This window comes from Strongylocentrotus purpuratus, unplaced genomic scaffold (genome assembly GCF_000002235.5).
Source record: "Strongylocentrotus purpuratus isolate Spur 01 unplaced genomic scaffold, Spur_5.0 spur5_scaffold_21, whole genome shotgun sequence".
NCBI classification, from domain to species: domain Eukaryota; kingdom Metazoa; phylum Echinodermata; class Echinoidea; order Camarodonta; family Strongylocentrotidae; genus Strongylocentrotus; species Strongylocentrotus purpuratus.
In genome coordinates, this window is record NW_022145607.1 from 57,184 (window position 1) to 159,793 (window position 102,610).

Consider the following 102,610-nt stretch of genomic DNA (forward strand, 5'->3'; position numbering starts at 1 on the left):
ACTTTAGCACTTTTTAGTAAAAACAAGTTTTATGAAACAGGGCCCTAGCTGGTGTATGCAATGTAAGCCTTACCCAACAAAATAAAATAATAATAATTACAACAAATATTTTTAAAATAAGGCGGAAAATATGGTTTACATCCCCCTCCCCCTCCTTAGTTAATAAACATTCCTTATACATTAAAGAAATTGTCAATATCACATAAAGCTTTTCTTTGAATAGTGATCAAACTTTGTTGTGCATGTACCAAAATCCGTCAAATATTAAAAAGAAAAAACATGCAAATTTCAGATTATTACATACACTAGACTTGCAAAATGCTAATAAAAACTATTCCTCACCTTTCCTTTGCTCCTTGCTTCAGCATTTCAAAATAAAAGTTCATGATCTGCAATAAAAGAAACGAATATTGAATATATATATATATATATATATATATATATATATCGATACTGTGAATTAGGTGAAAAATATCATGCACAGAAAGAACATGCATAAATTCAAAATGCATTGTGTAATTATCTTCAACTGCATTTGTATGTTGGGTGCAAAAGTGCATTCAGTTATACCCATGTAAATTTATGCATTCATCTCATTGATATTCTTAATTTTGTTTAAAGGGGATTAAAACAATATTTCGAGATGGTTCCCATACCTGGTCATTCACCTAGTTCTCGTCGTTTAGTGATTCTAGGTCATGCCTCGTCAGGGTCATTTTTAACCCCGATACGAGACCCTCACTCCCTCTATTCCGATTGAGTTCATCTGCCATTTGAGTATTGACTTTCTTGCCTTGATTAAGTTTAAAATAGAATAGGAATAGAAATAGAAATGGAAATGGGGCATGTGAATAAACGTACAAGACTAACAATACTAATCTAGTTACCTATACTGAATATGAATAAAATATCAGATCTATCATTAATTTATAGATTATGGTAGATTAAAAAAAGAAGCAGAATAAATGATAATAGAATATTATAGTATTAATGACTGCTTTGAGAAAAATAGTTGTTTTTATACGCTCAAGGGAAGGTTAGAATTGTGCTATTGCCCGAGGCGTGCCGAGGGCAATAGCCCAATTCTAACCTTCCCGAGAGCGTATAAAAACAACTATTTCTCGAATTTTAAAGCAGTCATTAATACTTTTATATGCCGAAAACAAAAGAGTCAACTAATGACACCACCTTGGCCTTTCTCTAGTTTATCTGCACGGTTGTTTTTTATGAGTGTATCTTTGAGAGTAGACTAGATCCAGATTCTAGTCTAAGACTAAGCAAGATATTTTTACAATTTTGGGGGTGGGCCGGCCCTGTGGGAAATATGGAGAAGAACCTGCGCTTTCATATGACACCTCACTTATTGAGTATCACCTTCAGGATCACAACAGTTAAAGGTTTGAATCTCGAATTTTTTGCATGGTCGCGCAATGCACGTAGACTGCATAGAGACTGCATTACGTGCAATCTCTATGGGAAGAATTTCAGCACACATCGGGTGCGCGATCAGACACCCAGCTAGATCTATTTTCGTCTATGCTGGTACTCCATTTTCAGCAACTAAACGAGCATGTTTATGGATAAGTTCACATACCCTTTCACGTACCCTTTTTGTTGTTCTTGCTGTCAGCGAGTCTTGCATTTGATAAGTTGAAATCTTGGGAGAGTTTCTTTAGCCATTTTTGTCTTGTTTGGAATTGTCTTGTCTTGTATGAAAATACCGACCAATTCATTGCACACGTATGGTATCCTCGATCGCTCAAACCATTTTTTAACATGTAAACCTATGGGTAACCATGGTAACTGGGAATCTAGAACTATTTTTTTTAACTATTACATGGTTTTGGAATTTTACCAGGAATTTTACAGGAATAGTTAAAGTTTATGAATGCAATTTCGACCAATCAGATGGCTGGATTTCTTAAGTGAGGTATATAATAAGGACTAAGAGAGGGTGGATACCCTCTCTTACCCTATGTACAATACAGGGGGACAAACATTGCTAAACCAGTTACCTATATATTGAATGTAAATAAATATCAGATCTACTCCCCGTAGGTGTACAGTAGATGAAATTTCAGCTTTCGTTTAAAAACAGAAGAGCTTACAGACTGCCTAATAGAAAAGTCTAAAAAGTTCCAATACTTTGGTCCAGTATAATTATGCAAGTGAATAAGAGAGCATATGCAACAAAATAGTATGGTTCACCGTATCAAAAGCTTTGGAATAATCAAAAAATATACCAATCGCATGAAGGTGTTTATCAAGTGCAGAAGATATTTTGTCTTAAGACATAAACAGCATGAGAACTTGTGTGTTTCTCGCGAAAACCAAACTGAGACTTTGAGAAAACACGACTTCAAAAAATTTATCAATCTTATATAGACAAGTTTTTGCAAAATCTTGGAGATCAGAAACAGTTAGTAAAGAAATTGGTTTATAATTACCCATTTCCACAGGGTTCCCTGTTTTATTCATAGCCACAACTTTAGCTATTTTCATTTTTTAAGGAACACTTCCATGCATTAAAGACTAGTTATAAATGTGAGTGAAAGCATGGACCTATTACGGATGGGTATTCGACGTGATTCTTTCTTTGATCCAATGAGAGTCACCGCCTTCTGATTATGTGCATCTGAATGAGAACATTCAGCAGTTTTAACAATAACGACTGCGTAACCATTTTTGGTCATTGACAATGGAGCAGTTTCCCTCTCTTGGGTTTGTTTGGATGGTGTACTCTGTAAGAGTGTGTCTTAAATAAACACATCCCCAAAGGGAGCAGAAAAGTTGAGAAGCATACGATTTTGGTGATATGAAATGTACTGATTCGCACACTTTCGCACACACCCATGACCTTATAAAACAATAAAAACAAATATTAGAAGGCCATGATTTTTATAAGCCCTGTGCGTTCTAACTCTGGGATATTATGATGAAATCGGGGGAAACAGGATTTTAATTCACAACCAATCCAAATATAACCTCTATCTGGTAATATCAACATGTTTTTTTCAAAACAAAGTACAGTACACGGAACAACAATTTCCGATTATAAACCAGAACTGCACATTGATTTTCCATGATTTAAGCGAGTTATTATCTTCTACGCATGTAGATTAACATGTGTAAAAACACTATGTTGATTCTGTCCCGGCTTTGTGGCGGCGGACCTCATAAGATCAAAGTGAAAAAACATGTACGGAGTGTTATTGAGACGAAATTGACGGAGACGATCACAACGAATTCATTAAGAAAACGACGAATGTCCATCCGTAATAAGTCCATGATTTATCATTATACCATCATATCCAGGGCTCTTAAATTCTTCCTTTTCAAACCACTTACAACATCTATAACCTCAGAATTCACTACAGCAATACAAAAATAAAGTCTTTCCATTTAGACTGGCTAAATCATTTTCAAGGGAAAGGGAGGGGAGGGGAAGGGAAAGGAAGGGATCGAGGGGAGGGGAGTGGTGGGGATAAATTTGCTCGTAGGTGAGGCTTTCCAGAAGGCTTTGATTGGTCTAATAGGTGTGTCATTACTCTCCTGCATGGGCTGTACTATCAGGCTCAAAGGACATGAAGTGGGGAGGAGGAGGTGAGGCAATCATAAATTACAGAGTACATACCCGATGAGTACCAGGAAAAAACTTAGAGATGAGTTATAAAGCAGCTTTCAGAAAACATCCATTTCTCCTACTCTACACAAGAGTGAACCTGCCTATACAGACAAGTGAAGATGGTAACTGTTGGGTGCTTAGCCGAATATATCGGGGAGAAATTGGTTCGAATCCCCATGGAGAAAGATGTAACCAAATAATACACTAAGTGTAGCTGGTGATGTATCAACCACCAGGATACTGCTCTGCTCTGAGCTAAACGTTTTCGAACCTAGGAGTTAACCCATGGAACCGATGGAACCGACGGAACCGCCCTAAAAGGGCGAGTTCTAATTGTTTATTTTCCGTAACCAAGAATAACATTATTTACATAATAAATTACCGTCCTTGTCTTGGAAACACCTGTATCTTCTTTAGAATTAACCGCGTCTTAAATACCAGATTGCGTTAAAGTTGAGTTTACACGGTAACTTATGAAATTAAAATTAATACATCAGTAATTTCCTGATTTCATAAATAAATTGAAAAATCCTCACTACAGTGTGACCGGGCCTTTAGAAAAGAAAGGAAAAACAAAGATTTGATAAAAACTGCATTGTAGGGAGCTCAGCTTATACCTTAAAGCTTATCTGCCGTAGTTTACTGGAGGGGTTAAACCGCTCTACAAGGTCACTGGACAGGTGCATGGTTATTTCATCAACTCAGCTCTCAGTTAACATAAGAAAAAGAGGATCATGGGGGACCAATGGTCACCGATTAAGCATTGTTTGTTATATAGAGGGTGCAAGTAGCTACCAGTAGTGCAGTGGGCCTTTAAATGATTTCATTGACTCACTTGTGATCAGTTAATAAGCGAGTTCGTAAATAGCTCTGGACTGCATGACCCCAAAATATCCAAAGATCTTAGATACGATGGATACTTCCCACCTGTGCATTTTACAATAATCACTGCCAAAGTGATGGAGGTGCTTCATGGATACCCATTGTTTGCCTCTTGAGAAGAATACTTCCACCTGTGTATCAGATAAAATGTACTGTTGGTGCATAAATGAATACTGACTACATAACTTTCATGAGCACGATCCGAGTATTCGTCTCAATGGTTTTACAATTTTGGTACGAACGAATGACCTTTATCTGCCCATGCGCAAATCCTAATTACGAACTCGCGTATTGCTTTACACCTTTCTGAATAATCCTCATCTATATCTCAGCGACACATTAGACCTCAAAGCATCAGTTCCTTACATACAGTGTAGGTACATTTTATGTTTAGACTGTTAGAAAAAGAAACATACTTTACCTTAATCTCTGTCAGCCAATTATTAACTCCTTTACGATAAGTCTGTTCCTGCTTCTTATCAGTGATGGGCCAGCAGTACCTATACATAGGGTAAAAGTGAAAGGAAAAATACATGTAAAATTAAGAACATTAATAATAATAACAATAATTATGATAATAATTATAATAAAAATAATAATCCCGTTATTGCAAAGCTGAAGTGTTATGAAATCTCTGTATTGATAAATGAGCATTTTGCTTGAAGAGATATACAAGGGAGGAATAGACATGTAAAACTCCTCGCCTGGCGGGGGTTGTACTTTTTAATTTTACGATATCACGAGGACAGAACCACATTGCAATGGTCAGAATGCAAACTGCGTAAGTGTTAAGTGTTGCTAGGTAGGTCAAGCCATAATGTTTGTCCAACCTGGCAACAACTAATGTATGTAGTTTGGATTCTGTCTATTGAAATACTATTATTCTTTTCAGGTGAATGAAATAATATGTATTGAGGCACTTTACAAAGGCCTATGCATTAAATTTGGTTACATTACGAAAATGACCTCTAAGGTTATACAATGCGTCCCAGAAAAAACGAAACCGAGAACTATCGTTGTTTTATCATAACTTAATTACAATTATAATTAATAAATGACACATATTTGGAAAGCTTAGATCCTCCTCTTTAATGGCATGCAACTCATATAATGCATATTTCAGGCATGGGTGATTTAAAGCAATTTGAAGAGAGGAAACCAAAACTGAGTCATTTGGCGAGCGGTATCTGAATTTTAAAGAGAAAATCTCATTTCTAAAAAGATCAATTTCTGCCCTTTCATATGACACCTCAATCAGGAAAAATGAGCCAGGGATAACAAAGTTCTGTTTGTTAAAAAAAAATGCTTGCATTTCCATAATTTGATCAATCGAGTTCGTTTTCACTGGCTACCTGCCGTAGCAACAAACAGAGTTGACAAAAGACTTAACGCAGCGGGGCAAGGGTACGTCGCCGCCCCCACAAATACAAACAAACAAAGAAAATGCAATAAATTATCAATAATTCATTGCATTTTGCCCCGACCCCAACATAACCATAAGGCATGGCCCTACAGAGGAATTTGTCCTAATAGGGACCGGGGGAACATGCAATGAATTATTGATAATTTATTGCATTTTCTTTGTGTGTTTTTTTTGTATTTGTGGGGGCGGCGACGTATCCTAGTCCCCGCTGCGTAAAACGCAGAATAAAAACCGTGTCGATCAGCTATATAAGTGCCCTTTTCTGAGGCATTAATCCTCATTACAGTCACTTATGACTTGAGGACGTAGGTCCCCTAGTTGATTAGCATAGTAGCACACACATGCTTTAGCAGTCACGCAAAACAAACACTCGCAAATCAATATCCAATAAAAAATCTGAGAATGTATACTATCATAGATCTATTAGGAATAAACCATTGTCAAAATCATTCCATAAATTGGGGTAAAAATAATTATTCCACCTTTATGACCAACAGTGTATATTCAATCCCAGCTATTGGAAATATGCAAAAGATCTTAAGTTTCCACTTTGGTCTATAATATGTTTTATTTTATATATATTTTTATCGAGTAAGTTTTTGTAAAATATGCACTCCCCTTTTACTCGTATGAATTTGTTATTAAGAATTATCTCATTTCCTTTATGGTTCATATTTCATCTGAAAATCTCTCGTATCCATCCAAACTTCCAATAGATTAATATAAAATTGTGGCAACGCTATCTTCAACAGTCCAAGGATATACATGTAATCACATGAAAATATGTATTTCCCTCCTTATCTTCTGTAAATATTTCTAACCAACATAACCCTCTGTGCTTTAATCAACAATTCAAAATGTATCTTTTTCATATTTCCAAACTGGTAATCTAAATACAAGGTATTTTGTTAATTTGATTCCTCCCGACCCACAAAGATTCGAAAGTTAACTTATCTAATCCTGATAATACCCATCCTGAGACCGGTGTGAGGGATGTCACATAAATGAATTTAGAATATACAAATAACTTTAATTACTGTATTTTACCCATCATTGTTAAATCTCTCTGCTTCCACCAACTCAACAATTTCTTTATTTTACTTAGTATTTCTTTATAAAAAAAAATTGTATAACTTTTACATTCAAGGAAAAAATACCCCTAGAATTCTACTTTTTGACCTAGGGATAAATTATAAGACTTTCCTTGATGATGATGATGATGATGGTGGTGGTGATTGATAGTGGAGATGATGATTTTGACATCCAACGTAACGCACCTTTTTTGAAGAAGAAAACAAAATTCGTGGCCCAACGCTGAAAACTATAACGATTGTAACTTGTGATGGCGCTACATGAAAGAAATTTATATCTGCACTGGTGCACGCATGATCACATTATCATTATTGTCAATTTGTTCCTTTAAATAAATTTTAATTGTTTTCCATATTGATGTATTTGTAATTTTTCGTTATATCTTTGAACTTTGTAATCTTTATTTGTATCAGTCTCCCTAATGTTTTAACATAGAATTTTAACTCAATAAACCGAAATGAACGAAAAAAGAATTCTATATTTAAAACAAATTTATTTTAAAAAAACTTTCGTTTCCCAATTTTTAACCAAATGAATGCGTTTCACACGGAAACAGGTCAATACAGCTAGAGACTTAATTAAAACACTACTTCGCACATGCACAAGCTAGCTAGCTTCTTCAACCAAACCAAAGTCCTTGATTTCCGTGCAGGCTTAGCTAGCCTTAATTCTGCTCAACTGCATGAACTCATTACAAGTGTAAGTCCCAGCGCATTCACAATGATGTTCGTCATCATCCATGTATTCCTTTACAAAAAGACACAAACAGATTTTACCCAAGGGCCAAGCATGGAACGGGCATGGAACCAACTTTCAAATGAGGTTTGAGTTCTTTTTTGGTGCCGGGCATGTACTCAATTTTTATTTTTCCTTTTGGAAGTTTGGCAGTTCAAATTTAATTGAAAACAGGTAAGGTGATGCAGGGGCGGCCGAGCGACTTCCAAAGTGGTGGGGGGGGGGGGGGACGCCAAGAAAAAAGGGCACTTTCTGGAGAAAAAAAGGGCACCTACAAAGTACCTGAAAAGAGGCACTTCACGTACCTGAAAAGGGGCACTAGCTAGCTTACTAGAGATTAAAAAGGGCGCTTATGAGAATGGAAAATTAACACTTATATTGCAAATGAAAATGGGAACTTGTCGAAGTAAAAGAGGACCGTGTCCAAATAAGAGGGGCACTTCTTCTTCTTTGGGTTAAGTCTACCTCCTTCACAGTTGAAGATTCTTGCAGACTGATGAGTGTGTGCTTACGAGAGCCAGGTGCATGGTGCAATGCTATTAACATGGTGCAAGTAAAAAGTTCCCGGACTTCGTTGCTGCCTCCTGTCAGGCATTGACGGAAGGCATTGACGGATGAGGCACATACTGTTCCTGATGGCAGGTCATTCCAACTCCTCACAGGAGGAGTCCTGGGAAAGAAGGACTGGCTTATGTTGCTCGGTTCTTGAACGGGGGACTTATCAGAGTTGAAAAGGGGAAGAGACACTTTTACAAATTAAAAGGGGGAACTTGTCAAAGTAAAGGGGGCACTATTCCTATGTAAAGAGGGGCACTTCTTACAAAGTTAAAGGGGCACTATGTAAAAAGGGGCACTTTCGAGTACTTGAAAAAGTTGGGGCACTGTGCCCCCCCCCCCCCCTCCCCTGGAAGGGCCGCCTCTGGTCAGATGTAAAACGTTAAAAACACTTGAGACTCTCACTTTATTTTTAACGTCGAGTGATATCAATGGTTTACCGAGAATCAACGTAGAAGATAACAAAATGATAAAAGTCTAAACTTCGAGCCGGATATATGGATCGACCTGTAACTGCATTTGTATACAGAGATCGAGGAAGCACGTACGGTACGTATGAACGTACGTACGTACCGGTACGTGTCATGGTAGTTGTATACTATAGCTAGTGGTACTCTTGCTGTGCCTTCTTCCGGTTGTGCGTTGTACAGCTCTTTGATGCGACGAAGAGATATGGTTACGTGTTGATATTTCTGCAGTTCCTGACAGTTCAAAGACGAGGACTGAGTAATTTTTCATCAAAATGAACTCTAAGGGACCAATATTACCTCTCCAACAGAGGTATTCTAACGGCGTCCCGTTAGGATATACCCGTTCAGGATTAAGAGCTTCGGAACGATACGTAGTTTATCTACTTTTTCTTGTGTTCATGAGTGTGTGTTACAGTGCAGTGTTTCTTGTGCCGGAGCTTCGGGGACGTGTAAACTCATTCGTGGACTCGCCCGAGCAGCTATTCAAACCAGGTGGCAAAGATGAAACATTCCCCGGTCATCTTCATTTGGACACGGGAGAGGAAGATGTACATTTAGAACAAGATAGGAAAAGAATAGAACTACAAATTGCCCAAGACAGGGCACTGCAGCAAGCAAGAGGGGCCTTAAATCATGCAGGAAATAATGAAGGAGGAGCAGACGAAAATATGGATCAACATGAAGTTGACAGTATAAAGAAAGATGTTAATGAGGATAAGCTAAAAGTTTTAGAGCAGCAGAAGAAACAAGTCGAGGAAGATCTTCAAGCGGCAAGGAAAAGTGGAAAAGATGCAATAGTTGCAAAAGGATATATTGAAAGGACAGATGGTGATCCAAATGATATGGATGTTACAAGCAAACGTGATCATATACGAGAGGTAGTTACAAAAGCAATCATGCAGAAAATTATTTTGGGGAAAATTGTTATGCAATCAGCATGATCAGGCTTACCATAACCACTTGCATTGCATGTTTGATGAGAAAATCATAGTCTCATAGACGGTACTCTAGTCATAGATCTACACTAGATCTACATGTTGTTTTAGGCGAAGTACATTTTTATCCCGTACTAGTTTCACGCCCATATAGGAGGGGTTGGATCCGGGCTAACTCGGACCAGGAGACAACTCGGCCCGGCTGCAAAATCCGTCATTTTTTTGTCATTTTACCCTAACTCTAACCCTAACCCTAACCCTAACCCTAAACCTAACCCTAAACCTAACCCTAAACCTAAACATGCAAAAAATGACCGTTTTTGCATCTGGGCCGAGTTGTCCCCTGGTCCGAGTTAGCCCGACTCCGAGGGGTTCTATGTTATTTGATATTTTGCCTGTATCCCTACATAGAAATTTTATTTGGTAGATGTATGTAGACTGTAGCATGGTTGATTGTATGTAGGTCTATCTAGCTGCATTGGATCAAGTGTCTATGCAATCAGCATCAGCTTCAGCATCAGTATACGGAAGTGTGTGGTGATCCTGTTGAAACTTCCGGTCGTTTCGTTGAGTGGTGCTTCGTTCTAATAAACCTGAAACTATTTTTGCTCGCATGGTGGATGGACGCACATATTAATTAATGACATGTGATTATGCATATCCGTACAAATATCCCATTATTAGTTGTGTTTGTGGTGACCTTGTGAGTTGTCATGACCCTTTACAATGCCACTTCCCTTACACTACAGTCATGTACATCACGAATATTATATGTGATAAATTGTCGTTTATTCCACAAGGAGTCATTTTATTCTAACTTCCAAGGAAGAAAAAAAAGGGCTTGTATAGCCCTAGACCGAAATTTCTGTCTCTTTCGTTCGTTAGCCTCTGATTTGGATAGGGTCGGCTCCTCTCTTTAGAGACAGAACCTGACCATAGGCGTTCTCCTTCAAGCACCATGGCCATTTATGGCCATATTTCTATGCCCCAAAAATTTCATTTTACCTGATGCATATCCCATTTATTCTATTTTTTAAATTAGGCCTAAACTATTATACGTCGGTTCCACTTACCAACTTGACTGAATAAATCTGTTTATTGGTCCATTTTCAGGAAATTATGGGTCAAAATCGACATCCATGTTAAAAATCTTGCAAGCCGCATTTTGAACTCTCGCTGTGCATGACGTCATCTATTGTTGTTGTTTTGGTTTATCGGCGTTTGTCATTCAGAAGTGAATATTTACACCTAAATATCATCCCTTCTAGTCTACGCCAAAGGCAAAATGATTATGAAGGAAAAACTGTGCGTGAGCTCAATGACATTAACACAGTTTTTCTTCATACCGGTAATCATTTTGCCTTTGACGTAGACTAGAAGCGATGATATTTAGATGACGTCATGGGCAGCGAGAGTTTAAAATACGGCTTGCAAGATTTTCAACATGGTTGACCACCCACTATTGAACCACATGCATGTACATGTACATTATATATAAATATGTAATTTTGATATGAATGAGTAATTCTTCATTTTGTTGACAAGTCAAAGTACACTTGCTGTCTAATTACTACAATGTACATTGTGCATGTACATGTACATGTATCTCAAGAGCAGTATGTTTGTTCACATTTACAAAACATCCCCATTTAACAATCTCGGTCTTTTTAATACTCTTCACTTTATATGAATAGGTCTAGTAGAGGATTGCAACTACATTTGTATATGAATATTTTTTGTTTTATTATTTGTATTGTAATAAAGGATAATAATAATAATAATAATAATGTCTCTAAGCGCTTTACAAGTCCAGAGATGGTAGTTTGAAAATTAATTTTATCTTTAAGGAACAAATATTTAAGTTGCAGAGTAGTACTTGATTGGTTATGGCTTTCACAGAGTGAAGAGACATTTTTTTAGTTTGTAACTTTGTATACAACAATTACAATCCTTTCAACAATGTGATAAATGAAGTAAATGTCAGAATACCTCTCTAGGGATTACCATTCTCTGTTTGATTTTCACATATACATGTTGCATGTATCAAAGAAAACTTATTTTCATTCCATTTCATTGCAGATGATGTTACATGCATGGGATGGTTATGTGAAGTACGCATGGGGTGCCAATGAACTGAAGCCCATCGCTAAGACTGGTCATTCAGCAAGCATCTTTGGGCGGTCTGCCATGGGCGCCACCATCATTGATGGCATCGATACACTCTTCATCATGGGACTGAGGGACGAGTATGAGAAAGCAAGGAATTGGATCACCAATGAATTCAAATTTGATGCGGTGAGTATTCATTTATGGTACTGTTGTTTGGTTTGGTACTTTGGTTAATACATGTAGTTTGTTGGTTGGTTACTTGGTTGTTTGGTTGATGATTGAGAGGTTAGTTGGTTATATTGGTTGGTTAGAAGGTTGATGATAGGTTGGTTTGATTTGTTGGTTGATTGGATGGTTTGGATTGATGGGTTATGTCTTGACTGACAGCTGTTACATTTACATGTACCTACATGTACATATGACAATCCAAAGAGAAGGCATGCACACTCCAGAGAAGTAGCATTCAGTTAGATTTAAGAACAAAAAATTAATCAGTCACTAATCATCAGGTGTACATGTAGGTTGCTCATTTTCAGAGGTCTACATTTATATCACTTGTTACTTTGATTAAGACCATTCTGTAGTTGGCTTTAAACAACTATCTTCATGTACAATGTACCTAAATAATACATTTTACATGATCTACATCAATACCTGAACGGGTTGAGACCCTTATAGTTTCAACATCTGTAGTAATAGTTCAGAACATGATTTGGGTGAATATGCATGTTTGATGTGTCCTTTCAATCCATTAACATGTCCATTTTCTTTAAAAAAATCTTCTTTAAAAAAAAATATGTAAAATTCTGCCTTTGTATTTGGGGTTGAATCATCAATTATAAGCATATGATACCTCTAGGAAAAGATAGTCATTTACAAGTTACAACCAATTTGTAAACTTTAAAGTCAATTATAAGGAAGCTTAGAAGCTAACAAAATCCACTAAATGGGTAATTCCATAAATTAGAGACCCACTCCTGTTTATATACATTGTACATATACAGTGTATTAAAGGAACCCACATGTATTTGTGGCTCTGAGTAAAGACTTAAATAGTGGAGTATAATTGTTCAAGTGATTCTAGGTATGAGGATGCAATATTATGCTTGAAAATCACTTTACAATCTCACTCCACTATTCAAGTCTTTACTCAGAGCCACAAATATGTGGGTTCCTTAAAGGTACTACATGTACATGTATGTCCCATTTGCAGGCCAAAAAAATGAAAAGGTTAAATTCCAACGGCATTCAAAGATAATACTAGTTCAGAACTTCCCTAAAAAAAGGGGGGGGGGGCTTGAAAATGTCTTTAAGTAGGAAAATAACGGTTGTTAGTTGTCGAATCGACTTAAGAGCTATAGAGCCAGTAAGTAATACTCTGATTTTCAGACCATTGTACTGAATGGTCGTACGTTTTATGCTTCGCAAAGATTCAATCAGTTTAATTTTGGCCATTACAAGAAGTGAAGTACATGTAGACAAATGCTCATGTACCCTTTGCAGCTCATTTTATGTACATGTATTTACCAAAGAAGAAAAAAGCCGGTCAGTCACTCAATAGTGTCTGACAGTGAAGTCTACATGTACATGTAGCAATTAAACGGCTTTCCTTGCATAATTTGAATATTAGGACACTGCCAATGTTTAAATTGCACAGATATGACATTTCATAATTCCTGCAAAGTTCTACAGAAATTGATGTTGGCTGCAAAAGGGACATAGTATCTTAAGTAACAGGGACACCAAAAATGTCACAAGGTGGGTCCTTTATTTATGGAATTACCCAAATCTTGATCTTTTCCTGTATGAGTACGAGACAAAAAGAGAAAAAAGGAGAAAAAGAAGGATAAATTACACAAGAAATAGGGAATTGACTTCACTTGAGACATCTGTGATACATTAAAATACAAAAAATAATAGAAAACTATACTGTAGCTGACATCTTACTGAAGCTTTTTTAATTTTTTAATTTGTTTATAAAGCTGCACTCAGGATTAGAAACTGGTGTGAAGATTCATCCAAGTTCACACATTTGAAAGCAGCCCTACCACACGTTAACAATATACTTCATTATCTCAATGCACACATCCTCATACACATATAAAGAGCAAAGAGCTACAAAGTTCAAATCAATTGCAGTGCAATTTTTGTGTAAACCGAAATGTATGATACTATGCTGTGCCCAACTCTAAAAGGTTCGTCCAAATTGATGTTTTTGAAGCTTGTCCTACCCCATATTTCACTGTACAAATACTGTAAGAATTTCGGCACAAAGTCCATATTACTTGCGGACTGTGCATTTGCAGTCTTGTTTTAATATAAAAAGAAATGCAGGAAACTACACTGTATTCTCTGTTGCCAATTTTTGTTTAAACAAGTGTAAGATTTGGATCAATATAATGATTTAGTTTGCAACGCATGATGTACAGGCATAAGGATGAGTGTAAACTTTAAAGAGTCAAGTTCATGGCTTTGAAGGCAGTTCTGCCTTTTAAGGCCAAATATTTAAAAAAAAGTGTTTCTGATCCCCATCCGCCTCCTTTTTTTTTCACAATTTACTATTTAGAAGAAAAAAAGCCCCCTCCTCCCTCTCCTCCCCCCCCCCCAAAAAAAAGCCTGTGATATTCCTATTGTTTAAATAGCTTCTAAATTGATACAAATCATTTGTTTTGTCATACATGTACATGTTGTACATGTACATTGCATCAGTATACTCACATACACTTTACATGTACATGTACATGTAGCATGGCAGCCATCTTTTAAAAAAATAGCTAAAAATTGCAAAATAGTAAATAGAAATGCCCTGCCTCCTCTTTTTTTTCAAAGTCTGGATGAGAAACACCTTATTTTTGTTATTTGGCCTTTAAGTACTTCAACATATCACTGTATGAATATAAAGATGTTTGTGTGTAGTGTTATGTCAACAAAGATACACCCATTGATCCAAAGACTGACATCATGCAACCTGGGCTCAATCTCATTGTCTTTATTGCAACTTTTAAAAATTAGTTAATTTTATGATAAAATGATGGAAATACATTGTAGATAGACTCTTCTTTATACTGTACATGTACATTGTATATAGTACCTGTACTGTACATTGTAGTATGTGTACATTGTACATACAGTGTAGACACATTTTGAAAGTTTTAAAAACTCCAACCTGCCTGTATACTGTACATGTGTTTGTAATACACCCTTTCATGGTTAAAGGGATCAGTTTCGGAAACGCCCCCCTCTAAAAAAATGAAATGGAAGCTCTTATTACCAATCATGTGAAAGAATATATTTAAACGAATACGTGATGATACAAATTTTACCGGGACACCGCCTACTAATTAATAGCATCATCACTGATTTCAGGTGCGCATGTCGAGTAAACGACTTTGTTTACTCATAATTTAAAAAGGCGCCTACAGTATGTCAGCGCATGCGCACTCTTGTAACCGCGAAAGGGTGTATTGCCTAAAGTGTATAGGCCCACAAATTCAGAATTACAAATAGATCACAGTTTATAATCATGTACAGGGTAGTGAGAGAAATACAATGGAGCAGGAGCACTTTAGCACTTGAAAGTTTTTAAAAAGCTCTGTTGAAATAAATGAAAAGAAGACAAATTAATTGATAAAACAATTAAAAAACAAACAAGCAAAAATCAGACTCCATCACACACTTTGCTATTAAATCTTACTACAAGAAGGATTAATTTTTAAACATATTTCCCACCATTTCAATAGCTTTCAAATATCTTTTGTTTGCTGAGGTTTAAAGTATTTGTAGGATGTTGTGAATTAATAATAATAATAGTAATAAAATTGAATATTTAGGAGCGCTAAGAACAATAAGTACCTTTAATAGCGTTTATGAAAAGAGGACAAAAAATGTACAGTCTCAAAGGAAGTAGATCACATACATGTAGATCACTGGGAAAAAATAAATCTGTCAATGATTTCACCACAATCATTAACAGATTGTGTTTGATTATTGATATCTCATTACTAGAATGCACATTTACATTGTTAGCGATGCATGATATTCTATCTCCAATAATCCCAGTACTATTGATGCCCAAGGTTGACAACAGCAACATGCACTCTCGTAGTTAATCTTACTTACTTCAGATAGCCTCAGATTTTTTTCCAGTCACTATGAATTGTCTATTTCATTTTCAGTGAGTTTGGATTATTAGAATGTAAGGCTGCGACGGGTAGTCGAATGCTCGAGTACCCGCACGGTTGACAACTACTCGGGTACGATTTCTTGTACCCGAATATTCGGCCGCAAAAAAAAAAAATGTCCAGGCCCACGCTTACCCGTGCCAGGGAGAGCGGCGTCCGCTGGCATGGTACCGTCGGTAAAAATGTTTCCCAACTCGAGCACTGTCAAACTCACCTTTCAGAAACTGGGACCAAATGTCCAGATTTCTGTTTGGACTTGGAGGAAAATGGATTATTCTGCCATCTTTGGTTTTTAAAACAGCATTGTTTACTGTTATTATTCTTATTAAATCGGCGCCTTCAACTGCAACTCAAAGTAAAGTTGCATGCGTTTTCAGCGAGGGACCTGAGAAACTGCCAAGTGGTATGGTAGTGGCAAAAAAAGAAAAAAAATCCAAAAATCCAAAAATTAAAAAAAATCAAAAAAATTCAAAAAAATTCAAAAAAATTCAAAAAAATTATAAAAAAACATGGCGTCCGAATATTCGAGTATTCGCCTGTGAGCCTGGGAGTGTACTCGGGTACCTCATTACACTGTTGTGCACAGCCCTATTAGAATGTGCACGTAGTACATGTATTGTACGTCCATCTCACTTTCTCGTTATCCCGATATCTCAAGAACTACTGGAGTAACAGTATGTAGGTCACAGAGGTCGACTTAAAAAATCCAGGTTTCGGCCGTCCGTCCATTTGTCCTGCTTTCTAGTTAAATCACGTTATCTCAAGAACCACTAGAGATATGAGGCTCAAACTTGCTGATAATATGTATCACCATAGGAAGAAGATCTGATTAGAGGTTGGGTTAGTAGGTCAAAGGTCACGGAGGTCAACTTCTAACCCTATGGTGATATTAGTACTATACATGTAGGAAGATGATCCAATTACATTTTGGGGCTAGTACATTTTGTAGGTCAAGATCATAGTTTGTTAGTTAAAATTTGATTATACAAGTACATGTACATGTACTTGTAGGCTGTTTGTTTTCATCTTATTATGTTACAAGTGATTCCATCTCTGACCTGCACTCTATACTGAATTTAGGGCAGAGTCATAGGAGACACAATTACATTTATCTTCAGATTGTTTTCTAAACACATACACCTGTACATGTACTATTAATGTCATTAATAACCTTTCCAAATCCCTGAGATAGAAATTCAAACATGAGTAGAGATTTTACATAAATGTTCATCATAAGGATGAAGAAACATATCACTTTTGTCACATTCATATTTTGTGCTTACTGGGTAATTTGTCAAATTACACCATTTACTGTACATACACTGTAGAATGTTTGTAGATCTATACAGAAACTTTGGAAAAACAAAGGAAAGAAAAGCTGCTAAATGAAAATTTTGTGTATGACAGGCTTTTATTTTATTACGGGTACTAGTCTATAGTTTGCTATACATGTAGTACATACAGTGTACCGTATATTAAATGAACATGTATCCCTTTCTGTTGAATCATGTACAGGTGTAGGCAGATTTTAACAGTGGTAAAACCAAATGGTACTTTGAAGTTCAAGGCACCCTTCCCGAATGCCCAACACAAATATGCTTTTGATTGCCTGTTTTACAAGCAGTTTAATGCTCTCAGCTTGCCAAGAAAATTCTGTTTGGCATCTCTGGGATGAGTTGAAATTTAATAATCTTGTAATATTCCCTAAGTTACTCTTCTTCACACTTAAAGCCTTGCCTTGCCTTGCCCGGCCCGGCCCCGGTATTGTAATCTAAGGAAAGTGTTGCTGCTAATCTGCGTAAAATTGTGAGGTAAATGGAGTGTAACCAGATTAGAGTGGGGTGTTATTGATTCAGGAGGAGTGCTAATTTCTTGTTCTTGTTCTGGTTCTTGTTCTGGGCATACTCCTGTTCTTCCTCCCTTCTCTTGCAATAATGGTGTATATGCATGCTGCAGGGTATAGGAGCGTGCATACATGTTCAGGGTATAGGAGCGTGCATACATGTGCAGGGTTGCATGGAAAGGTGTCACTGAACAGTCCTTGTCAAGTGTGACCAATATTTCAAATTTCAAGGCATTCCCGAAACACACATGTTTAAAGATACATGTATGCAGGGAATGAATTGTGATGGAGAATCCAGTCTACAAAACAAAATGCTAAGTAAAATTAACAAGGACTTTTTTTAGTGCTGTACAATGTAAGTCAGGCGCCATGTTCAGGTTCGGTTCGGTTTGGCAGAGTTAGGCAATTTTTACCCGAACTTGGTTCGGTTCGGGTTATGTACAAAATGACAAGTTAATTAGCTTGCAAAAAACGTAAACATCCGAACCAGGCCTTTGCGCTCGGTTCGGTTCGGTTCGGTTCAGCTCAGTCCGCAAGTGCCATGTTCGGCAAACTTCTGTTCGGCTTGGCGGTTCAGCTACAGCATTACTTTTAATTCTTAAACTAGTCAAACAAAGACAAACATGATTATCATGATTTCTTTTTTGGTATAATTTAAAATTTCTCATATTTGGGAAATCTAGACTTGTACATGTACAGGTACATGTATATCATGAGGAAGTTTGCCCTATTAAAACACGAAAAATGTCTCATTTTACAGGATGTAGTGCATGGAACAGTAGCATATTGAATTATTGGAATTTGTGTCCAGAAAATGTATATATTTAAAATACAGAAAGTAATTTGATTCAGCTGATATCGCTCTGCAGAAAGTTTCTTTCCTATTATTCAAAGATTGTTATATCTTGAGTACTATCTCACATGATATTGTGTATCATTTTAAAATAATTGATGTTCAATTGAAATATGAATACTACATGTATTTAGGCATTGAGTTCCATGTTTAAGGGGAACATGAGTCATGAGTGCTTCAAGAGAGTGGCTCAGCTACAGCTCATGGACATGGAAAGCTCATGGATGATCTTGCCTCTTGAGACTGATTCGTTGGAAATGAAATAGCCCTTGGATTTTGTTTTCTTTTCTTTAATAATGTACATGTACTTATAACTTAAGGACAATTTTTAGGTTTTTTTAGAAATTAACAAGAACTATTTACATACATACATGTATGCCGTCTACAATGGAGAAATGATCTTTTATCTTATGATTCTTTCTTGTTAAAGGAACTATGTCCCATTTGCAGACCTAACAAATTATAAGGTCAAATTCCAACAGCATTTGAAAGATAATACCAATTTAGAACTTAATTCCCCCAAAATGTAAAGGCTTGAAAATATCGAGCATTAGTTGTCAAATCGACTTAAGTGATTGCATTCATTTTCAGGGTTGGGCGGTAAATACCGGTGACGGTAATTACCGGCGGTAAATACCGGTAAATACCGTCGGTAAATACCGGTAAATACCGTCCGGTAAATAAGATGCGCGTCCGGTAAATATGTAAAAAACGGGAAATATGATTTTAATTCTCTATTCATTAATAATTTTACTTGTTTTTAGCCTCATAACTGAAAATATTGTTCTGAAATAATTAGCAGCACAATACTCATAGTAGGAACACATAAACAGATTTATAAAATCCTCACTGCATACAAAATTGTACACACCCAAACAAATGGCATTTTGTGCATTAATAGGTATTCATGAATATGGTAATTAGCAACTGGGAACCAAAACCTTCATACAAGTTACTTTTATTGTAAAGTTTAAGATATTTGAATAAAATCAGTGAAAATTTGAATGAAATCGGGCAAGGAATAAGAAAGTTAAAGCTTTTTGAAATGACTAGTCACTAGAGGGCGATATTCAATTTGATGACATCATTTGTGGACAACTCTCCATGCCTTTTGTACATCAAATTTCATGTTTTTCTTTCTTTCTTGTGATTGAGATAATAGAATGCAAAATGATATTCTACTTCACATGTTAAGAAATCCGATCAAGAACACAAATAAATAGGAAAAAAAAACGAAAGACTTGTAAAATTTGATGTACAAAAGGCATGGAGAGTTGTCCACAAATGATGTCATCAAATTGAATATCGCCCTCTAGTGACTAGTCATTTTCCTTATTCCTTGCCTGATTTTGTTCAATTTTTCACTGATTTTATTCAAATATCTTAAACTTTACAATAAAAGTAACTTAGTATGAAGGTTTTGGTTCCCTTTAATGAAGAACATCATATCTAGATTAGGTACCGTGTATATTTCGTATCTTTTTCCTGTATTTTTTTCCAGCATTACATAATTACAGGCATAGACAAACGCACGAACAAACACACACACACAAATAGTACACACAAGAGCAACCATACTCACCACCATTGTTATTATGTTCAAAATTGGACAATTCCTATGGAGTGAGTGGAAAAATACATTTCCCGGTATTTCCCGGTATTTCCCAGTAAAAAGTGGTAAATACCGGTAAAAAGCGGTAAATACTGCTTATTTCCCGGTGTCCGGGAAATAAGTCTCCGAAGCGGGAAATATGCCAACCCTGTGTAATAGTCTGATTTTCAGACCCTTGTAGTACGTTGTACCGAATGGTTGTACGTTTTGTGCTGCGCAAAGATTCAATAAGTTTAATTTTGTCCATTACAAGTAGTGGGTTAGTGATGTAGACGAAAGCTCATGTACCTTTACAGCTCAATTTATGTACTGGTATGTTAAATTGTATTACATGTACAGTACATGTGCCAAAGAGAAAAAAAAGGAGTCGGTCAGTACGTCACTCAATAGTGTCTGACATTTAAGTTTAGAAAGTGAATGGTTTTTCTTGCTTAAATTGAATAATAGGACACTGCTAATGTTTAAATTTCATGGATAGGACATACATGACATAATCATAATTCCTGCAAAGTTCTACAGAATTTGATGTTAGCTTCAAATGGGACATGTACTGTATATCCAGTTTGTGAGAACTTTCTTCACAAATGGCACAATGTTGAACTTGTATGGTTTATACATCATGTGGTAGGCCCATGGTTACATGCAGTAAGTGAGTGAGTGATTGGTCTAATGGCTGGCCCTGAAGACTTTCTTGACTTTTAGAGGGATGCATGCTCCCTAGCTGACCAGTGCTTTTATCCATCATGTTGCTTAGCAACAATAAAGAGACTGGAAGTAATCTATGGTATTAAACCATATCTGCTAGTTAATAGGGGTGAGGTTATACATTGTACATGTAGTAGCCACATGTTTAGTTTATTACTCATATTGTAGAGTTGTTGTAGTCTAGTGAATAAGTCACCAGAATTGTGAATCACAAGGTACAGGGTTCAGCCCTGCACTAACTCTTTGGGCAAAACATTAATGTACATGTATGCATGTACATCTATATTTGCCACTCTCCACCAAGGGGGCGTAGTGGTGTGCGCCTGTAATCCAGCTAACAATGGAAGTTAAATACTGATTCAGCCGAGGACGCAGGTTCGATACTGAGTCACTTCTTTCTGATGTTGACGTTAAAAGTTGATCCCCAGACGTAAATAATCATATCTGATTGATACACGTCTGTAAAAACCCAATTACACCCACACATACAAGGTATTAATAGGTACATGATATGCTTGAGCACTAGTTACTTTTGCACCTCGGCTATAACCAGGGTAGTGATGTACAGTATACATGTAAGTGCCATGAGAGCTACATGTATATAAGAAGCCATTATTATTATTATGCAGGCCTACATTGCATACATACATGTACATTAAGACATACTGTACGTCTATGCAGGGAAGTGCTACACCCTTTTGAAATAGTAGGGATGTTATACCATAGACCTCGGTCTATGGTTATACCAAATTTTAGTCAATTTGCAGCAGAAAATTTGAGATTTGCTATAAAACAACATTTGAATACCGGTATGTGTAGGGGTGTCACATCCTCTCACCCCCATGCACACTCCCTCCAGCACTGCCCTTAGCTCCGTCCACTGTCTGCAGTATACTAAACTGTACATTTACTACTACTTTAGTCTAGGATCACAAGTAATATCCATCACAAGCAGTGATTAATACAGCCACCTGCAAAGCCTTTCCTATAGCAGACACATGCCTGGTACAGGCCATGAGCACGTGATCAGGTTCGGCTGGGCTGACTGTGTCTTCCTTACCCTAGCTAGCTAGCTCGCTCTCACTCTAGTAGGACAGGAAACTATGTGTAATTGATTGTGGATGCCCCTTCTATTTTCAGCACGCGTACGTAGACCTGAAGTGCACTCTTACACATTCTTACATTGTAGGACATAGCTTCTACCTGTATGTTGGTACATGTATGTACTACGTAATACTGAGCAGTGTTTAGATCCAGTAGTATCGGCCTAGATGCAGAATGTACCATACATATTAGTACAGTCAGTAGGCATGTACTGTACATATCATGGCACATAATATACGGCCAATGTGTACTATTAAAGAGAAGCAGCATGCATGGAACCGTTGGCATGGGGATAGTCAATGTACACCATGTATGTAGACAGCCTGTGAGAGAAGGGATGTTCAGCGACACCCGCCCCTCCCCACCCCCACCATTATACAAAAATAAGTAAATAGTACATGCATGGACCTACTACAATGTACATGCAAGGGATGAATTTGAGTCAGCCACTCTTGTAATTGATAATTCGGTGTGTTTCAGGGCCATTAAATTGCGACTCTGATTTGTTGCTTTAGAATAATTTAAACCACACGTAATTCACAGTTACGTACATGCATGATCTATGCACTACACATAATTATTTGTACGTATGAATATACGCTGGCCTTTTGCAAGATGAATTTCATGACAAACTTTGATCTTTTACTGATCAGAAAGCTGTTTGGTTTTATCTCTTCCTTCCTGTTTAGAATATGTTGGTGACCTCAGACTATATGGGCATACATATACATGTACATGTATATGAGTTTGTGATCGACCGATGGTAAAATAGAGTAAAAAATAGCAAATGTGCTAGTCGAGTCTGACTCTCGTTATCTAAACCTAAAATAAAGTTTATTGAAAAATACACAATGTGTTTCCAAATCCTATGAATAAGATTTGTGTATATAAATGTGTTGGCCTGCATATTATATTGCATTACCATTTAAAGGATGTGGACCTTCAGTTTACTTTGCAGAAACATCACCCTTTTTAGATATTGACACATGCATAAACTGATCTAGAAATGAATTTGTCTGACATTCTGAGAGAAAAAAACATGGTCATCAAGCTAAAATATTGCCACTTTTTCATTGTAGAATATATTCACTCTCAGTTTTGTTATTATTTGAATACTATTAATTCCTTACCAACCGCGACCACAGTCATTGTATATTTTAAAATCGCAAATGCTTCCAATATGTTCATTTGAACCAAATTCATGACCCCATACCAAAACTTTGTATTACATGTACATGTACCTTTAATGCAAGGGTTGGGTTGCCCTTTAAATTCTCTTCAATACCAGGGAGGGCCGGAGTAGGGGTGTTTCAGTACACTTACAGTAATCATTCTTTCATCTGCTTTATTCCTGTGTCTCTTTCTAATTTTCTGATTCTCTATTTCTTATTTCTGTTTACAATTTCCAACCCTCGCTCTGACTCCCCCCCCCCCCCCCCCTCTTCTCTCTCTCTCTCTCTCTGTTTCTCTCCTACTGTACATCCATTTCTTACACTTTCAATCAATGCTCCATTATGATACCCTTTCCTTCACTGTCAAAGCCTTAGAACCTCAAATACAGAATATATTTATTTAGCTGGAAATCAATATGGCAACGCTTGCCAAGTCAATGGAGCAAGTATAGCCAAGCTCCCCTCAAAGCTGATAACACATGTGTGTAAATGTACATGTATATGTAGTCGGAATTTAATTAATAGAAACTGCTTTCCACATCCGTGCATCTCCTTCATCCAGATTGTACATGTACATGTGTAAATGTATCGAGGTACATATTTTTTTGTTAGAATGCAAAGTTTAGTGAACATTGATATCAGGCATTACTCTCCTCTGGTCAGTAGATTTCAGCTGATTTTTTAATTTTCCCATTAAGTCTGCAGACAAGTCATGAAAAGCATATATATTATATCTGTAATTGTAGAGCACTGGGAGTGTCGAGTCTGACAAACATGATCGCTAAGTATACAAGAACCCACTATTGTTATTATTGTATTGTATCATTATTATATTAAAATACCAGTATCAAATTGAACAAATTAAATAAACATTACACATTCTGAAATGTGTGATTAATGGGCCTTATTTTCTTTGAGAAATGTACATGTACATGTAGGCCTCTTATGTTGCATGAATACCATTGACATACTGTACATGAACATATCTATTCATATTTACATGTATGTTATCAGTGGCATCACTGAGAAAGGATGACAATAATACCTAATGTTGACTTATCCTTCAGCACATTTCTACATGATCATTTATATTTTTACTCACCTTGTCATATTCACTTGAACATACCGTAATTAACGTTGTATAAACCGCCCTCGTGTATTAACCGCACCCCTCTTTTTCGCCCTTTAAAAAAAAAAAAAAAAATTGCCGATTTTTTTTTTGCCGGGTCCGTGTTAAAAAACCCACGCGGAAAGGCATTTCATTTAACTGCGAGGTGCAGCTGAATGTGTAAATCATTAATGAAAATTAAAAAAACAGTAGAGGACCTAGGATAGGACCTTGTGGTACATCATATGTAATAGAAGAAAAATTGGAGGAATTATTATTATAAACTACATATTGAGATCTATCAGAAAGATTAATTTCAAACCAAGATGACAGACAAATTTGAGTGTTATTTTAGTTTCCGAGTGGTGAGTCAACACACCAATTACTGAGCTGGGATACATTGCCATGCATAGCGCCATTTAAAAAAAAAAAAAAAAAAAAAATTTTGGTGTACCGTGTATAAACCGCACCCCCGACTTTGATTTTTTTTCGGCGGCAAAAAGGTGCGGTTTATACACCGTTAAATATGGTACATGTATTTGCATATTGGATATAGTTTTGATGCCGCTGCCGCTGTTGTTTTGTGGTTGCTGGTGTTGTTATTATTGTGATAGAGCATGCAGGTGTGTTCATTTCATAATTTTAAGACTGCTTGTGATTTAATTTTCACATCAGCAATGAAATGCATGGAAGTACATGTATAGCACTGGAACAGTTTGAATAGCTCTGGTAACCACACAAAGAGCTAAGGTAGCCAAAATGAACAAACAAACAAACAAAAAGAAAGGGGAAAACAGACTTTTAAAGGTACTATGTCCCATTTGCAGGCCAAAAAAATGAAAAAGTTAAATTCCAACTGCATTTGAAAGATAATAATAATTTAGAACTTCCCTAAAAAAGGTGGGGCTTGAAAATGTCTTCAAGTGGGAAAATAAGGACTATTAGTTGTCAAATCGACTTTAGGGCTATAGAGCCCAAAAGTAATAGTCTTGATTTTCAGACAATTGTACCGAATGGTCATACGTTTTATGCTGCGCAAAGATTCAATCAGTTTAATCTTGGCTATCACAAGAAGTGGGTTATTGATGTAGACAAATGCTCATGTACCCTTTACAACTCTTTTCATGTAATGTTATTACCAAAGAAGAAAAAAAGCCAGTCACTCACTCAATAGTGTCTGACAGTGAAGTCTAGCAAGTAAACAGTTTTCCTTGCATAATTTGAATATGAGGACACTGCTAACGTTTAAATTTCACAGATAGGACATACATAACATATTCATAATTCCTGCAAAGTTCTACAGCATTTGAGGTTGGCTGCAAAAGGGACATACATGTAGTACCTTTAAAGGAAATTGCATTTTGTGTGTATTAGAGACCCTCTGCAAACAAAAAAACATAAAAAGGTTCTTCACAAAAAGATGTTGCAATACTTTTATCTACTGTACATCCCCCCCCCCCCCCCAAACCCGTGTTTAGCTATACATTGAGCATGTAGTCTCCTCCAATGTAATACCTAGCTGTTTGTTAAATTACTTCATTACAGCATCTTGGCCTCATTACATGGGCCTGCCTCACGTACATACCAGCTCTATGCAGTAAATACAAGTTGACCCGGCCGGTAGATGGTTTCCTTGCCCTTAGAGAAAAGCAAGGAAACATAAAAGAAAGATTATAACTCTTTCAAGGCAGGGAATTCTGCTGACACTATTTCAGATTTATGTATACTGTACATGTATGTCTTAGAAACAAGCAACCTCAACCAAAAAATGCAAACAGTATTAAAGATTTTTGCAATGGGTTTTGATTATATGTCTGACATGTGTGTTTTATAGTTTGTACATATTTCATTGTAAATAATGTTTAATTATGTTCTGCAGTTTACATCTGTGATAATTATTTCTTTCTTTCTTTCTTTCTTACAGTCAAGCGATGTATCTGTATTTGAAACCAACATCCGATTTGTAGGAGGACTGTTGTCGATATATGCTCTCACACACGATGAGGTAAGTAATGCTACTCATGAGGCTGTACTCATGAGGCACTACATGTACTGTACATGTATGTACATGTATGTGTTTGTAATGTAGGTCCATGTTTGAACATGGTTGTGTTCATGAGATTTTGTGCTGGTGGTGCGTGCACAAGCCTCAATCATGAGGTTTCATTATTAAACCTCACACGTGATGTGTTTTAAAACTTCCTTTAGCCAAAATCAAGCTTCCTGAAATGTACAGTATGAGTTCAAAGTTAAATATGTACAATGTACATGTAAATAATATGCTTGTCACTTGTTTGGAACCAGAAGGGAGTTAACTTTGTTAAAATTATGAGATACCGGGTAATTAATGCCCTCCCATCCTAAAGGACAATCCAACTCTTGTAACAAGTTAATATGTATGAAAGAAAAATAAGATAAACAGAATGGGGAAAGTGTGAAATAAATTTGACCAATAAAAAGAAAGTTAAATGATTGTTAGGTATATAAGAACTCTATTATTATGACTCTTAAATTGGCAGTTTGGTGAGTGGGTCATGACGTACATGTAGTTGCAGATAGTTGCGTACAAGAATACCATTACCGGTAATTTTTCTTCTTTCCCCTACTGTGCCTTCTCCCTTTAGTCACTGCTCAAAATATATTAGGTTTAGAATATTGCTTACATTTAAGGTCCTCTACATTTTTGAAAAACTGAAATTGTAGTCTTTTTGTGGGCTGGAACAAATGGGAAGGCTTTCCGGCACTCTATCACAGAGACATGACCGATCCACCCAATTTGAATACGGTAGACTCCATAACTACAGTGATTACAAACTTTCACAAATTCAGAACTTTCTCATTGTTTGTCTGATTTCGTTCAAATTTACCCCAGTCTATTTCTCTGAGATTTCTGCTTTCATCTTGAGTAGTATACAATCAAGGTACGAACTCCCTTGGCTTTGACAATGGTCGTATCAAAGAAGAGCTCTACCATGTCTTTCATGCACCTAGCTAATACTGTATGGAGACTTCAAACCCTGTCTAAAAGTGTATCAACTGATAATGGTTGTTTTGATTCGCTTTCCTTCAGCTGTACCCCAAGGTTGGGTTCAGTTTCTTTTCCCATTGGAGTAAATTCAAGCTATTAGCCTACATCACCCTATGCATAATGATGTACAATTTCAACACTTTATGAATGTTTCACTCCTACATGTTAATTCCTAATATTCTTTAATATGCATGTACAGTTCAGTTCATGTACATTGCATTTTGGCTGACGATTTCACAGTTATAACTAGTGCTGTAGTCAAACGTTTAACCGTCCGGTATCCGACCGCCCATGGCGGATTCTGTTTTCAATTGGACGGTTTCGTTTTTGTCTCGCCTGCGTAGCAAAAAGCGAGACATAGGCGCCGCTTTTCCGGTGACAGCGACGGCGACGGCGACGGCGTCAACATCAAAAACTTAACCTAAGGTTAAGTTTTTGAATTTTTGGTATAATTTTTAAAGTATAAGTTCTTAGTCAATGAAACTTTGACTATAGGGTAATCAAGTATCCCCAATTATGTGAGTAGAATTTCAGATCACAAAGTCAAGGTCAAAGGTCATTTCAGGTCAACAGACTTGGACTATGTTGTAGCATCATCATCGAAAACTTAACCTAAGGTTAAGTTTTTGAATTTTTGATATAATTTTGAAAGTATAAGTTCTTAGTCAATGAAACTTGGACTATAGTGTTATCAAGTCTCCCCAATCATGTGAGTAGAATTTCAGGTCACTAAGTTAAGGTCAAAGGCCATTTAAGGTCAACAAACTTAGACTTTGTTGTGGCATCAACATTAAGATTTTCAAAATGCTTCTTCTTCGTTATTTTTCAACCGATTTTGATTCTGATTGTTTCATTTGATAGGGCTAGGAGGGGATTTAAATTTCTACACAGAATCGTGAAATTCATTATCTATGCTAATTTATGCAAATTTATTCGAAATCACAAAAAAGGCTTCTTCTCCTTCATTTCTCGACCGATTTTGATTTGGTTTGCTTTATATCGTAGAGCTAACTTTGGTACACTAAAATTCTACACAGAATTTTGAAATTGTTCTCCATTAATTAATTATAGTAATTTATGCAAATTTATTCCAAAAATAACAAAAATTGCTTCTTTTCCCTCATTTCTTGACCGATTTTGCCTTATCTGGTAGAGCTAAATTTGGAACAATAAACTTCTACACAGAATTGTGAGATTTTGCTCCATTGATTATTTATGGTACTTTATGCAAATGAAATGAAATTATGTCCCTTCCAGGGCATCAAATTTCTATTTTTTGACCAGTTCAAAAGTGTACCACATAAAATTTACGATATTTGTTGTGAGATGCGGATGAGCGCTACGTCATTGACGTTCTGGTTTATCATATTGAATTGCGTTATGCAGGCGAGACCGCCGAGAGCGTTTCCCTTGTTTTGTTTTTTTTTATATTTTTTTTTTTTTTTTTTTTTTTTTAAAGTTTCGATTTATGCCCCTCCACCTGGCACTATGCCTGGCAATGTCTCCCAGCTCAGTAATCTGTGTGTTGACTCACCACTCCAAAACTAGAACAACACTCCAATTTGTCTGTCATCTTGGTTTGAAAGTAATCTTTGTAATAGATCTCATCATCTCAATATGTAGTTTATAATAATAATTCATCCAACTTTTACACAAGGTTCTATCCTAGGTCCTCTACTGTTTTTAATTTACATTAATGATCTTACACATTCTTCTAAAAACAACATTGTTACTATTATTTGTGACAAGTTCACAAGCACAAATTGGCCCCTTTAAATGCACCTCGCAGTTAAATGAAAGTTGCCGACAGAGTCGGTAAAAAAAAAAAAAAAAAATCGTTTTTTTTTTTTGTTTTTTTTTTATTTTTTTAAATCGTTTAACCGAAAACCGTCCGGTTTTGACTGGCGGTTAAACGGAATTGGAGATATCCGTGATGTTACAGCACTAGTTATAACAAATGGACTTTCAGTCATATATTACATACTTTGGTTTGGATATATGTACAATTTGTATGTACAGTGTAGATGAATAATGTAGCCAGCATTTCAAAGCTATTGCTTTGGACAGATCTGGGGGGTGTTTCACAAAGATTGTAAGTCAGACTTAACTCTAGGTTGGACTTAAATATTATGGAGAACCATTTGTAGCCTTATAATGAAATATATTCAAAAGCAAAAATTGAAGTATTTTAGACTTTTCATAAATTCCACATCAAGAACAAGAAATCTCCTTGATAATAGAAAATATGAATGATTTGAATCAACATTTTATGCCTTTTAAAATTTTTAAAAAACTTTTACAAAATATTTTCAAGGATGCTAATGGCTTTCCATAATTGCTAAGTCCAACTTAGAGATAAGTTCAACTTAGGATCTTTGTGAGACATTCCCCTGGAGGCTAAGCACATTCCTTTGGTAAAAAAAAAGAGGTAAATTGTTATTAAAATGTCCCTTGCTGGGCATGACTTACTCTTGACCTGAAGTGAACTATACAAACCTTCCATGTCCCATTCTCACATGTGAAATGAGAACATTCGCATGAAGATTGTCTTTGATGGGGGAGTTCAGCTTTACAAAGCAAAGCTAGAAAAAACAAAAAGTAATAATATTCCGTCTTTTTAATCATGATTTAAAAATTAAAAATCTGTTATTTAATTTGTTTTTATCACCAATATTATCCTAGTGAGTGAAAACAAACAATACACATGACTTATAGGGTTATCAAGTATCCCCAATCATGTGAGTAGAATTTCAGGTCACAAAGTCAAGGTCAAAGGTCATTTTAGGTCAACAGACTTGGACTATGTTGTGGCATCATCATCGAAAACTTAACCTAAGGTTAAGTTTTTGAATTTTTGATATAATTTTGAAAGTATAAGTTCTTAGTCAATGAAACTTGGACTATAGGGTTATCAAGTATCCCCAATCATGTGAGTAGTTCAGGTTACTAAGTTAAGGTCAAAGGTCATTTTAGGTCAACAAACTTAGACTTTGTTGTGGCATCAACATTAAGATTTTGAATTTTTAGCATATTTTCAAAATAGTTTGTTCAAATTCCATGAAACTTGTACCCAAGGGTTATCAAGTATCACAAATCATATGGCACAAATTCCAGGTCACAAGGTCAAAGGTCATTTTAGGTCAGTAGACTTAGATTATGTTTTCACAACTTAATATGAGAATTAATAATCACTGTTTTTTATTAATTTGTTCATATTTCATTCAAGTTATCGATCGTGGTACAATTAATTGTAAATAATTCTTTTGATGATTCTTAGTCAATATTCACTTCAAAATGCTGAGTATATTCAGAGGATTTCATTTTTTGGGGGGGCCTGCTAATGGGCAATCCTGCCTATAAATAATGTTCCAACATCAATTTGACATCATATCGAATTGCGTAATGCAGGCGAGACCACCGAGAGCGTTTCCCTTGTTTCTGGTCTGAACGTCATGTAAAGAAACTTCATATGACAAAATATTTTGGTTGAACAGATAATTATTTTGGACTTTGAAAGCATTCAGTCTTCTGTGATCCTTGTCCATATACTGTTTATCTTCACAATACCAAGATAAGATCAAACAAAAAAAAGGTCACATTGTTTTTAGAGGAAATATGACAGGAATAGGAAGCGGTTGTGTTAAATACATAATAGGAATTTAGTTTTTTTTTACAAAATGAATATTCTTATAATTGGTAGAAATATGCAATTAGTAATGGGGTAGCCAATACCTACATGTACATGTATTGGTTCATCTAATCTAATGGCAATGCTGCTGAAAGTCTGAATATTTTTGTTCTTGATGTAAAGGTAATTTGCAGTTTGAGAAATCTAAATATGCCATTCACTTTTTGTGCAAATATGTACATATTGCACACCCAATAAAATTGTGACATGTATTGACAAGGAAACAACTCTGAAATGGGTTGAAATTTAATTGGTAAACGATTAAATAAAAAGCCTGAGAATAGTAAGAAACCTGTAACTCTTTCTCAGACATGTCTGCCTTGGAACTCAATCATGAAATCTGTATTGAAGACCTGGATCATTTTAACCAAAAAATTGTTGTTTTCGAAAGTCGTTAATTTCACTGATATCGAGGTTTTATTGTTTCTAGATATCTATTATGATCGTAAAAGAATCTGCAATTCTGCCAACTGGCCACAAATGATTTCTTATCAATAAACTGTTTGAAATAGATTTGATAAATAAAAAATTAATTTGGGTGGAGTTGTTACAGGTAATACAAAGTTTTGGTATGGGGTCATAAATTTGGTTCAAATGAATATATTGGAAGCATATGTGATCTTACAATATTCAGTGATCGATGTCGCGGTTGAAATCGAGTCTAAAGTTATGAAATTGTAAATAATAAACTCTTTATGTTGTATAGCTCCCTCTCAAGGTCAAAATATTAATTAAGCTATAAAACAATGTTTCTTGACTAAAATCGACCAATTAGCTTTCCGTTTGGAAATTCTATATCACAACTACATATTCTGAGATTTTCATGGTCGCAGCTACCATTGTACGGCCGTAGGCGCTATTTGAAATTTATCAAAATTTACCGGGAACACCGGTAAATTTTTATAATCAATTTTTCTTGAAAGCAGAAGTGTTTCAGGGGCTAAAATTTCTAGTGCTTAAAATACATCCACAGGGGCATCCAAATATACCAAAATGTTAAAGAATCACTATCCACCCAATTTTCAAGATTTCCCAAAACTTTGTATTACCTTTAACTTTCATTTGGTTTATTTAGGTTCTTGTCTCATACATAAATATTGTGTCAGTCAGTCAGTCAGTCATGATCTTTCATGCTGACCTGACCCTTCGGGCTTGTAATATTTTACTTTTACCTAACAATTTGATTGCCCTAGGACATTTGGGTGTTTTTGTGTGTGTACCCTTTAGTATATGTAGGCCTACATGTAGTTTCGCACAAATTAAGAAAAAGAGGTAGAGAAAGTAAAGCTGTAGTCATAACAGGAAAGCACGTCTTCTGTACATTTCCCATTACTATTATTGCTTGCTCAGCTCTACAGCTCTCTCTCTCCCTCTTTCTCTCTCTCTCTCCCTCTCTCTCCCCTCTCTCTCTCTCTCTCTCTCTGGTCCATTGACATTAGCAGTGCTTCTAGGTAATAGACAATTCTGTGATTGGAAATGTCAGATTTGGAGTCACGTCAAATCCTGCCTGTCTCCAACCAATACATATTGCCCCTGATTAATTATTTAAGGTTTATTTTTTGAAAGCTTGTGGGATAGGCTTTTTTCCTGCACAAATTGCTTGATGGCAATCTGTGCTGTATGAGAAAGACAATGCCAAGATACATCTTCCAAAAAGCATGAATACATGCAGACCGCTCATTCAGACCAGCAGAATTCATCGTATAGCTACTATAAATGCACATGTATTTACAATTCAATTCAATTCAATTCAAATGAACATTTATTTTCTTTCAAACAATACAATTTATAAGTAGGAACATAAATATAATTACCGAACTTGTTGATTATATACCAAAAGACGTTAAAAGACGGGAGTTACTGCTACCTTGTTTGGCGTTCAACAATAAGGGGATAGAGCAACGTCGATCTGGCGCTGCTCAGTGGCTGCCTGGCACACGATCAATTGGGCAAAAAGAATTTCCTTTTTCGGATTAATAAAATTTGGAGTGGACTTTAAAAAAAGATTTTTATTATTATTATCATTATTATATTTTCTACTCAAAATGTTTAACAAACTGATGTACATGAACATTTGTGTAACAAAACAACATTTTGAGCATTGTTTTAAAATAAATGAAAACTTGATGAAGAATTAAGTTAATTTTTAAATGATGTATTGTTAAAAAATCTTAAAATTATAGCTGATAGGGCATATTGCGAGTGCGCACCAAAGATTGACTACAGTACATACATGTACCTCTCAACAAATATATTAACGAATGTCAATTTACCTGTTCAAAAACCCTTTTTGGACGATGTCTCTTTTCTATACTTTTTTATACAAAGATGCCAACGAGTATGATAAAATAATAAAATACGATAATACGATATCGCCTCTTGAAAATACGACTTTTCGTCTTACTTTGCTTTACAATTTTCTCATTAAACATTTTACTTGTATTTGCACGTTCTTCTTACCAGTAAGACATTTTCTGACATTTTACTGGCCCGGTGCCAACAGACCAGTGGTAGTGTCAAGTTTTTGTGAAAATCTGATTCTTTAGGATATTCAGTCTTTTTTTGTGTGTCAAGAGGTTGGCAACTCTGCATACATTGTATAAACACATTTACGCCCATTTCACAGTTCTTTTTTCTTTTAATATGACATTTATTTAAGTACTGTATGTTTTTGTATAAATTTCCTCCCGTGTAAACAGGCTCTTATGAGTGTGGGACTTTGGACGTGTTATTGGTATGGGATGTGGTTTTGACAAATGACCTGCATATACATGTAGAGTTTATGAGAAATGTCTCCTTTCTTTCATCTACACAAACCAGTGTTGGTGTAAACATAGACCAATTATGCTAGGGAGTTGTGATATGATACCAGTCTGGATTGCAATCTACATGTTCATTGTAGATTGGTCGAAGGAGGATTAAATGGGAAGTCTATCAAATTCAGTTGATTTCAAGGGCTTTCTTGCAGAAGAGGATAAATGGTCAGTTGAGTAAAAAAAAAAAAAAGGGCGTTTTCTCAAAACTATGCTTGATTTTATTTATAAAACTTGGCAAAATAAATCATTGTGAATCTCAATACTTTGATTGTTTATCTCTTATTCTTCTATATTCCTTCTTTTGTATGATGAAGTTAACCCATTGCATGTAAGAATGTGGTGACTCAGTATACCACATGAGAATTAGATAATTCAATAGATAGTGGGTTATGTCAATCATTTACACATTCTAATTTCAAAAGAAGACTTGTAACCATTCCACGTTTTTCAGGGGGTGGGGATGGCTGCTTTAAATCTGTAAATATATACAATTTCCAAAGAATTATTTTTTTTCATATTTACTCTTGAAAATGTGCAAATAATTGTTTGCTACAATGTACATATACATTGATTATAGATGAAATTGAAAACATACTGAGTTTTTGCTACACAAAAATGAAATCTGTATCATGTACATGTATGCAAGTCACATTTACTTACATGTACATGATACAGACAATTCCACGAAGAAAGTGCATCAAAAGAATATATTTGAGATGAGTTTGCTTGACAACAGTGAGCCTGGCAACATTATGATGTGAGTAGATATGGTATTGTAGTGGAAAGTGAGTCAATCTATCATGTATATGTTTCAGCTGGCTTGCCTGAGTAAATATTGTAGCTGACTGCCAAAGTACCTCCCAAATGATGAGATGTACATGTACATGTATGTGTGTAGGGGGGGGGGGGGGGGGTGGATGAGAGATGGGATAGTAACACAAAAATGCAATTCATCTTGCAGTTGCACCTCATCATTTTCACTACCATTCGTCTCACCCTCATATTGTTTGTCTAGTTCCTCTCTCTCTCTCTCTCTCTCTCCCTCTCTCTCTCTCTCTCCCTCTCTCTCTCCCTCTCTCTCTCTCTCTCCCCCTCCCTCTCTCTCTCTCTCCCTCTATCTCTCTCTCCCCCTCCCTCTCTCTCTCTCCCACTCCCTCTCTCTCTCTCTCTCTCCCTCTCTGCCTCTCTCTCTCTCTCTCTCTCCCTCCCTGCCTCTCTCTCTCTCTCTCTCAAAAGTTCTTGAAAGCTCTGGATCAAAAAAAGAAAAATACACAGAGAATGTCACTTTTATTTATCAGAGCTCTACATGTCCCTTACTTGCCTGGATTAAAGACTACCTCTCAGACAGGACTCAAAAAGTTGCAGTAAACGGGAAAGAGTCGAGATCCATTCCTGTGACAAGCGGTATTCCGCAGGGAAGTGTGCTCGGACCAACATTGTTCAATGTCTTCATTAATGACCTGCCATCAACTGTTGACTCCCACATGAAGCTTTTTGCCGATGACACTAAGTTATACAGGACAGTGGACTCTAAAGCTGACTCAGAATTGCTACAGATGGATGTCAACACCGTAACAAACTGGTCCAATGTATGGCAATTGCCCTTTAACGAGAGTAAATGCAAAGTACTTCATTATGGAAGAAAGAACCAAGGTTTTGACTACACACTGGCTGCTGGTACAAATATATTTTCAGTTCCATCTGGTAATGAGGAAAGAGATTTGGGAGTGCTGTTTCAACAGGACCTGTCTTTCAGCACCCATGCAGCAGATGCTGCCAAGAGAGCCAACATTAAGTTAGGAATGATTAGAAGGTCGTTTTCAGCCTTGCAAAAGAAGGGGTTCCTTAGTCTCTACAAAACTATTATTCGACCAACACTAGAATACTGCAACTCTGTATGGTGCCCAATACTCAAGAGAGATGAAGACATACTAGAAAAAGTCCAGCAGAGGGCCACCAGACTTCTTCCTGAGCTGAGACAAAAAGCATACCCAGACAGACTTAGAGAACTACAACTTCCTACTTTGGCTTACAGAAGACAAAGAGCAGATCAGATACAGATATTCAAAATCCTGAGAGGCTTTGACAGAGTGAATCCTTCAATATTCTTCCAACTAGCAACTGGCTCAACAACAAGAGGCCATGATTTCAAGATTGTCAAACAACGTTTCAACACAAGACTTAGGCAGTATAGTTTCTCAATAAGGAGTGTAAATAATTGGAATGCTCTGCCTAAGGAAGTAGTCAATGCTACCACCATTAACCAATTCAAGTCATCCCTAGAAAGGTATTGGAGAAACAATCCAATTAAGTTTGAACCATACTTGAGACGGGATGCAACGGTAAAGAGGGACAAATAAGCCAAGCTTCCAGTCTCTACACCCAAGTATACCCAAGTAAGTAAGTAGTATGTATCCTGTGAACAGAAAGAATTGATCACATTGGGCATGTGCATCAGAATTGACTCTCAGTCTACCACTCATGATGCAATCATCATGTAAATAATGCAAATTCCATGCATGTGCATGTACCATCTGAATAATGTTTTCCTAATAAATACAACAGACAAACAAACAAACAAGATGCACAAAACTGCATTTATTTTGTCTGTTTATACCTTCCCAGTTTATGAGCATCAACTGGAGTAAATGTGGTCATACCATCATATCATCCAATTACTGGAGCTACTGGCCCGTACCTCAAAGGGCATCTGTTCTTCGGTGGAAGTATGAATTATGAGGGAGGAGAAGAGAGACGGGTTGGTCGGCCGGGTGTGGTGGTTATAGAAGGGAGATGAATTGAGGTGTTTATCAGTCATGCAGAACATTACTTCAGCTGAAATTGGTTAAAATTCTCGTTCTATTTCCTGCCTGAATGGGTTTATTTCAGTCTTTTTCAGATGATACACTGTTAGGTCAATGTATTTTACTTGTATGTATACTTGTCTGTTCAGAGCCAGAATCTATGGCTCATATCATGTGACCCTGTAACTACTGAATTATCTCATTCTCTTACAAATATAGTTCATGGATTAACACTGAACAGAGTTAAGTAGCCTGCATACGATACCTCTGATCAGATCGATGTGTTATGAATACTAACACTTCTCATCCTTTGAGTCTATTTTAGTGACTTGGAACAAGCATCATGCTTTTCATCCATTTACATGTACATGTAGGTAAAAAAAGATATGATGAAAAGTATTGGGGGTTAAGAAAACTTTAGACAGCAAACAGAAATACTTGTTCAGATTGAAAGTTGGTCCTAATGCTGCATGTGAGCAGTGAAGTTGAGATAGCATGAGAAATACAAACATTGCGATGTCATGCCACCTCATGCTGGAAACTAATTTTTTGGATGTTATGTCCAAAAGAGATTGATATCCTGTGTCTGTTTGAATAAGCATTCAGATTAACCAAACATTGTACACTGTGTTGATATGTACACGTACAGCTTGTTTAAAGGTATAGACCAGTTGTGGGATCGCCCCCCTCTCAAAAAACAAAATGGAAGCTCTTATTAATAATCATGTGAAAGAATATGTTTTGACTAATACGTGATGATACAAATTTTGCTGGGAAATCCCCTACTAATTGATGTATTTGGCAAACTATCATATCGATCTGGCCTGGATAGATATTGCCAATACACTTCAACATTGAACTTTTGGGCATATATTTCTGCTTTTTTGCAAATTTAGGTTGAAGTGTTGCCATCTAAACCTCTAAAGGCAATATTTAAACAATATTGAATAGATATTTTGCACCCAAACCCTTGAACCGCAATATACCTTTAACCTTGTACTAGTATACAATTATGCTATTATAGATTATCTGTGATCAAAGTATTCATTTATACTTGTATAAAATTTTAAAATTACCTCTGTGACAGTCACCTGCATATGTTAGCAAACTAAAATTTTCCAATAATAGCTCTGATGTTGGGAGAATAATAAGTTAACATCTTCATAAGACAGCATGGGGGAGAAGATGATAGCATTACAAGTGTGTGTATTTTCACTATAGGAGTTTATTCTCCTGATACATTCTCTCCTCACCCCTCCTCCCCCCCCCCCCCCCCCCCCCCCCCTCCTCTCTCTCTCTCTCTCTCTCTCTGCCATTATGTCTCCCCACCCTCTCTTTGGCAGTCTTTCTCTATATATCTTGAATTCCCTTTGCCACTTATACTGTCACCATAATACTTTTATTTGGGGATGGGGTGTTGTTCTACATCTTCACGTACAACCGAATCTCATCAAAGCGAAATCAATAGGAGCCTCAAGTTGTGTACATGTTCTTGTCTTTCACCACTGTCTTTCTTGCAATTAGTAACTGATAATGTCCATGACATGTTACTCTGTCATTCCTCTCCACTTTGATCATCAGTCATCATGTTCTAAGCTGTATTCAATGGCTTTAATAGTGAGTTTGAGAGCAGCTTGGATATCCAAACAAGTGTTGTATTGTTTCAATTGTTTGGAGTTAATTATAATAATAATAATATTGAGTACCAAAGCTCTGACATCATAATTTTTTATTTTATAGAATTTCTCAATGTAAACTTCATTTTCTGAAAGAGCATCAAGAATAATATCCAAATTTGGAAAACCAATTGAATATGAAGTATTTGCTGAGATATGACCATCTGAATAAATAGTGTTCCCATAGAAAATCTATTTATTCAGATGGTCATATCTCAGCCAATACTTAACATATTCAATTGGTTTTCGATATTTATCCATTATTTTTTATGCTCTTCCAGAAAATGAAGTTCAAATAGATAAATTCTAAAAATAGTTTTTTGATGACGTCAACCTTCACTACTCCATTGGATATTTCTAAAGCGTACATATCGACAAACCAAGGTGCTCAAGGTGCTCCAATATTAGCCCTGCTTTGCTAGGCTAACGATTTTGGTGCTCCCAGCTTTCAAGGAATTCCTTCCTACCCGATACCCATTTAACACCTCCCCTTGGAGAGTAGAAAATGTAGATTAATGTGTTGCCAAAGGACATCTAAGTGCCACATCAGGACTCTAACTGTTTAACCGTGTGATCCACAGTCGGAAGATGTATATCCACTGGAGCACGACGCCTTGACAGTTGACCTGTCTTAATACAACCTTACTGACTGAAGTGTTATTGCAGTTGATGTACAAATAGAGTGCATGTACATTTAGTTGTAATTTTAAAGTTCCTTTTTATCGCAAATGTGTTTCTTTCAAAATGGACGTTTTCCTATAAGACGTTGGATTTATTTTGTGTTTTGTATATTATTATTATTATAGTTCATCTAAAAATTTAGAGAATAGACCCTTTTGAGTCAACCATTTGTGTAAAATTGACATTTTAGTCATTTTTGTGTTGGACCAAATGGGATCTACAGTGTACATGTAGTTGTCCGCCACTACTGATACATCACAGAGACATTACCCTTTCAGCTGATTTAAAGAGCCTATTTAAAGAACCTATATGTATATTGATTAAAACTTTCACAAATTCATAACTTTCTCTTTTTTGTTGGTTTCATTCAAGCTTTCACCAGTCTGCTTCTTTGATTATTCTGATTTATTTTAGAGTAGTTTGCTATCAAGCTTTGTTTTCACGTTAATTACAGCTTAGCCATCTTCATGTATATGCTTAAATGCTTACTTCATGCAAGCTTGGATACATTGAATGTGTTTGTCTGTTTGGAGCTACAGTTTTAACAATTATACATGTTAATGCCTTTCTCGCTCTAAACATGATTGGGACAATATCTTGATAATTCTTCTCTAATACAACACAAATTATGTTCCTTCAAGTTAGAAGATACAACCTTTGATGTCAGAACGTAGTTCAATGTTGCAGTGGCAATCTTGGTAGCAATTGTTTTACACTAGCCAATTGGCATTACATTTCTTCAGGAAGATAGTGGAGTTTGAACATGGCTTCAGACAGAGAAGATTGGATGGGAGTGAGCTACTGTCTGATGTGAAGCCTTGATGAGAAGCCTTGATGCCAGTCAGTCACTTAATGCTAGAAGGGCCCTCAACTAGAATCCATAGAGAAGTTGCTTGCCTATCAAGCTACATCATGTCTGGAAGGCATCACCTCTTCATCAATGTCTCTGGTTACAAGTAGGCCTTGAGCTCCAGCCAGGCCAGGCCAGGCCAGGCCAGACGAGATGACCTCAGAAGACATGCCACTCAAAGGTCTGAGCCCTCATTCATCTAGACTACACGCACAATAGTGAGGTCCCCATGACAGACAGTACAGCTACTTTTTAAGTTGAGGTCGCTATTTTAAACTTAAGGAACCTGGCGGACACACTCATGATTACAAAAGTTTAAGTTAACTCAAAGTTACAAACCAAGTCAGATCTTAAGGTTAACGTGGTAACTTTGAGCAGCTGGAGGGGAGGGGGGGGGGGGGGGGGTCCTCACTCAAAGATATGTACCGTGCAGACACAATTAATTTTGAGGCTACGCCAGCTTGTAGTTAAAATGAATACTCATTGTTTTGGTCCCGTGTAAACTAATGCCTTGTCATTCTTTGGTCTTGTTTGAACATAACTATTGGCTCTGTATTGTAATGTACATGAGCTGTGCTATGGCTTCTTAATTCATTCGGTTTCATTTGGGGATATTTTTCTTCTTCCCTCAATATACTTGCACGTATACCAGTACCGTTACATGAAAGTGATCAAACTTGGTACATGTACATGGTGTGTACAAATGACTAATTGATGTGACCTACAAGATGGAAATCATTATACATGTTCATTTACATTTCGGCTACAAAACATTCATGTGGTTGATTGTTATTAAATGTACATACATAAAATGCACTTAACTGAATATTTGATATTGTCATAATTACTGAGGCAATAGAAGTTTGACCACAAAATAACGTTACGAGCAGTCAGTAAAATCATAAATTGAAAGGACTTTCTTTCCTGTAACTTGAGATGCATGTATCGATCTCCAAGTTTCCCTTCCATGTTCTTGTTAAAAGCCTAGAGCTTAACTAATGGAAGAATGTAATGATAGTGTGTAGCAGAGAATCTTCTCATCAATTTGTCATGTAACAATCTACAAGATTGCGTATTCTGCCATTGTCAAGGTCGGTGAATATACCCATCGATAGTGTTATTATGGTTTGTTGGTACTCATTGTGTTGTGCACAATCCCTGTATGTGGAAGTGCATGATAGGATGACAGGCGCTGCTAGAGGGGCAATGAGAAATCATTGGCTATGGGAACATGAGTGTCCTGGCAGCTGGGCTAAAGGCATGCATAATTTTGTGAGTGCTTGTGGTTAAATATGCATGTGTAGCTAGACGAGTAGAAATCAATAGAAAGCATGCGTGGATGAACTCCGCGCGGCCGGACCCTGCCTGAAGACCATCCAGGGTGTCTCTCTCTCTGCCATAGTTTACCCCAGCCCCAGCTCTTCTCTTTGTAGCCATTCCTCAGAAAGCTAGGATCCCACTCAGATCTCAAACTGTATCAGTTTTCTGTTCTGGTCTGTTATCCACAAATTTCTTTCTGTCGTTCTTGTTCTTCTATTAAAGCTCATGGAATAATTCCACTGTTTTCTGAATATTATACCATACTTCTCCAACTTCTATAAAACCTTAGGTAAACAGTAAATATTGACTGCGCATGAGGATTGATGCGGGTGGAAATTATCACTCCCTCAATGGTGTTCATACTGTCCTTCTATCACTCCAAGGCAAAGCATACATTGTATGAGGTATATAATGGTGTTCATATCGTCCTTCTATCACGCTGAGGCAGAGCATACATTGTATGAGGTATATAATGGTGTTCATACCATCCTTCTATCACCCCAAGGCAAAGCATACATTGTATGAGGTATATAATGGTGTTCATACCATCCTTCTATCACCACAAGGCAAAGCATACATTGTATGAGGTATATAACGGTGTTCATACTGTCCTTTTATCACCACAAGGCAAAGCATACATTGTATGAGGTATATAATGGTGTTCATACCATCCTTCTATCACCACAAGGCAAAGCATACATTGTATGAGGTATATAATGGTGTTCATACCATCCTTCTATCACCCCAAGGCAAAGCATACATTGTATGAGGTATATAACGGTGTTCATACTGTCCTTTTATCACCCCGAGGCAGAGCATACATTGTATGAGGTATATAACGGTGTTCATACCATCCTTCTATCACCACAAGGCAAAGCATACATTGTATGAGGTATATAATGGTGTTCATACCGTCCTTCTATCACCACAAGGCAAAGCATACATTGTATGAGGTATATAATGGTGTTCATACTGTCCTTTTATCACCCCGAGGCAGAGCATACATTGTATGAGGTATATAATGGTGTTCATACCATCCTTCTATCACCCCAAGGCAAAGCATACATTGTATGAGGTATATAATGATGTTCATACCGTCCTTCTATCACCCCAAGGCAAAGCATACATTGTATGAGGTATATAATGGTGTTCATACCATCCTTCTATCACCCCAAGGCAAAGCATACATTGTATGAGGTATATAATGATGTTCATACCGTCCTTCTATCACCCCAAGGCAAAGCATACATTGTATGAGGTATATAATGGTGTTCATACTGTCCTTTTATCACCCCGAGGCAGAGCATACATTGTATGAGGTATATAATGGTGTTCATACCATCCTTCTATCACCCCAAGGCAAAGCATACATTGTATGAGGTATATAATGGTGTTCATACTGTCCTTTAATCACCCCGAGGCAGAGCATACATTGTATGAGGTATATAATGGTGTTCATACCATCCTTCCTTTCACCCCGAGGCAGAGCATACATTGTATGAGGTATATAATGATGTTCATACCGTCCTTCTATCACCCCAAGGCAAAGCATACATTGTATGAGGTATATAATGGTGTTCATACTGTCCTTTTATCACCCCGAGGCAGAGCATACATTGTATGAGGTATATAATGGTGTTCATACCATCCTTCTATCACCCCAAGGCAAAGCATACATTGTATGAGGTATATAATGGTGTTCATACCATCCTTCTATCACCCCAAGGCAAAGCATACATTGTATGAGGTATATAATGGTGTTCATACCATCCTTCTATCACCCCAAGGCAAAGCATACATTGTATGAGGTATATAATGGTGTTCATACTGTCCTTTTATCACCCCGAGGCAGAGCATACATTGTATGAGGTATATAATGGTGTTCATACCATCCTTCCTTTCACCCCGAGGCAGAGCATACATTGTATGAGGTATATAATGGTGTTCATACCATCCTTCTATCACCCCAAGGCAAAGCATACATTCTATGAGGTATATAATGGTGTTCATACCATCCTTCTATCACCCCAAGGCAAAGCATACATTGTATGAGGTATATAATGATGTTCATACCGTCCTTCTATCACCCCAAGGCAAAGCATACATTGTATGAGGTATATAATGGTGTTCATACCATCCTTCTATCACCCCAAGGCAAAGCATACATTGTATGAGGTATATAATGATGTTCATACCGTCCTTCTATCACCCCAAGGCAAAGCATACATTGTATGAGGTATATAATGGTGTTCATACTGTCCTTTTATCACCCGAGGCAGAGCATACATTGTATGAGGTATATAATGGTGTTCATACCATCCTTCTATCACCCCAAGGCAAAGCATACATTGTATGAGGTATATAATGGTGTTCATACCATCCTTCTATCACCCCAAGGCTGAGCATACATTGTATGAGGTATATAATGGTGTTCATACCATCCTTCTATCACCCCGAGGCAGAGCATACATTGTATGAGGTATATAATGGTGTTCATACCATCCTTCTATCACCCCGAGGCAGAGCATACATTGTATGAGGTATATAACGGTGTTCATACCATCCTTCCTTTCACCCCGAGGCAGAGCATACATTCTATGAGGTATATAACGGTGTTCATACCATCCTTCTATCACCCCAAGGCAAAGCATACATTGTATGAGGTATATAATGGTGTTCATACCGTCCTTCCATCACCCTGAGGCAGAGCATACATTGTATGAGATTTATAATTGGTGTTCATACCGTCCTTCTATCACCCCGAGGCAAAGCATACATCGTATGAGGTACATGTATATAAATTAAAATAGAAACAATTGAGGTGAATATGCAATGCTATGGTTGAACCTTTTTTGACAAGGGTATTTTCCTCAGGAATGATCCTCACCATTTTCATTGTTTTCTTCTTTCATACATATAAAGCTCTTTAATATTACTAATGTTTGTAAGTTCTGCACCATTATTACCCCCGGTTTTAACCAAGATATTCAGAGCCAAAAGGGCTTTAACCCTATTAAAGTATATTGGTTAACGCACTTCTAGCTCTAAACAGATCATATTCACGATGTATGTATGTTTAAATATCTGAATTTGTGATTTGAACTTTTGCATAAATTTCATACTTATTTTCTTTTCTTTTATATATTTGTATACAGGTGTACAAACAGAAAGCTATTCAGATTGCTGATAAACTATTACCTGCCTTCAACACTCCAACAGGAATACCTTTTGGTCTGGTCAACCTGAAAACGTGAGTAAAGGGGACTTTTACCCTGCGTTCAGTTTTCCAGAATTCATTGAATAAATATATAAGAGTTGTATACATGTAGCTATAAGATACCTATTTAATTTTTTCCCTAGCTTGAACGTTTTATAAAGAAACATTTAACAAAATGTTTGTATAACTAAACATCTTATAGCGAAATGCCTGATTGAGCATCCTTAAAATTGGAAAACTCAATAAAGAATCAGCATCCTGCTCTAGTGTTAATGTCGTGTCTTACACAAATGGTGAAACTGGGCCAGGCTCATTGTCAGTGGGCACTGCTGATTGGCCAGGCTCATCGTCAGTGGGCACTGCTGATTGGCCAGGGTCATCATCAATGGGCACTGCTGATTGGCCAGGCTCATCATCAGTGGGCACTGCTGATTGGCCAGGGTCATCATCAGTGGGCACTGCTGATTGGCCAAGCTCATCATCAGTGGGCACTGTTAATTGGCCAGGCTCATCATCAGTGGGCACTGCGGATTGGCCAGGCTCATCATCAGTGGGCACTGCTGATTGGCCAGGCTCATCACCAGTGGGCACTGCTGATTGCCTAGGCTCATCATCAGTGGGCACTGCTGATTGGCCAGGCTCATCATCAGTGGGCACTGCTGATTGGCTAGGCTCATCATCAGTGGGCACTGCTGATTGGCCAGGCTCATCGTCAGTGGGCACTGCTGATTGGCCAGCTCTAATGTCATCTCACCTCTTCAAAATTAGTTTCTTTATACAATGCTGTTTTCTAGTCTCTGTGCTCCTCTGGCTATAGCCAGGGTAATAATAAATGTGACTCGGAATAGAATTGTCTAGATAGATGGCGCTATAGAAATGCCTATTATTATTATTATTATTATTATTATTATTATACAATGATTCTCTATACCAGGTTTTTTTTACATGAGTTTGGTATAAATTTACTTTATTCTGAAGAGTTTATTAAAGGTTTTGTTGGTCACATTCCAATTTCTTTTCAGTATTTTAGATATCAGCCATTAATGTACTTCTCAACATCAAAACAACTTTGACAAAATCACTTTCTCAGTTTCTCAAACTGTCACATGTTTGGTTTCAAAAGATAATTATATTAAACTTTGCAGAAATACATTTGATTGGCATGTAAGCAGATATTTCATTTAGAAACCAGTAAGACTTTCTAACTGGACAGTATTTGGACGTTGGTATATTTGCATTTGTACCCCATGCCACAATTTTTTCCAGCTCTCAATTGCTTCATCTATTAAGCTAAAAGGGGTGTAGATTTCATAGAATGTGGCCTAGGATGGATGGTAGCCCCCAGTCATATCTTAACATCTATACAGACAGACACGTGCTAGTACACACCATCTCTGTAACTCCATACTCCCAACCATATCAACTGTCATACCAACTGTCATACCAAATATTAATCCCAGCCAAAATATTCTACGTCAGATTTTGCAGCAGCAGGCATTCTTGGGTTGTCTTCAATATCTTGTGGGCAAATAATATAACAGGTAAACACAAGACAAACGTCTTACATGCATTGGACACACCTGTTATTGGAAGCCAAACATTTTGTTTTTTAAAAACTTTATTAGTAGATCTACGAAACAAATGATAAAGGTGGTCTATGCATAAGCAGTAGTTAAGGTGGTTGTTTATTTAATAGACATACATGTTGGGATTAGTTTATACTCAACACTGCTTACATAAATTGATCAATAATCTATTGAGTTTTTTGTGCATATGGAGTTCAATAATGTCTATTGGATCCTTGAAAGTTTTATTTGCTTTTCGGAAAAGGGAAGACAGAACGGTTTACAACCATACTACTATATGAAACTGTTGGATTCAATGATATTGAATGCAAAACAATGTAGAAGTACAATTGCAAAATCTTAAATTGATTTTACCAAAAACATTAGAAATAATCATTTAAAACAAATAAAAACCTCTTTACCTTGACAATTTCCTTTCAAAATTGTTCAATATTTTTTACCATTGATAGATCATCATTGCGCTCAATAAATCTTTCTTTATTATTATTATTATTATCATTATGAAATTCTATCACAGAAGAAATGATACACCTTTATTTTATTTTATTCTTTTAATTACATGTTACCCAACAAATTGTTAATGGAAGTAAGACTCTTTGATGATATGAGTTACTCATGATATTTGATGTAAAAATGTCCTTTGCTTTCACAGTGGGAGTGCAAGAAATTGGGGATGGGCATCAGGCGGCTCTTCCATTCTCTCAGAGTTTGGCTCCCTCCACCTGGAATTTACTTATCTCTCGGAGATCAGCCAAGACCCTAAATACAAGCAGAAGGTATGTATTTTATTTATTTATTTATTTTATTTCCAGGTAAGATGAGAACATACAAAACATCACAAGGTTGACAAAATGATAAAACATTAACCTAATGATATTTAGCACCAGCCAATGCCTGAGGGTCACCTAAAAGAATTTAAAAATTCTGTCTAGATGCTCTCCACATTGGCTGGTGCATACATGAAACAAAATATAAAGATACGGTCAACATAATTTATAAATGAATGTGTAACTAAAATTAACCCTCATATTAGTCACATGTGAGGGAGATGTGAGGGAGATGTGAGGGAGATCAGGGGGGCAAGGAATATGAGCCCCTCCCCCTCCTTTACTTGCCAAGTTTATCAGATACTTGTGAAGATGTGCTTCTCTGTCCAAAGTATCCTTGTTATTATACCAATGAGAATTTTCCTGTGAATAGGTTGTACGGTGAGGCAAGGAACATGTACCCCTCTACTCAAAGAATCTTTGAACCACTACTGGGCAGTTTACTTCTCAAAGCACTTTATGCAGAGCTCTCAGAGATCTCTATCAGAGAGTTCTATTAGAAAGCTATCTCAGGAGGGATGTACAAGTCAGGCTTTTAGTATTGGCTTGAGGGAACTCTGACAAAAAATATTCTTTACAAAACGCACACTTATTGGAAACCAAAAATTGAGATTTATTTGCATGGGAAGCTGTGAAATAAGTTCCCTAAAAAAGACTGAATTTTAGATGCCAAAAAATGAGTAATTTCAATAAATAAATTTTTGTGTGAATAATCAAAAATTAGAATGTTATAAATATTGAAAGGTTCTTTCCACAAATACCTCACAATCAATGACTGAGAAATATTTGAGAAATATTAAACTTTCTTTGTTCTTTTGAAGAAGTAGAAATGATCTGTTTACATATTTTCTACAGGTGGACAAGATTCGACAAGTCTTGAAGGATGTGAAAAGAGCTGATGGTCTCTACCCAAATTTCCTCAACCCGAAGACTGGAAAATGGGGACAGAGTATGTATCCAAGTGAAAATAATGTGGTGTATGAAATTGGGTGTTTGTAAGGGCAAGCCAAGTATCACATAATGTTCATTAATTTTGTTTTGCAATACAATTTCTATTTCTACATGGAAGCAGTTCACACATCCATGCATCTCATTGTTTATCGCTGTAGGCAACCTACAGTAGAGTAGAAAAAACAAATGCATACATGTATGCAATTTGCAAAGTACCCTCTTTTTAATGGAACAATGAATTTTATATGCATCATTTTATAACGTTATACATTGTGTACAACGCAAGTGAATAACACAGAATTTTTTACCACCAGTCTTGAATTTAAAAGAAACCTCACTATTCAGGCTTTTAACCGTCTTCCGGCTTGAATTATCAACTCAACTTAGAAAAAGAAGAAAAAAACAAATGAGGGGGAATTAGTTATTTTGATTATTGGTTCATATATTCAGTTGTATCTGATTTGTTATCTTGGTGGGGTGTTTGATATTGTATCTGTTTTGTTTTGTTGAGCAAGTCTGAAATTGTATCTGTTCTGGTTTGTTTTATTGTGCAGTGCACGTCTCCTTGGGGGCCCTAGGAGACAGCTTCTATGAATATCTTCTCAAGTCTTACATCATGTCAGGAGGTAAAGACCAAGAAGGAAAACAGATGTACTTCAGTGCTCTAGAGGTAAGTCATCTCATGTATTCCTCAGTCTCCTTTCTACTTCTGACTTGTGATTCAGATGGCAAGAAGTTCTGCAGTGCTTTGGGTTTTGTTCGCTTGTGTCTGACATTCATGAATATTTGAAGAAATGATGATTGACATGAATAGACTGAGAGCGCAGACCTTGGTTTCTCATAGATTAGAATTGTGGACTTGAGGTGGGGTCATAACACCATGTAACTCAACATCTAGACATTTGTTTTCTTTTTTCCCATTGTTTTATGGTTAGGGACTGATTTAATTTCCTGATAAGATTTTGTAACACTTATGTGCAAAAATAAGGATGAATTGGCCTTTATGAAGTAATGAATGTTTTTCCTCTCCAGACAATAAAGGATTTTGTAGTTACAAGGTGTTATCAACCCACTGAAGATATGTTTGCTAAGTGTAGATACAGGTATAGTGTCATGTGAGGGACCTACAATGTATATCTCAGAGATGATATCCCATGTCTTGAAGTTCACATATATTTTGTGCTGAGAGGGAGAGAGAGAGGGGGAGAGAGAGGGAGAGAGAGGGAGAGAAAGAGAGACACAGATGGAGAGACACAGACAGATGAAGAGAGACAAAAAGATCCCCAAATATGTAGCCCTCTTTTCCACCATCATTAAACCATCCCCCATCCCAATAGTGTATGAAGGTTCAATATTGAGACAGTAAAACTAAAATATAAAGTATACAAATAAAAAGAAATGACTACAGTGTGGTTAATGTTCCTCCCAGATTTGAAATCGCTGATTTTTTTACTTCGATGAAAGTCTCATCGGTAAACGGAGCCCTGTATTGATCTGTTTGAATTATCTCAAAAAATTTGCATTTGAAATGAGTTATATAAATATTTGCCAAGTTGAGCTACATGTACATGTATGGTATGCTGGATTGATTCAACTTTTGTTTACATTGTGCCAAGATGTACACTTGAAGTGCTTCTCCCATCCTCCTAGTGCCCTTTATTCTCAGATACGTATCATACTTGTCTTGAAATGTCTTCATGTGTTATTCATGTGTGTGTGCTGACTACCTTATGTGTTTGTCTGTTTGATGAGGTAAAGGTTTCCCAGGTCATCTCTGAAATATGAACCATTTAGAAAGGAAAGACGAGATCTACATGCATGTCTTCAGAGGGTCCTTTCATATTAAAGGTTACATCTACATGTACAGTACATGTACATCTCTTGTTTCCTCTCTCATGTAAAACGGTTTTTATTAAATCCTCATTTGGGGTCTTGTTTCACCCTGTACTCAGAGATCATTCCTATGGAGAAATACGTATTGTGAAATTGGTAAAGCTATAGAATCATTGCTAAAAAAGATGGGTAGTTTTCCAATTCTGAACTGGGGTTGAACATAGGTAACTGTGAGTCTATCAGAACATCCCTAAATCAAGTGGTACCTCATTTACTGTGGTTCTTAGGAAAAGTATGAAAGTTTGATTTTCTTGTGAGTAAAGTCCATGTTAGGACAGATGTATGTTTCTCATTGCCTCTCCAATCATTATCTTGTATGTAAGTCCAGACCATGCAGTTAGCTGGAGTTAGCTCTCTGTTCTTCCAGAAGAAAAATAGCCACACCTGTGTGCCCTCATATGCTTCAAATTTTAAACTTATCCCTTCACTTTTGGTATTGACATATTAACAGAGCCATATGCTGTATGTCTAAGACGTAAATGTACTTAAGGCTATCGCTCTTATGAGGCTGCGCCCATTTATATGGCATCAAGTTAAAACAGGTCTGCGATCTTATTTCTCGGGTGCGCTGGCAAGCAAATATATATATATATATATATTATGCCATAAGGAGCACTTTTGTTAACTTTAGGGACACTATCAGAGTGTCTGTAAGTATTTCTTGATTTATGGGGTGCAGAATCACATGTCAGGTGTGGTTTGAAAGAGATATGGAGTAAGTGAATGATTTTATGATTGGAAGTGATGTAAGTCATCTAGTCTAGTTTCAAGACATTTACAAAGATTTATTGCGAGCATCTATTACATTGACTTTTGGTAAGGTATTACACAAAGATAGCTTGAACCATCTGGATGTTTTCCTTGTCTTGTCAATTATGTTTGGTTATGCCTGAGACAAACACGCATAATCTCCATCTTTCATGCATTCGCGAGCATCTTACTCCACAGGCCACCAAGCAGGTAGTTCATGCTCTTGTCACTTCGAGATTGGACTTATATAAGTACACTCCACGGATTACCTGACTTGCAAATTAGACGTCTGCAGAAGGTTCAGAACTCGGCAGCACGCCTCATCACTGGTTCTAAATCCTCGGATCACATTACACCAGTACTCAAACAATTGTACTGGCTCCCAGTGAGACAGAGGCTAGACGACAAACTACTATCCTTGATATTCAAAATCAAGTCAAATCAGGCTCTTAGCTACATGATGGAGATGGTAGAATTGAGGAAGCCTTCGAGACGTCTCCGCTCGGGAAATGTTGACCAGTACAAAGTACCACGGTGTAAAAGATCATGGGGTGATAGGTCATTTTGCGTTGCTGCCCCATTTGCATGGAATGCATTACCCTTGGACTTGAGGTTAAGCTCATCAATTAGAACCTTTCAACAAAAATTGAAGACCTTGTTGATGAATAAGGCGTAGGCTACTGTTAGTGTTAGGATTATTATTTGAGTTAGAATATTTTGTATTAATTTTTGTTATTAGTACATGTAGTATATCTGTAGTTATGTTGACCATTTGTCGCCTTTTCATTTTGTAATATAATTTGTTGAATTTTGATTAATGACCATATTCTTGTAATGTATTTGATTTGTTGACTATATTCTTGTAATGTATTTGATTTGTTGTCCATATTCTTGTAATGTATTTGATTTCTTGACCATATTCTTATAATGTATTTGATTTGTTGATCTGTGCGCCAAGTGTGCCATTACATGTATGTTGGCAGAGTTGTGCGCAATATAAATCTAGAATTATTATTATTATTTTGGCAAGGGGTTGGAACCTAGGACCTTTTGTATAGGAGGACTTTGATCAGTTGAGGACAAGGTCAGTTGTATGTTATACATGTATCTAGTCAAACTTCATTTGACAATTTGATACAGATCTATCAAATTTCCTGGCAATATTGCCCTTCTTTGGAGATTGTGTTTGACTTGTATGCAAAACTCTCTAGATATTTGTATGTGAATGTGCAATTACACCTGCAGTGATATGGTGACACATGAAACTTGTCTTTTTAAACATTCATGGTTATTTTAGAGCTTCACTTGTTTAATAAATGAGCTGTGTGTAAAGAGTGGTTGGTGTCAAGCAAGCTACATTACACTTCAACAAAGAGTGGCCCATTTATTTGTTTCCTCGCTTTGCCATCTCAGTCAGCGAGTCTTCTTTAGTTTAGATTGCCTTTTGACGGTGTTTATGTACTGTTGTTGAAGAATCTAAGAATGTACATGTATGTACCTGGCTTGATTCAAGTAGTTTGAGGTTGAAATTAAGCACAGATACTTGAGAGGTGATAACTACTTGAAGATCTACACAAAGATGAAGTACACTCAGTGTCAGCTCGAGATGAAACAAAAGTTTTCTGACATTTGCTCCCACATTTTCTTCATAATTTTCTTCATAATTTTGTATGAAGATGTAAGGTAATGTCGTCTGCTGCATACAGGTTTTTGGTTAGGTTTTAAGGGTAGGTTAGGGTATCATGCTGGGTTAGGAATTAGGCCTGTTTATAACTTATAAACATGGAGAGATTATCTACTGAGCATAGGTTGTGTGGTCATTGTGAAAACTCAGCACTTATATGTATTTAGGAGGGTAGACTTATGAAATCAGAATCTTGTGCTATATGTCAAGTATTGGATTGTTATCAGAAATCAGGGTTAATTAGTTATTCCTTATTTACCGTATAGGGTAGGCCTATCATTATCATAATAATGGTCCGTTTTCACTCAAACTTTCGGATTATCTTTAAAGGTAATACAAAGTTTTGGGAAATTTTGAAAATTTGGTAGATAGTGAATCTTTACAATTTTGATATATTTGAATGCCCCTGTGGATGTATTATAATCACTAAAAAAATTAGCCCCTAAAACACTTCTGTTTTCGAGAAAAATTGAATATAAAAATTTAGCATACGCTTCCAATATGTTAATTTGAACCAAATTCATGACCCCATACCAAAACTTTGTAATACCTTTAATTGTACATCTAGCATTGAAGTCACTACCTTAGCACCATTTTCTCTCATCTGAACAATGCTACATTGCCCTTCATGCTCTAAACAGATACATGTAGGTGCCTCACACGGTGCTCCAACATGATACTGTATGCTCTCATGACATTTGCTTGGTTTACTTTATCAAAGATGAAGGGTATTAAAGTATTACAAAGTTTTGGTATGAGGTCATGAACATATTGGAAGCATATGCGTTCCTACAGTATTCATTGATCGTTGTCGCGGTTGAAATCGAGTCTAAAGTTATGAAATTATAAATAATAAACTCTTTATGTCGTATAGCTCCCTCTCAAGGTCAAGATATTAATTTAGCTATGAAACAATGTTTAATGACTAAAATCGACCTATTACCTATTCCCGTTTGGAAATTATATATCACAATTACATATTCTGAGATTAAAATGGTAGCAGCTACCATTGTACGGCCATATAGGCGTCATTTGAAATTTATCTAAATTTACTGGGAGCACCAGTAAATTTGTATATTCAATTTTTCTCGAAAACAGAAGTGTTTTAGGGGCTAATATTTTTAGTGCTTATAATACATCCACAGGGGCATCCAAATATATCAAAATTGTAAATATTCACTATCCACCCAATTTTCAAATTTACCAAAACTTTGTATTACTTTTAAAGGGTGAAGGTTGCAATTTGGTTTTAGGTGAGGATTGGGTTAGTATTGTGGTCCAGAGTTGAAATCATGAATGTGGTGAGTGTATGGTAATGTCTGCTGAGTAGATGTAACCAGAGCATGTGAAGTACAACCACCACAAGCAAAGAATATGATTCACTGCATGTGCTAGCTGCCTCTGGTTCTTTAAACTCCTTAGAAATGTTTCAGCTTGTGAGTCCTGGTTCTTTTTTTTCTTGATTTATTATATTGAAACTTTCACTTTGATATTAGTTATTTTGTAAAGTATATGGTGGAATCAGTTTCATTAACTTTGATTGATTGCTAGATGACATTCTTTTCATAAAATAGTTTTGGTTTCTGCTGCTTAAGTGCTCCCATCAAAAGTGTTGAGAAGGCAATGAAAATAAATCTTACTAGTCTCTATATCTCCATCGCTTGGATTATTTTAATACATGACTTGATGGACATTGAAAACAGAAATAAAGTGGCAAATGTGTTGATGAAAAAAAGCCTGTTTCAACATTTCGTTTATTGTCACAGCATATTGTGAACCAACTCACTTTAATGTTACATTGAGCTCAAATGCAATTGTAATGAGGAAGTTAACAGTTACTACCCAGCAGTGTAGGTTCACTCAGTTATAGATAGACTGTTTAGACTATTAAGAGAGATTATACGTTTAAAGAAACGTATAAAGAATCAGCGTATAGCCAAAGAAGCACACAGACTAGAAAACAACATTGTATAAAGAATCAGTGTATAGCCAAAGAAGCACACAGACTAGAAAACAACATTGTATAAAGAATCAGCGTATAGCCAAAGAAGCACACAGACTAGAAAACAACATTGTATAAAGAAACAGTGTATAGCCAAAGAAGCACACAGACTAGAAAACAACATTGTATAAAGAATCAGTGTATAGCCAAAGAAGCACACAGACTAGAAAACAACATTGTATAAAGAATCAGCGTATAGCCAAAGAAGCACACAGACTAGAAAAGAACATTGTATAAAGAATCAGTGTATAGCCAAAGAAGCACACAGACTAGCAAACAACATTGTATAAAGAAACAGTGTATAGCCAAAGAAGCACACAGACTAGCAAACAACATTGTATAAAGAATCAGTGTATAGCCAAAGAAGCACACAGACTAGAAAACAACATTGTATAAAGAATCAGTGTATAGCCAAAGAAGCACACAGACTAGAAAAGAACATTGTATAAAGAATCAGTGTATAGCCAAAGAAGCACACAGACTAGCAAACAACATTGTATAAAGAATCAGTGTATAGCCAAAGAAGCACACAGACTAGCAAACAACATTGTATAAAGAAACAGTGTATAGCCAAAGAAGCACACAGACTAGCAAACAACATTGTATAAAGAATCAGTGTATAGCCAAAGAAGCACACAGACTAGAAAACAACATTGTATAAAGAATCAGTGTATAGCCAAAGAAGCACACAGACTAGAAAAGAACATTGTATAAAGAATCAGTGTATAGCCAAAGAAGCACACAGACTAGCAAACAACATTGTATAAAGAATCAGTGTATAGCCAAAGAAGCACACAGACTAGAAAACAACATTGTATAAAGAATCAGTGTATAGCCAAAGAAGCACACAGACTAGCAAACAACATTGTATAAAGAATCAGTGTATAGCCAAAGAAGCACACAGACTAGAAAAGAACATTGTATAAAGAATCAGCGTATAGCCAAAGAAGCACACAGACTAGAAAACAAAATTGTATAAAGAATCAGTGTATAGCCAAAGAAGCACACAGACTAGAAAACAACATTGTATAAAGAATCAGTGTATAGCCAAAGAAGCACACAGACTAGAAAACAACATTGTATAAAGAATCAGTGTATAGCCAAAGAAGCACACAGACTAGAAAACAACATTGTATAAAGAATCAGTGTATAGCCAAAGAAGCACACAGACTAGAAAACAACATTGTATAAAGAATCAGCGTATAGCCAAAGAAGCACACAGACTAGAAAACAACATTGTATAAAGAATCAGCGTATAGCCAAAGAAGCACACAGACTAGAAAACAACATTGTATAAAGAATCAGTGTATAGCCAAAGAAGCACACAGACTAGAAAAGAACATTGTATAAAGAAACAATGTATAGCCAAAGAAGCACACAGACTAGAAAACAACATTGTATAAAGAATCAGTGTATAGCCAAAGAAGCACACAGACTAGAAAACAACATTGTATAAAGAATCAGCGTATAGCCAAAGAAGCACACAGACTAGAAAAGAACATTGTATAAAGAATCAGTGTATAGCCAAAGAAGCACACAGACTAGAAAACAACATTGTATAAAGAATCAGCGTATAGCCAAAGAAGCACACAGACTAGAAAACAACATTGTATAAAGAATCAGTGTATAGCCAAAGAAGCACACAGACTAGAAAAGAACATTGTATAAAGAATCAGTGTATAGCCAAAGAAGCACACAGACTAGCAAAGAACATTGTATAAAGAATCAGTGTATAGCCAAAGAAGCACACAGACTAGAAAACAACATTGTATAAAGAATCAGTGTATAGCCAAAGAAGCACACAGACTAGAAAACAACATTGTATAAAGAATCAGTGTATAGCCAAAGAAGCACACAGACTAGAAAACAACATTGTATAAAGAATCAGTGTATAGCCAAAGAAGCACACAGACTAGAAAACAACATTGTATAAAGAAACAATTTTTGAAGAGGTCAGTTGACCTGACAGCTTGCCAATCAGCAGTGCATGCTCAACCAGTTATACCTCCCACGATATGACATTCACACTAGAGCTATACCCTGGTATGTTATTGAGGTTTCAATTGAAATGATGCTCAAAACATACATTTTGCTGTACAATATTTTGTTATAGGATGTTTCACTGTACGATGTCCAGACTAGGAAAAAGGTATTAACTTTAATTGTATACATGTACGATTGCTGTATCACAGGGTTAAAGCTATGGTTAAAGACAAAGAGTGAATTCTATTATATACCCTTGACCAATATCACATAACCTTTTATCCATTGCCCTCCTAAGCAAGACATGGTTAGGTAATCCTAATAGGAAGCAACAGGACAACTATCGATGGCCCTCAAAATCCTCAAATCAGTCCATGTAGCGAAGCGCCCTACACAACCTTCAATTATTGATTAATCAGGCGAACTCAGTATTACATCATGGCTCTAGTCATCTATCGTAGGAAAAGGCCAAAGGCATGGGGGGGGGGGGGTCCCCCTTTCACATATGGAAACAACATTGAATATATCGAGTCAAAAGATAACTGTCTAGCTAATACATGTAGATAGAGAATATAATTTTGTTTATCGACTGCGGTGATACATCAACAAGTATTTACGGTGTGCCTAATTAGCACTTACAATACAATAGCATCACTTTGTAGGAGATTCCCAGATCAGTATAGTAAACAAATATACCATGCACTGAGAGGCTCTAGTTGAAATTATGGATCGAGGTGGCAGGAATAGCACTATTTTCTGAGGGGCGTAGCCTCGAAGAAAATGGTGCTATTTCTGTCGCCGAGGAATCCATAATTTCACTAGTGGCTTGAAATAGTGCATGATAGTGCACTATACCATGAATGACTTCACGGTTACATCGTAGCAATGTTATGTTGGGTCACGTGATGCTCTGGTGACCAATCACTGAACAGGATTTCATTGATCAAAAAGATAAATATAATTATTGTATAGTGCATGTTAATGTCATTGAGAGATGTTATCATGTTTGTGAGGGATGTGTTGTGTATGTACAGTACGTGTTGGAACTGCAGAGCTAAAATATACTTGCCCCATTCAAGTTTGATGATGAAACAACAATAAAGGCTTCTATAAGAAGGTATAAGTATGGTTCCTTCTGTTCAAAGTTATCAGTGTGATAAAGATTGTTCTGTGAAATGTCTATGATATAAAAATCCTTGTCCAGATCAGTGTTGTGAAGGGCCTTTGGGTAGGCCCACGTCTGTGAACAATTCCTCCAGTGTGAAAGGGTTCTTTGTGTTATATTAATTGTAGTTTGGTTGTGATAGTGCAAGGAAAGATGTAGTTTGATGAGGGAGGTGGTAGGGAAACCTTCCTGGTTTGATCATGCTTGATTGGGAGATGTTCTCTGTCATGTTTGATGATGATCTTATTGGATTATGATGAAGAAACCATAATAAGAGACCAGCGGCCTCAGTCCAATATGGCCTCCCAACCCTTGTACTCATTATACCCTGCCTGCCAGCCTGCCTCAAGGCATGTTCTCTATTTACTCACAGCAGATAGCACAGCAAAGAAATAAATATTCTACTTCTCTGTCATCTCCAATGTATTCTTTATTATTCCGATCCTCAGCAGTTTTGATACTACTATCTAATACAATCATCTTTGCATCTCAGCCTTTACCAACATGATGTGACCATCAAGTCTCTATGGTGCTGAGGACAAGGTTGTTTTGTCTTGTAAATACCGGTGTGATAATACTTGTGATACACTCATACTGATAATCCTCCATTCAATTTATCCAGCTTGAGCAGTTATTAAAGGGATTCGGTAACTTTGTCTCAGATTCTGAAAAAATATTCTGGATTTAGCTCATGATGTAATGATAATTATAAACCTTTAGGTCAGTCAGGAACCCCGTGACTTTTACAAGCCGATCGCCTGTCTGATTATCAAGATATTTATGATTGGAATTACAAATTTTGAAAACCGTTCGCCTGACGGTTTTCATAACACTACAGTCTATTGGGGAAAACGAGTATGGTAAAACCGGTCACTCAAAGATTTTTACTTTTTTGAGGCACTTCTTGATCATTTTGAAGCGCAATTTTTTTTAGGGCTTCAATATTACATCATATCACAGACACTGATAACACGTAGGGCCGTGTATCTCAGATTTAACATTGTTAAACGATCCCTTTAATCTTCTTTAAGTTCATATATATGCTACTTTTCACTACACGTACATGTATGTTTGATATCTGAATTATGGTATATGCCTTTATTGGTAGGTGAATGCATTCACATTGCCTGGTCCTTTGCCTTTATTGGTAGGTGAATGCATTCACATTGCCTGGTCCTTTGCCTTTATTGGTAGGTGAATGCATTCACATTGCCTGGTCCTATGCCTTTATTGGTAGGTGAATGCATTCACATTGCCTGGTCCTATGCCTTTATTGGTAGGTGAATGCATTCACATTGCCTGGTCCTATGCCTTGATTGGTAGGTGAATGCATTCACATTGCCTGGTCCTATGCCTTTATTGGTAGGTGAATGCATTCACATTGCCTGGTTCTTTGCCTTTATTGGTAGGTGAATGCATTCACATTGCCTGGTCCTTTGCCTTTATTGGTAGGTGAATGCATTCACATTGCCTGGTCCTTTGCCTTTATTGGTAGGTGAATGCATTCACATTGCCTGGTCCTATGCCTTTATTGGTAGGTGAATGCATTCACATTGCCTGGTCCTATGCCTTTATTGGTAGGTGAATGCATTCACAATGCCTGGTCCTATGCCTTTATTGGTAGGTGAATGCATTCACATTGCCTGGTCCTATGCCTTTATTGGTAGGTGAATGCATTCACATTGCCTGGTCCTATGCCTTTATTGGTAGGTGAATGCATTCACATTGCCTGGTCCTATGCCTTTATTGGTAGGTGAATGCATTCACATTGCCTGGTCCTATGCCTTTATTGGTAGGTGAATGCATTCACATTGCCTGGTCCTTTGCCTTTTAGCCTTGTTCCTTCCTTGCCCTTTTCTATTTTCCTATCTTTAGTTCTGGAAAGAGGAAATTTTCCCTGAGATTTTCCCCCAATCAATTTGATGAAACGACGATGCTGTATTTACATCACATTCCTCAATCCCTGTCAGCAAACACAAATCAATTTGAAGAAGAATGTTCTCACTGTCCAGAGAAGATTACTCCATGTACTTCAAAGTGTGTATCACAGAGGTATATCAGTGTGGTGCACATCCCCTTTTTCATTTATATTGTCCTATATAATTGCACTTTGCTTGCCTAAGCTCACACCTAGAATGAGTTGCACTTTGTAAGGAGGTGAGAGATGATGTGAAGGATGGATGCCTCCTCAATAGGCAGCTAATATTTGCAGAGCTCATCTCTCCTCTCTCTCTCTCTCTCTCTCTCTCTCATCCTCTTAGCATCTTACTGACTCACCTATCTTAGACCCTCCTTGAATGCACATCCACCATTCCCTCTATATTTGCGCTCATCGTTTGTTCCATTATCTCCTTGGTGTCCTCCTAATCAAAGGACAAATATTCAGTTCTCTTTTCTCGATTTCAGCCTTAATAAGGCTTGAATAATTTCTTATGTTTGTCCAATTTGGATGTAGGATGGTATAAATGGATCGGTCCCAGGTAAAGCCATGTGCCTTGATTTTGAAATACATAAGAGTTACACTGAATGCGTCTCTTTGTCTTTGATGATAAACTGAATACATGTTATTATACATATTGTGATAACAAACTTAGACGAGGTATAAAATACATGTATGTTGGATGGACAGAAGTAGCCAAAGTCCAATATTTCAAAACTGTATTTCTAGTAATATGTATAACTCCTGGGCCCTGTATTACAAAGAGTTGATATCAATTACAACTTATTTGTGATTGATATCAATCACAGCTATGTACATAAGAGATAAGAGACTGCAAACTTAAGATTGATTTGGATCAATCTTAACTCTTTGTAAGACGGGGCCGGCCCTGAATAGTCATGCATCAATTTTCACCCTCTTGCTGGGCACATGCACAGTGATTTAGTTTTAGATTTTTATTTCTTTTTCTTTTCTTTTTCAAACAAGAAAGGTTGACAAATTGACATACAGTACATGTATGTGCAATTCAACATCCTGAATAATTATGGTTACAATGTAATTTAGATGGTTCAAAATGTACACATATTATGAAGAAGCATTGAAATTTAGCCTCCAAATTGACTGAAACTACATGTGCGTGTGCCATTGAAAGGATTTGGTACCTAAATAACAAGGTGCTCTAGAAAAAAAATATCTGAAGAATCAGAAAAATAGATTGGGGAGTGTATGAACAAAATCAGATAAATAATATGAAAGTCTCATATAACCACTGTAACAGGGGATTTCAATTTGGATGAATCAGTAATGTCACTGTGATGCAGCAGCGGGCATCTTGCTCATGATGAATATGTAGTCACTTTCTAGTTATATGTAGAAAAAGAAGAAACATAAATGTGGCATCCATACAGTTATTTCCAAGAAGAATTGAAGACATGCCTGGTCTAGCTGGCAGAGCTTCTCATCTAAAATAGAAAGGTCATTTCCGCATCCGCATCCGTGTACCAACTTAGGAAATATGATCTGATATTTGGGAGAATAATATACCTATACAACTTGCCACCAAACAATGTATATTATCTGTGTGCATGTTCTATGTGATCTTTTTTCTTCATTTTCAGCCCGTTCATTTCATGTTGTATCTTTTATTTGCCAGAGAATATAGTGTAGACACCATGCAAAGAGACACTTTATAGAAATCATTAGCACTTTGACTGTGAATGATTGATGCCTTTCTGCTACCCACATACGATACACACAATAATAGGCTTTTTATCTGCTTCCTTGTTTCAGAATGTAAAGATTAAGAAATCTGACAATCTACCGGTAGTCGTAATCTGTGGTAAGAATTTTGTGAAAATCACTGGTGCCTGATTTGTATTGTTGACAAATGATAGGAGGGGGTTGTAGCATTTTTTGTTTTCTTCAATTCTCCATGAATAACAAGTTTATGTATATAACAGTACATTACAGATGTGTTAAAAGATACAGAACTGTGAAGTACATAATGCTTGCAATTTAATGTCATTATAAAAATACAACACTATGGTTTGGCATACATGTCGTATGTGAATCAGCCTTCAGAGTAGTTACAGGAGAGTCATTTAGGGGGTTTAAAAAATTTATTTAGCATTAAACTATTAAAAGCTTCATACAACATGCTTGTTATTCATGCTTCATTAAAGTTCAATGCAATAATGTATGATAAAATTGCAAAACACATTTACAAAATTGTGTTTAAATGATATTTACAAATTACAAACATGCAGAAAAATGATTTGTGTGTGTGTGTGTTTGTATGAGTGTACATGTAGCTATGTTCTCATTAAATGTTTCCTGCCTTATCAGGGAATTAGGGGGAATAAAACCTGATACAAAGCTATCTAAGGAAGTATAATATGAACATAGAGTTTGAATGGATCATGTTACAGCCATGCATCAGATTATTCCTACTCTAACTCACTTGACATCTCACTCACTCATACAGATTAAGTCACACTTTCCATACCAGTAAAACAAATTCGCTTTGCGTTCTGACGACCAGAAATCATTGTATAGATTACTGTATAATTCTTGTATTTACCTATTATAAAGTAATTACCTTCTAGTCTGAATGTTGTGTAATAATAATAATCTTGATTTATATAGCGCTTGATATGTAATACCATCTCTAAGTGCTTATCGGATTCATTCACGCTCAATGTGCACCATCTCCACTCTGGGGAGTATTCCTACCATTTGCAATTACTAACACAAATGCTTTCATCATCCTCCCCATTTCTCTCTTGGGTATTGAGTGGCAAATATAGATTAATGCCTTGCCAAAGGAAATTATATTGCCATGTCGGGGATCGAACCACGACCTTTGAATTTCAAGTCAAGTGCCTAAACCACTCGGCTACGACACTTCGTATAAAGACAAGTAGTATAGCTAAATGCTTGTTTGAGCATCGTTTTGAACGAAAACTCAATAAAGAAACAGTGTCCCGCTCTAGATTGACCGTATCGTACATAAATCATGTTACTGGACTGGGCTGATTGTGAGCGCGCATTGAGGATTAGCAAGATGCCATGCCAATTGACCTCTTCAGAACTAGTGTGTAGCGCTTTGCAACTGCAAGGAAAAGGTGCTACATGTATATGAAATATCTTTTGGATTGGATTGGATTTGTACAATGTTTCTGTATACAATGTTATTTTCTAATCTGTATGCTCCTTTTGCTATATCTGAACGGGCTATAGCATGTGCTTGCAGGTTAATGAATTTTGTGATTATTTATCTCTTTATCGGTTCATATTACTACTTCCTAAGTGATTGTGAGATCCACTCCCAGGGAAATATCAGCCTCTTTTCATTAATATTTCACAGCAAAATCTTTGTTCTCTTTCACTTTTTCTTAAAAATCATAAGTGGGGAGGATGATACAAGCTCCTCTGATCTGATGTGAATTAAGGGCATACCATTGATACTGTCAGATTCATACATGTTAAAGCTCATGTATCGGTAGCAAAAAGGATATTGGAAAGAAACATGTTCAATAATCGTCTTATGTTGTTTTCCTTATATCAAATATCTACACTTTAGTTTAGTTGCTTTGACAAGATATATGATGTCCAGTCTTCATCAATAATTCAAAGTTTGGATATATACACCCTGTATGTCATACATTATAAAAGTCTCTTGTAGGCTTGAGCAGACATTATCTCCATCAATCTTATCCCTCAAAAGGGTTTCAGATTGCAATGTCTCTATTTTATTGTATTTATAAACATTATCGTGAAGAACCAACTGCATTCTTAATATTGTTTTTTAAAGGGGTTGGGGAAACCCCCAATTTAATGGTACACCTGCACAACTGAGAAAAAAAGAGGAGGAGAATAAAGAAGGAAATGTATATATTTTGATATTGATATATTATATTTTGTTTTATATTTGATTGCTGTCTGGAACTCTCTGCATGTTCTCACAGTTTTCTCAGTTAGAGCCAGAAATGATTCTCAGTATTTCTACTATTATGATACAAACATGTATAACAGAATTCTATACTCATTTCCAGTGCTCTTATCAACAAAATGTAACTTACAAATCCTTTTAAAAAGCTGCTCAACCTTAATTATTACCATGATAACCACAAGTGCTCTGATTTCTAAACCCTTTTTATAAAAAAAAACTCTCACTATCACCCCTGAATATATACAGTATATATATGTATGGAATCACCTAGTCGTAGGGCCAAAAGTCAGCAAGTGCACCAAACGAATGGTAGTACCTCTTCTGTAAAGGAACCTTTAATCAGTAGAGCAGCAATTATCTGATGACCAAATGACAATGTATCAGCTCCCATCTCCATGTCAAATGGGGTTGTGTTCTGACTGCCCATCTCCATGCCCATCTCCATGCCAAATGGGGGTGTGTTCTGACTACCCATCTCTATGTCAAATGGGGGTGTGTTCTGACTGCCCATCTCCATGCCCATCTCCATGCCAAATGGGGGTGTGTTCTGACTACCCATCTCCATGTCAAATGGGGGTGTGTTCTGACTGCCCATCTCCATGTCAAATGGGGGTGTGTTCTGACTGCCCATCTCCATGTCAAATGGGGGTGTGTTCTGACTGCCCATCTCCATGTCAAATGGGGGTGTGTTCTGACTGTAATATATTGCTTAGGTACATACATCATAGACAATGAATTCAGATATGAATTTGTACATTGCAGGCTATACTATCTGGGCAGTGTTTTGTAATTACGTTATGAATACATAATTTTATGCATATTCATAACTATTTAAATGAGGGTGGAGGCTGAGCCAGATTTGTTGAAGGGGAAATTTAATAAATCAGCCAGCATACTGTAGTATACATGTCAGTGCAGCACTGCATGTTTTGTTTTTAATATTTTTTAAAATAATGTATTATTTAAGAAAAACCTTAGTTTCAGTGTGAGTGGTTCATGTGGGTGATACTTTAAATCATTTAGAATTATAAAATAATAATTGGCATAGATGCACATTCAAGTAATGTCACTTAAAACACCTGAGAAATTTATTTTAATTTGGCTGCAGTACCTTGGTAGTGAATGGCATTTATCAGGAAAAACCTTATTGAAGAGATGGAACCATTAATTGATTCAAATCCAAACATAAATCCATTCTATTTCAAACCTATAAACAAAAAGATTGAAGGTAGATAAATGGCATACTTAGTTAGGATCCTCCAAAGGGCTCTTATTGTAGCTGTGACGAGGGAACCTCCAGAATTAATAATTGTATCATTACAGACTTTTAGAGAAATGCAATGTACCCAATATTTCATTTTTTGTCTATCTACTGTCCTTGAATAGACCCTGTGATACACATGAAACATGATAACAGACTACTGTCCTTGAATAGACCCTGTGATACACATGAAACATGATAACAGACAACTGTCCTTGAATAGACCCTGTGATACACATGAAACATGATAACAGACTACTGTCCTTGAATAGACCCTGTGATACACATGAAACATGATAACAGACTACTGTCCTTGAATAGACCCTGTGATACACATGAAACATGATAACAGACTACTGTCCTTGAATAGACCCTGTGATACACATGAAACATGATAACAGACTACTGTCCTTGAATAGACCCTGTGATACACATGAAACATGATAACAGACTACTGTCCTTGAATAGACCCTGTGATGCACATGAAACATGATAACAGATGATAATATTTCTTTATGTGAACGCACCCAACCAAGATTGAGACAACCAAGAGTGAGGCAGGGCGGGCGGGCGGGTGCTTCATTAAACCCAATATCTGGTAATGGGGAAAACAGATTGTGTTTGGGTACTTACAACAGCGGGTTGGGCTGAGCAGGCCTGGGCAGGCCCGGGTAGGGTTTACATCATGTTGCACATTACAGTCAAACCAATGTATTCCTTTACAGGATTCTGTGCATTCGCACGGCTAATATCAAACTCATCATTTAGTAAGTGTGTTAAGGGGGGGGGGGGGGGATACAGTGTAATAGTACAGAGGAGGCTAAAAAGTGGATTATAATGTTATTGTGCAGCTTTTGGAAAACAAATGTGGGATTATATGACTTTAAGTATCATGGTGCAGCAGAAAATGTTATGATACAAAATTATGAAAAAAACTAGACATAATACTTGTTTGGAACAAGTATAGGTGGGCTGGTCAACTAAAATTTGAGACAAAATAGAGCAAAAATAAGCGAGATACTGCTAAAAAAACAATGTCATTGATGTAATGATGTAAACGAAATTCACCTTCCATAGGCATAACACGCAACGTAAGAAATTTCTGATATGTGCCCTTTAATCGTAATTTTCGCTATGATGAAGTGATCAAAATGAAAAATGGTGGTAACTGAGCTTGTAGAGAATTGTCTTAGCTACATCGTATCGAAATTTGGAAGAAAATCAATCAATATTTACAGAGATACAATCAATGTTACATAAATATGCTGACGTCATTATATGCAAATTCGTATTTTGAGTTCCAAGGCCATTATGATGATGTCACGATACACTTAATAGCCAAATGAGACATGGAATCATATTTCCGACTCATACTCTAAATATGAAAAAACATTGAAGGTCACGGTTCATTCCAAAGAGCTATAACGGATTTTGTATAGGCATGTTTTTGCCCATATATGCTATGTAATAAAAGAGCTCGCGCGCACGGACATTTATCTTGAATTGACGCTCATCTTGTTATTAATGGTCATAAAGAGATAAACATGGTATCAAATTCCTCGAAAAAATATGAGAAATATCATGAAAGAAAAAAAAATGGCGATCCTATGTTGTGTAATGGTGTTACGCGCGAAAACGCGCGCGCATTCCCGCGCGCGCGATTTTTTATAAAATGCTTAAAATGACCTAAAACGTATGCAAAAAAAATTTGAGACGATTCTGAGCATTTTCAAATTTTGCGCGCGCACTGACGCGTGGGCGTACGCGCACGCGCGTGTTTTTTGACCTGAAATTGACCGGACTGATATTGACCTTGATCATGATAAATATGAATGAGAAATTCCTTTTGGTTATGAAGATATGATCATGAGTTGATTTTCAGAAAATTTCACAAAATGGCGCCTAGATGACGTCATCAGTCAAGGTCAAGGTTGGAAACCTCAGTGTGTTTTGTTAATATGCCTATACATATGTGTGCCAAATGTCAAGGCATTTGATTGAGCTATTTTCAAGTTATCTTGTTAACAAAAAAGTGGGTGGAAATAAGAAAAATAAACTAGATTTGTAATACTTGTTTGGAACAAGTATAGGTGGGCTGATCCAACAAAAATTGAGACAAAATAAAGGGTACATTTGAGTAGCTTTTTGTCTCAGCTACAACATACTCGAAGTTCAGCGTAAATGAAGCTAAAACGACGTAGATATTGCTCGCGAAAGACGGGAATGTAGAATCGAGTTTTGAGAAAAAATCATGTCCCATAGAGAATACACGCAAAATGTGAAAATTGACATGCCTCCTTTAATCACAAAAATACGCCATGATGCTTTTGTCAAAATTAACAATTGTTATGACTTCATTTGTAGAAAATTGTCTCAGCTAGAACATTTCAAAATTTAGAAGAAAATAAATCACTATTTACAGAGATACAATCAATTTTCCATAAATATGCTGACGTCATAATATGCAAATTGAAATTTTGAGTTCGGAGGCCATTATAATGACGTCATGAGTTAATTGAAGGTCAAATGTGACATGAAACAATATCTCCGAATCATACTCTATCAAAATATGAAAACAAATTGGGGTCACCTTGCATCCTAAAGAGCTACAATGGATTTTGTATAGGCATGTTTTTGCCCATATATGCTATGTATTACAAGAGCTCGCGCGCACCGAGATTTATGTTAAACGGTCGATCATTCCGTTATTAATAGTCATAAAGAGACAAACATGGTATCAATTTGTTTGTAAATATATGTGGAATATTTTAAAAGAAAAAAAATGGCGATTCTATGTTATGTAATAGTTTTACGCGCGAAAACGCGCGCGCATGGGCGTGTGCGCGATTTTTTATAAAATGCTTAGAATGGCCTAAAACGTATGCAAAATGATTTTGAGACGATTTTGAGCATTTCAAAATTTTGCGCGCGCATTGACGCGCGGACGTACGCGCACGCGCGCATTATTTGAGCTGAAATTAACCGGACGGATATTGACCTTAATCATGATAAATATGAATGAGAATTACCTTTTGGTTATGAAGATATGATCATGAGTTGATTTTCGTAAAATTTTACAAAATGGCGCCTAGATGACGTCATCAGTCAAGTTCAAGGTTGAAAACATTTCTGTGCTTTGTTCATATGTCTTTACATATATGTGCTTAATTTCAAGGATTTTGATTGAGCCATTTTCGTGTTATCTTGTTCACAAAAAAGTGGTTAGAAATAAGAAAAATATTTAATAATAAATAAATAAAGGCAATTCTAACGAAATTATAAGGTGGTCTGTACGATATACAGCCCACCTGACTAGACATATAATACTTGTTTGGAACAAGTATAGGTGGGCTGGTCAACTAAAATTTGATACAAAATAGAGCAAAAATAAGCGAGATACTGCTAAAAACAATGTCATGTAGATTAATGATGTGAACGAAATGCACCTTCTATAGTCATAACACGCAAATTGTGAAATTTCTGACATGAGGCCTTTAATCGAAATTTTCACTCTGATGACGTCATCAAAATGAAAAATGATTATTATTGAACTTGTAGAAAATTATCTTAGCTACAACATATCGAAATTTTGAAGAAAATCGATCAATATATGAAGAGCTTGATTCCAAAAGGAGCTAAATCCATATTTTATCAAAACTGAGTTTTTTGTCTTAAAATAATGATTTCCTACATGTGGACAAAATGCACTATATGACGTTCGAAAAATTGATCAGGAAGTATGAAAAATTTTAGGTACAATATCATGTTTCATTCCAAAAGGAGCTAAATCCAAATCGGTTTCATTCCAAAAGGAGCTAAATCCACTTTGGGTACTTCTGAGTAAATCACCTTTTTTATTTCTCCACTTTCCCTTTAGCCATGTACCTTCATGTTGTTATGTATGTTAAAGGTGTCACCCTGGACCAATAATATATAATAAGACAAAAATCTACCAGTTATTTCTGATTTTTATCAAATTTTTAGATTTTGTGGATTTAGCTCCTTTTGGAATGAAACATGGATTTAACTCCTTTTGGAATTGAACGGATTTAGCTCCTTTTGGAATGAAATTGTGATATTTTGTTTACTTTCTTTTCAAAAGGTTTTTTTAGTTGTGATGTCACTATTATTATTTAAAAGGAAAGGTTTGCTGCAAAATTTCAATAAAATTTGAGTGACTTTATTGAGAAAATATGAATTTTGTTAGGTAGAATAACATGTTTCATTCCAAAAGGAGCTAAATCCACGAAAATAAAAAATCTAAAAATTTATTAAAAATCAGAAAAAAATAGTAGATTTTTTAAAATCATATATTACTGGTCCAGAGTGACACCTTTAACATATATAACAACGTGAAGGTACATGGCTAAAGGGAAAGTGGAGAAATAAAAAAAGGCGATTTACTCAGAAATACCCAAAGTGGATTTAGCTCCTTTTGGAATGAAACTCTTCATATACAGAGATACAATCAATTTTACATAAATATGCTGACTTCATAATATGCAAATTCGTATTTTCAGTTCCAAGGCCATTATGATGATGTCACGATACACTTAATGGCAAAATGAGACATGTAATCATATCTCCGACTCATACTTTATCTAAATATGAGGAAAAAATGAAGGTCACGGTTCATTTCAAAGAGCTATAATGGATTTTGTATAGGCATGTTTTTGCCCATATATGCTATGTATTAAAAGAGCTCGCGCGCACGGACATTTATCTTGAATTGACGCTCATGTTGTTATTAATGGTCATAAAGAGATAAACGTGGTATCAAATTCCTCGAAAAAATATGAGAAATATCATAAAAAAAAAAAAATGGCGATTCTATGTTTTTTAATGGTGTTACGCGCGAAAACGCGCGCGCATGCTCGTACGCGCGATTTTTTATAAAATGCTTAAAATGACCTAAAACGTATGCAAAATAAATTTGAGATGATTTTGAACATTTAAAAAATTTGCGCGCGCATTGACGCGCGGACGTACGCGCACGCGCGCGTATTTTGACCTGAAATTAACCGGACTGATATTGACCTTGATCATGATAAATATGAATGAGAAATACCTTTTGGTTATGAAGATATGATCATGAATTGATTTTCCGAAAATTTCACAAAATGGCGCCTAGATGACGTCATCAGTCAAGGTCAAGGTTGAAAACTTTACCGTGTTTTGTCCATATGCCTATACATATGTGTGCCAAATATCAAAGCATTTGATAGAACCATTACAAAGTTATCTTGCTAACAAAAAAGTGGGTGGAAATAAGAAAAATAAAGAAATAAAGAAATAAATAAATAAATAAAGGCAATTTTAACAAAAATATAAGGTGGTCTGTATTAGATACAGCCCACCTGATAAATAAATAATAAAGGCAATTTTAACAAAATTATAAGGTGGTCTGTATTAGATACAGCCCACCTGATAATGATAAATTGTAAAATAGCGCTTTATTCAAATTTTTCTGAGCGCTTTACATTACTTGGTCAACAAAATCGAAAGTGTCTTTCATAATTAAAGAATTGACGACTTATAAACTAAATGTACAAAGGAAGTAGCAAGCAATATCAGATAAAACATAGGGATTGGACGATAAGGAAGAATATACCAAAGTTAACAAAATACTTAACGTAATAATAAAAGTGTGTTTTTACTTCCTTAGACAAAATAGCCTAGACATGTCTACTATCTAAGATATTATGGTTAATGAACAATTAAAGATCATAATCTTTACCTGTGCTCACTTTATGACATGTTCATTTTGCCTAACGACTGATGAAAAGTGAAAGATGCACTTAATATTTCAGGAAATATGATAAGCGGCCATCAAACAAGCCATATAATACTCCAGCCTTGGCGACAGATTCCAGACATATGCAATTAACTGCTCTTCACTGGTGACATGTTTCTACCAGGTCTCCATAGACCCAAGTCAATGATATGAGAGCTTGTGCTTTCTCTCTCTCCCCCTCTCCCTCTCTCTCTCTCTGAATGATTTATGAAGTTGCTGAGACTATACTTCCATCGTTTCATTAAAATTTGATCTAATTCATGGCCTAATGATAATTTGATCTGTCGACTGTAATTCAGTATATATGAGATGGGATGAGAATAGTTTCTAGACGATGGAAGATGGTGTATCGTTAAAACTCTTCCAACACCCTACCCCCCTTACACACACACACACACACAAGAGAAACGGTCTTTTTTTAAACAACAACTGTACATGTAGCTGTACCAAAAGTACCATTTTATCTTAAAATGATAAGTCTTATGTGAAATGCTATATTGAATATAACATCCGTTTTTTAATGTAAACAATAGCACTATATCATGACTGAGGTTACAAAACAATGTTTGGTGTGTCGTGTCATGGTGACTAGATAATGCTAAGTATTTAAACATTCAGCCTTGTTGTGAAATTTGTATGTATGTATGTATCACCTGGAAGGAAAGTTTCTTCATTCTTTGGAAGAAGACAATAAAATTATATTCTATTCTATTCTATTCTACATTATACAATGTGGTCTATGTCCATGCGACATGCATTGAAAGATGATGAGGTACCGGTTTATGATTTTCCTATGTCTTTAACTCACCTTGTGTGAAAGAGGCCATAGATATCAATAAATTATCTTCAATCTTGAATCTTGATAGAAGTCAAGGACATGATAGTTGCTAAATGAAGGAGAATGGTCTAGGAATGAAATATGAATATTTATCAGGAAATGATTATTGAGGATCATGCAATCACCCTGTCTAATCAGCCATGGTATCTTCAATAGCTACGTTCTCATTGTCTAACCATCCATGGTACCTAGTATCTTCAATAGCTACATTTACATTGTCTAACCAGCCATAGTATCTTCAATAGCTAAGGTTTGTGTTGCCACGCCCTTGGTTTCAAAATTTTAGGTTTACTTGAAATTTTAAACACAAATGATCTTGTGGTTATCTCCCTAACTGTGGGGGGGGGGGCCTGGGTTCCTCACTCAACGTTGTTTTAATTCAACTAATTGGGTTTCACCAGCTAGTTGTTATAATGACTGCTAGCCTGGCTTGTAGTTTAAAACTCTGTTGTTTTAGGTGACACCGCTCCGTGGCCAACGTCCTTTAAATTTTTAATTTCACCCATGGAACAAACACTAACTTAATCCCAATCCTAAACCTAATCTTAAACCAATTAGTAACCCCAACTACATGGAATACCTACATCTTTGACGAAGTAAAGCTTGAGCAATTGTGTAGTAGCGCATGTTGGAGTATTGAGCTGGGATCTCACTCAACAAGTTAAACTTTTTGTTTGCTATAAAATATAGAGTGAGAACATTTCCTGCTTAGCTACTTTGAAACTTACTTCACATTGTACTGGAACTACTAACAAGAATATTAACTCTTTGTTTGCATTCTTCATCTCTCTGAACAGTCGCCCATTTGCCACACATGCAATTTTTCATAAAACAATAGACAGAAGGATTGCTTTGTGAACTACAATGGCTTGGCAAAATGACCCGTTTCCAGTCTTGATTAACTCCATGGCAACCCGTTTGCACTGGTATAAATTAATCTGGTACTGGAAACAGTAAGATAATCTTGGAGCAGGCTTTGGTATATCTATCCATATACATGTATGTATCCCATGATAATTACCAGATGGCACAGGGAGATCATTTTTGTGGCATGTAAAAGAGTTAACATTAGCAATACTGTTCCCTTGGTGAGACAGAGAGCAGTATTTAGGAGAGTGTGAATGTGTTAGCTGGCTCATTTCATCACATGATTTATAGCCATCCTGTGACAATTTATAAAAATTGAGTAGTTTAGTTTGAATTCCAAACACCATCTCCCTACTCAGTCATTGAAGGATAGTCAATGCTACCAACCCCATCTCCCTACTCAGTCATTGAAGGATAGTCAATGCTACCAAACACCATATCCCTACCCAGTCATTAAAGGATAGTCAATGCTACCAAACACCATCTCCCTACTCGGTCATTGAAGGATAGTCAATGCTACCAAACACCATCTCCCTACTCAGTCATTGAAGGATAGTCAATGTTACCAAACACCATCTCCCTACTCAGTCATTGAAGGATAGTCAATGCTACCAAACACCATCTCCCTACTCAGTCATTGAAGGATAGTCAATGCTACCAAACCATCTCCCTACTCGGTCATTGAAGGATAGTCAATGCTACCACACCATCTCCCTACTCAGTCATTGAAGGATAGTCAATGCTACCAAACACCATCTCCCTACTCGGTCATTGAAGGATAGTCAATGCTACCAAACACCATCTCCCTACTTAGTCATTGAAGGATAGTCAATGCTACCAAGCACCATCTCCCTACTCAGTCATTGAAGGATAGTCAATGCTACCAAACACCATCTCCCTACTCAGTCATTGAAGGATAGTCAATGCTACCAAACACAATCTCCCTACTCGGTCATTGAAGGATAGTCAATGCTACCAAACACCATCTCCCTACTTAGTCATTGAAGGATAGTCAATGCTACCAAACACCATCTCCCTACTCAGTCATTGAAGGATAGTCAATGCTACCAAACACCATCTCCCTACTCAGTCATTGAAGGATAGTCAATGCTACCAAACACCATCTCCCTACTCGGTCATTGAAGGATAGTCAATGCTACCAAACACCATCTCCCTACTTAGTCATTGAAGGATAGTCAATGCTACCAAGCACCATCTCCCTACTCAGTCATTGAAGGATAGTCAATGCTACCAAACACCATCTCCCTACTCAGTCATTGAAGGATAGTCAATGCTACCAAACACCATCTCCCTACTTAGTCATTGAAGGATAGTCAATGCTACCAAGCACCATCTCCCTACTCAGTCATTGAAGGATAGTCAATGCTACCAAACACCATCTCCCTACTCAGTCATTGAAGGATAGTCAATGCTACCAAACACCATCTCCCTACTCGGTCATTGAAGGATAGTCAATGCTACCAAACACCATCTCCCTACTTAGTCATTGAAGGATAGTCAATGCTACCAAACACCATCTCCCTACTCAGTCATTGAAGGATAGTCAATGCTACCAAACACCATCTCCCTACTCAGTCATTGAAGGATAGTCAATGCTACCAAATACCATCTCCCTACTCAGTCATTGAAGGATAGTCAATGCTACCAAACACCATCTCCCTACTCAGTCATTGAAGGATAGTCAATGCTACCAAACACCATATCCCTACTCGGTCATTGAAGGATAGTCAATGCTACCAAACACCATCTCCCTACTCGGTCATTGAAGGATAGTCAATTCTACCAAACACCATCTCCCTACTCAGTCATTGAATGATAGTCAATGCTACCAAACACCATCTCCCTACTCAGTCATTGAAGGATAGTCAATGCTACCAAACACCATCTCCCTACTCAGTCATTGAAGGATAGTCAATGCTACCAAACACCATCTCCCTACTCGGTCATTGAAGGATAGTCAATGCTACCACACCATCTCCCTACTCAGTCATTGAAGAATAGTCAATGCTACCAAACACCATCTCCCTACTCAGTCATTGAAGGATAGTCAATGCTACCACTTAGCATGCATCATTGGGCTTATGAATATCATGAATTGAACAAGTCTTGGTCGATCATAGGCCATGCAGTATTTATATAAAGCACTACTCTGGTAATTATGTTGAACTGCATTTGATTCTATTGAAACAAAGAATGTCTTGCAGATTGGTTTTGCTTGGAAATTCTTCCAATATGCTTCCAATATACAAAACATAACAAAACTACAGGTGGTGTGAACATTGTAGGAAGAAACGCAGTATACTGGTAAAGAAATTAAATTTGGCAGGAATGTATGCAGTTTATACATTCCTCACACTTTTCTCTGCTTGCCATTTTCTTAAATGATGTTTTGTTATATGGGCACAAGAATTATTGTACTACTTATATTTCCAATTCTGAAGGTGATGATGATTGAAAAGGAATCCCAGCTAATCTGATGTTGTTTAAAAAAGAAAACCATCAACGCTTAAGTTTTGCCACAGAGGTTGATTAATAAAGGCCATCAATATGTGGGTGTTTCACACATTTAAACAACCACTGTAAAAAAAAAAAATGCTTTTGTAAGATATGTAAGATATTTTATTCGCTTTCTCTTTGTTTTTCTCTCCCTTTTATATTGCATATAATTTCTTACAATAGTAACTTAGTTTTCAGATCTATAGCTCTCATAAGATATCTGTATAGCACTGAAGATGTGTTTGAAGTAGACAGACAATGTGAAACATCTACATCTATCTATGTATGCCTTCTTGTGTGAATTGTCTTTGCCTTAAGACAGAAAGTACATGGGCATCAACCATACTGCTATGAATATTTTTTCTTTTTTATGGATTATTGAATCAGTATGAATAGATCGATGGGCGTGCATTGCAAACAAAAGACATAGCCAGGGGACACCAATTAAAGAATGGGAGTTGACCCTCTTTTGTACAAAAGTGGTTCAGCATTTTATCCATTGTGAATAGACGGTGATATGGAAAAGAAGGAGATATGCTAATGGATAGGCATACAGTCAGCTTTCATTTTCTTTGATGAGCAGTGGTAATATAGGTATATTAGTAGAAGGATGCTAATATGAAGAGCTTGATCATCATGAGCGAAGCTGAGTTTTATTGGCTGGGGTAGAATATGGATTGAGATGGAGAGAAAGATAGAAGAGGAATTAAGCAATGGAACTTGAAAGGAGGAATATCAGAAATATGGTGTGTGCGTGAAGGGGTCGTTATTTAAGATGCAAAAGATTATCAGAGATGATAATATGATATGATAGAGATCATTATAGAAAATGGAGAAAAAAGTAATCAATTGTGATATCATATATTTTTTTCAGTATGATGGAGAGAAAATGAAGTGATGATGATGATGATTGCTATTGAGATGAAGAGAAAGATGTGATGGAGAGAAAAATATGAGATGATAAGATGATGGAGACTGGTATGAAAGATTGAGAGAAAGATGGGTCATGATGATGTGATGGAGACTGGTATGAAAGATTGAGAGAAAGATGGGTCATGATGATGTGATGGAGAGAAAAATATAAAATTATAAGATGATGGAGACTGGTATGAAAGATTGAGAGAAAGATGGGTCATGATGATGTGATGGAGACTGGTATGAAAGATTGAGAGAAAGATGGGTCATGATGATGTGATGGAGACTGGTATGAAAGATTGAGAGAAAGATGGGTCATGATGATGTGATGGAGACTGGTATGAAAGATTGAGAGAAAGATGGGTCATGATGATGTGATGGAGACTGGTATGAAAGATTGAGAGAAAGATGGGTCATGATGATGTGATGGAGACTGGTATGAAAGATTGAGAGAAAGATGGGTCATGATGATGTGATGGAGACTGGTATGAAAGATTGAGAGAAAGATGGGTCATGATGATGTGATGGAGACTGGTATGAAAGATTGAGAGAAAGATGGGTCATGATGGTGTGATGGAGACTGGTATGAAAGATTGAGAGAAAGATGAGTGATGATGATGTGATGGAGAGAATAATATGAGATGATGATGTGATGGAGACTGGTATGAAAGATTGAGTGAAAGATGAGTGATGATGATGTGATGGAGACTGGTATGAAAGATTGAGAGAAAGATGGGTCATGATGATGTGATGGAGACTGGTATGAAAGATTAAGAGAAAGATGAGTGATGATGATGTGATGGAGAGAATAATATGAGATGATGATGTGATGGAGACTGGTATGAAAGATTGAGTGAAAGATGAGTGATGATGATGTGATGGAGAGAATAATATGAGATGATGATGTGATGGAGACTGGTATGAAAGATTAAGAGAAAGATGAGTGATGTTGATGTGATGGAGATTCATGGCTGATACATCAGGGACAATTACTGCATGTTGAAAGAGAGGCAGGTGACTTTACTTGGAAAGAGGAAATTACATTGTGTGCTTTCCTCACAATGGAATATAGCTCGCTGAAAACCCTGGTGCATCGTACTTGATGGAGACGCTTTCCTCAATTGGATTGTCAATAATTGAAGATCTGGCTGCTTCATATCACAGTCAATTTATGATTCATGGATATATTAATTTGTTTCATTATAGGATGTTAGTTATCAAACTTATTGTTTTGTCTGCTCCATCTAATTTCATTGGTATTGATTTGATGTGGTCAACTAATTGCTACAGTTGTATGAAGATGACAAAGCTATACGATCCCCAGTATCCTGCCGAGATCACAGTATCCAGCCGAAATCACAGTATCCAGCTGAGATCACAGTATATGACATTGATGTGATCCTGACTAGAGTCAATTTATTGAAATGGAATACAAATAAATCATTGATTTCTCTCATTCAGAATGAAAGAATTGTTTACAAAATTATACATGAAGTTTAAACAAACTTTAAATGCAAAATCTGACTAATGAATTAGAACTGCATGTACCACGTAAAAGAGTAATATCATGTGCTGGTGTTCTTATTTAACTGGAAAAAAGTACATGTAAATGTCTTTTAAAATGAGAGATACAAAATTCCTAGTAAGATGTGCAAGCACAAAGTAACGCAGAAAATTTATGTATTAAAAAAAATAAAATTGATAATGGATTAGTATGGTTGGTTGTGGATACATAGTAGCGTGCATTTGTTTTGAGTTGATTCATTACACTCCTCTTAGACGATTTATTATAAGGGAATATTTATGGACTCCTCTTAAAACTGACATTGTGATTATGGTTGTTAAGTGAATGAAGTGACTGCACTCTCCCACGCATGCAGATAGAGAAACTAGTTTCTGTGACCATTGAGTTTGTCCATTTTTTCCCTTTCTTTCCTTTAAGTACTTGCATTTGTTGAATTACCTAGTTTTCATTCAGCTTTCACATTTTAAATTTGCATTGATAAACAAAAATGTGTTAAGTCCAAAACATGCTTAAAAATAACTCTTCTATACAAAGGAAGGATTTAGTTTTAAGATTCATTACTTAACTCCATGGAATTGTTCAATGAGTAGATGGATTAGTGATTAATTCCTCCCTCTCTCTCTCTCTCTCTCTCTCTCTTTGTCTCTCTTGTCTTATTTCACCAGGCAATGGAGAGTCGTATGAAGCAAAAGTCTGGAGGTGGTCTAACATACTTTGGTGATATCCGTGCCAACCGAGTTGACAAGAAGATGGATCATCTATCATGCTTCTCTGGTGGAATGTTTGCTCTGGGCAGTAAGTTCAGCGATAGCAAGAAGGACCACTACCTAGAGATGGGCAAGGAGATCACCAAGACCTGCCACCAAGCATATGATAATACAGGTAAGAATCCTCTGGTGATATGTATGCGCTTGGTAATAGCTTCAGTGATAGCAGCAAGAAGGATAATAATAATAATAATAATAATATTGGCATTTATATAGCGCTCTTACAGACATACATGTGTATCACAGCGCTTTACAACATATTATTATTACCCCGGTCATCGGATTCAGGCTTACCCGCACACAAGGTATGCACATTCTCCACTCCCTGGGGAGCATTCCAGCCAGTCGCCATTTTACAAGCGCCACTTGCTAATCAAACCACATTAGCTTTCGCATCCTACCGGGTACCCATTTTAACACCTGGGTGGAGAGTGGCAAATGTAGATCAATGTCTTGCCAAAGGACATTAGTGCCGCGGCGGGACTTGAACCGCGGACCTTGTGATCCACAGTCCGGTGACTTATCCACTCGACCACGACACCTCTACGTGGTGTCGATCACTACCTAGAGATGGGCCGGGAGATCAGGTAAGAATCCTCTGGTGATATGTATGCGCTTGGTAATAGCTTCAGTGATAGCAGCAAGAAGGACCACTACCTAGAGATGGGCCGGGAGATCATATAATAAGACATGTAAGGTTTCTCTGGTGGTTTGTTAGCTCAGGGTAATAACTTCAGCGATAGCAGCAAGAAGGACCACTACCTAGAGATGGGTCGGGAGATCATAGGGTAATATATCAGCGATAGCAGCAAGAGGTAGCTCAGGGTAAAAAAATGTTGTATTGCCCTTTGCGACCGACCCAAAAATCCTGAAATCAATGGTCCGCTTTTAAAGAAGAAAAATATTAAAGCATTAAAAACTGAGAAATATCAGCCCAAAGAGGGAGGGAAAAGAAGAAGAAAAAAGACTGACCCATATTTTGGCACCTAAAATACAACATCTTTTTTTTAGGCCGTAAAAATATTGATAATCCATTATATTTTGAATTCTTTTGTCTTCCACAGCCACCAAATTAGGACCAGAAGCCTTTAGATTTGAAGGTCGAGCTGAGGCAGTTGCTATGAGACAGAATGAGAAGTACTACATTCTACGTCCAGAAACTATAGAGTCTTACTTTGTACTCTTCAGACTCACAAAAGATCCCCTCTATAGGCAGTGGGGATGGGAAGCAGCACAGGTAAAGATTACAAGATGTGATGAATCAAAAATATTCACCCTCTATAACATTAACTGAAGGATAGAAATATTGAACTTAATAAAAAAAAAATTAATAAAAAAAAATTAAATATCTACCGTATATAGATATATGTATATATAGATATATATATATATATATATTTTTTTTTTTTTTAAATGGCATATCCTTTATCTTTCCCCTCATTAACCCAGAAGTCAAAGCAAAGTATGCGTTTATTCAAAGGTTACAAAAATGCCTTTGAAAATGGACTATAATGTCACCAAAATGAAACTTATGATGTGTCAGAGAGAGTTCTAAGGATATATTAACCAAAATGTAGCCTCAAACGTAGGGATATATTGAAATCGTTTTGTTATTTCTCCTGTTGAGTATAGGGTGTGGTATTGTTCAATTGCATTAAGTTTATGACTTGTTCTAAATTCCAAATAAGCAGTACTACTGCAGATAAGTGTAGCAATGATAGCTTTTGGCCCTGCATGATGTCTGAAGAGTAGCCTTACCTGATGCAATGATGACATATGAAGATTGTGATCTCATTAAGTCTGCTTCATCATTTATATATTTCTTCTCTTGTGTGTCTCTTCCCTGCAGGCCTTAGAAGCACACTGCCGAGTTGGTGAAGGGTATTCAGGCATCAAGGATGTGTACGCTACACACGTGGCTCATGATGACGTCCAACAAAGCTTCTTCTTGGCAGAGACTCTCAAATACCTCTACCTTTTATTCTCAGATGATGAATTCATGTCGTTAGATGATTGGGTTTTAAATACAGAAGCACATCCATTACCGGTAGCAAAATCATAGTACATACATCACTAGTGGTTGGCAGGAATGAACACTTCTTAGTTAGAGAACAAATATGAACCTCTAGGGCTGGCTGTATACCACATGTTGCAGAGGTCCTTTCAGTTGAGTGTTACACCGCCATTGTCAAGCCTGACTCTTAGACTTGGCCGACAATCAGCAGGGATGTCACCTGACTCTTAGACTTGGCTGACAATCAGCAGGAATGTCAATAAAGTATTAAAATAGATTATGTGGAAGGAGGAAACACTATTTTCATACAGAGTCAGTTTGGAAGGTATAAGACCTACTTCACATCATAATCCTTGGTCATTACATCAATAATGATAACAATAAAACGGTTCTTCTAAAGTGATTTCCACCAAAATCTCTAAGCATTACATTGTTAATGTAGGGATGGTTATTTGCCATGTTTGTGTTGAGTATATTGCATTGACTGTCACAATCATGGACCAGCTTAAACTTTCAGGCCTGTTAACATCGTAACCCTTACTGTACTGGGGGGCAGGGGGGGGGGGCCTGGGAGGCCCCCCCTCGACATTTTCAGAGATTGCGCCGCAACCGCTCAGAATTTTGAATTGTCGTTTCATGACTTTTTCCCCTCAAGTCTTACGCACATTTTGATACCATTTTCGTCGAAATCGGATATACCTGTAAGGTGTTACATAACAATTAGTATGCGCATGTCATCAAAAAAGTGCTATAATTGCATATATTCATGTACAAGCAGAAATGTGAAGATATGAATTGATATCAAATTGCTTTTATATGTTTCTCAAAGTCACTTGATGTATTTCAGAACAAAAGAATACATTAAAAATAAAACAATAGATATAATAAGAAATAAATAACAATAAAATACATAAGAAAATAAAAAGTTGAAAATCGCGTCAAATTTGCATAAATTATCATTATTAATTACACCAAATAACTATTTTGTGTTAGAAAAGAAGTTTCATGTGAATAATGAGTTTCAACATTCAAAAAGTGGAGTCTGACAATTTTTGTTATGATTCTAGTTCCCTACATATATTTCCAGATTTGATATTCATGAATGCGTATTCATAATTTATGCAAATTAACCTATGTATTTTCAGATATCATAAAAATAATGAAACCTCATGAATTTGAGATGAAGGAAACACTTATTCAATACATTTTCAAGATTCTTCACAAGTCTACGGACAAATATGTAGAGTTTTCTGTAAAATGCATAAATTAGCATTTTGCATAATTAATTAGGCTATAATGACAAAAATTTGCATATTAGGAAAAAACTAATTATACCATCTTGTTCCTTACGTAAATATCTACAAACATGAAAATTTTCGCATTCATCGGACATTCGAAGGCCGAGATCATAATGGGGGGGCCTCCCAATGGGAGGCCCCCCCCCCCCCCCCCCCCAGTCAGAGAGTGCTCGAAATAGCCCAGTACAGTAAGGGTTAAGAATGCTCAGTGACTGTGAAACCCTTATCACATTAGTTAATTAAACTTCCCTTTTCTTAAATTTGATAATAATTGAATTCAGGACAGTGAAGTCAATGAGTTTCTATTCCCTTATCTGTTTGTTGAGTATCCAATGTTTGAAGCCCTGTTTATGTTGAATGGAAGCCATCATTGACATAACACCAGTTACAATCCTGATGCCATGTTCATACAAACGGTAAAAACATCAACTCCTCTCCAGTATGTCATATCTTGCTCATGAAGAGATTAGATATGCATTTTATATGAATAGGTGTATAGAGGAGTAAGGCACAGTGCCAGGTGACTTCAGGTCAGTGTAGGTAACAAAGAGAACTTGGCTTTGGATACCAAAATTTATCAGCATTTCCTGAAACTTTGCCTTAGTAAACAGTGACAGCAGTGAAGTGGTACCCTCAAGGTTGAATTTTTATCTTATTTTCTTAAATTCCATGCTTATTTTGTTTTTAATTTTATCTAGAAGTAGGGTGGTATTGTAAAGTGGGTTTACATTATATTTTTTATTGTTCTAGAAGAATAGGGTAGAGATAGTTGATAAATATTGGTTTATATTTTTTCTTGTTGTTTAGTTTCCCTTGAGCAATCCTTATGTACAGGTTTCACTGGATTCTGATTGACCTGTTTGCACATATGAAATGGAAGAGGTTCCCTGTCTGTCTTTGACCCCACACAACACCACAGTGTGTAACTGCTGAATGATTCCCTATATTATGAGTCATATCAAACTCAACCTTGTTTATCATTTTCATACTATTCATCCAGTGTTGCTCCAAAGTTTAATCTTTTTCACTCTTATTTTTGTTTTCTATTTCAATTCAGGCCAATGCCCTATTAAGGGTTGATCTTAATAGTCCTCCTAAAAGTAGAATATCTTGATCTTATCATGATGTTCATCTTTCATGAATGCAAATATAATGTAATATCCCATAGTATACATATATTTCACAGGATGCCATTTCCCAATCTTGTTTGGGAGGTCACATTTCTTCTTCTTGCTACTTCTGTATGACATACCGTCCATTTCTAATAACAATAGTCACAATTTGTATACTAGTAGCGCCTTTTCTACTGGATACAAAGCGCTTTGAGATGCTATACATGAGGCAGTGTTAGATTTACAAGATATACAAACTACCAAGCTGTGACAATGCGAGTTCAGTGAATGGATATGTCTTAAAACTCAGTTTCGAATGTTCTACTGTAGGTGATGATTTCAGATAAGGAGGGTTCCTGTTCTAGATGTTTGGAAGCCGTAGAGATGAAAGCTGCATCACCAGCTAATTGATTGTTGAGCGTTTGAACGAAGGTCACTAACAATGCTAGAGACTCCTGGACCTACTATGGTGCTTGAATTCCAATACCTCATGTGAATTAAGCTACAGGACTTTGATGGTCACAGTGGGTGGGTGGGTGATCTAATGATGGAGGTTCATCATAATTACTTGATTCAGATTATGATAGAAATTCCTTTGAATCATGTTTTGTGCAGGTGAAAATGTGCAATAGGTATTGGTTCCACATTTTCTACTTCGATCTTGAGGTTTTTATTCTACATCTGAGTCCATTGCCTTCTTGAGCTGAATGGTTCCTGTAAAGAAGCCTATAGGAATAGAATAATTCAGTAGCAATGGGTGAAATGGTATTAGGTTGGAACAAATTCTGCTATAAATTAGATATTAGTGATATTCAGCCTTTTATGGCACATATCTCTGCAGTGTATGAAACAGTACATGCACGAGTGATATTATAACCTTAGATTTAGCTCTGATAACTGTTCAACTTTTACTGTGCATTTCATCAATCAATCCTACCTGAAACCCACATGATACTACCAAGTCAGAAAGACAACGGTCTGGAAGAGTGTCTGTAGTGGATTTACAGAAAGCGTTGAATTCCATAAGCTAATGTGGGTAAACAATTTTTGTTCACATAAGTGTGCCACACTAGGGTCTCATAGGGAGTCAACTCACATCTTATGTAGACATTCTCAATCAAAACAGTCCTTTGCAAATCTGTACTGGAGAACAGTTTCAATACTTGTCAAATATATGATTTTTGAATCCTTTAGTCTATGTTTATTTAAAACTTCTATATTATCCAAACAGTTATTTTCACTCTCCCAATTTCATCTTTAAATATTTTAATTTTTTGCCAATAGATTGTGGCAGGTATAAGCTAAATAAATTTCTATTCATGTCAAAACAAAGTCTTTGCTATGTCATGATCTTGTACTTACAATGTGTTTAGTTTCCTTTTTATTTGTAATCTTTTAATTTGCAAATGCCTCTCAGAAAAACAGTAATGATACTGAGAAAGCTACCCAGTTAGATGAAAACAAATGAATACAAATAAATAAATGCAATAGATAATGATAATGTGATATGGCCATATAGTACATACATTATATCCACTTTGATGGGGGTTATCCATAGACCGTAATGAATGTACGTACATATGTGGGTCTGGGCCATTTTACCTAAACTCTTTGAGTTGTTTTATTGCGATTAATGCAGAATGAAATATATTGAAATATATACAAGTGTTAAGTGTTATTAAGCTTCAGGAGGTTGCCATTTAAGGAGCCCTGATAGCAAGAATAGAAAATGTATTTTCCATTCACAATGCTGCCTTAGACTAACTGTTTAAAGAAAAATTAAATCCATCAAAAATTAGCTGATAATCTACTTCAAAATTATCAGCCAGTTTTAAAAATCTTGAAATTACTCATATCTGATTGCTTAGAATGGAAAAACAATCTCTCTAAATTTCAGTTTCCTTTCTATCCATTCTCATTTTGGAGCTGCCATCTTGATTGACTAGTGATATCCATTGACCTACATAGAATGGATAATGTGGTGATATCCATTGACCTACATAGAATGGATAATGTGGTGATATCCATTGACCTACATAGAATGGATAATGTGTTGCATAATGATTCACTTTGAACATCAACCAGAGCCATCGATGCATAAAGGAGTCATCTTGTTACTCTGGCTTCTCAAACAGGTGATTTATGTGAGCAGTTCTATGTACGTCTTTGCCAATCTTTTGAATAATGGCAGAGCTTTGTCTATACCCAAGCAACAGCTTGTGCATGTCAAATGTTGCTGAACAAAGGAAACCTTTGAACTGTTCTAAACATCTGAACCAAATATTGTTCCCATTATGCCGTTTTCATAATTTAATCAAATGTAATGCACAAATATTTGTTGAGTGCCTCATTACAAATGATTTCATCACCTGTTACGAATGATTGTATTTCAATAGTCAGAATTTAAAATTGCATACATTACGTGTTGTTAGGTAGAATAAGCCATAATGTTTTGTCTTGCCGAAAATTTTGGATAAGATTATCGGCTAATGTTTGTTGGATTTTATGCCCTTTAAATTAAAGGGGAATATGATATAATAATAATTTTTATTGTAAAACAAAATGATTGTTACATCTTGATAACCAAATTTTGGTATTATTTTGATGAATTTCCAATTTCCTTTGCTTTTTCATTGCCCAACCTGTAAGAATAGTTTGAGTGAAGCATTGAAAAAAAGGAAAATATTGAAACCATTCAAACATATCATGTATAAGAGTGGTTTAATAAAAAATGTGATTTCTCTGCTCTCTCTCTCTCTCTCTCTCTCTCTTCTCCTTCCATTTCTCTGTCCTATCTGTTGCTAAGACATGATGTAATTTACAATGTTTATAAGACAATTATGTGGCTTGATAATTGCTTTACATTTGTAGGGAATCATCTTAAACGAGCCTTTACGGTCTATAATGATTCACCTCTTCTCTTTTATTTACAATTATTATAATTTTATCCAAATGTATGTATATATTTTTGATGGTTTTAAAACAGAGAGTAAAATAAAAAAGCTACAACACATATATTGTCACATGAGGTTTGAAATGTATAGTGAATGATGGTAGTGATGAACAGGTAGCTTGTGCACTAAGATCATTAATTTGAACTTGATGTTGAGTTAAGCTTGGTCTGTCATTCAGGCCGTGCTTGCTTGCTTGTAGTTGTTGCTTTGATAAACTTGACTTGGACACTAGCTTCATTCAGATATGAAGGGTTGAATGATACAGTCAAATAGGAATCCTTATCAATAGGTGTCCAGTGGCTGTGAAAGAAAGAAAGATACCTACACAAAATAAAGGCCCTTAAGCATTGCTACTTGTATATAAACCAGAAGTGGAACTCGAAATGTTTTTTTAGGGGGGGGGATTTTTTTTCTTCTACTGTTGCTATAATCAGCTGTGTACAGCAAAATGTGAATAATGGTTTAGAATACAGGTACATGTACACAGAGGCAATCTAATAATACACGGTGAGCTACAAATCAGGATTCTACTGTTCTACAACTTGCTCTCTTCTCTCCGATGTGTAGCAATTTCCTTGCTTTTTTCTTGCCTTTCTTGACCTTTATTGCATTCGCTTCCATACTTTTCAAGGATAACAATAGACTTGCCGTTTTGTCACTAAACATCCTCTGTTTTATCGCCGTTTTGTAGCATTTTAAAACGGCTAGATTTGTGCTTCTGTTGTTTATACCTCATATCGTCGCTGTTTTCACGAAGTGACGGTAGTGAAAAAAAATTGCATTCACTTTGCGTTACGATTTTCCTCACTACCGTCACTTCGTGAAAACAAGGACGATATTACATATAGAAACAGCAAATTCTGTGCATAATGGCAATGAAGTTCACTGTGATAAAAGAGAGCGGGTTTGATTTCCAACAATATATGTGGTGATTCTGTTCAATTTGTCCTGTATGACATAGACTTTTTTCCATTTATGTCATTAAAGTATAAAAAAAAACTCTCTTGACATAATAATAATAGTAATAATTATAATAATGAAACAATGCTTATGAAGCACTTTCCATCGAAGTCTCTAAGCGTTATACAAATAAAATACAATGACAACCAATTATATATTAAACATAAAATTACAAATAAAATAATGATAAAATAATGTTAGCGATACCACAAAGATCCATTAATCAATCATCGTATTAAGATATTATGATCGTTGAATGAAAGAAATGGGGAAAAGTTTGTTTGATCAGTAGTGTTTAAATCAGATACATTTTCACGATACATTAATACTGCCATTTATGCACATTCAATGCGTGTCTTTACTTACAATTCTTATCAATGAATAGTCGTACATTTGGATATTTACATTAAAAATTATAGTCCTCAACGCTGCCATTCCAGTTTTTAACGACAACAAATAGAAGAAAAAATGCTTTGTGTCATACATTATGAACAGTCCCCAGCATACACATGGTTTTACAAACTGATTTCAGAACCGTTTTCCTGAAATAACAGACAAAACACGATGATAACAATTTAAACAGTGAAGCTGTATATAGCTAGTGGTTACAGATTGGGCTATGAGAGCAAAACCTTTGTATACAAACTTAACAAATACCAGTCGAGATACATATACAAAGTGGTATATGTATTCTTCAAAAGAGTCAAATTATCAAGTTTTATACATTTTTTAAATATACGTAATCCTGTATTAGCAATGTAATATTTTGTTTGATTTATATATCAAACCATTTTGTGTTTGAGCCGGGGTTTTAACTGAAAATCGATGAAAGCAAAAATCAATTACTATGCCATCAAAAAAACTCTGTCACAGCTCTTCCTCTGAAAATATTCACACAGTCCAAAGCTATATGTAGCTAGCAAATGGAAATACAAACCCACGATTTTGTTAACGGCATTGTCCCATTAAAATAGAACTCAGACATCTGTGCCTAGCAAATCGACATCGTAGACTAAAGACAGTTATCAAATTTTATTTAAAGCACCCATGCTGTAACAATAATGTCCTCCATTCTACCTCACTCTTGAAAACGCCTTTCAAAGAACAACCTAATTTGATGCTACTACCAACCCGAATAAATAAAGTCCAAGTCGTACTCCTACAAGAATAGTATCCTCCTGCATATCAATGTTTGGTCTCTGTTTCTTCCTCCTCTCCAGGATTACTTCCCTACTTTGTTCACCTTCCACATGTAGAGGTGGGGTAGTTTAGTGGTTCAATCACTTAACTCTCAATCCAATGGTGTAGAGGTGGGGTAGTTTAGTGGTTCAATCACTTAACTCTCAATCCAATGGTGTAGAGGTGGGGTAGTTTAGTGGTTCAATCACTTAACTCTCAATCCAATGGTGTAGAGGTGGGGTAGTTTAGTGGTTCAATCACTTAACTCTCAATCCAATGGTGTAGAGGTGGGGTAGTTTAGTGGTTCAATCACTTAATTCTCAATCCAATGGTGTAGAGGTGGGGTAGTATAGTGGTTCAATCACTTAACTCTCAATCCAATGGTGTAGAGGTGGAGTAGTATAGTGGTTCAATCACTTAACTCTCAATCCAATGGTGTAGAGGTGGGGTAGTATAGTGGTTCAATCACTTAACTCTCAATCCAATGGTGTAGAGGTGGGGTAGTATAGTGGTTCAATCACTTAACTCTCAATCCAATGGTGTAGAGGTGGAGTAGTATAGTGGTTCAATCACTTAACTCTCAATCCAATGGTGTAGAGGTGGAGTAGTATAGTGGTTCAATCACTTAACTCTCAATCCAATGGTGTAGAGGTGGGGTAGTATAGTGGTTCAATCACTTAACTCTCAATCCAATGGTGTAGAGGTGGAGTAGTATAGTGGTTCAATCACTTAACTCTCAATCCAATGGTGTAGAGGTGGGGTAGTATAGTGGTTCAATCACTTAACTCTCAATCCAATGGTGTAGAGGTGGGGTAGTATAGTGGTTCAATCACTTAACTCTCAATCCAATAGTGTAGAGGTGGGGTAGTATAGTGGTTCAATCACTTAACTCTCAATCCAATGGTGTAGAGGTGGGGTAGTATAGTGGTTCAATCACTTAACTCTCAATCCAATAGTGTAGAGGTGGGGTAGTATAGTGGTTCAATCACTTAACTCTCAATCCAATGGTGTAGAGGTGGGGTAGTATAGTGGTTCAATCACTTAACTCTCAATCCAATGGTGTAGAGGTGGGGTAGTATAGTGGTTCAATCACTTAACTCTCAATCCAATAGTGTAGAGGTGGGGTAGTATAGTGGTTCAATCACTTAACTCTCAATCCAATGGTGTAGAGGTGGGGTAGTATAGTGGTTCAATCACTTAACTCTCAATCCAATGGTGTAGAGGTGGGGTAGTATAGTGGTTCAATCACTTAACTCTCAATCCAATGGTTTGGGTTCGAATCCCTGCCCGGCACAAACGTCCTTTGGCAAGACATCAATCCACATTTGCCACTCTCCACCCAGGTGTCGCACCCGATATGCCAGAGTACTACATGTTTTGCCACCAGCCAGGCACGTAGCCAGAGTTTGATGTTTGGGGGGGGGCACCAACATGTAATCGATCGAGGTCAAAAAAGGGGTCTAAAAAAGTTCAACCGATCTTGGACATTTTTGGGGGGCACTTGCCTGCCACCAGCTGTGACCGGAGTAGTAATGTTGGGGCGTCAAGAGGCCACCATTTTTTTAATTATTTTTGTTGTTGTTATACCCCTCAATAACTCTTCTCTTCTTCTTGTAAAATAACAAACTGTGGGTCAATGATTACACTCGTGCAAAATCAATTCTTTGGAATCAGCACAGTGGAATTAGTAAGCACAGGCCCAACAAAGAACTCGATGAAGCTACCGAGAAGAAATTTGGAACTTTGTCTCTCTATCTGGGGTGCAGAAGAAGGTCTAATTTGCATAAATCATAATACATGTACAAAATAAAAAATACAATGAAAGTCTTAATCAAAGAAAAAAATCATGCAACGGTTCTCTTTACATGCAGCTCTGTGTCCATGATAAATTTGACCAACCATAAAGTCCGAGATCTTTATAGTGCAAGCCCTGCAGGGTCAAAATGACCCCTCCCCAGTAAAGATAAGCCCTCACAAAGCACAATGAGGATTGCCTCTTTTTATGAATATTGAGGCATAGTCAGTCAAAAGTGTGCATTTATATAGAGATAGAGGGAGGTATAGGAATATTAGATATCGGCTCACAAACAACCTTTTTATATACTATTGCGTAAGGAGGTAACGTTAAAACTACTTGCAGTCTTCCAATTGTCGAGTTAGGTTGCGATTTTTAATGAAGAATTACATTGTTTTGATCTCTTAGATGTGAAATAAGCCTAGGCGGCACTGTTCGAAATGTATTTATGTCGGACATGACTATGTGTATACCTTTTTCAAGAATAACAGCCAATCATATGATACTGATTTAGAAACATGAACAAAATGGCATGTTCATGTAGATATGTATGTGTACGAGATTCTCTTATGTATTCGGGTATTATTATTTCCTTTTATATTTTTATGATTGGTTTGAATGTAGTTCATTTCAACATTTTACGTTTCTCATTAAAGCTTCATGTGTGATGACATGGAGCTTATTTGCTTACATTTCTAATGTTAGTTGTTCATGAAATTTCCTCAGTGATAAAGCATATAATGTCGTGTCAAACTAGAAAAAAATGTGTTGTTAGGCCCATATTTGTGACTTTTGTCGGCAGATTTTCAAAAGGCACGAAACTACACGTTTGAACACCTGACTAGATGCGTGATATGTGTCTTGGGTTTGTTTTTGGCAACGATATCATGTATATATCGGTTGTAGTCAGAAATGTAAAATTCTTTGTCAATCCATTCATTTGCTTAATGTCCTGTTTTCTCTTTAGGAATACATGTAGATATTATAAAACAAGTCTTTTTTTTTCTTTTTTGACTTTATCAACATGTCCTACGTTTGTAGGTTTCAGAAGGCCAGGCTTTTTGTGTTAATATGTTTTTCACTTGTTTATTTATCTAAGTAGATACCATTCCCTCAGAATACTCACTTTCTTTTCATTAAAAATATAATCAAATATTTTCATGATAATTGCCGAAATAATTTCTGACAGATTCATCTTTCTCCCTCCCCCCCCCCCCCCATTGGACTATGAGAATGAAATATAATATTCATGATTGTCCCCAATTTATCTCTGCATTATAGTGTTTGTAATCATTTGGAATGTTAGGTCAATGTTTTTCTTGTATACCATTCTTTTTTAAGTCGCTCATAAATCATGTAAGTTTTATTTTGCTTGTTAATATCTTTGGTTGTAACACAAATCCGTTTCTCTCTCTCTCTCTCTCTCTCCCTCCCCTCTCTCTCTCCCTCCCCCTCTCTCTCTCCTCTCTCTCTCTCTCTCTCTCTTTCGCTCTCGCTCTCTTTCCTCTATTGATTGTAAATATTGATATTTGAATGGTATATTGTTATTTCATTGTGCTTGTATAAATTTGAATGAATGACAAAATATTTTAGAATTAATGAAAAAACAAACCAAATAAAAAATACTGAATTGACCTTTTTTGGATAAATTATATGTGAAATGTAGTGAAACATTTATGTGATGTATCTGTGTCAGTGCTGTTCAAGAGTATGTGATTATAGATCAAGAGAGACATATCTAGGAGAGCTGGGACCACCCTTTTAAAACTCGTGTCCCTTTTTTAAAGAAAGAAATTACATGTATTTTTCAGAGAGGTACTAAAACAAACCCCCTCCCGCCTTGCATTGAGTTCTATAGAGTGCCTGTCTGCGTCCAGGTACTAAAATATACCCCCTCCCGCCTTGCATTGAGTTCTATAGAGTGCCTGTCTGCGTCCAGGTACTAAAATATACCCCCTCCCGCCTTGCATTGAGTTCTATAGAGTGCCTGTCTGCGTCCAGGTACTAAAAGATACCCCCTCCCGCCTTGCATCGAGTTCTATAGAGTGCCTGTCTGCGTCCAGGTACTAAAACATACCCCCTCCCGCCTTGCATTGAGTTCTATAGAGTGCCTGTCTGCGTCCAGGTACTCAAACATACCCCCTCCCGCCTTGCATTGAGTTCTATAGAGTGCCTGTCTGCGTCCAGGTACTAAAACATACCCCCTCCCGCCTTGCATTGAGTTCTATAGAGTGCCTGTCTGCGTCCAGGTACTAAAACATACCCCCTCCCGCCTTGCATTGAGTTCTATAGAGTGCCTGTCTGCGTCCTGAAATCATATTCCAGAGCTAAAAAACAAGTCCTGATATTGAACTCTAGTATGGTCTTCAAATATTAGCAGTATAGGTCCATGGTAAGATAGTCGGTCTGTTTTACTACTTAATCGTCTCGCCAGTACTTTGAACCTCTCAAAATAATACAAGGGGCGTGAAAATAAAAGAAAGCAATGACCTCTTAATCACGTTATACTTTGTTGTATTGACCTTTGTATGGTGGCTGAATCAATAGCTACGTTAAACATGTATGCCATATTATACTTCATGATTTTCCCCATGGTCGATCTTTTATCATCAACCACGTCCGAAGATACGCCCCTAAATTGATCGTTTCACGAAAAAAAAATGGAGTGGGAAGGAAAAGAGAGACAGTGAGGGTGAGAGAGAGAGAGAGAGGGGGGGTAGGGGGAGAGAGAGAGGGGGTGGGGAAGAGAGGGAGAAAAAGAGCGAGAGAGAAATATTCTGAGAGAGAGAAAGAGGAGGATCTTCCACATAATCACTTGATCGACCTCCTTATTTCGCATTTTTGTTATTCGTATAGGCCTGCCTACCATGATTGATTCTTTTTTGTTACTTGCATATTGGTGATAATTTACAATCGATAATTTAAAATTCTGTTACAATAAAATTGTTTGTTTGAACCGAGAAAGACAGCTAAATACCCCCCCCCCCCCCTAATCCCTATAGTCATGGCTCCTAATATATAGTGCATGGTTACACCACTGACCGGAAGTCTGAGTCATCGAACCTGGACACAGGCCAACCCGGGGTAGTAGGCCTATCTGGTAAATCTACACCAAAATCACAGTGTCGGCAAATCAACATGCGATGAAAAAACAACAAACTTTGCAACGCTTTGTAACTTGTATGGAAGAGTAAAATGGGAAATTGTAATAAAAAGTCACTGGACTTTGTACTTCAAATAAGTGTAAAAGTTTTGATAAACATATACTTATCATAGGCACACTGAAACTATCACGAGCACAGTTTGTAGGGTTGAAGTCTGCAGACCTTTCTTTCGATTCAGCACCAGCAAGAACTCAAGATGCCCAAATCAAAAGGTAAGTTTATCAGTTCTCTCTGAAAAGTCAAAATAGTAGTGACTATAACTCCTCAGCATAATTTTGTAGCAGTATCGTAGTATAATGAATATAGACCGAATAGTCGATAGGGCCCCCTGGAAAACAGTACTTTGATTACTGACGGGGCTACCCTGTTAAAATAAAACGGAATAAATAAATAAATAAATAAATAAATAGCTATTTTACTTTTCAGAGTGAACTATCCGAAGAAAGTAGCATAATTATGTTCGTGAATAGTTAGCAGATTTAATGCATCTAATTTCTACCGATGGCCGACCGTTTGAGCAACGATTAACCCCAAGGTTCTGGCTCGCATTGTTTTTGCGTTTTGTCTTCTTCTTGCATTCTTTTTGAAAGACTATTTGCATAATCTCGTAGGTTGATGGTATGAATATAATAATGAGGCAATGTTTAAATATTTCATGTTGGGGGAGGGCTTGGTCCGGAGTGCATGGTGGAGTCATGTCAAAAGGAATTAAGGGGCACATTAAGAAGGCCAGGTCCCGTTAATTTTAGCCGTTAACAATGTCGATAAAACTACTATCATTTCCAAATCAATCTCCTGATGGTTTCTTAATTTACATCAAATGAAACGTGATTAAAAGTAAACGTTTTATTTTTTACGGGTACTGATTCTTTTGAAACGGAAGAAATTGAGTAACATTAATTATGTCCTATTATGCTGATTTGAGTAATGCTTCCACCCTTCCCCAAAGAAAAATAGCTTTCTTTCCAATTTTACTTGTTTTATTACCAAGCTCAACTTTTACAGTGTTTGCCCCAAAACTATGCCAGTGTCATTTTGTTGTCTTCAAACCATTGTTAGGTCTAATGGAGCGGATCAGGGATGGGGAGACTGTCATTTGTGCGGAGGGGTATATTTTTGCTTTTGAGCGTCTGGGATACTTGAAAGCCGGGCCGTTTACCCCTGAAGTCGTAGTGGATCATCCCGAGCTGGTACGTCAGATGTACAAAGATTTTGTGCGCGCTGGCAGTGATGTGGTTCAAGCATTTACGGTGAGTTCCGAAACGAATGGAGTATTTTCTCCCCCGGGATTTTCTCTCTTTATATTAGTAGTTATATCTTTATACTTCCATTTGATCATAAGCGCATGGTGAAGAGACGGGAAAGTAGGGGGGGGGGGACTTGAAATAAAAGAAATATATTCATAAAAACCATCACCTCATAATCAAAGCAGCGCGGTTAGGAACACTTACTCTGCAAGCATGACCAAAGTCAAATGTTTGGGGTATTATGAATGCTGAGCTAGTCTGACAACTCAGTGAAATGGAAATGAAAAGATTAGCTGGATGCTCCAACATTTCCCTAGGCGACATTTTGTTTTTTGGCGAAAGTTATAGGGTAAGGGTTGCAATTAACAAATAAACAAACTGGAACTTGAAACTTGAATTGGTTTTTAGGAAATATAGTGTTAGGGAGTATAATGAGCCAAACATTCCGAGGAGGTTTGGCCTGGAAGAAGTGAAACATTAATGAGAAATTTAAATACAACTGATATGGTTCCGTTGAATCGGGGGGGGGGGGGTGGGCTTTGCATTTGACTGTATGAAGATTTTACATAAGAATCATATAACTCATTTTGCCAGAAGATGATGGTGATTAGTATCATGAATGATTATGATTAAGACGATCCTCATCATCATACAGTTTATATTTCTTCTTGGTCGCAGTATTATGGTCATCGTAACAAGTTTAAACTGGTTGGACGAGAAGATGAGCTTGAGAAGCAGAATCGTCTTGCCCTCAAGATGGCCCGAGAAGTAGCTGATGAGACTGGGACCTTGATGTGTGGTGATCTTAGTAATACTTGGGTTTACGAACCTGGCAACGAGGAGGCAATCACTGAGACTAAAGCCATCTTCAAGGTAATGAATTATTCCTTACAGCATCCTGCTTTTTAAAATACTTTTGCAGAAGCAACCGATCGAGGGCGGATTCGTAATCACAAGAGTAGGCAGTTTTCCCGATGATCTGTTTGTACAGTCGTATTTTGACAAGAAAGCTATTCGGTTGACGGTTAGTCACCCTGGTGATCGAGAATAAGACACTTCATTTTTATGATTCTTATATTATTTTCATTAGCATTTAGTTTAAAAATAGAAATTAAATTATTTGAGAGTATATATCCCGACATACTTTAGCGGCAGGGAGGTTCGAAAAGGGAAGAAGGGGATTGGAGCGATTCTCACATGATTTCCTTTTTTTGTATATATCGGGTTAGTATCAAATCTTAATTAACCGTTCTGTGATAATATTTTCTATATTCTTCATCACATTTAAAGTATTATTTCTGATCTTCTTTAATCATAATTGCAAAGGAACAAATCGAGTGGGCGGTAGACGAAGGGGCCGATTACATCGTGGCAGAGACCATAGGTCATCTAGGGGAGGCTATACTCGCAACTGAGGCTATCAAGCAATATGGAAAAGGTGAAGGAAAAAGCTTCATATTATATAATTTATTCTTATATTCATTAAAACTTATTGACGAGACAGCATTGGAGTCAGAGAGAATGTTTCTCAGTGACCTGTAATAAAAGTGACAATAAATTTATACCTCATGTTTAATATGGAAAATAAGCATACATTCTAGACACTCATAGTAATGTAGGGTTATCTTTTAAGTTTAAAGGGCTAATGCATAGCTAAAGAGGTGGTTGGGGGCGACTTTCCTTTAACAAAAATGATCTGTCACAAATTTGCAACTTCCATCGGCTACAAGCAAATCGCGAAGAAACTAAAATAAATCGAACAAACAAAACAAATATACCTGTATTGTGGCATATTATGGTTCACACTATCGAATGATTAAACAGATCGCAAAGACTTTCGAAATCAACCTAGGGCAGTGTCAATAGCCTTGTCGAAGACCCAACACCAATACGTACCTGTAAACAACCTAGGGCAGTGTCAATAGCCTTGTCGAAGACCCAACACCAATACGTACCTGTAAACAACCTATAGGGCAGTGTCAATAGCCTTGTCGAAGACCCAACAACTATATAAGTACCTGTAAACAACCTAGGGCAGTGTCAATAGTCTTGTCGAAGACCCAACACCAATATAAGTACCTGTAAACATTACAATGATTTATTGTAACCTGTACATAATTTATGTAGGGTATACAATAGGGTAAAGAAATTGCCCCTGAGTCTGTTTTCAAAAGTGTCATCGATATTTTTATACCATATTTGTCTTTGGTCATGATCTGTTAGGTGTTCCTGCTGTGATAACCTTAGCATCACATTACAACCAGCTTCGAGAAGATGGTAAACGGACTACAGCTGATGATGTAGAGATCACTGAAGCTCTTCGTAAGCTGGTAGCCGCTGGAGCCGATGTAGTAGGATTCAACTGTACTTGTGGACCTGTCTCTATAATGCCTCTCCTTGAGAGCTCCGTAGAGGCTAATGTTGGGGTAATTACTTAGGCCTATTTTGGTTGTACTAGCTGCTCCCTACTCGGAGAATACACATTTCTTTTATCTTTTCTTCGTTTACAAAAAAATGATATATTTGAGCGCATGCCTAAAAATTCAGGAGATGTGTTAATCATCGTCTAAGAATTCTTTTTTTAAACTTGATATTTTCATAGTTTCTCAAGCTCAGCGCTTTGGAATCTCACATCAACTCTAGGTTATTACGACTAATAATCCAGTTTCTACCAATGCAAGTTTGACCATGTAGGTTTTTCGTAATTTCTTTAAAGTTTCTTTAATTGTGTACATCATCGTCGTTATCTGTTTTTCATGATATTAAACTTGAACACGAACTTAAACTTAAACCATTGCCCCGAGGGTATGTGTCTGACCAACTCGATCTGGGCATATTTGTTTTCTAAGTTTGGTAATATACTGAAGTAATTTTTAACTTTAGTTTGACCCTTACTGGACAATGTATTACCAAAGATGGGTAGAAACTAGAAAGAAATGTCCCAAATCGCCGGTCGGCTTATTTTTACCCAATATCGTTTTAAAGTATAGCATTTCCTGGAGGCGGAGAAAAGGTGTTGACCGATATCCTGTACCGATAAGGGTTATATCGTGTTTAAGACGTGAAACTAGAGCATGGCCATTGATCCCTTTACAAATCCACTCATCATGGCTTTTGACTAAGTTCAATAAATGTCGTCGAATGACTTCACCCAATGCATAGACCCCCAAAATGACGGTATCTTATATCCATGAATGATAAAGATCTATGTTATCTTGTTTGATCATACAGGCTCCTTTGGCTGCCATACCAGTGCCATACAGAACAACCCTCAAGGAGCCGACCTTTACAACCATTCTCGATCCATGGACAGGTAACTAGAAACAAACAGTATTATCAGATATAAATCTATTCAAAGATACAGAGGATTATCATCCATGGGTCAAGGAAAAACTAATATTTTTCAGATGATTATAATTAAGGCCACAGCAAGATTGACACGAGTTTTACACTGTTACAAACTTCAAAATTTCACTTGATTTATCGTTCTCTCTCTCTCTCTCTTTCGGTTTCTCTCTATACGTCTTTGTCGCTCGCTCTCTTTATTGCAGTCTTTCTTTTTATATCTCTCTCAACGTCACATTAAACAAAACTAACCAGCAGAAAATATTTTCATTTCCCAGATAATATGCCATGATCCAATTCAGTCGCGATGTTCTAATTTAACAATAGGCCTATCTACCTAATTAGTCAATAAAGAAGAAATACAAAAAAACAATCTATTTATCTATTACAAGTTATAGGTATACGAGAACATTTTCGCCGAATGCCGGGGGGGGGGTAGATTTTCCCTGAATTTTAATTTAATTTCCTGTGGCTAATAGGCCTGAAAACCACCGACTGATTGTTTCATGAAACGCCCCCCCCCCCCCCCCCAGTTCCAGTTCGATTATTTTACCTCCATTCTCTTGCATTTACAAACAAATCTTTGTAATACGACTGGTTTTCTTTTTTCCGGAGGCAAAAGAGCATTCCCTGATAACCTTGACTGTCTCTTGTGCTCTCGTGAAGACGTCGTCAAGTTCACCCAGCAATGTGTCAGACTCAAAATACCATACATAGGACTGTGCTGTGGCAATGCTCCTCACTATACCAGGACTATGGCCGAAACTCTGGGGAGGGTCACCGAGGCGTCCAAGTTTTCACCAGACATGTCCATACATGGGATCTACGGTACAGATGACAGCAAGGTCAATACATACTATACCAAAGAGCTACCAAAGACCACAGTTAAACAAGAATAGAAGACGGAATTATATATGGTGACGTAAGGGATGAGAAAACGATTGTAAACGTTAACAGTCCCAACATATCGACGATATATCCATAACACATGATCTTTTTCAATCGAGAAAACACGTGATTGGTCAATGAGTTTGCCTCGATTTGGGATCTTTGGCATTCTTCTTTTTTGGGGGGAAAAATAATTAGGTATAGCTCCGTCGAAAATTTCCTTAAAGGTACTATGTCCCTTTTGCAGCCAACCTCAAATGCTGTAGAACTTTGCAGGCATTATGAATATGTCATGTATTTCCTATCTGTGAAATTTAAACGTAAGCAGTGTCCTCATATTCAAATTATGCAAGGAAACCCGTTTATTTGCTAGACTTCCCTGTCAGACACTATTGAGTGACTGACTGGCTTTTTTTTTCTTCTTTGGTAATAACATACATAAAAAGAGTTGTAAAGGGTACATCATTTTTCTACATCAATAACCCACTTCTTGTGATGGCCAAGATTAAACTGATTGAATCTTTGCGCAGCATAAAACGTATGAAATTCGGTACAATTGTCTGAAAATCAAGACTATTACTTTTGGGCTCTATAGCCCTAAAGTCAACTTGACAACTAATAGTCGTTATTTTCCCACTTGAAGACATTTTCAAGCCCCACCTTTTTTAGAGAAGTTCTAAATTAGTATTATCTTTCAAATGCAGTTGGAATTTAACTTTTTCATTTTTTTGGCCTGCAAATGGGACATAGTACCTTTAAATCACCGTAATCAAATAGTTTACATTTACCTTATTGTTACCCCGTTTGAGATTTAGAAAAGGATTTACACCCTAATACGTATGGGGTTACTCTTTCATTATTATCATCACCATTATTCAAGAGATCTAATGTTATTTTATCATCGCTTCTAACAGCAAGATTTGTTTAAATATAATGATAATAGGCTATTACACGCAAAGCGTTGTTATAAAGTGTTGTTTACAAACTTCTTGCAATCATTAAGTAAACAATAAACTGACAAAAAAAAATGAACCATGAACTTTGTATGGCATTTCATGATAAAAGGTATAACGATATTGAATTGAAGTCATGCCACAATGTCATTTTCACACTTCTATAACAATAAGTGTAAGATTTATCACATATTTGTTGAAACCTTGCTCGTGTAGACCTTTCTCTTGCTCAGCTGGAACATTGTTATGAAACACATGATCAAATGAAAAATATGTTTTTCCTCCTCCCCCCCCCCCCCCACCTTTTTTTGTGTTGCATTCCCTGTCATCTTTGATATTCATTGTACCTCGGTTTCAAATAATAATGTTTAGGTGTATAAAAAGTTATTAGGAGCAATATAGTCTCGATTGCTCATTAGATACAAATGGAATTTTGAGAATCAAGTAAAATCATGTGGGAATATAATTATAAGAGCTTCTTTTACAAGCGGAATTACGAACAAGATACATGTAGAAAGCCCTTGGTTGTGATACACAATCATGTAAACTCGGTAAAAGTAGAAAGGATATTTGATCATTTCATTAAAAAGAGATAATAGTTATCAAGACATCAGTACGGCATATAAGTCACGCAGCTATATTAGAATGTACTTATGAGTTCTGACTACCTTAATTCTGACATGCCATGAATAAAATATGAATAATCTATATCTATTTGATTTGTTTTCATTTGTCATTGTTTTGTACTATATTGTTCATTAATAACCCATTATGTTTATATTTCTAAGTAGATTATTCTGAGCTCACTATGATCATTCAAGACTTTGTCTCCAGCCATATTAGAGCATGAGAGAAATGAATGTGTTAGGCCTATATACAAGGAGACAACTCAGACAAGCTAGGGTGTTATTATTTGGTAGGGGCAGCTGAGCTCTCTCTGTGAGACAACAAGGTACCTTCCTCGTCATATATTATGTTCTCCCCTCTATCTATTCTTAGGATGGATCTACACTTATGCAGGGGGGCTGTCGGTATATTATTATAAAAAAATAAATTAATTGCAAGCACTTATTTCATTTCTTTAGTACATTGTATTGTATGGGTTTATTTTTAATTTGTTTTAAAGGTAATACAAAATTTTGAGAAATTTGGAAAACTGGGTGGATAGTGAGTGATTCTTTACAATTTTGATATATTTGGATGCCCCTGTGGATGTATTATAAGCATTATAAAATTTAGCCCCTAAAACGCTTTCGAGAAAAAACGAATATCAAAATTTACCGGTTATCCCGTTAAATTTTAATAAATTTCAAAGAGCGCCTACGGCCGTACAATGGTACAGCTGCGACCATGAAAATCTCAGAATATTTAGTTGTGATATATAAATTATTATTTCCAAACGGGGATAGCTAATCGGTCGATTTTAGTCAAGAAACGTTGATTTATAGCTTACTTCATATCTTGACCTTGAGAGGGAGCTACACAACATAAAGAGTGTATTATTTACAATTTCATAACTTTAGACCGCGACAACGATCACTGAATATCGCATTTGCTTCCAATATGTTCATTTGAACCAAATTCATGACCCCATACCAAAACGTTGTATTACTGGGGTCATGAATTTGGTTCAAAATTATAGAACATATTGGAAGCATGCAATCCTACTATAATCAATGACCGTTGTCGCGGTTGAAATCGTTGTGAATAATAAACCCTTTATGTTGTATAGCTCCCTCTCAAGATTGATATTACTTTAGCTTCAAACCAATGTTTCTTGACTAAAATCGACCGATTTTCTATTCCCATTTGGAAATTATTTATCAGAACTGCGTATTCCGAGATTTTTATGGTCGCAGCTACCATTGTATGGCCGTAGGCGCTATTTGAAATTTTCTCGGGATCACCGATAAATTTGATTTTTTAATTTCTCGAAATCCTGAGCGTTTTAAAGCCCAATTTGTTCAAAGTTATTTAGTCTAACACTAGGTTTCACGATGGTCATGCATATTTTAAATTTCATAATCCAATCCTGTTGAAATAATACCAAAACTGTGTGTTACCTTTAAGCTAATAATTATTCTGTTTGTGGAATTAGAATTGAATGATTACAAACATAATTATTATAGGCCTATCTTTATTGTGAATAGAATCAAATCCATTCTTAGCTTTTAAAAGCAGCCCCACCTATGAAAAGGATCTATAATCAGCTATATAATCAGGTTTAATTTGATAACGCCTAACTGTCTCGAAATCCTGAGCGTTTTAAAGCCCAATTTGTTCAAAGTTATAACACTAGGTTTCACGATGGTCATGCATATTTTAAATTTCATAATCCAATCCTGTTGAAATAATACCAAAACTGTGTGTTACCTTTAAGCTAATAATTATTCTGTTTGTGGAATTAGAATTGAATGATTACAAACATAATTATTATAGGCCTATCTTTATTGTGAATAGAATCAAATCCATTCTTAGCTTTTAAAAGCAGCCCCACCTATGAAAAGGATCTATAATCAGCTATATAATCAGGTTTAATTTGATAACGCCTAACTGTCCATACGACATCAGATTTCAAACCGCAAGGAAATAAACCTCAATGATATTGTGAAAGTTAACTATGATCGTTGTAGAAGGTGTGTGAAGTCAATCATGTAACAATATTCTAAAACATGGAATGGAGTAAGAAATGTGAATTTTGGGCTACGAATAAGCCAAGTCAACATGTCAAATACTATTAAATCATTGTGTTTTCAGTGCTGTACCGAGCGTATATCCTTTTTGTTCCTGAACCGAAAATCCAAAAAATATATTTTGCTGTGTAGACACAAAAAGCCAAACTCATCAAAGTATATTCGGTTAAACAAATAATATGGGTGCATTATTACCTTTTTATCTCGTTCGAGATGAATGAAATGCACTTCAATCAAAGTAAATATTTGGATGAGGTATATGGCCTGCAGTATCGGTTATAAGGAGCGTTTGGGGAATGAGACGCAGTGGCGGATCTAAGGGGGGGGGGGCCGAAACGGCCGCGGCCTCCCCTATTGGCGGCGCCAAAAAAAAGAGGAAGGAAAAAAAGGAGGAAAAGAAGAAGAAAAAAATGAGGAGAGAAGAGAAAAGAGAAGAAAAGAAAAGAAAAAGAGAGAGAGAGAGAGAGAGAAAGAGAAAAGAGAAAGAAGACAAATTTCAAAGTTAAAGGTATCACAAAGTTTCGGTATTGGATCATGAATTTGGTTCGTAGGAGAAGCATATATGCGATCCTACAATATTCAGTGATCGTTGTCGTGGTTAAAATCTAAATCTAAAGTTATGAAATTGTAAATAATAAACTCTTTATGTTGTATAGCTCCCTCTCAAGGTCAAGATATTAATTAAGCTTTAAAAAAATGTTTCTTGTCTAAAATCGACCAATTAGCTATTCCCGTTTGGAAATTACATATACATTTACAACTACATAATTATATACAACCACATATTCTGAAATTTTCATGGTCGCAGCTACCATTGTATGGCCGTAGGCGCAATTTGAAATTTATCAAAATTTACCGGGAGCATCGGTAAATTTTTATATTCAATTTGTCTCAAAAGCAGAAGTGTTTTAGGGGCTAAATTTTCTAGTGCTTATTCTACATCCACAGGGGCATCCAAACATATTAAAATTGTAAACAATCACTATCCATCCAATTTTCAAAATTTTCCAAAACTTTGTATTACCGGTACCTTTAAAGTGACGGTGACGTGGCGTGAGCCTGCCCCCTTTCCAAAGCCTGTGCCCGCTGGTAGTTACCGGTACGGTGCTTCTAATATGACCTTGTCGGTATTGGGATCTTGAATTAATTAAATAACGGTCTGTGCGATTTTCAAATTTCCGCCCCCCTGCATTCATGTGATATCACCTGACTTAACATTGCACGTAATGATAACAAAATATTTATTATAAGATACGATATCATGTGATGCAAGAATGTAATGTTTTTTATGAAAAGAAACGATGTGAT

General features: G+C 36.5%; 2 protein-coding genes across 2 annotated transcripts; both read left to right on the top strand.

The window, feature by feature from the left end:
- The first annotated feature begins 8,924 nt into the window (after positions 1–8,924).
- Positions 8,925–80,117, top strand: LOC581367 (mannosyl-oligosaccharide 1,2-alpha-mannosidase IA). Its single transcript, XM_030995477.1, has 10 exons — positions 8,925–9,660; positions 11,797–12,012; positions 26,329–26,409; positions 44,423–44,517; positions 46,723–46,846; positions 47,753–47,846; positions 48,403–48,518; positions 77,599–77,815; positions 78,765–78,937; positions 79,550–80,117. Exons 1-10 carry the CDS (start codon positions 9,055–9,057, stop codon positions 79,760–79,762), a joined length of 1,935 nt encoding a protein of 644 aa, XP_030851337.1. The 5' UTR covers positions 8,925–9,054; the 3' UTR covers positions 79,763–80,117.
- Positions 80,118–91,799: 11,682 nt separating this feature from the next.
- LOC100891161 (betaine--homocysteine S-methyltransferase 1) lies at positions 91,800–97,942 on the top strand. Its single transcript, XM_030995512.1, has 7 exons — positions 91,800–92,388; positions 93,236–93,426; positions 94,102–94,296; positions 94,750–94,861; positions 95,647–95,849; positions 96,655–96,736; positions 97,384–97,942. Exons 1-7 carry the CDS (start codon positions 92,373–92,375, stop codon positions 97,665–97,667), a joined length of 1,083 nt encoding a protein of 360 aa, XP_030851372.1. The 5' UTR covers positions 91,800–92,372; the 3' UTR covers positions 97,668–97,942.
- Positions 97,943–102,610: the final 4,668 nt, after the last annotated feature.

Bases quoted from the DNA above. Each gene is read 5' to 3' on its own strand.
- LOC581367 (XM_030995477.1), top strand. From the start codon at position 9,055: ATGAACTCTAAGGGACCAATATTACCTCTCCAACAGAGGTATTCTAAC. The intron at 26,410-44,422 runs GTAAGTAATGCT...ATTTGTATACAG, and splicing joins ATGCTCTCACACACGATGAG to GTGTACAAACAGAAAGCTAT. The intron at 44,518-46,722 runs GTGAGTAAAGGG...TTGCTTTCACAG, and splicing joins GGTCTGGTCAACCTGAAAAC to TGGGAGTGCAAGAAATTGGG.
- LOC100891161 (XM_030995512.1), top strand. The intron at 95,850-96,654 runs GTAATTACTTAG...TTGATCATACAG, and splicing joins CCGTAGAGGCTAATGTTGGG to GCTCCTTTGGCTGCCATACC. The intron at 96,737-97,383 runs GTAACTAGAAAC...TTTTTTCCGGAG, and splicing joins CATTCTCGATCCATGGACAG to GCAAAAGAGCATTCCCTGAT.